We start from the raw sequence: 144,179 nt of genomic DNA on the forward strand, positions 1-144,179 counted from the left end.
ATGAAACATTGTGTCCGAACTTAATCTCTTCTAGATATTTCAGAATTCCGTCTTTTTGTACCTTATATATTTAACAGATGTGAACTTGGTATATAATATATACACCGCATATTTTTCTGAAACTTTCTACCATTGTGAATACATGTGTGTGTGTGTATGTGTTATACGAATTATTTATTATATATATCTACACATGTGCACATATGCGTATATATAATTATATCACACAACAAATTTTTATTTACAATAATGATGTCTTTGACTGTGTAATAATAAAAAGGTTTTACCATTTACAATTTTTTGTAAAATTAAGAAATTAAAAACTAGAGTTCATAATTTAGATATTTAATAACACAATTTGTAATACTTCCGTTCCAATAATTGTCAGTTGTTTAAAAGTTATTTACTTAAAAAAACAAAATTATTCCATAACTTTACAATGATAAAAAAATATGTACATTTAAAATATATACATTTTAATAAATTATTTCTACGAAGAAAATTTTTTATTTTTTCTAGTATTATTAATATTCGATACTTTGATTTAATACTTTATTTTCATGTTTCACTGCTTTTCGACAATTACGAATGTTGTAGTAAAGAAAACATTAATAAAAAAAACTTCTAATAAATTACAAAAAAAAAAACTTAAGACTTAAAATAAAGATATTTACAGCTACGAGACAATTTCTCTCTATTATAGGCTCAAAATACACATAAAAATGATATTTCTAATAACATTTAACATTAAACATACATTAAATAAAATGTGTTAAAAATGAATGTTACAAAGCAATTTCTTAATTGTTTAAACAAAACAGATTTCTGTTCAAATAAATTTGAATGTGTGTGTGTGGGTGTGTATGTATGTGTGTAATAGAAATCAATCTTCTGTTACATGCTTCGCGGATCACAAGTCCGCAGATCGCCATTCGCAATATGTACATATATTTAACGCTAATAAGAAAATTTGATTTATATTCTTTTATACATGTGTGGTGTTCTTCTATGTGTCGTTTTTTTTTTTTTTCAAACGGAGTAAGGCCCAATTTCTTCATACTTCCCGATAGCTATCCTCTGGATAAAGATATACAAAAAGATATACTTTATGTTTTAGATAAAGTTATCGAGAACTTATCAAAGGTGAAGAAATTGGGCATAAGAATATAGAGAGAAGCAGAACTCCTTCTTTTTAAGCAATTAATCTGTGTATTATAAGAGTATGAAAAAAAAAACGCTATTTACAACAAAAAATAATTCCAATTTCTTTGTAAGAGAAAGAAAAATATGTTTTTGCAAAATTCTATTGCTATAGCACTATTTTTCTACTCTACATTAATAAACTTTTGGTTGAAAAACACTTTTTATTAAAATTTTAGAAATAACACATTCTTCTTCCTCTTTCTCTTAATGGGATGCTTTCCAGCTACGTACACGACCTGTGTAACACCGTGTAACATAGTGTTCACTAGTGTGAGCGAGACGGATTAACTTTTAGACCGCCGGCATTTTTCTATTAAAATAGTGTATTTTTTTTTTCTCAAAGAGTGTATATTAATAACATACACGTTATGTGGAATCTCGAAGTTTATATGAAATCCCAAAAGAGAGACTTTTGCGGCGGCCTAAAGGTTAATATAAGGTGCTTTCCAGCTACGTACACAGGCGACACTGTCAGGAAAGCTGACAGGAAAGCACCCAATATTTCGACAACTTATTACAGTAGTAAACATATTTTGTGTAATGTACAAATAACTAAATAATATAGAAATAAATAATATGAATAAAATATGACATAACGTGATATATTAAAAAAATATTCAATTGGATCATTGCGAGCGCGTTTAACAAAGAGTAAGATTTTTTGGCGCTTTCCAGCAACGAAACACAGTTATGAACTGTGTGACACAGTGTTACACACTGTCGACTTGCATCTGGAATGATATTTAACTATTTTATTTCATCGTCAGAGCACAGAACAATCACTTTACAAAAAACTTATCATTAGATTTTTCGATATATATGCATGTGTAGTAAAAATATCAATGATTTACAATAATCTAAAATCGCCAGAAAAATACTTTTACTGTAAAAATTAGTATTTTTTTAACAAAAGTTTCTCTTATGACTTAGCTTATTTCAAATCAGATCGGATATATAAAAAAGATAAAAACCTGATCAAATCATGTAAATTAAATTGTTAAAATTAATAAATTGTTGTGCTGTAAAAGTAATAAAAACAAAATTAAATAAATATATTTCCTATAATATGTTTTTTGAAAATGTGAATTAAGTACAATTTATGTTTACAATTTTACATACATTTTATTAATAAGATTAATAAGTTTTATTAATAATAAAAAATCAAATTATAAAATAATCAAATATAAATAAACAAATAATGTAATATTTATATAATTAAATAAATAGAAAAATTTTGGTATCCTCGTAGTGACACAAAACGGTGACGGTTGAAACACAGCATTTATAATTTTATACAATTGTGTTGACTTGTGTCATAATTGGAAAGCACTAAGTTGTACACTGTGTTACACAGTGTCGCCTGTGTACGTAGTTAGAAAGCACCTTTGTCTGTGCAATATTTTAATTGTGTTCATACATAAGACTATGTTCATATATAAGACTTTATGTTTTAATGTAATTGTTTTTATCATTTTTTCATCTTATTATTTTGTTACAGGAACTATAATGTAATTGAGTCTCATCATTGTAACACACACACAAACACACACACACACGTGCGCGCGCGCACACACACACACAGGATGTCTGAAAACTTTTGACACAGCTGAAGTGTGAAGATAGATTGGGTCAATCTGAACAAAAAATAAATGGAAGGTAAGCAGAACAAGCCAATATATCAGATGTAATTGTGTCATTGCGTTTTGGTAGGAAACGACATTTATAAACTCACTTGCTGTACTGTCGTCGGCAGTCTTGACTTTTGTTCTGTGAAGTGAAGTGTGTTGGAGTCGTAGTGAAGGTTTATCTCAACGGTACGTTTTAAATTTGACAATCTCAACTCCATAACTTTTTTATATGACACAGACGATGACAACGCCGCACTTCACTTGTTGAGACTTGCTGCTTATAAAATTATCATTTGACAATTAACGACATTATAAATTATTATTTGATAATTCTCAGGTAACAGTTATAACTATTTTGTGTCTAACATCTGATAACATTTCGGTAATTTCTTTGTTTTCACATAGTGTATATTTACTGATGAAGATCTCACCCAAAGATCGAAACGTTTGGGTAAAAAAAAATTTTGTAGCATTAAATGAAAAAATACATTTACGAATACACTTACATCTAGTGTATTGGCTCGTTCTGCCTTCCTTCCATTTATTTGAAAACACGAGCATATTCTCTTCTACCGAACAAAAAAGTTATTTGCCATTTTGTAAAATTAACAATAGTTATTGAATAATTAATTAATATATGCAACTAAATCGTGCGTAGGAAGCGATAGTTTGGATTCTGTGGGTGTGTATGATTTGCAGTTGTTGAAAATCAGCTAATTGCAAGCTGTGTCACACGCCACTCGCTTGTTTGCTTCGTTTCGTGCTGTTAAGAAATTGCATAAAGTAAATCCATTTTTTTTACAACTAAAATCATACTAATTGATCAGTAATAACTATTGCAAATTTTACAAAATGGTACAAGACTTCTCTGTTCAGATTGACCCAATTTATCTTTAGACTTTGGCTGTGTCAAAAGTTTTCAGATCTCGGATATGTATACATGTGTATGTGTGTGTGCGCGCCCACGCGTGCATGTGTGTATATTACACATATGTGAATGTAAAAAAAAGTATTATCTGTGTTAAGAAAATATTAACACCTTACTGTTTAGTATTCGGACTAAATCGTGAAAAACTGATGTCTTTCATTAATATTTATTAATAATTATAAGAATCACGCTTTTCGTGATTCTTATCCATATCGTATTTATAATACTAAAAAAAACAAACAATATAATGACCTGCGTTTATTATTAAAAAATCATACGTATAACGTTACATAAAAACAAGATATTTAGATAATACCTTAAATAAGAATTAAAAAAAAAAATAGAAAAAGTTTAAAATTGTAAGTCTGATAAAGTATAATTTGTTACAAACGAAAATAAATAATATAAATGTAACATTGCTGATACATGCTAATATATTATTTTTATATAAAATATATTAGCATATATCAGCAATAATGTGTTAGATGTTTAAGCAAAACACACACACACACACACACAAAATTACGAGATAAGTGTATAAAATACAACGTTTGGCATGGCAAAATCTTGTCATATCAAGTCCTGAAGTGTTAAAATATAGAGAAAAGCGATGTTCAATACAAGTATGTATAACGCAATGTATTTTTTCAGGGAATAGTAATAAAAACTTCTTGATATAAAATGAATAAGTAATGTAACAATAGCGCGGATATCAGGTACTCTTTTTCTGGGAATTCATTATAAGTGTCAAAGCTTTAAAGTTATAAATTGAATATATGAAAGAATGTGATGTATCTACGTTGAGTGTTAATATCATACACACGAAAGTATATTTTAAAGCTTTTCAACGGCGTCTTGTATCAAGTATTCAAATTCTGCGCATCACCAAGATATACCTCAAACAACATTTTTTCTAACGTCTTTGTATTGCTAAAATATTCTGGTAACGTAAAAAGAATTATCTGTGCACAGCGAGCAGTCCTATAGCAATAGTATGTTCACCCATAATCCAAAAGACTGCTCGATATGTCTGCATAATTATATTTAATTTTTTTTACACTGATCTGACTTTATCAGCCCTTCCTCAGGCCATCGAAATAGTAACGTTAATTCCTAGGTTTCCGTTGTCAGCGAATAACTGTGCAATAGAAGTATCAAATACAAGACAGTCAGAATTTAAAATTGCAGAGGACACTCCCTCGTGAATAGAACGCGGCATTGCTTCCCATGTGAGACGTCTTCTATGTCCATTTAGTTCGAGCCTATGTTGAACAAGAATTTTATTAAAATTACTCTAATATAAATAATGAGAAAAAATAACATATGTGCCGTTGAAGCAATTTTTAATTTGTGTGATTATTTCTTGATAAAAAAATATTCATATTATGCGTGCGTGCGTGTGTGTACATACGCACACGCACGCCACATACACACACATAGAGAGAAAGAGAGAGAGAGAAAGAGAGGAAGAGAGAGATTATAAGTTATATCTATAGTTACCTGTAAGCAAAATTTTCAGCTTGTTTCCTCGAACCAATTAGTTGTACAATTGCAAAGAATTGTTGATGTCCATCATACTTTTCTTGCTTTTCAAGCACTAGCATAAAATGATGGCCAAAACAAGATTGCATCATTACCCAATCCACCGCTCCTGGGAGGTTAATATCAGTTGCCAAAAATACAATGTCTTCTCCTAGAAAACAATGTGCTTTGTGTGTGTATAACAAATTATAATAAAAATAAAATTACATTGCAAATAATACCTTGTAAAGTCGTAATGCTTTTGTGACTCATTATAAGATGTGGCATCACTTGTTCCAATTGTCCTTGCCATTTACAAGATGCACCTGGACAAGGGCAACTGTATGGACGGAACTCACATGCATCTTCATGATCTGCTTTCTCGGTGTGTACTAATGAAACTGTACAGCCACTGGTAGAGTACTTACAAGGAAACATTACATTACTTGCTACTTTTTCCATAGCCAAATTACGAATATTACCTGTATTATTAAAAATTGTATTTCAAATATATATATATACATATATATACATATATATATATATACACACACATATATAATCTTAATAATTTTTTTAATAATTGAAATAGAAGAGAAATATTAAATACCCAATGGACCCCTGCATGTGGGACAACAAGAAAGTTTTGGTCGACAATTTGTACAGACAAGATGCCCACTCTGACACTGCAAGATTGGTGGAAGCACATAATCAAAACAAACAGGACACTCAAATAAGCTTGCCAAATCTGTAGAGCCACCTAATGTCGATAATGCTGCTGGTGCTGAAGTACTTGCAGTAACTCCTCTCCCTCGCTTGCTTGTGCTGATATTTAGTTGTGACATTTTTTGTTTATATAAATCTCTAACAAGTTATATCAAAAAATTTGAGTTTTCAAGTTTTCTGTTGTTTTTTGTAGTGTTTCAACAACAGCAATGCATTTCTGTTGCAATTAGATGATTTACTTCTGTAATCATAACAAAAGAAAGGTTATACCTAGTTGTTATAAAGATTTTATATATGTATATTTAAAATTTAGAAAGATTTTATATATGTATATTTAAGATTTATATCATTTTTATATATACATATATATTTAACTCTTTAATACTTAAAATAAGTACTACACAAATATTGTATATTATATAAATAACCTGTCATAAAAAAGTGATTTTAATTTTCTTTGTGAATAAATTCTATGATAAAAGATTTTTATTTAGATTATTCAATTATGTCAAAAGTATATTTTTAAAACTTGTATTGCAACATAAATAATTTGTTATTTTTCATTATTTACTAAATTATTTTAATTGTTTTAATCAATACCATATTTTCTAGGTTTGGCAAAAATTATCTTATTTTTATCCTCAATGAGCATATTATACATGTTATACATATTTTATATATGTATACTCTTGCTAAATTTTAATACAAATAAAAAAATATATAAAAAATAAACATACTAGCTGGTATTTTTTAGGTATTACGTATACATATATCTATATATATATATATATATACACACCTAATATTTGCAATAAAACAATGTATGATTCTAAATATCAAGCAAATGTTGTTACAAATGTCATGCAACATTACAATGCAAAATTGCTCGGTTACAATATTCTTTTATTTATTCAACAAAAAAACTATAAATTGATTATTTCTAAATTTTGAGTAATCAACATTCTCGAATCTTCGTTATTATAATCTGTGAGCATATAAAGAAGACACTGGCTGCGTGATTGTTATTATTATATGGAAATATCTATTATTAGTATTTAATAATATTAATGCTACCTACCACACGGTGTATAGACAGAAGTGGACGAAAACATAGATCTGCAAGAACATCGCGTGATAGCTGAGTAGATGACTGCACAGTCGTCGCCTTCGGCGATATCAGGTCACTCGCGCAGCTGAACGACAGTCAGGAAAGGCACTTCTTGCAACAAATAGTGATAATAACACCAACGCGACGGCGACAGCTGCGACAACGATGATGACGACAACGTTGACAATGACAGTGACAATAATGAGAAACACGTAGTAACGTAGTCGTAAACGATTCGTTGCGACGGTCACACTTTGTGATAGAAAACTCGACGATATTGCAACGTAACAACGCATTGATATAACAAGAAATTTTATAATAAAGAATTAAATAATTGTCTCGAACTCTGGGGTGAGAAACAAACAACCTACATCACTGTTCCTTGCGGTTGTCGTCGAAACAGCAATACTGATTTAGTCATAGTATTATTACACACGCTTCTTTATCTATCTCAATGTTTTTGCTTTTTCTCTCTTTTGTCACTTTCGTCTAATATATATATATATATATATATATATATGTATATGTATATATATATATATATATATATACATATATATCTCGTGTGTCTTATATCCTTAGATTGTATGTAGCCTTGAAATATGCGAAACGAATCGTGAGAAGTTGTTTAACGCGACAAATTGTGGGTATATATACATACGTATGGACACCACCGTGCCATTACCACTCTAGTGCAACTACCGAGATATCCTATCTATCTCTATTTAATTGTCTCTCTTGTATGTACAGAAAGCGGTAGAAGAGCGTCGAGAAACCACGGCAAGGCGCAACGCCATCTGTCGAAAACACGATCGTTCTCTCTTTTGTTATTCCTTTTACCCACATGCACACCCGCTGCCTGAGAGCCATCAAATAAACCAAAAAACACACACAGCTATATGTGTATTAATTATCACAAAGTTTTTAAAATATTTTATTCATATATATAATACGTATGTATATTTTCCTATTTTAAAATATATACTGTGTTATATATAAGTAGAACACGACGCAAATAAGTAATTAAAGAGTAATATAAAATATCTACATCGTGTTTTTTTCTTTTTTTTTTTTTTTTCATTTTCATTTCTTTCTGTTCTCTTTTTTCTTTTCTTTTGTTTTCGATATTTTTCACGTAAGATAAAAATGTACACACACATACGCACGCGCGCACTTTATATGCGCGCATGTACTTATTTGTGTGTAATATGTCCCTCTCAGAACAGATAGCGACGGAAAAGGTACCGATTCTACGTGCAAATTAAGTCGAAAATATAAAATATAAGATTTTTTGTACGATGCTTCATTTTTGCAGAATTATTGAAAACTTAATATATTTTACACACTTTGTTTCATTTAAGTTTAATTTTTAATAATCTCGTGTCATATACAATACGTCATCAAATAGAGAAGAAAGCAATCTACTTAAAAAACTCGATTGACGATCAATTTAAATACATATTAAGAAAACTATTATTAAATGTCTCTCAATAGCAGTTATTAGTATGTAGGTACATAAAATATAATATGTATCCTGTTGATATTCACTATCCAGTGTATATATATATATATATATATGTATATACACACACATATCCAGTAAATATCCGCAGCATATTTAAATATTTAATGAATTGAAGATATCTAACAAATATCTATGAATTTTTTTGCGTGTAGACATATGCAAGTAAAAACGCACTACTCTATTTAATGAAGCAATTTAAAATCACTTTTATATATATATATATATACATATACATATATGTATATATATATATATATAATAAAGTTATACAATATAAAAGTTATAAAAACTTTTTATTACATATACTATATTTTTATATATAGTAATTTTTATTTATGTATATTATATGCAAAATCAGTATCTTTTTGGTCATACTACCAGTTTGAGAACACCGCGAGTGTTGTGCTGTGATATACACAGTATGTATACAAATTTTAGGTCAGTTTATCATCTCCGATTAAATTAATCGGTCGAGTAAATTAATTGTAGGTAAAGAAACTGACCTTTAATGTATCAAAGATATTAGTAGCTTAAAAGTATTTTCAAAAGAAATTAATTTTTGTTTTTATCCACTGTTATAGTTCTCAATAAGCCAAACTGCTGAATGTATACTTGTGTCTGAAATAAAAAAAATTTGTATGTTACACATTTTTTAGCCTTATGTGTACAATATAAATTTCGATGTAAAAGTAGTCCCATTATATCTTATCTACTTTCAGTATATACATGTATGTACACATATGTGTGTATAATACTTAATTTTTTTACTTTTTTTTTTGCATAATTATATATAAAACTGCAAGTTCCATTAATTGTCAAGATTTTCTAGAGCTCTTACTGCATGTGTGCGTATCTGTGTAAATCACATAATCCGTTTCCAGACAAAATCCATAAATTTTAATTTATATATATTTTTTAAATTAAAACATTGATGTAAATCTGCTCAAGAGTCAAAATAATTCTGTTATTTTTAAGTAAAAGTAAAACAAAAACACAGAATAGATGTAAAAGATATCAAACTTGTTTAGATTTTAGTGTTGAAATTTTTTTACTGCAGTAATGTGGAATGAATAAAGTTGAAGATATATTTAAGCAAACATCTACGTTGTGTTAAATTAAAACCACAAAAGTACTATATCACAAAAAAAAACAATAATTGAAAAAAATAAACAAGTTTTAGTACAGTGTATTGTATTTTTTGTCTGTGTATATATAAAATATAATGCATTGTTTTATTTGTAATGAGATTTGGCACCATATGCTATATAGACTTAACATGATTGGAAACGGACTACTCACTTGTTAACAGTCTTTTCAAAAGTGAAGAGCATATAGTTTATCTTTTGAAATTCTGGTTGTTTACTGCTTAAAAAATTTTGATTATTTTGATTATTTAAGAAATTATTCCTTATTTTCGATTTATTATTTTTAGTACGTAAACTAAATTCCATGAAAGAAAATATTTAGCGGAAATGAAAATATGCATACTCTTATAATATATGATAAGATTTTTGAGAATCTAGTTGCATCAAAATAAAAATTTAGATTGATTGATATTTATAAATCAACACTACCATCTACAAACTGATCTAACCACACTACTATTTATCATGAAATATTATTGTTTGTTTATGTGATACTGCTTAATAAGCAATATCAATGGCGAAATTTATGTCTGGCAAACAACAAAAATATTCTCTCATGGAACGAAGTATAATGTTACAGTATATATGTATTTTAATATTTTTTATTAATTCTAACACTTTGACGATTGCATGTTTCCTTGAATATTTGTCAGTTAGGGCCAATATTTTTTGAGTTTATACGAAATAAATATTACTTTAATATTATAAGTATATGTATATCGACAAACTTTTGTTTATTCCAGCTCATAATTTGGCAATGCACACATACATACTCTGCACAGCAGCATTCTATTCTCAAAGTATGAAAAATTATTAAAGATTTTATTATACGAAATATGTATATATAATATGAATATTTATAAGCGTTAAAAATAAAGATTTAAACAAGAAGTTACTTAAAGGTGACGTGAAAAGAGACATCAATCATCAAAGTGTTAATTTATATAAACCATTAGTTTTCTATATTGTATTTTATTATATAACACACACACACACACACAGAAATTTATATATACATATATATATATATATATGTATGTATGTATATATAGATTGGGCACGTATAGCATCACATGTATATACATATACATAATAGAACTGCTTGAAAACAATTTTTTTTTTTTATCTCATCAAAAGACACGGCCGTATCTCGCGACAAGTTCACGCGCAGCACAATTAGAAACAACCAGAGTTGCCAGACTACCTTTAAATACTACTCACAAGTATTTATTATTCCAAAATTTTAAAAACACATTCAATTTAATGTTCAAGTATCGTGATAACTGAAAGGCACATATATAAATCTTTAGAAAAAATAAAACTATTAGAATATATATCATGTTGAACAATTAATCAGAAATTAATTATTAATTAAGTAATAATACTAGAAAGTTTTAAATAGTTTACTAGAAATTACTAATTAATAAATAATTTTTTAAAACTAAGATTTTATTAGTTTTTTTTGTATGCAATGCATATAAATATTTTTGCAAATCTTATCTCGAAATTTAATAAATTTCATGAGTAATATTTAAAAGTTAATAAAGATGGATATTACGTCTGCACTAGTAAATTTGTTCATAAAAAACGATTATTAGATATAATCAATCCAAAGCTCTATAAAAAGTTAAATTGTCAGAAAACTAGAGAAAAGAAATATATATATATATATAAGTAAGTTTATGTGTGAGAATATGTAAGAATATGTTATGCGAACAAATCCACTACTGTAGATGCAACAATATTTTATATTGAATAATTCGCTGAATGTTGATAGAGCATAATGGAAATACACTTCCATTATGTTTAATAGTTATGATACAATGTTTCAAGTGTTGTGTGATAGTCTGGTTAATGGCATAATGTACTGTTTTTTTGTTGTATTTAATTCAGCTATACTGGTTTTTTGTTTGACAGTATTTCGTCGTTTGCATGCACTTTATCTTGTCTTTCCAGGACGTTTATATTTGAAGTACTTATTTTTTTCTTTTTCTTTTTTTTTTTATTTTTTCTCTAAATTTTTTCTAATGTATTTCTGCTCGGTATCACTAACAGAGCATACATGTACGTGTATAATGCACACTTCGAGCACATTTGAATTTGCATTCAAAACGTGAGCTCAACATACAACGTATATGTACAATTTGAGTCTCCTATCTTATTTTCATCGCATCTTATTTTCATACATCATACATAATTGGGCATAAAAGGAAATATAGTATAATTTGATAATTAGTAATATAATTACTTGAAGTGTTATTTAACTGATAATTTTTGCATAACACAGTTTTTTAGCTGTTGGTCCTTTGATATTATAATTTTGTTTCTTCTACTTTTACTTCGCTTTTAATTAAAAACAAGTGAAAAAATTCCAGTTTAACTTTAATAAGCACATGCTTTGAATCTTTACTTTTATACTGATCAAATAATCAAATCATAAGCACGGTATCAGAAATAACATCAAGCACATATATAATGCATAAAGAAAAGATACTTGAATACAGACTAAAACTTAAATTCTAAAGAATATAAGTAACATGAAACTTTGAAATATTGTGTAAAAAGCTTTTTTAAAGCTCCTTTCCGAACTATGATTTGGACATATCATTTACTAGCATATCATTTACTCAGTTTACTAGCAAATTAGATAGCAAATTGTTTCGCAAATTAATATAAAGATCAAATTAGAAATTTGACAGGTTTTTCATGATTTTCTTTTGAAGTTGAAATTTTTCCAGAAACAAAAACTTTACAATTATTTTTATACATATATATAGGTATATGAGAAATCACACACTTTCGATAGCTTTTGAATTGCATCGCACAAGATTTGTCCTATCATATAAGTACAGATAGAACAAAATTTGTAAAATATAGATTTTATAGATTTTGAGAGAAAAAGCAGACTCATTAAATAGGATATACGAATTATCATGTTATTAATTATCATAGTATAATTAATGTCCGCGCAGTTGTCACCGAGAGTTCACACTATGTTTTTTTTCAGTCCGATTCTTTTTAGAACTTGTGCAACGTTATCTTTGTGATCTATCATATTTTTATTGGTACAGATTCTATATCAATGTGATTCCATATTATATAATAAAGATATTACATGACTTGTTCACTCTCTTCGTCATATCTTACGTAGCTCAATGGTCTTAAACTGCGCGAAAAACAAATCAGCCGCTGTTTTTATCGCGGTCTCTGCTAAGTAACAATTGCGCGAACACCACTATATTTCATGCTCTGATTTTCTTTGGAGAAAAATACATGTGCCTGTTCGTTTTTATCTCTCGAAAATATATTCTGTGGTAATATGGTATGGAAGAAACCTATCTTATACTAAAAACAAAGTGCAAGATTTTTATAGAGAAATATATAATTACGAATATAAATTTTTGTTAGTAGTCAGCTCTTCGCAGCCATATTGACTTTTGTAAAGCAAGAAATTATACAGTACTTACGATTTTATGCAACGTATAAATTTATATATTTTTATTTTTCTATGAAAAGGTTATATTATTGAAATTTCTCAAATGTAAGCTATGCAGTAGTTTAACTTTAGTTATAATGAAAACTTTAGTTATAATGAAAAACAAGAAATTAAATGTGATAGCTTATCTGTTTCCTAACTGTTAGTACACCAGCTGAAATACAGTTCCACCTGATTGCTAATATACCAACTGAGATGTTATTTTGGAAACTTTTTTACATTTCTTTACATGAAATTTGGAATAACTGTCAGTTTCAGTGTTTGTTGAGAGAAAACAATATATGTTGCAAGAATCACATATTGTCATTTCTCACTTTTGACATAATAAAAGCAAATATGACTATGACGAGCCTTGTACACTTTTCTTATTTTTCATAAATTGAACTCGAGACTTAGTTGACAAACTTGATTTTAGTTTTCGCTTTTTTTAGTACTTATAATTACTTATTATTTCGAATTTCAATATCGGTATGTCCCTTCAAAATGATAATTGTTAAATTTCACAAATATTGTTTTTGTGAAAACTCGACAAGAAAAACGAAATGTTTTTAATATCAGCATTTCTTGTTATGTTGCCAAACAGCCAAAATAATTTATAACTCGTGTTGAGAAAACAGTTCATTTACTGCATCTAATGCTCAATTTAACATTCATACTGCTTCGATTTTAAAAGTGGAAAGAGTGATATAACAACTTGCCAGATGTTACAACATATTTTTACCTACAATGTTATACCATTTTTTTTTTTTTTTTTTGCATTTTTCCTTCATATAATCATGGTGACAAAGATGAATATAATTAATATGGCTGATGTCTCTGAAACTGACGTGGTCCTGGACCATTTCCTCTTGGTTTTGGTCCATATCCCATATTTTCATAACCATCATAACCAGCATAATCATAGTTCGCATACATGTCATCATAGCCACCATGATAACCATTATAATCCGGAATATAGCCGTAACCTCCGCCATAACCATATCCATAACCAGGTGCCCAGAAACCTTGATTCCTTGGATCTGGATTGACTTTCACCTTCTTCACATCCACTTCCTTACCATTTATCGTCTGCTTAGGTGTCTTCAATAATTTATATACTACTTCTTTTGAATCAAAGGTGATAAAGCAAAACCCTTTGCGTTGATTTTTGACTTTGTCAAATGGTGCTTGCAGTTCGACTATGGTACCGTATTGTCCAAAATACGTTTTGATATCTTCGTCAGTAATTTCTGGTGTAAGACCACCTACGAAGATTTTCCCATGCTGTGGTTTTTTGCTAACTCGCTTTGGGTCTACCTATATAATAAATCAAAAGTATATAAGTATGTTGTCATAGTCAAGGAAGTACAAGACTATCTTCTTATTATATTGCAAATATTTAGGAAATATATTTTTTGCATAAACAATCATATTCACGTGTACAAGAGAAAGATAGAATGTGTGTGTGTGTGTGTGCATACACGCACGCATATATACATGTATATATATACATATATGTATATATATATATATGTGTATATGTATATTTATTTATTTATTTATCTGGTTATATATACACAAATATACATATTCAAGATATAATTTTATAAAATATAAAATATATTGAAAATTTATATTTCTTACACATACATAGTATATTTCATATACATGCATAGCACATACACACATATATAATAAATATATATATATATATATGTATAAAAAATAAATATATAAATATATATGTATATATATATATATGCATATGAATATATATATGTATATGAAACATCCTAAGTTCTGTAATAAAATAGTGATTGTAAAATCATTTTGTAATCTGATTAATTGATATTCGCTAGTTTGAAAAATTATTTAAAATTACAAGATATTAAAAAAGTTTGTCTTATGACTTATCTTAAGGAAAGAAACTTAACCTCTTTATCAAATTAAATAAATATTGAAATCTTGTAAGAAAATAATATTTTGTAATTTTTACTTTTGACATAATATGCTTTTGTGTGATTCTTATTAATATAAATAAATTTGATAGTATATAAGACTATGTAAAATCTATACTTGATAACACAAAAGCTTAAAACTGTAGAAGACAAAATATATGATTGTACAAATAGAATATTTAAATTTAAATAATGTTGACAAATTTAGTAATGTTGATTTTTTTTTTATAACAATGACTTTTTAAGTGTAAAACTTTATTATAAGTTTTCTATACCTTCCGCTTGTTGATATAATGTTCACCGGATGCAAGTAACTTGTCAATAGTCTTCGGATTGGTGAAAACCATGAAAGCAAAACCACGTGAAATACCAGTGTGGGGATCAACTTTCACAGAAATACTCTCAATTTCGCCAAATTTTCCGAAATGATCACGCAGCTCTTTGTCGGTAGTGTTACGAGACAAACCGCCTATAAACAGCTTTCGTTCGTCATCCTTACCAGGAATCCCAGCAGTCGGTTGCGATGGCTGTTGCGATGATTTTTGATTTGAGATAGTTGTATTAGCCTGCTGAGTATCATTTTGTTGCATACTCTTTTCACTTTGATCGGTCCCGTTTTCAGATTTTTCCGTCTCTGTCTGGTAATCTGTGACTGCCGCCATCGTGAGAATTTACCGCGTTGTCTCACCACGCTATGTCGGCACAAGGTACGCCCGATTCAAAGATGCTTGTGCCCTTGAGTTTGTTGTCTCTGATTTTTGCTCCAAAAATCAGGCACAAAAAACGTTCGTTTGCTCTAATCACTATATACGAAGGTTTTGTATTGGTTTGTATGCTTCACAACTATTTCTCAGTGCTACTTGCCTTGTTAGCTGATCACCTTCCTTGATGCTTCTGAACTCTCAGTTCTCCGGTTTCCCCTGAGATATAACCAGCATCAGTTGTGTTCTCATATACCGGCTTTGTGACGCGGAAGGAATTGCCAATAATTTTCGTGCAATGCTATATGATGTATCTAATTCTGTGCTCGTGATTTGCTGATACCTAGTTAAACATGTTAGCCAACCAAAGCAAGATATACTCGGATGTTTAAAGGTTGGTTTATAATTGTTCTAACCGCTAACTCGGACTTACTTACTGTCAAAGTTGGAAGATAGAAAATACGTACCTACCGTTTGAAATTGAATTGTCAATCAGTTGGAAGATAAAAAATACGCGTACTTGTGTTCGCAATTCAATGATAAAAACGGTGGTACGGTATTTCTTAGGGCCATTCTACAATGAGTTGAAAACGTCCCGTCGCCAGTTGCAACTACTAGGGAAAAAAGTTTTTACGCGCTGCGGTTGCCAGTTGCTGTTGACAAATGTCAAAAGTTGACCAACTCTCTTTTGGCAACCGCAACGACAAAGCGCAACCAGAAATAATCATTTTCTTTTCGTAATTGCTAATTTTCGCAACTGACAACGGAACATTTTCAACTCATTAGTAGAATGACCCTTAGAGCGGCGTCCCGTTGAACGGAAATCCAATAGCGGAACGGAATGCAAGGAATCGGCGCGACCAATCATAGCCATTTTCCGTTTTCTTTCTATCGCTTTTTCCGTGGCTGTGATTGGTCGCGCTGATTCCGCGCGTTTTGTTTCGTTATAGATTTCCGCTGAATGGAACGCCCCCCTTAAAGGCCGTCGCACATGAATCTCCGTAACCACAAGCTCGAAAACCAATCAAGAAGTAGCTTTAGGTCAGAATACTGCGGTAACTGTAGAAATAGTTATATAAACTTAAACGTAAGATAAATTTCAGCCGGTTGAAATTTTGTCGTGCGGAAAAATCTGCGCATATACGAGTAGTTGCTACGAAAAGTTGTGACATCTCAATTCTACTTGATTCTATGGTCAGTGCAAAATTAATATAATAATTTATACATATCTCATTACAATTTCCATACAATAACTAGTCCACGTCATTGCGTGATTGAACATAGAAAAGTATTATTTTTCCAAATATTGCTTATTTTCATAAATAATATTTATTTGTTTAATGATTTTATTCTAAGTATAGGTTAGTTGATTTTTTCTTTATTGTTTATATTATTATATTATTATTTCTATATAACTTTTCTTTTTAGTTAGTGATTTTTTCTTTATTGTTTATATTATTACATTATTATTTCTATATAACTTTTCTTACATAAGTTTTACATATTATAAAATGTTTTTATAACAATTTCTTATATTTAAAGTAAACCAAAAATTAAATAAAATTATCTTGACTAACCTGAAATTTCTCTCTTTCTATTTTCTTCTAAAAATCTGTTTTGATTGGCCAAATTATATCTTATGTTTATTGTTAAGTACAGAGGTTATTCAATGATTGGTTGAATTATTCTATACGCTCATTCATTGGCTAATTCTTACGTCGTATGATTTACTGTTACGAAGATTCATGTGCGACGGCCTTAAGTAATTTTATGTGTAACGGCCTTAAGCCTGAAGTCGCGTAAGAAATTGACCAATCACAATCGATTATTCTTCTGTGATTTGTCTGTGATTGGTCAATTTCTTACGACTTACTGTATTGTAGAACAGACCTACATTAAGCGCACGATGCGAACGCAAGTTGCAAGTCGGGTGAAATTGACCAATCACATCGATCAAATCAGGTAATCGGCCAACGTGATTGGTCAATTCCGCGAGATCCCGCGACGTGCGTTTGCGTCTTGCGTCCGATGTAGAATAGACTTTATATCACGCTAGAACTTCAGTGTCTGCACACCTGTCACCAAAAAGCTAGGTTAGGACTAAAGATACGATAAAATAACATGATAGAATAGCATATGGGAGGATTATTAGAATCCAATAGCCGCTTAAAAAGTCAAATCGATAAAATTATATCACAAGTTCTCTTCCTCTCATCACCTTCTTCTTGAAAATCAAATTTAAGTGACGTGTAACATCAGTGTAGCGGATTAAAAAAAAAAAAAAATGGATAGATCTCACGCATCACAATTTGTGATGCTTGCGATAACGGTGATCCTTATCTTAGCCACGTACGCATCCAGCCAGGCTCTCGACTCCGGTGTGTTACAAATTCGCGGCATACCTGTGATGAAAAATCCATTATACAGACCGGATCGCGATTTCGAGTGTTTGGACGGTAGCCGGATTATACCGTTCACATGGATAAACGATGATTATTGCGACTGCGGAGACGGGAGCGACGAACCCGGAACGTCAGCGTGTGTCAACGGTGTGTTTTATTGCGAAAATATTAATCACAAACCGGCGTACATACCGTCATCGTGGGTAAACGATGGCGTGTGCGACTGTTGTGACACGAGTGACGAATATGAATCCGGAAAAAATTGCGTTAACAATTGCAACGAGCTGGGCACAGAGGCCCGGCTGGAACAGAAGAAGGCGGAACAGTTGGCGCGCGAAGGGAACAAACTGCGTCTAGAGCTGGTCACAAAAGGTAAAATTGTCAAAGCGGAGTACGCATCTCGTTTGGCAAAATTGAGAACGGATTACGAAGAGGCGCAATTGACAAAGAAAGAAAAAGAGATAGTGAAGATACAAGCGGAGGAACGAGAAAGTGTTGCTTTGGAAAAGTACAAACCCTCCGAGTTGGAGGAACCAGCTACGGAGGATACGGCTGATGGCGAGGAAGATTTGACAGAGGCCGAGAATTACTTTAAGATGTTAGATTCGAATTCCGACGGTAAGGTAACAATAGAGGAGTTGCAAACCAGGAGTACATTTGATAAAAACAAAGATAGCGCTGTGTCAGAAGAAGAAGCGTTGTATTTTCTCAGTGAGAAAAAGGAAGTTGACTTGCAAGAGTTTATGGATTTAGCATGGATGAATATAAAACCATTTTTAATGCTAGACAAAGGTAAAAAGTTGCAATTTTCTTGTTTTTTGAAATTCTAACAACTATGTACAATTCTTGTATAATTTGTGTAATTGTTTTTAGGTATGTTCAAACCAACTATAAGTGACAAAGTTGAAGAGCAATTATCTTTGGACGATGCAAATCACGAGAAAGAAGATGAAAGAGAAATGATTGAAGAGAATGGTGTTCCTGAAGAAGAACACGAAGAGAAATATGAAGAAGAACACGAGGAAGAATATGAAGAAGATCATAAGAAGGAACACGAGAAGGAGGCGGAAGTTTCATACGATGAAGAAACGTTAGCGCTTATTGACGAAGCTAATATCGCTCGCGAGCGTTTTCAGGAGGCGGAAAAAGCCGTTAATGATTTGCAGTCAGAAATCAAACAACTGGAAGACAAGTTGCAACGCGATTACGGACAGAATGAGGAGTTTGCGCCACTTGATGGCGAATGTTTCGAATACACTGATTTAGAATACGTTTACAATTTATGTTTATACAACAAGGCAACTCAGAAATCTAGATCTGGTGGTAGCGACGTCCATCTAGGTCACTGGAACACTTGGGTGGGACCACCTGGTGCCAAATATACCAAAATGAAGTACGATCGTGGTGTCACATGTTGGAATGGTCCTGCGCGTTCAACAATAGTTACTCTAACGTGCGGAATCGAAAACAAGCTTATGTCGGTAACGGAACCTAGTCGTTGCGAATACGCTATGGAGTTATCTACGCCCGCAATCTGTAACTTCAATCAAACAGAAACTGATATACACGACGAACTATAAGAAAAAAAAAAAAAAAAAAAAAAAAAGAAAAAAATATTTCATTGTTTTTTTTAGTGAAATAAAATCGCGCGCGCGCCTAATCAGTCGCACGTAATAANATCGAAAACAAGCTTATGTCGGTAACGGAACCTAGTCGTTGCGAATACGCTATGGAGTTATCTACGCCCGCAATCTGTAACTTCAATCAAACAGAGAGAGAGAGAGAGAGAGAGAGAGAAGAAAAAAAAAAAAAAAAAAAAAAAAAAAAAGAAAAAAATATTTCATTGTTTTTTTTAGTGAAATAAAATCGCGCGCGCGCCTAATCAGTCGCACGTAATAAATGTAAATATCAAGGTTCTTTTGTTAACTACAAGATAAGAATCAAGCTGCAAGGATCGACAACATCGGATCTATTGTTTAGAAATAGTTACAACGACATGGATAATAACATGCGTACGTAACTAGAGAAAGGAATTTTTTTTTATTTTTTATTTTAATGTATGTCGTTATCGAAAACGTATTGTAAATATTACGTGATGAAATATCAGAGTTTTACTATTATCTTATAGCTTTTCTTCGTCATATCAATACTTTATATCTCAAAAATAAAATAAGAATATTACTTAGATAGATATATTCTCGGTCTAGTTACGTATTTGATTGATTGAAAATTTAAAAATGTTTTCATTAATTTGAATCTTTAACAAGAGTTGATTACCACAACTGAATAGACCTAGTTACACGAGATCTAATTTATTTTTTACATTTCGCCGTACTGTATACTGCATACGATTTGATATGTTTAAAAACACACTTAGAAAAAGTTTTTTAATCACTCTGTAATAATATTGGACTGTTTGAACGGTGACATCTAAATAATTTTTTTAAAAAATGTCACTGTTTAAACAAACCGCTGTGCAAACATGCACATTAACCGCAATAGTTACGATCTTGATTGTTCGATCCTTGCTCGGCATTTAAAGACTTCTTTGATTTAGTATTGAAATAGCTCGTAATAATAACTGAAGAATACTTTTTCAATGCTTGTCTTCTTGTTCCATAAAATTGGCAGATAAGAAATTTATTACATTGCAATGTAATATCGTCAATCATTGCTAACACGTTAAAAAAAAAAAAAAAATGCGTTGTTACATTCCTCTTTTTGTACACAAAGAAGCGTTTCTACAATGTTACAAGTGCGTTCGTTTTAGGCGTTTATGCGCTGTAAGCGTCGGTCTTTGTGTTCTGGTACGTAGTACGTCAAACTCTCTCTTGACTTTAGACTAGCGCAGTGCGCTAGATTTGACATAGTTACATAAATGTGAGAACACTCACACGCGCGCACATATGTTTTGCTTTAAATATTTTTTCTTATCTTAAGTTTTCAAATAGCGCGAGCTCTGATGAGAAGTTTTGACGTTCGTCGAGTAATGGACGATAATCTATACGCGATTGTTACAAGAAATATTTACTCTTTTCTCATTTCTCAAGTATCTAATCGATCTACACTCTTCACGCAAACTTTCATATTTTTTTTATTACTATCAGTAATTTTTACAAAATCTGTCTGTTAATTCTTTACGAATTTCGCGGAAGAAGACCCGAAAAATGCTATTCTTCATAAGACACCGTGTAAAATTGCACAAAATATTTTTGTTATCATCAACTGAGGTATTCAAAGGATTCAAAAGTTTGCGAGGTATATTCTTATACATATATTAGCCTGTATTAAGTTTTTTTTTTTTTTCATTTATCCATCTGTTAATTATTAACCGAATGAACAGTAAAGACAGACCGATGATTAAAGCGCATAAGCGTCTAAAGCAAACGCACACTCTTCTATATTTAATAATATAAACTTCAGATGTAATATATTACTACTAATATCAAGTTTGATGAAACATATACTTCATATCTCAGTTTAATGTATCTTGAAAGTAAAGTAAAAGTAATAAGTTAGATCGTGTTGTGTCGGAATTTTTGAATTTATACATACGTAGCTATTTCTTAAGGCTCTCATCTTTCCTTGTCGCTGTTCTCGTTTAATAATGTCAGAAGAAAATTTCATTCAAATTTAATTTTTCATTTTTAGATTTTTCTTCAACATTATATTTTTGTAATTATTAAACTTGTAAAATATACAAAAAAAAACATTTTCATACTATATTATGGGAGCTTTTCAGCTGCGTACACACAGGCGACACTAGTGTCCACTAGTGTGAGCGAGACACACTGATAATTGTGTGTTACACAGTGTCGCCTGTGTGCACGTCTTACATTCTTACGTGATTTTATATGTGATGGCCTTTATTTATCATTAGAGATTAGAAAATAGCTGAGCTCTTACGTTTAATTTTTCGATTTCTAAACTGTATTTTCGCTATAACTGAATTTTCCGCATATTTTGCATTTTTCGAAGGATATAAAATAATTATTAACTTTTTATGAAAATATTAAAAATTTATATAAGTTGCAACAAAAATTTTCTAACATATTACTCATCTCTCTAACTGTCATTAAGGACAGCGGCGAGAAGAGAGCCGAATCTTAATTGTTCTGCACTATACATTTTAAGCCTAATGTTTTACAATTTTTTAAGAGTATGTACGTCAGTAATTGGCGTGATATTGTGCATGAACATAAGAATAAAGAGAGAAGAATCTGTTGTAATTTGAAACGGCAGTTTTATTTATCAGTAAAAAAGAACTTTGTCCTCTTTCTGTAAATATATTATGTATGTTTTTATGTGTGACCGTATGTAAATAATTTGGATAAATATTCGCAAAGTCAACTTTTTTAAAAAAAGTCAAACCTGTTTTGTACCACCATTTTGTATTTCCAAATTTTTGTAAAAACTCAATCAATCGAAATAAAAAACGCTTCTCCAGAAAAAAAGAGAACATAGTAAAGAATTGGGGATGAAGCATGAGAATTCAAGAAAAACGAAAAAAATTTTTATAGACTGTTATTACATAGACTACATTTTTGCTTTATGCGCAAAAAATTGGCGTATAAATCCAAACAAAAATATCTTTATCCGAAACTAGAAACAGGCAAATATTTTGAGTGCTTGAAAAAGGATTTTGAAACCTTTGTGAGAAGAGAAAACTTGGAACTAAGTAAGATTAGTACAATTTTAAAGAAGCGCCGGAGAGACGCATATGTCTATCCTTGTTTTTGTTTGACTCGGTCCCGAGAAATAGAGGCCAGCTACCCGACAGCGTAGCTAAGTGGCATTTGTGACGGACTTTCTTTGTCGTTCACTGTCCTCTTAAGTAACTGCCACTAATACGACCTAATAACTGTTAGTACCATTAACTGTGGCTTAATTATAGCCGGTCTTTTTTTCTGTTTAGTTCTTTCCGAACTAAACAAAAACGAATTATCACTTATTTTATTCGTCACTTATTTTTTTCCAAATTTTTAGAGTACTGTTTTTTTTTTGGAAGTAAATATATATACGGTAAGATCAGTGACATTTGAAAGAGATTGGATCTTATGTGAATATTTACCAAAATTTCTTTTATTATTTGTATCATATAATATTACAGTAAAATGATACTTAAATTCAGTTTTGTATTTTTATTCTAAGAGACAATCTTTGCAATCTTTTGAAATCTCCGAACGTATATTTTTGTCATTTATATAGAAAAAAAAGGAGACATTGAATTTAACGTTTTTTTTTGTTTACCACACAGTCAATATACTTGGATTTAGTTTCTCAATTGGTTCAGTAAGGCACTTGAAAGGCTACACAACTCTTTCTTCCTATGTGAAATGTAACAATGTGTTCTACACTCTATGTTTTCTGTTTTTTTTTTTTTTTTACTTTATCAAGAAAAAACATCTGATTGATAATAATTACATGTTGTATGTAAAGCTCAAGAATTTCACAATTTTCTCTATATATAAATTTTATCTTCTTTCAACAATCTTTTATAAATATTTTTAAGTAAAAAATAAGACCAAATTATACTAATATCACTTATCGTTAAGTTTTTTGTCGTTGAAATATTATAGGTCTATTAGCACATCTGAATAACACATTTCACACATAATTGTGCCATTTTTCTTAAAGGAATAAATATACAGTTTTAGAATAAACAAATTTTTTTCGAACATTAAAACCATAATCACTTGCGTAACATTTCTTAGAAAGAGACTATTATAGCTTATATTTATGTCTATTCTATTGTACATATGTATACGATGTTCGAAAAGTGTGGCGCCGGCGACCTCCGGTCACACTGATACAATCAGTAAATAGGTCTTTTCAAAACCCTACAACTTTTATTTTGAAATACTTTTTCGTAAAATGTTTAATTTTTGAAATTTTTCGCGGTACTTTTATACACCCTGTATATGTACATACATATATATATATATAGATATAGATATAGATATATATATACATGTGTGTGTGTGTAATATACATATATAAAAATAAAGTGATAACATACAGATATTCTTTTTCTATTTACACAATATGAAGAACATAATTATAAATGTATCGCATCACGAGGATCACATTTCCGCTAAATTATTATACAAGTAGTTTGTATTATTATACAAGTATAGTAGTGCCTCGCTAACTTTCCGGTCCTCGGTTCCGCTAGCGGAAAAAAAGAGGGAGGTATTGTTCCGAGAATATCCGGCTGTGTTATCTCTGATTGGCTCGACCGCCGCAAAGTCATTGTTCACCCACCTATTGGTTCACTCGCCAATTCGCGCAAAGCCTCGCGTGAAGCACTATATAAGAATTGATGAGAATAAATTTCCGCGGCACAATACCGAGGAAAAAATTCGGCACATTAGTAAAGGCACTGCTATATTCTGCGAGTAAATATTAAAAACTTCTCTAAGAAAGTGTGTGTATGATGCATTATATATACTATTTTTTTTAAAGGAAAAATAGAAAGCTTGTCTTTGAGAGACATCGCAGTGTACCGCGCATTTGCGTCTATCGTGATTCGCATCACGCGCAATCAGACATAATCTCAACAAAGTGTGATTTATTACTCGTGTAGAAAAATTATACGAGAACGTGAAAGTTGAAAAATATCATATGTAATTACTTTTATTTTTCTGGCAACATTTGAAGGCCTTATTTTTCTAACAAATTGCATTGAAGCAGAAACAGGATACATCATAAACTAAACGTTATTTTTGATTAAACTTAAAGAAAAAAAGATGACATTATATATTTCCTACTAACAAAATCTGTCAAAAGCAAATAATTGCCGTCAAAAAAGACAACAATGTGTTGCCGATATGTTTGCTGATTACATTGATTAACATATTTGCATGCTTATTCAAAAATAATCTAAAAATATACCAAGCGTATAAAATATATATACTATATATTGGTACAATTTAGTTTTTTTTTTAATTTTTTTAAATAACAGTTTATATTATTAGTTATCATAATTTTTAAATCGTTTTGCATTTTTTTATAATAAGATTTTCCATGATTTTCAATTTAATCTTTGATTTTTCTTTTGGTTTTTACACTATTCGTAATCAAAGCAACTTCGAAAATATTAAGATGTGTACTCTATCTAACAGCAAGTATATTTATCAAGCACTAAACGAGATCGTTAATTTTTTCTTCTTACTTTTCCTGTCTTCTTTTATTCTGCGACCACTGATTCAAAGCATTTTATTAATTGAAGGAATTATGGAGACAATTTCACAACATTGTTTTAATGTCGCGTTTTATTTACCAAGTTTTTCAAACATGATTAGCTTCTCCTTAAAGCTTTTGGTATCAGTAGACACCTCTGATATGTTTCCGTTCAGCATGTTCTGCAGGTCCTCATCGTTCCTGCTGCTAACAAGCAAATTGTCAAACAACATCTTTGTATCCTCTTGCTTAGTTACCGGTGACGTTGGCTGCGACGTGCTTTGTTGTTTCTTCTTTGGATAAATGACGGTACTGCGTTGATTGTTATCGTTGTCAGTTATCCTCGTGGTCATTATCGTGATGGCCAACAACTGTTGAATACCCAAATTTTCTTTAGACACCGGTTCGGAAGATTGTCGCCAATAGTACTTGTTGTCGGCGGGAATAAACGACTTCTCGGTATCATCTCTCATTGACGCTTCGGAATCGGTAACTGCTATGTTTCTACTAGACCAAAAATCCTGAAAAAATTACAAATTTTTTTTTCTATCTCTTTTTTGACAATCAATTGTTAAGAAGATGATTAGAAGAAGCTAGAGAAGTCGTTTAAAAATATTTTAATAAAATATATAGTGATTTAGAACGTGTATAAAAAAAAAAAACTGATAATTGAGACAAGGCAAATGATTTTCTGAGCAAAAAAATATATTGATCCGTTTGATTGTGAGGCGCCACCGAACAGGTTGCAAGATTAATAAAAAATGTTAGGCTCGTAAGTTTCAAACTAACAACGCGATGATGACGACCACTCATGACCGTTTAAATTTCGCTTTGTTAGATTGCAGGATGTTTTGCAGCAAAGTTATGGTTGTGTTTGAAAGTCATATTAAAAATCCTAATGAAGAAGACTTGGAAATAAAGTTCAAAACGTTTGGGAATTAGTTATTTTATTCATTAACCCGCTGCAAAATATCTTGCAACCTGTTCGGTATTGCCCCACGGATCAAGATTTTTCAAAACCGAACCGAAGCTTTTCCTCGAATTACATTATCAATATAAAAACAACATAATACAAAGATCTTATATTCTCACAATATTTTTACGTAGTGACGGAAGTTTTAAAACCATGTGGCGAGTAAGAATATTTTTACTCCATAGTAAAAAATTACTCGTTATGAATTATCTATATATTTTATTTTTTGTACCTTAATATGCTTTACATTCTTCTCGTGCTTGTCTAAAACGCTGTCCGTAACTTCGCTGTCCTTTCTGTCCTGCTCCAGATCTTTCTCCAAACTGTCGAGCGTCTCGGTGCTCTCCGACGACTTGTTTCTCCGCTCCGAATCTAACGTGTCCGTGCTACCTAATTCCGAACTCTCGGAAGATTTCTGCAGTCTTGGCGGTTTTTTGGTAAGTGTTGGTCGTTTCTCTCCCTCGTCTCCGGAAACAATCGCATCCGCTACGTGAGCACTTGGTATTCTTTTCGGTATTCTTCTAATTCTTCTATTTTCAATTCTGTTTTCTACGTCTTGATTATCCGAACTTTCGGAAGATATCCTCTTCATTGACTGCTTATCGTCTTTTGAAACATCATAATCTATCACTTCTATTTCGACGTCATCTTTTGCCTCGCACATATCAATTTTGTCGAAGTTATCGAAAGACTTGGAAATGTTTTTCGACAGTTTTCTATCGCGTGCTAGATTAATGTCGGACACGCTGCTTCTTTTTTGCAACTCTTGACTTATCTCCTCGTCAATGCAATCTCTCTGTTTAAACACGTCAAAACTTTCCGATGACTTGGACATGGGCCTCGAGCGTTTGCACGTTCGAAAATCAAAACCGCTTTGCCGTCGCTCGATCGAGTCGTCACTAACTAGAGGTTCGATCGTTTCTATACTATCCGACGATTTGAACACGCGATCACTGGATTTGGAGATTTGATTCAAGAACGGTGGTTGTCTGACAGAACTAATCGGTTTTGTGATTTCCTCATACTCCACTAGCTTGTCAAAGTCCTCTTCTGTAGATTTAGAGTACCAACAGTTGGGCGATAAATCCAGACTGTCCGGTGATTTGGAAAGGCGATTTGACGATGATCTTCTGCGCGGCAACTTTGCTTCCAGCTCTTCAAACACATCTGAACTCTTGGATATCTGAGTCGATGGTCTTCTAGTGATCGATACCCATCTTACTTCGGATTGCTGATGTTCTTCCGCGGCGGTTGCCGTCATTTCCGTGCTACTCCGTGACGTCGTTGTGACATCTAGACTATCCGGCGACAGCGAAGTCGCGCTTGACTTTCTCGGCAATCTCGTCTCTAACTCTTCAAAGATGTCGGAGTTGCGCGACAATCGGCTCGATAATTTTCTTGTAACTCCAATAGTTCTGAGCGCTTCCGTCGATGACGCGTTACTTGTAGATTGTTGTTGCGACAATACTTTTTGCTCCAAATTATCCAACGTGTTTTCCGCAACAGTCAGTGGAATTGATGATGAGCTAGGTACGGTGACGTTGGATATCGTCGATGTCACGCGACGTGGTGGACGCCGGTTCTTCGGTCGCACAGAGATCCGGTGATGCGCCGCCGTGTGACTCAGACTCGCGCTTTCTAACTGCGCTGTTAATTAGAAGGGAAATTACGTTACAAAGCTGTAGTACCGTATTGCACGCGATATAAAGATAATAAATGCGGTCAAATATTTTGAAAAGTTGTACAAAACTTACAAAAGAAAAAAAAAACATACTCTGTATTTTATTTGCGTTTTCTCTTTTTTTTATACAATGTTTTACTTATTTTAACGTGTTTTCTGTAACTATTATTTGTTTATAAGCTTAAATTAAATAGATAGAGATAATTATTAAAAAAAAAAATGTAAAATACGATTAGTGGTAATAATCTGTAGGACTTACGTAAATCTTTGGCCACCGGATTGGTCCGATCATTCACATCTTTCGTTGATCGTACAATCTGTATTAGAAATCATACAAATTATAGTTATCCAATCAATTTGTAATTATTTTTATATGTATCATGCAATGCCAACAAATTTTGCGATTTAATTTCTAATTTTTTTTTTTTGGAACCTTGTTTATCCGAACCTCTTTTATCTGAAATAACTTGAGGCCCAACCTTTATTGTACGAACCGATAGTTCGTACTATAGGAACCAATAGTCCGTATAACAAAGGTTGAGCCTCGGTTATCCTACCTGTCTTGTCGATCTCCCGATCGGAGATAAACGAGGTTTCAGTCTATACATATATATACATATATATATATACATATATGTACATATCTACTTTATATATACAAACACACGCAACATATATATATAAAACTTGATACTGATTTAAAATAATTAATATTGTTTTCGCGTTTCTAATTATATATTTACTAAAATAATTGATATTATTTCAAAAAGAAAAAATTTAACACATTAAGTAAAATAATTGTTTATGACACATAAACAATTCAAAGAGATTCTGAGAAGCTATCCACCTTTTTTGACACAATCGCGTTATGCACGGCCAGACATTTGCGGCGCATGCAAACGCAGATTGACTTTTGCCAGCGAAGTAACGTAATTCTCGACGCCGTTACCAGAGAGACAGCGTTATATTCTTTGTCGCATCAACATGAGCATGTCGTCTGATCAGTCTCTAACGGTATAAACTATTGCGCGGCCACTTAACCGCGATCGGTTTTGTAAACCGGTTGCAGATGCGTCGCTTGCTCGCTTCGAGATGCCAAGACTTATTTCGCAAGAAACTTATTAGGGAAAAAAAATTTTATTAGAAGAAAAACAATTAAGATATCGAGAAAAAAAAGAAAACGGAAAGATAGATAAAAGCTTGCGTTATTCACGCGCGTGCGTTTTCTTCGCGGATTATTTATCGCGCGTTTCGATTGTCACGCAAACGCGGCACGTAATGAGAGACACGAGTATAAATAATATCAATATATAGCTAGATACCAAACTTTTGATCTGTTAAAATCATCTTTATGCAGATAAATAAAAAAATGAAGTTTCAAATATTATTATTTAAAAAATAAAAATTATGTGCGATGTAAAAAAATTTCTATAACAGGAAGCAACCAAAAAATTACGTGCAATAATAAAATAATAATCAGAATAAAAAAGCCTAAATTTTATATTTACAAATCTAAATATATTTAATATATTTATTATATTGAATCAGAGTTTTGGTTTTGTAATATGGTTGCTTTCTCCAGCAAAGAGATAGAAATATTAGACACGTTATCCAATATAGGAGAGCTGTGTGAAACTGCTTTTTGGAGAACCTCTCATTTCATTTAATTCTTAGGCTTAGGTATTTATATAATCGGATCTTATAATTAAAATAATTCGTCTCTGAAATGATCCATATAAAGTTACAAGACAATTCAGTCAACGTCATGTCGGACACAGATAAGCTGAAATCTTATTTCCACATTTTTGGAATTGTATAAAACGACATAATCATTGTTGTTTGTTTGTGAGTGTGTGGCGGGAAGACCGCTACATGTACGACAAGTGTAAAGTTTGCGGCTAAGTCTATCAGTTGTCGCGGGCGGAGTGATGATGTCTGCGTAATCTTTGACATCGAATTTAGCTAATTTTGCGAACAGCCATGCACAGCTGATTTGAATGAGTTTTTCCTTTACTTTTACTTTAATCAAGGTATAATTGTAATTGCAAAATTTTGACGGAGATCCTAACGGTCATATCCGGGGCTGCTTTATACCAAAGCAGCCCTCGATTTTATAACAAAGGTCTGATCGATACTGTTTAAGCATCTGCGACCGTGTTTTTTTGCAAAATTGTAGACAGATTGATTATATAAATTATCGGTTATTAAAACAAGTATAACATATGGCTTCGATAAGTATAAACTTAAATCAAGAAATAGGACTTTATAGTCATACGCTGGACATATGTGCAAAATTATATATTTTTAACATGTAAATTAATACACATAAAAAATTCATTATTGAACAAAATTCTAAATAAATTCTAGCAATTATAAAATTCATACAGGATGCTACTTTGCATCACGTATACATAAATTATTAATCATGTTATTTTAGTCTCATTTATACTCTTTATATCACATTAAAAATGCATGCTTATCGCTCGCGGCAGAGATTTTGCTACTTATATCGAGTCGATCGATTACCTCGATCGTGCTATAGTCGCATATTCGAGTGATGTGCTCTCTCTCGATCATCTTCTGACCTTTAGGAAGAATCTTCGTCGATAATGACATCGTTGTTGATGTCGCCGTCATCGTTGATCTTATTCGGCCGCTCTTATCCTTATTAAAGAATCCAATCGACACTATTGGACACTAAATTGCAATTAATAAATTTACAATTTGTGATAAATTACAATTATCTCTGAGCAAACAAAACTAAGGACCCCGCAGAATTCTTGTGAGTATAATGGCTTTCGGCTAAATTTTCTAAAACTTTTTGGTACATGATAGTTTTCAGCCCGTAGAGCAAAAGTGTCAATGGGCACAAAAGTCCGGTGAACAATAGTTTTTGAGATATAGAACCTTAAAGGTAGGACTTCTACACCTTATGCAGCATACAGGTGCATAGTGATACTAATGTACGATGTTTACACTTGAGATGAGATAAGATATGCAGTGTGTGCATGTTCATGTGTGTGTGTGTAAGACAACGTAATGCCGTTCCTCAGGATCAATGACAGGGACGTGGCGAGTACATGATCCCATGTGTGCGTATGTGTGATTAAGAGTGTGATCTCACAGTTTATTTGAAAAATATAGATCAGTTTTTAAGAAAACATACTTGCGAGCTAATGTCCCGTAATTTTTTATATGGGTACTTATGTGGGTACAGTGTTGTACTATCATAATCGCTTATTCCTGAGATTTTTTTCATTTTCTTTATCGCATTTTTGAACTTGGTTTATTTGCGTAACATGCACGCGCGCGTACACACTCACACACGAACGAAATCATATGCTCGCCACGTTTCCTTGTCGTTAATTCTCGTTTAACGCCAAGAACGAGGAACGACACTACATTGTCTTGTACCCACATACGCGGACACGCGTATGTAAATGCGCGCGTGCCATACGCACACACATATACATGCACACACTGATGTAAAAGAATGTCGTAGCTTATTTCACAAGTAGCATCGCAAGTCGATAATACCGCATCTGAAGCGTACTGTATACAGTACGAAAATCCCAACTTTGAAGTTCCATATATCTCTGAAAGCTATTATTCATCGAACTTCGTGCCTGTTGACACATTTGTTTACGTGAGAACTGTCACGTAGCAAAGTTTCAGAAAAATTCGCCGCACAAAAACCATTTTCCACGATGATTCTGCGGTCCTTTGCTACAATGTCCTTTACTATAAGAGACGCGGTCTCTATCGCGACTTGTTATCGATTTACCTTGCTTGCATATTCCGTTTGTGTTTCTTTCTTCGTTTGTACGAAAGACGCCTCTTTCTTTATCTGATCCGTGCGAATCGCTTCTTTTTTCGGTAGAAAAGTCACTTTTTTATTTTCCGTAGAAAATTTCCGACGCGCTTCCGTCTCTGGTCGCGCGCGCTCAATCTTGCGCATTGTAGACTTACAAATCGGTTTCGATATTTCGAACTCGCCGTTCCGCTCCTTGCAACCGTAAATGCCTATACTGATTTTCGTCTGCGAATCCATTATACCGTCTGGAAAACTCTTGCATCGCGCGTTATCCTTTCTGTTCTTCTTGTCAATTAATTGTCGCCTCTTAACCGGACTCAAATTCAGCTGCTCGATTATTGCTCGTATGTTCGTCGATATGCTAGGCTCGCGATGTGACACCACCATGATGACAGAAGTAGCAAAACAAAGCGTCCTAATCAAATCACGATGTTTTTCACGCAGTTGCATGTAGATTGTTTTTTTTTTTTTTGCAAGTTTTTACAAAATTTCCAGCTGGAAATATAGATATACTCGGATCCGTCATTAAAATATACAACAGGTCACAAAGTTATTCCAATTCCCAAATCCACAAATTTTGCAATTTTTCTTAATCCAAATATATTGTTCAAATATATCGATTGATTAATTTTCTAACAGAGCAGTGCTCGAATTTTTTGCAGACTCAAAGGAAATGTCAAAAACTAGTTTTTGAAACCAGTCTATAAATTATGTGACGAACTTTTTATTTTATTAAAGTATAAAACCTTATACTCTAATAAAAATAAAACCTGGTTTTATCTATTAATAAGCATCAATAAGACGCTTCAACATAATATTTTCTCACGGATTTATAATAAATACACTTTTTTAAAATACACTTTGTTCCTCGCGTTTCCCGTTTTGATCAAGACTTCTGTTTCCATATCGATTTCTCTGAGCAATTGCAGATTGCAAGCACCGCTTTCGTAGCATTTTGTCCGCTCTTGATAAAAAATACGAGTTGTGTCTCAAACAAAATGTAATATTAACCGTTCTGCAAAAATGTAGCATTTGCAGAACATTTGCGCGGTAATATTAAATGTCCGGAAAGATATTATTAGATATTTTCTCGCCGTGTCTGTCAGGCACATTATTAGAATTAATTGCAAAGATATTACAATCGCATGATTGCGATTGTCACGATCTTAAGTTTTTTTAACAAGAAATCTGTGCGAGAAAGTCTTGTGCAAACGATAAAAATTATTCAGATATTAATTTATTTGAAACTAAAGAGCGGTACAACATTGAGGGAAAACCAGGACGTTGCAACCAATTGCAAGTTTTTATTATTTATGTTCAAACTTCTCTGTGCAAAATAGTCGGTGTAAAGCACCGACTGTTAAATAAATCGTAATTTATTTCGTACGAAGATAAATCGGGTGATTTCTTCGGCGTGAGATTATTTTTTTATTTTGTTGATGTTTGACTCTTTACAATAGCGCGCGGTGGTTCTAAAGTAACGCATTTATCAAACTGTGTGCGCACACAATTTTGAGTCACACAAAGAAGAGGATGTTAGAAAACTGGCACGTTACGCGCGAAAGTACCGTGTTCGCGTTTCCGCGGTATTGTAAAAGCTGATACGAAATCAGGGTGGGAGAAGAGAGGAATAGTAAAATAGAAGCGAGAATGCAGCTGTGCGGATCAGTTGTTTCAAAAGGTTGTAAAACGAACGCTGTTAGATTAAGATAGAATTCTAGATTTTTTTAATACAAATGCTGAGAGAATCTAAATATGTGATAATTTTTTGCAGTTTATTATTATTTGAGAAGATTGCTAAGATTTTTTTTTTGCGCGGATCAATTGTTGACACAGGTCCCGTTTGTGTGGATCTCGTTTGCACAGAAACCTTATTGCACAGATCTCGTAGAAGGCATATAACATAGAACATTAGTGCTCGTGAAAAGTTGTAAATTCAGAAGAGATCTTGCTACAACGACGGCTAAAACTGAGACAAAATCCACATAAGTTTGTAAATTTCCACGCAAAGCGAGATCCGGAGGAGAGGGACAGCCCTCCTCTGCCTACGCGCTTACCACACAAACAAAAAAAAAACATTAAAAAAGTAGTCTTGTTTTAATACTTTTGGGGAGAGATCTCCTCTTTCGCCCACACGTATGTTTGTATCGCAATAATGTGTGATACAAACAAAAAAGAGTGACTCTTTTGTTTGTATATATTCTAATTCTATTAATAACATTTATATATGTATATATTTTATATATATACATATTAATATCATATTAATTATATTACTTAGGCCGGAAATTCATTACGCGTGTCGGACGGTTCATTCAGATTCAAAAATTTAAGATTCGTCATATCTCACTTGCTGATCAAACGACTTCCGTTTAGTCAGTCAATTTCACAAAAAGTTACAAATTTTGTGTTCTCTCTTTTTCTCGATCTCTCTCTCTCTCACTTTCTTTCTCTCACTTACTCTCTTTCTTACATACACTATATTACTTTTTTCCTCTTCTTTTTTCCAATGCGTATATATATATCGCCATCTGATATCACAACCATAAAATTGCACACATTTTCCAACAAAAAAACTTCCAACGTAAATTTCCACACTTTTTAGACTTTATCTTCAAATATCTTCGAACAGAAGGCACAAAAAACACAAACTCTCTTTTTTCTATTTCTTCAAGTCAAATTGATTGAGACTAAAAAGTCGATCGATACAGTCATTACTGAAATACGAATATTTTATCTTTCAAATATCAGTTTTTATCAGTTTTGTATAAGAGGCGCGAAGTGTGTTTCTTAATACACACACACACACACACACACGCACTCTCTCTTTCTTGCAAGTTTTAGATTTGATGTAAAACACTCATAGTTATATAAGAATTAAGTTTCTTGTAAATCGGAGAATGAACAACATTATAAGCAAGTATAATATTATAGATAATCTCGACTTTAAAGAACCGTTTAACATATAATTGGCTAACAGTGGTTGCAATTCACACGCGGTACAATCGATTTGTTGCTATGCCTTTCTGGCGCACGAGCAATGAACCATTTCACGCGAAACGTATCCGAAGGAAGAAAGTGACTGACTAGAACGCGCGGTCGTAATAACAATGTAAAAAACACTGCGGAATTGATTGATTTTTTTTCACTTCTCGAAAATCTTCCTGTTTCTTTTTGCTACGAATTTGTTTGCCGCTTAACATAGAATCAAAATAATGGCAACAAAAAGAAAAGAAAAGATTAATCGTTTGTTTCTCGACGATAATTATTATTGTGGTAAAAAAAAAAACGTGAAAAGTAAGTGTGATTCAGCTTTCCAATACTTTTTCATTATTGGCTACGAACTACGTTCGTAAGAAAAGATCAAAAGAATACAAAATCAAGTGGAAGCACGCAACAGTAACGTGAGAAAGTTAATCAAGATATTGTATTACGCTTGTGAAAAAACATACATTTTTTTCTATGTTCTTTCTCATCAGCAATAAAACGAAATGAATCTTTGTTCCATCGCAACATCCTGTACGCGACGTTGTTAGATGATTTTATATCTGTTTTACTCTAATCAGAAAAGAATTTTATACAAAAAACATAATTCTTTAATAATATCAAAAAATAAGAAATATAAATTAAAATAGAGCTCTTATATATTTGCATCTACATTCTGTTCTTGAAGCACGTATGCGTATGTACACATAACTGTGATATAATATTATTAAAGAGCAATTTATACACATAATATTGTAAGTTTTTTATTATACTTTGTAATTATTGCTATAATTTTGTATAACACTAAGCCGTTAAATTTGAGAAAAAATAGTAAGAATTGAAACAATATTTATAACAATTGCCATTGTTAGCACGTGTGTTAATGTATGATGTGTGATATTACCGAACCATGAAGTTTTTTGTGATACAGCAGACACAGCTCGAATCAAATGCGTCGATCGACTTTCAGCTATTGGCTATAGGTAAATACAGATTTAATCACCCGTGAAAAAGTCATGCGATATTATTCCAGATTTGCTTTTGAGTATGCCCGACTGATTGCTCAAACAGCAGAACACAGGAAGCACTGCTACGATGGGAAATATCAATCTTGTTGCAGTATGCAAGACGTCGTTTGCGCAAAAAAAAAAAAAAGGCGTGAGTCTGTTCAAATGAGTATGATTGCTTTAAAAAGAGGAAGTTAATACAAAAATATGGAGCAATTCATCTTAATTTAGATCGTTAATTTTGCTCATAACGACAACGAAAGACCATTCTTGTCGAACTTCGATAATTATCATCAGAGAATTTTATTTTTTGTCGATATGATCTCGCAAAGATTCTCGATTCGCTGATCTGTGTGAAGATTAAAGACAAAATTGTAAAACAAAACACACATATAAAGTAAAATTATGTATTGCGAATTTATATGGAAAATACCAAAAAGAAATCAGAGTCTAATAAGAATTCTTTTCGACGACTTTTCTTCTTTACTTTATCAACAATTGAACAAAAACGCGTGTGTCAGTAACATTTCTTTTTCTTTCTCCCTCTGTCTCGCTCTCTCTCTCTCTCTCTCTTTCTTTTTCTCTTAAGAGAAAAACACTAAGTAATTAAAGTGATTGATACATTTAGATTTTAATTAACTAATTAAACTCGGTACACTCAAAGAACACCATTTCCGAAGTTTGTTGATTTTAACTGAATGATTGTCACCGACTTATAGTCAGTGACACAATTAATTAGTCCAGAATTATTTATACAATAGAAAGGTTTATGTATCTCTTCCTCTTTCTCTCGTTCGACTATGAAAAAAAAAACGTGATTTTTTTTTAAATATTTGCGCGGCTTGTATCACGTGTACGAAAAACGCGTCGCGGCACACGATACTGATACTGACTGAGTCGTATCGAGTCTGCGAATACTGGCTTTTCGTTCCGCTAGACTTGAACGGCAGTAGAAGTGGCAAGTGCCAGTCGGACCAAGTGGTGGAAACCTCAGGATCGTACACAAAAACATTTATACGTGACTAGTACTGTTTTTTCATTCATGTTAAAGTACTATTCATATTTTCACTTTGTAGCATTTCTTTTCAAATCTTAATTCAAACGTATCTATTGATATCTACGAAACATTGACTTGATAAACTTTAATAAAAATTTTCAAATTGTAACTCTACCATTGATATCTTTTGAATTTTTAATAACAAAAATCTTTAGCTCAAATATGAAATCACATTTTTCAAGAAACAATCTTTTGTTAAAGATCAATAATTATTTTACATCTTTTATTCAAACACATTTTTGTTCTCAATAAATATATATTAAAGAAGTTAATCATTAATAAATGTGTGCATACACACACACATAAAAAAAATTAGGAACACAATTTATATTCCGACATTATTTCTCCGGCACAGATGTCATTTCCCGTACGTTTCTGAATTCACTTAATGGTCTCTGGACAAGAAATCAAGAAAGGTGAAGTATGATCTACGAAGACTGATCTATGAAGAATCAGAGAAGAGCCATGCACTAACGGTATTATTACCTATCTCTTGCTTGCCAGCTGTTTGCTCGAGCAAGGAATATGGAAAGCTTTCTATTTGAGCTCTCCTCTTTCATTCATCATCTTTCACCCAAGACCATTTAAGATCATACAATGAAAAAAAAGAAAATATAAAACTAATATGTGCTACAAATCATCCAAAATTACTTTATCTCCAAGATTTAATTGAACAACACGAATAATTGTAATATATACAGTAACTTTACAAGATGAATTTAAGACACAAATTTCTATCTGTCAGTTAATTACAAATGTGGAAGCTTCTTAGGTATTTGCGACATGTTCACATTTTCTTAATAAATGAAAACCAATCGAGTATTTTATATCGCGCGTATTAAAAAAAAAAAAAACGATGTCGCCATTTCACGATTAAGAGAAATGTAAAGTCCTCTCGCGTAGCTAATGTTAGAAGCCGATACGGGGCACCGATTATTTTACACTACGTATGATTCCTGTTACAATTAATGTTGCAAGTCAATATCCATTCCAAGAAACAGTTTATTTTCTCCCCGTCATCGTCCATTCACCTCCATAACCATTCTTGCTCCTTTCTCGAGACATTAACGAGAGCCTTTCATAGCAATTGTCGCAACGCAACGATTCGCAATCGCGAGAACATCAGTATCGAATCGGATCATCGAGCAAAAGTAAAGCTAATATTTTCTTTTGTGTTGCGAAATAGTTATGATTGAAAGAGTTAAGACTAAAAAATTTTTTTTTCGCAAATCGCTTTCAACATATAAACTAAACTACTTTTTAGCAAAGATTGAAAGTAGATAAACAGACTTTACATCGAGACAAGACTTTCGAAATAATAATAAATTCTTTAAGACATGATAGTATATGTATCCAAATATATGCAGAAAGTTGTCTTGATACACAAAACTAGAAATATTCCAAATTTTCTCTGTTCCTGCATATAAACTTTAAAATATTAAATATACAATATAGAAAAGAATAAAAAATATAAATTGATAAAAAGTCTACATTATTTTACTTTGTTATCGTTATCTAATCATTGTTCTTTTCTACTCCTCCTTAATGTTTCAATAATAAATCGCTATAATATTTAATTTTTTATAAACGTAGAATTTACTTTTTCAGCAAAATATTTAAAAACGTTTGATTATTTTTATTTGATTTTCATTTGACAATAGCAAAAATTGTCTGATTCGTGGCTCGCAATGAGAACTCGTAAGCATTCTACCTTGCTAGTATGCATGTGTAAGCGTACTACTATTGTGTATAAGTGTATACTATTACACAAAGAATTACATGTTGCAATAAATGTCAAGCAAATATCAAACTGACTTAGAACGACGTTCAGTGGTTCGCATAGCAAATGTCAAACCGTGCGCCGCGATTAGAGGTCACGTGCTCTCTATAAATCGCGCGTTATCCGAACGTAGTTATCCAAAATTATTTCTCATTTGTATGAATGAAGCGACAGTTTATAAAAATTAAACAAATATGTGTATATGGCGCAAATATGTGTGATGTTTTCACAGAATAAGATTAACGATACATTGTCATTAAATCTTGCCGACTGAAATAATTCATTATATTCGATTAACAGCAACCAATTTTTTTAAAAGAAAACCCAATTTTTAAAAAAGAAAACCCAATTTTTTTAAAAAAGAAAACCAAAACTTAGATATACATTTTTTCTTTCATGAGATACCAGACTAATAATAAAACGTTTTAAAAAAGCTAATTGATAATATTTTGTATCGTGAATTTGTGGCGCGCATAATATACATGGAATATATACTTATAGAAATAACGACTCTTCTTCAATTTTTGACAAATATTATTTACAAAATTTTATTTTGACAAAACTGTTGCGTTGTGGCAAATCAATCTTAGTGCAATTATTGCAAAATCGTCGTCATTCACGATGCCATTTTTGTGCAATATTTTCGCAATTTGCCTATTGAAGTTCAGATTCATTATATCTCAGCAATTGCTGAATCGGTTTTCTTTTAGTCTCAATCGGTTTCACACAAAGTTATAAATTTTGTTCTCTCTCTCTCTCTCTTTCTTTCTCTCTCATATACATTTACTGCTTTTCTCTTTCTCTTCTTTCTTCCAACTCGCTCGTATTAACAGCATAACTTTCTTAGGGTTACATGTATATTGCGCACAAATATTTGTTCTCGAGAATTTACTGCAAAAGTAGAAATTAAGTTTATCTTCTAAATTTTACGGTTTATAAAATTAGTAAAAGTGAAAGGCAAATAAAACTATAATGATTAATATAAAAACACATTTATCATTATAAGAACACAAGTGAATCATTTTATTATGATTTTTTCCGTATCGTTAATTTCTTATTATGGATTAAAAGTTTAAAATTATGAATAAAGTTTTCTCTCGTGCTAAATTCCACCATATGATTGCGGAATGAAAATCTCTTGATATATTTCAATGCATTGTTGCCAAAGAAATAAACAGAAGGCAGAAAGAGAAAGTGACATTACGAAGAGAACCTCGGAGAGAACGTTTAAAAATAGAGAGATTCGACTGTACAAATAAATTTCCAAATTTCCATCTGTTTTTATAAACAAGGAAATTTTTTTAAAAGCCACGTAATTTTTTTTTTCATTTATAAACGCATGTGTGTGTACACACAAAATAATTATTTTCTTAAACAAATTTCTCGCAAATACACACATCGAGAACAATCGAAAGAGAACCACCATGTATCTCTTGCTCAAAAAATTGGCAAGTGCAGATTATTATATGTGTATTTTTCATCTGGCAAATTAATTTGCTAGCTGAACTTACGTGCGCTATACTAGACGTATCCGGCGAAGTCGTCAAGGCTAGTTGGTTTCGATTCTCTATAACCAGTTTTATTTGCTCGAGTACCTACAAACAAAATCACTAGTAGCGGTCAATAATTACGCTGCACGCGATTGTGTTGCATTCTTTTACAGACACTTTATTTTTGTTACAAAAATGTATCTTGTGTGTGAAAGAAAAGGAGGTTACTTATTTTCAGTTTTTTACTCTAATAGTTCTATTTATATACAAACTCTTCAAATGCAAATTGTTTTTAATGTGTTCTTGTCATATAAAACGTCATATGGAACGTGTTATATATTGCATTGCTGTCAGAAATATATGTTTTCAATAGAAAGACTACAATAAAGATACTTAAGCCTTGTGTAAAAAATATTCATCTACAAAAAAGCATCGATTTAGAAAAATGTACTTGAGTATACGTATGGTGTATAATAAGTTTTCGCCAATTACCCGTAGGGATATCCGATGCCTTTGTGCATTGTGTTGATGATTGTACTCTTTGTGCTCGGTAATCTCGTTACTTTTCCTGATCTGTCTTCGCTGAAAAAGACGAAGAAAACACGCATTGACAAAATGAAGACGATCTCTTTCGATCTGCTCGTGCAATCAGAATTTTCGCACGATCAGTTTTCACGAACATGAAAACTACTTCACGACTTTCCTCAAGTATTAGGACGGAACGTACTTTTTTTTCTCTCGAAAATAGAAAGGATGGAAAGGATTGTCCTACATTTTTGTGACGTTTTTTCTGATATAAATTATTTGATAATTATCGATGGCAATAATAGTAGCTGTTGAGTTGCAATCAAATTATACTATAGTTATTATACTCTTAATTGAAATATAGTTTTCTAACATGTAAATTTCAAATTAAGAAATAATCATATTATAACCTATCATATTTTGTTGAATCAATTTATAACATTTGTTATATATTACAAATTATACTACAGAAAACGTATAATATTATCAAGTCAATCTATTAAATTAATTTGTCAAAATGTAATTTCAAATAATTTTATCTTGTAAAATAATCATTACAACACAAAAAAATTGAAGATAAGATAAGAAAAATTAATTCTATTAAAAAAACAACACAGAGATAAGAGATATCTCTATTAATATTTCTATATTATTTCAGATATGCATAAACATCATATTAAATATTTTTACTTTTAATTAGTAGTAGCTTTATTGCAAAGCACCTTAGAGACGCATGAAAATAAAGAACAATGATCACGAAAGATAACAATCTACTCTTATGTGAAAAGAAGACGAACGAAAAAGTAACGACGTGCAATAGAAAAAAGAAAAAGTAAGTCGCGTTTCCTCAAGAAAATGCAAATCCACATTAACAGCCAGTTTAATCAGCTTGTTTGTCGATTACGTTTACGTCAACGCATTAATTTACGCAATTTGATTGGTTTACCTACTCGAATATTACACGTGCGATTCTTCGTCTTGATGTGAACATTAAAAGACGAGTCACGAGTCTATTACGAACATGTAATCGCGTAACTTGATTACACATTGCGCATGTTTAGAATGCATCGTGCGAGATGAGAGACGTAAAGCGCCGGTTTTGCAACCGTTCACACAATAACAAATACGCTTCGAGATTCTGCGCATTGTGTATGCGTATAATTCGTGAGTATATAAATAATATAAGAAACACGTATCTGCATCACAATTATGTTCTTAAAAATAATTCTAATTTTTCTTTGGAGTTTTATCGTTCAATAGAAAACAATTTTATCAGTTTTTTTTCTCTTGTCTTTCACGTATATATATAAGTACATCAATGTAACATTAATCTCTCGAAAACATACAAGAGAAATAATAATCAGTGTTAAAATGTGAATAACTTCAATCTAACGCTATTGAAACAATTAACTTTAATATTTTGTGTAACATATTTTATCTAAAACCATTAAGTTATTAAATAGATATGTTAAAGAAAAAAAATAAAAATTGTTTAAGTAAGAAATCTTATTTCCAAAATATATTTTTGAAACATTCTTGTATTAAAAGTTGTCACCTTAAGAGGAAGCGACGGCTGAAGTCCGATTCAGCCGCTGCTCAGCCGCTACGCTGTCCAATAAGTAGCGTCCTCTAGTCATACCGAAACAAAAATAGATAACATAATAGAGACAAAGATAGACGTATGTGTCTCTCCGGCAGTTCTGCTAAAACTGCACTAAATCTCATTGTCACATTTTTCTCTTCTTCAAAGCTTCAAAATTTTTTTTCTAAAACACAGAGGATTTCAGCATTTTCTTAAATAACTCACGAATAATAACTTTTTATAACTTCCCATGAATCTATAAAAAAATAGCTTAAAATATTTGTCAAAAATTTACTTGTGACATTATTATTTAATGTAAAGAATAAGCGTACCTCAAGCGTTGCCAGACTCGCCAATGAAGAGAGAGGACGAGTATGAGGAACTTCTCCCGGGAAAACGCTGTCGTGCGATACTGACAATTTGCCGGCACCTCCTCGTAACTTCACAAAGTTATCTTCTACTTCGTCTCTTCGAAGTAATATGCTACAAAGATAAAAATGACTCCTCAATTAAAACATAAAGGACAATTTATTTAAAAAAAAAACTCGTAGGTTACGCACTTTGTTTAATTACATTTTCTAAACTAAACGGTCAACAAGTTTGAAACTTTTATAATATTTGTATATTTCTGTTCTATATCATACTCGTTTTTTTTACAACAACTTTAAGAATTGAGAGACACAGTAAACCTGCGTCTTTTCGATGATGGTTAGTTCACTGAAAATTGTAAACATAATAATGTAACATAATAATGTTGTAACATAATAATGTAACATAATAATGTTGTAACATAATAATGTTGTAACATAATAATGTAACATAATAATGTTGTAANAATGTAACATAATAATGTTGTAACATAATAATGTTGTAACATAATAATGTAACATAATAATGTTGTAACATAATAATGTTGTAACATAATAATGTTGTAACAATTATGTCTATACATGTCTATATATGCGTGCATTGTGCGACAAAAGAAGTTTAATAAAAGAAAATGCGATTTTCCAAGATTTTGATCATGTATCAGCATATAAAAAGATATTTCTTACCTTTCCCGTGTGCAGGAGTCGGTGAGGAGTTCGCTTGCGCTTCTGCTGCGGACTTCCTCTGGACGTCCTGCAGGATGCCTTACTGTTATTTCCTCCGGCGGAATGCGCGTCAAGTCATTGTCTTGATCGCCCGAGTTGAAGACAAGACGCATATCAGCTGCGCCGCGACTTTTTCGCCGAAAAATTTTTCGAAGACCGCGCAGAGGATGAAAACGACGCTTCTTTGATTCTACAAATAGAAAGCGGAAAACAGTTCAACTAGAGACAACTGCGATACTCAGAAACTACATAAATACATTACTTAAGATATATATATATTATATATATGTATTACTTAATATATACATAAAAATTATTAATTATTCATATATTATATATATAATGTGTTACATAATTTATGTATGTGTTGTTATTAACACTCGATAACGGATATTTAGAATCATTTTTGGCGAAAACCAGAAAATTGTACAAAAAGCATATAAGTAAACAAAAATTTACAAATTTAATGCAATGATCATTGTGAGTTTGTATTAACTTGAATGGAAGAATGTTTAGGTTTTCTGTGTGTGTCTTCTCCTATTTAATTTAATTTAAATCTCCATGTGCATCTTCATGTTAATTTACATGTTTCAAAAAATATATTTGCATGTACATACGTTTAGCATACATTGGATAAACAAAGTTTTAAAGTAATCATATTAGTACAAAATATCAGTTTTTATATGTTTGAATCAAATTATAGATCAAAAGTGTTTTTCATCAGTTTGCTATCGAGAAAATTTACGATTGCTTTTAATAAGCAATTGTATTATTTTATACTCAAGAAATATAAATAGCGATCAAAGAGATGCATACCGAAGAAATTTACAAGTAACTAGCGAAAAGATAATTTTTCTTGACACTAAAACAAAGATTTTGCATTTTTCTTTTACATTGCACACACTTGACGATTCGAGGACAAATAAGGTATGACATACACAGAAATGGTCGTACACATGATAAGATTAGAGACTCAGTTCTCGATAACTCTATCGGCTAACATATCACGAGTTGCGAAACCTTATAAAGTACAAGCCCAGTATTCGATTTCTCTTTCTAGCCTTGCTCTTCTTGCTACGGTGACTCTTTATCTTTCTCTCTCATAAATTACCGACTTTATTACTTGATGTAACGTATCTGTCAATATTCCATAAAACCATGTAACACACTTTTGATATTTAGTGTTATTAGTATTGTTCTTATTATTATTTTGTGTTTTTAAATTTTGTATTGTACATTAATTTTGATCATAGCCATCTTGCAACTTTTTTTACTTATAATTGCTAATTACGATATTATATAAATTTATATATACAACGCATTATAAAACAGAGTTTTGTAATATCAGATGTTTCTTTATTAATAAAGCGATTCAATCTCACAGATTAGCTATGAAACACGAAATATATTACAAGACTTATTTTGCAGAGATAAAACATATATAACTGTTAATTTAACTTTGATATAACACAAAAAATGTTTATATATTTCTGTTTAAACTGATGTTTAAACAGCTACAATGTTACAGCTATAATTTTTATGAAAAAGATAGAAAACTAGTTTTATGAAAAAGATAGAAAACTAATATCTAATCTGGCATTTCTTTTTCCGTTTTATTCTATACTCATATATATAATTGTACGTAAAATTAGTTGTATGCGTTATATTTAACTTTATTTGCACGCGAATCGGTCTCTATCAATTGTTGTTATAAAATAAAATTACTTATGCTTTATACAAAAAGGTTTTTATCATACGCCTTGTTACTTTACTCGCTATTGCTTGACATAATATATGCTTCAAGAAATGAGAAATAAGTTTCACATTATACACGAGATAAGTAAAAAAGAATTAAAAGAAGGAAATTTAGAAAAAAATTATAACTAACACATTTTCATACACGCGCGCACACAACTGAAAATATAGTGTTGCGAGATGCAATATGTGTCGTCACTTGATATATTGAAGAGGCACAGTTCGTTGTTCAATCGATCGATGGAGGAGCATTTATTCAGGAGAAGATCGGGTAGCAACAGGTTGTTGACGCCGATGTTCAAGCAGCAGATTTGAACGAGGATCGGGGCGTTTTGCGGTAGATTTGCGGAGCGGCTCAGGATTTTTTCGTGTTTTTCTGTTCTATGTATTTGGTTTGCAAATAATGTGTGTTATACTTTCTTCCTTAGGTTATCATTACACCGAGGAGCGCGAAATCGCTGCAGAAACGCGACAATATGTTCAAATACTACTAACAAGTAAGATATATTTAAATACCTTTTGGCAACTCAGTACTGTGCGCTGAAAATTCGCCGAAGTTAAAAGCGCGATTCTGCTGTTGATGATTTTGAGGAGGCGGTGATGCTTCTCTCATACATCCCATTAGGCTGAGAGCTCCACCGACTCCGCCGGAGGCGGTATTTGTCGACATCGTACTGCTCCTCTGAAACATCCCAAAAAATTAGATTGTAACATAAGATTCTATCACAAGTTAATATCAAACCGACAGAAAAAAAATTATCCGATTTTTTCCAACCAACTCTTCTAGCCATATTTTTTTCTCTAAAAATTTGTTCCATTTCTTAATGAAATTCTTAATGCGTCAAAAACAATGTTCAGCCTCTTATACAACAATTAGACTTGTAAATCGAAATCTGTGAACAGTTAATAAAAAGTCTTAGGCTCTGAAGTTTCAAAACGTGAAATGTATAAACGATAATCAGCCCTACGCTGGATGTTTGTTGCGGAAATATATACATAACTGCAAAAGTTTTGGATAGGCGAAGTTTTTGCTTCTAATATTGAATTGTTAGATCAAATAAAAGTGATTACAGTTTACCTTATAAAACCAGCATGAACATGTCAAGTGTCATTCGAATACGCACAGCAAATATCTGAAACAAGAAAACTTGTTAAAATTGTATAGGTATAATAAGAAGTAAGAAAGATAACTACGTAAGTACGACGCGCGAATGTTAGGTCAGAGTAAGTCGCGTCTTAACAATTTAAAAACTTCAGAGGCACAAATAAAATAGTTACAGATATTGAACAAATATTCAAAAACGACAAAAATAACACGAACTCTTTTACATAGTCATCTGATCGCTTTAAACAATAAAACTATTTGTCTGAACTTGTCGAAAACCATTTAGAATTTAAAAAAAAAAAATTCATCTTCAAGACTTGGAAAATTTTTATAACAGCTTTAAATCGAGTTTTATCTTGCAAACGCTGACTTGCTTTGACCCGTAAAACTTTTCATTCAAACTTTTTCAAAAAATGCTGAACCTATTTTATCGACATTGCGTAATTCCAATTTTTTGTTAGAAACTATTAATTGGAATGAAAAACGCTTTTTCAGAATGAAAGAAAATATATTTTAAAAAGTGCATAAAACATAGAACTATAAGAAAAACGAAAAAAAGTTTATAAACTGTTTTTAAAAATTTTATAGACTGTTATTACATAGACTACATTTTTGCTTCATATACAAAATTGGTCTTATGCAAAAATATTTTCAGCAACAACTAGAAACATAGATGAATATTTCGAGTGCTTCAGAAAAGATTTTGAAGCTTTGTGAAAAAAGAAATCTAGGAACTAAGATTAGTACAATTTTAGCAGAGCGCCGAAGAAACACATACGTCTATCATTGTCTCTTTAAGAACTACTCTTTAAGAACTCTACACAAAACTATAAAACCAAAACTACAAAAAAAAAAAAAAAACAGTCGCTTTTAGAACTAAAATTATGGCCGGCATCTAAAGAGTGATCTCAAAAATCACCTGTTTTGCAGCTCTCGAATTTGGAACCAAATAGTATGCTAAATGATAGCTAATGATGAGATATTTAATATTTTGTGTTGTTCACAATATCAGTCACTTTTTACATATTTTTTATTTCTCTAGAGTTTTACACTTTCATTAACATACTATTCTCATAATAGCCTATAAATATACATGAATTTGAGAGCTTCATATTTTAATACATTCTCGACAAATTCAAGTTTTTAAAAGTCAGATTTTGTGCAAAATTCTTTCGATAATTGTATTATTTAATCCAAATTATGCTTGAAAGACGCGTGTGTGACCGCTACATCTAATTATTTTTGTCTAAGTATAAATTTTTGAGCTAAAGTCAACGTTTAAGTCACGTTTAACAGATATCCAAACAAACTCCAAAAATATATTCTATTGAGTTTTTTATAGTTTTTTTACATAGATTAATTGTAGAAAAACACTTGAAACAAGCAAATATATGTCCTGCCAAAGAACATGTGGGATGATAACGTCGGTAAACATTGCACCGTACAGAGAAAGGAAGGTGAAAAGATTTGCTTCTCAGGCTTGTCGGAATGTGGGCGTGCAACGCTGCGCTTGTTGTGATGTCCGGGAAGCGAGTTAGTCAGATATGTACGTTCAAAATCTCTTGTGCTGCTTTCGCTTCTTTTTCCTAGTTATCTTGTTTCCTTTCGAAGTGATAACTCGTTCAACTCTCATGTACGCAGTATCAAATATCAAAAAAAATTTTATTTGAGAATTTATTTTGCTTATATATTATATACGTACACATATATAATATGTATGTATACTACATATATATATATATATATATATATATATATATATATATATGTATACACATACAGTGGATCCATAAAGTATTGCCACACCCATATTTTTGTAATATCGTTATGTAGTGAAGTGATATATTAATACCAAATATGTCCATTGATGTCTTATAATATACGGAAACAGTGTATTTGTCAAAAACTGTTAGTATGCAATTGAAGCAAGTTAAAAAAAAACAAAAATTTTATAATAAAAAAAGTATTAGCACACTTGCGTTTTATATAGGAAATACACAATTCTATTAAAGTTTTTATTACGAAATAGGCTTTTAATCTTGCACTCTGTAGTAAATTATCTTGCGACACATCGTGTATGCATCATTTCCTCGATAAATGCTAAATTTCCAACTCCATTACAAGACATACAACCCTAAACCATTATGTGCGTTATTATTAAATGTGAATGTGTGCCATGCTTTTTGGAGCCACTGTATATAAATCGTATTCAAAAAAAATAAATATATCCCTACAAATTAAATAAGACTCACTATAAACAATTTCCACATCGCAAAGTAAACTTGAAGGATAAAAGTTTATGTCAAATTTTAATTTTTTTATTTTTATTCTTGAATATTTCTGCAGTTATACTATATAAATTGTAACAAAAATTCTCTCATACAATTTATTGTTTCTGCCATAATTCTATAATAAAATAACTGCAGAAATATTCGGGAATTTAAAATGTGTATTCCAAAAGATATTCTGCACATTTGTTGTTTATGTGAATATCAATTTTTCAAGTGTTATTTGTATACATTGCGTAATATAAAATATTCATAATATAAAATAAAACTTTTATTTATTTTGCCGGCTACCTATGTGTAATTATATTTATCGAGCATTTTGTGCAACTATTTTTTGATAAATTTTGTCGAACCCTCAAACGCGAGAGACTCGGTCTAAAATCTCGGGCAAAACACACTCTGGAAAAGAAGAGATTCTCCAAAGGATCGTAACGATTAGGTTTGTCAAATCAGTTCTCTTGCATAATACGGCCCTGAGCCATAGTCTTACAACGGTAATGGAAGCCTGAACGTCAGACTTCCTCCTACGATCTGACAAAACCCGTTTCTTCGTATAGTTTAACGATCGCGGACGAACACAGAATTCATATGGTTTCGTGTAGCGGAATGAAACGACGAGAAAAACAAAAAAAAAAGATTGCCGTATCAAAAGTCGGTTGACTAATTAAAAAAGGGAGAGAGAGAGAGAGAGTAACATTTCACATTAAAATAGGGAAAAATATTTTCACGCGTGTCAGATAATGCTGTTTATAGAATAGTTAATACATTTTGTCAAATCAAAATATAATAAGCTTCTTGTTTATTAATAACATTGTTTTGTTAAACTGCAATATATACTATAAAATATACATGTACATAAATAATCAGAAATACCGCATAATTTTATCTTGGTGACACACTGAGTATTGCAAAGAATTAACAAAAATAATCGTTTACAGACACCTGGGCAAGCAAAATACAGAATGAAAAGGCGAGAGAAAGATTGAAAGAGAAGAGATGAATCATAATGAGTTGCGTTTGTGGAGGCAAACAGAGCATGGCCGAGCGGGCCAGTGCACATCGCATTCGCGTTCGCGATCTCGCCGCGATTCTTTCTTTTTGTGTATATGTGTTGTGATCTCTATGCTTTGCGCAGCTGCGAAACAAAATGCGGTCGCGATCACGATCGCAAAACCTATGGCCGGTACACGGACAGACAGATTTGCGATTTCAAATAATCGTTGTTTCGGGACGCGCGATAGGCGATTAGGTAGAGAGATCATCGTCAGATATAGTCTCTGACCTCAATACCGATTTGGCTACGTTTTATTTATGTGTATTATTATTGTACATTAGTTAGATGATCATTATTTGCAGGAAATTATGATGTTATTTTATATAGAGCACACTGATGTTACAAAGAACTACGTTTTGCAAATATCGAAATGATCGTTTTCTAAATGTCGGCATGATCGTTGATTTTTACATCATGTAGGAACTGTAAAAAGAGCAGATTTTGCGCATATGATTTTTCAATCAAAAGTCTTTCTTTCTTTTTTTTTCTTCACCATTTTTTTCCTCTTACATTACAATAATTAGATAAGAAACACGTAAACCAAAGAGCCATAGGTCCAAGGTAACAGTGGAAATAAATTGCAACAACAGTAGTCTGTGTAGATTAAATGGACGTTTCGATCCTTTTATTGTGGATCCTATTTATACAGTGTTGAGAATGATCCACAATAAAGGGATCTAAACGTCCATTCAATCTACACAAACTACTGTTGCAATTTATTTCCACTGTCACCTTGGACCCATGGCTCTTTGGTTTACGTGTTTTTTATAGTTTGTCTCCGCTGAGCCTTTATTATTGATTAATAATTAGATATTTTTCTGCAGTAATGACAAAAACTACTTAATTGTTGTAATGTAAGAGGAAGGAAAAGATGTATGATGATGAGAGAGAGAGAGAATTTTGATTGGAGAAATGTACACATAAAATCGGCCTTTTTTTAGAGTCCCTACATGATGTACAAATCCGACAGAGCAATTTTGGCTCCAACAAAGTAAGACTAAAGTTTTTTTTTCATGGCCTTTAGAGAGATGTCGCGCTAAACTAACACCTAGTAGAGACATTGGTTTAAAACTTTTTGAATGGACTTCGGAGACCTATATCTGGCATTGAAGTGTTAATTACATTGAAAAATAAGTTGTTTAAACTGTTTTTGCCGTCAGTTTGATACTTATCCTTCGATACTTTTTATCAAATGTGTACGAATTTTTCTTTACACCGTTAATTTTATACTACAAAATATATATTCGTTCCGAAGGTTTTAATAAACATATAACACACTCTCTTGAAAAATCATATTGAATTGAAAACACATTGTAAGACACGTCTCAAATGATGATAAACATTTTTATCTAGGACACTCTTATAAGTTTGTATACGCCGAAATCATGTCGGACAATCAGTTCGTGGCGTCGTACTTGCGTTGTAAATACACACGTTAGAGAAACGGTACATCGTATGAAGTTGTTCAATTATAGTTTTATAGAAAATAAATAATATCGCAAAACAAGTAAGTAATAACAATAGATAAACAACAAACTAGCGCGCGAAATTCAACTCTGAGCGCTTTGACGCCACGAAATGATTGTCCGATATAAGTTTTGGCATGTACAGATTTATAAGTGTCCTAGATAAAAATTTTTATCATTTGTACGTCTTACAATGTATTCAAACCGAAAACAAACACAAATCGTCATGTGATTATTTACCTGTAAAACTTAAGGTGTTTCCAAACTTATGGAGGATATATACATACATATATATATATGTCCAACAATTACTTTAACATCTCTCTTAGGCAGGTAGAAGTGTAAACTTGAGTCGAAAAGTCCTAACACCATTTTGCGAGATTCGCAATAGTTGCCGAGATCTCAATTAACAAAGATCCGTGAATAAGTAAGCATCGGGCTGTGTCTTACGCGCTTAGGACAAGCCCGGCGCGCTTCGCGCGCTCACGATGTTACCCGTAGCAATGTATGGAAAGAGCTAACATATAACAGCATACCTATAAGTACTCTATGACATATACATAATAAAAGATAACCGCGCAAAGCGCGTCAGGTCTGTCGCGCTTAAGACACAGCCCGATGTGCATACTTATTTGCGGATAACTTTGTTAATTAAGATCTCGATAACTATTGCGAATCTCGCAAAATGGTATTCGAAAAATGTAATAGGACTTTTCGCGACTCAGGTTTATTCCTTCTACTTGCCTACAAGAGATGTTAAAGTAATTGTCGGACACCTTGTATATATATACAAGGAAAATTATCCATAATACTTCGGGAAGTGATCAGGGAAGTTGGTCTAAAAAGAAAGATAAAAGTGACTGTAACTCGAAAAACAATTTATAGTCACTTTTGTGTCCGCTTTGGCATTCCTTTTTTTTATTTTTCAATTCTTATTTTTTTATTTCTTAACTTTTTTCAATTTTGCGATACTCGTAAATACGATTACATTATCTTTAAAATCAAAGATAAACAAACGTTTAAATCGAATTAAATGTGATGTTCAAAACGACCACCTTCAGCACGAATGTAGGTCCTTTATTTTTCTATCAAAATCAAGTCCGGCATGAAGTTATTTATGTTAAAACACAATAAAATAAATTATGATTATTATGATTGTAATTATGAAGACCAAGTTACGATTTTTAAACATAAAAGTGGCTGCATCTCTTTTCTACGGAAACGATTTATTTCCGGACCTATGTGTTCGTATAGCTTTTTTTTTTTTTTTTTTTGGATTCCCAATCACTTCTCGAAGTACAGGGGACGATCTTCCGGACACCCTATATATATCTATATATATGTAACCAGATATGTATAATATATACATATGCATATGTCAAGTCAAAAATATTGTCTACATTTACATATGTAAATATAGAATATGTAAATGCAGAATATCGTAAATGCGCTTAAGCACATGATATTAAATAATGCTTTTTATTGTTTTTTAAGATATTGTTATAGTGCAGCTTCATGTTTAGACATTTACGGTACAGACTGTATGTATGTACATTTAGATATAGAAAGAATGCGCATAATAGAACATAGTTTATTCCGAACTTCGACTTGTATCGAGAATTGATGCAACTTTAGAAAATATATTAATGAATCAACTGTGTATGTGTACAACATACAGCCTGACCGTGAAGTTACTTTCAATTCGTCGCACTAGTTTTTGAATCAGAATCTAAAGTTGTACTCTAAATGTTTTACTTAGATAAATTGTATTTGAAATGAAATAAATCAGATCATGTGTGTCGTGCAATTTTCGAATCATCTCTCATCTATCACAAGTTGTTGCACTTTTCCACGACCAACAGGTGGTAGTAACTGCATTCCAGCAAAGAGACGTGGCCAAAAGTTCAAAAGTAAAACATGTATGCGGGCACGCATATACGCACGCACGCGCGCGCACTCATACACATATATACACACCGTACACACACGCACACACACACACACACGTATGTATCGCATACATATACCTCAAAGATTTAAAAAACTCTCAGCTCTTTAACACCGTGAGTTTCCTTCTCTTTTGCGTGCGTTGGTTGTTTACTTTAAAAAGAATTCTCTTCAACTATATAACTCAGCGCGTTAAAAAAACGGTTTACACGATACAATATGAACCACTAAAAAAATACGAAACACGAATGTCTCTGTCGCGTCGCGCGAGATTATTGCCCGATATTTTGTACATATACGGAGATCAGACGAACGTGTACGACGCGTTTCGCGACGGCGCAATACAGAGAAAACTGAACGGAACGCGATGCGAGAAAACTAGACAAGAGTAAAGCAAAGACAATAAACATACACGACGCACGCTCGGCAGACACTGAGAAAATTGACTATCGAACAAAGCCGACCATGGCCGAACGACCCTACCACATGTTCGGTCAATAAAAAGAACTTTCTAACCGCGTTACTTTTATATAAATGAGTTATCAACAATTGATAAACAATGTTTCCTGTAGAAAATTTAATCTTATGGCAGTTTTTTTCTCAATTATCTAAATTTTGATAAAAAAATTACATCAGAGAAGAGACTGAGATTGGCCACGGCAGCATTTCAGCTGTGTTCCGCTTGTGTTCGCTAGCGCCATGTCAATGATGGTGCACATCAACAACTACGTAGCCATATCCGCGAGCGGTTTGTCAGTCCGTACGCTATGCCCGCACGTCTGGTTCTTTTCCGTGCTATGTCCACAGCTTTGACTATAAGGGTGCTTTCCAGTACACAGGCGACATCTTTGATTATTTCCGCAGGAGTAGGGAAGCTACAGTGAAAATGGCGTCAATCAAAGATTAGAAGAATATTTTTATCATATTTATATAAGAGATATAAAGATTCTAAAAATACTTAACATGTTTATTAAATAATTTTTTCCAACAATGCACAAATATGTCATTGACTTATTGAACTAGACGAAGAATCTGACAATGTGTTATTTGAAGTGTTTATAGAATTCAGACTTTCTTGTTTTATAGTAATATTGTTAAAATTCACATTAATTACAGGTGTCGACATGGGATTTTGCATGTCCAATTGACTCTGTGCGATATCCTGCAGAGCAGCTTGAATCCGTTGAAGCAACACTTCTCCTTGTCTCACCACTTCCTCCAGTTGCTCGCCGGCCTGTTGATTTTCTTGCTCAAGTCGACTTAGACTGGCTACCTGAAGCTCTTGAGAAGATTCCTCACTTGGCAAACTCTCTATTAACGTGTCTATATCTTTTGCGCATCTCGCAATAAGATTGGCAAATAGAGCAGCGTAATCTAAAAAAATCAAAATCTAAGATTTTTGTCTGCGGATTTAAAGAGAATAGAACTTTGTATTTTTTTACCTTCTTGAGACTGATGTGGCTGTGGAGTTCCGATACGATCGAAACCAGGAAATTTGCTGGGTGTTGAATATTGTTGTAAAATACCAACACTGTTGCAAAAGTGTTCCGCTTGCTGAAAGTATTAAATGTATTTATAGACACACACTGTGTGTGTATGTGTATATGTGCGTACGCACACCAGACACAAATTTTGTATTACTTGATTTATAGTATCTTGTAACTGCGTTAACCGATCTGCCATGATGCTGTATTTTGATTCACATCTATTTTCTGAATAACAATTATATATTATTGAAACTCGATAGAGAGACTTTGTGTAAAACAAAATGTGAAAAATAGAAAGCGACGCGCTGCTTTGTGAGTTACATTAAGTTTTTTTTTTTTCTGATTATAATCCCACTGTGATCGATGATCCGGTTAGTTGATACCAAAGTTCTCGAACAGTGAAAATGATGAGTCTTGAGGTTAGAAAATATGTTATCGACAGAAGCATATTATGTATTACTTCCATGTGGCTGGTTGAGCAAGTTTCCCAATCGCAATCGATTATTCTTCTGTGATCAGTCTGTGATTGGTCAATTTCTCACGACTGTATTGTAGAACAGGCCTGAACGTGCTGTATCTATGTTTATACGGGTACTGAATAACGTCGGGGCGATATATCCCCACCTCGACCGCTTTTCCTATGAGCGTCCTATTCTCTCATTGAGTATAGGATTTACTTGCCACAAGGCGATCGTGGTCACGTCAACTTAAACACAAGCCCGACACAGATGAGTACGCTTCCTGGTTTGTCGGTTTGGTGCAAAAATGACTTGCAATCAGAGAGCGGCAGCCATGTTGTTTTTTACGACGGTTTCCAGCCGCTGCTTGCAGCGCCGGGTTCCATTTTGCGTGAAACTCGCGAACTACGAAACGAGTTTTACTTTCAGGCGCGTACGATAAAAATGTATCTCGGTTAGAGTCCGTGCTAAATTCACTTTCATTCGGTTTGAATCCGTGCTACATCCACTTTACTGTCGATAAGTAAAGATACATTTGTATCGTATGCGCCTGCGGAAAGTGGAACTAGTTTCGTAGTTCGCGAATTCCACGCAAAGTGGAACCCGGCGCTGAAAGCAGCGGCTGGAAACAGTCGTAAAAAACAACAATGGCACGGCCGCTCTCGGTCTTCTCTCTTCTGGTAAAGAGACAGACTGGCGTATGGACTGGCTCTTACGAGCCAAGAAGCCATAAATGCCATCAAATCAACCACCAAATCAGCAAAAATTCCGATCTTTTATAGGTCTTTTGTTGTTTTTGTGGTGTAGTTTTTTGTATTAATCGAACAATTTCCGATTGTTGTATCTTACTTCTACTACCGATATAAAAAATGCCAGAAAATGTATAAAATATTTTAAGTTTTGTTAAATTTTTATTTTTTTATTGCTACACAAACTTTGATTTTTGTTTACGTTGCATTACGATAAGGTTATGTTCAGCGTGTATATAGCGTGAAGAATATTGAACAAATTATTATTGAAAAAAAATTACATATATAATAGCACACACACACACATGCACACAATTATATCTAAGTTCCACTTTATATGTATTTTATCTTGATATAGAATTATTAAATCATAAAAATATTTTTTTATATATTGTTATTATCCATACATATTGTAAACGTTTAAGTGTATATTTAAAAACAATTTAGTTTTTACTTTTATATGTTTGATAGAACAAAAGCTTTTATAATCAAAACACAAATTAGTTTAGAACGCTTTAAAAAAGTTTGTTTTCTTTTTTAAGCTAAGCGGTGACATTAATGTGAAAAATACAAACTATGTATCCCAGACTAATGAGGAAGAAAGTTCTGAAAATGATGCAAATTTTAAACCTGTAATATCATTACCTGTAATAAAAGTTTCCAATAATGAAGAAGATGAAGCTGAGATGGTAAAATTGTAAGTTAACTTTAAGTAATATGAATTTTATAATAAATATATACATACTTATGCTATATTATATGATTATTAGGCGAGCAAAATTATATCGTTATGATACATCAAGTAATCCAGCAGAATGGAAAGAACGCGGAACAGGAGAGATTAAGTTATTAAGACATAAAACAAAACATACGGTTAGAGTGGTCATGCGTAGGGATAAAACTCTCAAAATTTGTGCTAATCATTTTGTAACTCCGTGGATGGAATTGAAACCAAATTGTGGTAGCGATAGAGCATGGGTTTGGAGTGTTCTCGCTGATTATGCCGATGAACAACTTAAACCTGAATTACTTGCAATACGCTTTGCAAATGTTGAAAGTAAGTTATGAAAATATACATATCACTAAACTATATAAAAAATTTAAAAAATTATATATGGATACACACACGCATTATGTATATATAATATGTGTACGTAATATGTATACGTGCGTGTATAACACGAAAATATTTAAAATAACATTTTTTGGTTTTTCTTATTCGCTTTAGATGCGACTATATGGAAAGAAGCTTTCGAAAAAGCTAAGAAGATTGTAGTATCTCAATGTGAATTGTACGCTGGCAAAACTAATTTGCAACAGAAATGTATTGAAAGTAACAATGAGGTAAATTTCGACAGTGATGTGAGTAATAGCGGAAGCACTAGTAATGAAAACCAAACCAAATTGTCTAAGCAAACTGAAGAAGATGAAAAAGAAATCCAGAAAGATGCAATAAAGAACAACGAAGAGAATGAGTCGGTGGAAGAGATAACAAATGATATCACAAAATTAAAAGTTAAGAATGAAGATAAGAAAAAAAATGAAAAGTAGCGAAACATCATGTCGATAATATCATAAAATTGAAAGTTAAGGATAAAAATGAAAAAAAAAAAAAATGAAAAGTTACGAAATATATCAATAGTTATATATGAACAATATCGAAGTTTTTATTCAAATAGGCAATTATATTTCAATAGACTGGAGATGCTCATTTTATATAATCGTTATCTTTTGAGCACACAGATAAATACTTTAGTAATCATTGACGAAAAAAGATATATTTATCTTCTTATTAAATCTAAATTTGACACGAATAACATCGTATGGTATAACAAAATTTATATAAATATATTAAACTTTTGACAATAGAGTAACACAAAATGGCAGTACTGGAATGAATGCGAGAACTTGTGTAAACAATAAGGAAAACTCAGTATGTACGTTATTTTATATAAAATAAAAGTTCCTTCATACTCATTTAATAAATGACTTGTATATTTTTTATAATTATTGATTGCATGTTCTGTTTGTAAAGCAAAACAGCTATATACATATAAGCGTATAAATTATATTTTGTGATAGAAAACACACACAATAAAACACTTCACTATGAGAGAATGTTGCGAAAACAGCCACGGCGCTCAACGAGTCGGACCGATCACTTCAATTACAAGAATTCTGAATGATATATATTACTTTTTGGCTGCATTTGCGGAGCCCGCTATTTGCTTTATGTCTTTGTTTTTCATCTAATGAGCGACAAAGATAGAATGATGCAGATAGTGTGTTCCCCGAACGCAGCCTTTATCTAATGTTTTACTTTCTATAAAATTTAATTTAAAATAACGTAGGTATAAGCATATATGAATAACAAAAAGAGTATATATATTCGATGAAAAACTATGAAGATATTAATAGATTTTCTTAAGTGAGCGTCATTACTCCGTTCTCTCTTATCAAAAGACCAAGTAATGTAATATTATTATACTATTTTAAATATCAGCACACATTATTTCTTGTTACTTGTGCACATAATATCTTACACTCCCTACGTGTAATTATATAAGTGTCACATATACGGAATTTTCTCAGTTTATTGCATAGTGACACTTTTAGAAAATCATGTTCTTTATATGGTCACCAAATATTAAAAAAAAAAATATTCATAAGTACGGTAAAAATTTGAAACCGAAAGATCCTTTAACTAGGGAAACATGAAGCTTTAAACTTTTAAACTGCTTTCCTCTAAAACTTGCGTTTTGGAGTTACGGGATTATACGTAAGGAGTGACGATAGTGATGACTTGCTTCGAGTATATAAAAACCAATTGTAAATTAATATAAATACTGCGTGGACTAAAAAATTTCAATTATAAATAATTATTAGTTATCTCAACAAATCTACAGCTCGTCTCTTATTGAAAAAGACTGTAGAATGTTTCGTCTTTCTTCTATTGCACGTTTGTTTTGATCAGATAGTTTTCCTCTGTAAAGAAGACCCTGTATTCGTGTCTCTTCTGTTTGTACAAATACATTTCCTCGCTCTAAAATCTTTTCCATGGTTTTTATGTAAATTTTTGCAGCTTCTTGTTGTTGTTCCGGTAAAGTTTCTTCAAAGATTCTTGCTTTCTTTAATATTTTCTTCAAATAAAATTACATATTTTTGTAGTTTAGTTTTACACAACACACATGCACACACACACATACACACACACACAAATTTTGTTAGTTTTATTACCTGTCTTTCCTGTTCTTCTGCAACTTTAAATTCTTCTGCTAACTTATCCAGCTTTTCTACACATCCTGGCAAACCCAAATATACATTGGTGTTAGATCTGATAAATCGTTTCAAGTTTTCACCAGTAAAATCAGAATCTTTCTCAGTAATGAATCTAACGGGCTCAGATTTGCCTTGGACAAATAGCAAAACTACTGGAAAGTCTTCCTTTTTGATATTGTATCGTTGTGCAAGATCAGAATTCTCTTTATTGCCAAAATCTTTTACACCTACTATAGCTATTAACAGGTCCTGCGAATCTTTGGTATCAGCTGCCAAAGTCCCATATTGTTCATGTTTGCCACCATATGGAAATGCAACATCAAATTTAACGAGTACTGCTTTAAACTTTGAGATCATCTATATAAATATATATATATATGTTATACAGTAATTTCTAAGATTTCAGTTTGCATTTATTCAACACTGAAAATTATTAACTCACATTTTCATACCTTGTCGAATGAATAAGAATCTAAGGAAATGCATCCTTTACAGTCTTCGCTGACAGAAACATGAATTAAACCAGCGAAGATAAATACGACGATCAGTCTCATTATACTCTATATGAGTTACACTAATTGTGTGCACGCAAAACTTGAAAAATTAGAATTAATTAAAAAAATAATAAATTTAAATAATTTCTTTTTCTATGTGATTCAAATTGTTTTACTCCAATAGGCCGGTGTCCAGTTAAGAGAGGTTAGTTTAATGTAAAGTCCTTTAAATGGCCGCGGTCCGTTTTATGCTTAATCGCGCATTTATCTATAATATATGTCACGTATACTATAGATAAATGTTCGCTTAAGCATGAAAAGTCTGACGTGCTATGTTTCGTCTCTTTCCCACCAAACCGGCCACAAGGCGAGAAACGTTACTGACGTTGCGCGCTGTTCTTGCGTAACAAAACTAAGTTTCGAAAAAGTGTTTGGAGATACTCCCGGCTCGATCTTGCAACTCTGCACTCTCTCTGCAGCCGTCTAATGTGTATTGTTTGGTAGTTCTGAGAATATGTAAAAAAATTTAGACACACTAGCGTATGAACTAGCTTTTGCGGGCCATAAATGTATCAAAACCCAAATCTTTTTGCATTCTTGTTTCTATACAAATAATGTGTTCTCGCATAGTTTCTTAAATTTGTGAGTAATTCGAAGAATGTTGACATGCAATCTGGAAATCTTCAATTAACTCTGGCAATACTCAAACCGCATATCCTCAAATGTCCCTTTGCTCTTCAGGTACAACCTTCATCTTTCACAAAAAAGCTACAGATATTCACTGCCAGTATTAAAAATTTATAATTTACGTACTCATGTACTACAGATTTCTAATACTAGCTATGCGTATCAGAATACAGCCTAAATAACATGGGTTTATTTCTGAGAAATAATGAACAAATCAGTTTGGTTTGTTGTCAAAGAAACCAACTGAGATCATGACTGAAATTTCTTTCTGATTTTTTAGAAAATTCGTGATATCATATTAGACAATAATTTCAAGGTTGTCAGGTCGCGCAGGACACTAATAACTCGTGAAGAGGCTGAGTTATTTTACAAGGAACACAGAAACAAGTTTTTTTACAATCGACTCTTGACTTTCATGTGCAGCGAACCATCTGACATCCACATTCTGACAGCACATGATGCTATTCTCAAGTGGAGACAGTTGATGGGCCCAACTAAGGTTTATCAAGCACAATACGATGCACCAAATACTATTAGAGGAATGTTTGGACTTTCTGATACAAAAAATGCTGCACATGGATCTGGTAACAAAAGCCATAATAACAAACAATTTGTTAAATGACTGAACAACTCGATATTTATATACATATATATGTATCTAAAAAAGATAATATGTTATACTTCAGATTCCATACAATCTGCAGAAAAAGAGATAACAATATTTTTTAAAGAATTTAATATGAAGAGCTGGTATGAAAATGAAGAGATATTTTTTAAGTTAGGAAAATTGCATTTTGATCCAATATCCTTTATGCACACTGTTGACAAAAGTTACAAAGAATGAACAAAATAAAATGGATTGCAGAAATAAAGTACATTTTTAGCATTGTTAAACTAAATAAATAAAATATTTTATTTATTATATATTATTATGTAGCAATATGAGAGATATGCTTTTGTATCTACAGTTATCGTGAAAATCTATAATAGTGCTGTTTTGTACGGAAACACAGTATAAATGCGTGTTTATAATATGTTTTTCATAGTTTCTTCAAAAAGTTTACTTGACACAAATCAAATCAAACTAGTCAATTTCATTAAAAAGTATGTATACAATTATTTTCTCTCGCTATAATTTATGACAAAACATTTATATTACATTAGAAACAATACACATGTTGAACATGCACGATCAGTATATTCAAACATAAGAGCTGTGTATATCTTTAAAAACACAATCTATACATTTATCTTCACATACACCTTTGGACGCGAAAATATCTTAATCCCTTCTTCGAGTTTATTCAATTGTTTTTCTATCTCAACCTTGCGTCTCTGTGCTCTGAGAGTATCTGTTTTTATGGGCATCATATTTAATTCGTTAACATATTCTTGATAATCTGCGTCAAAGACATTTTGATTAAATATGCAAGCTTTACGAACAAAATAATATTAACTGCGAATTTGACTTGTATTTGCAGAATTCATACTTTTTTTTAACAATCGCAATGTTTCTTTGCGTTCGTGATCAGGTAAGGACACATGACCCTCCGGACAGTCAGGATGAAGTGCTTCTGTTTTTGCCTTTTGCTCCTTTTCATGCGCTTCTTTTCTATCTCGAAGATACCTAGTTATGACAATTATAAATAGCTACGTATTTTTTGTGATCAAAAAATACGTGATATTTACATATTTCAACGTTATATCTTTGTTTATCTGTAGTTATATGTAAAAAAATTCGAAACATTGCCATTTTGTAAGTTTAGCTAGATATATATTGTAGGAAGAGAAAGATATATATAGGAATTATATATAAGTATAAAAATTATTATAGTTATAAAACCGAATGGAAAGGAAATGGAAAATAGGGAGAAGAAAGAAAAGGGGAAAGAGGGAAGAGGAAAGGGGAGAAAAAAGGGGAAGAGCGAGAAAAAGAGAGAGAGAGAGAGAAGTAAAATTTAATTTAGTCAGAAAAAACAAAACAAAATTACTAATGATCGTACTTAGGAACAACGCCTTTGCGATAATTTGTAGGTGGTATACCGTTGTTAAGCTGCGTTGCTAACTTATTAGCAACAGAAGTGCGCTCTTTATTTAATTTAATAAAGTCAGTTTCTTCTTTTGGAGCCGGTGATACAGTATCACATAGATCCACTTTTTTCTCTTCGTTATTATGCACATCATCTCTTTCTGTAAGAGAACTAGATTGTTTTTTCGAGTATTTTTTCTCTTCCTGATTTATAACATCATTGTGTTTTGTACTTTTCTTTGAAGGATATCTATTGCCAAAAATCAAATCAATTAATCATCTAACATGTATCTGAGAGAGGTCTCATATGTATAAATAAAGTATTATCTTACACATATAAATAAAGTATATCTCATATATACATATATATAAAGAATTAAAACTTTTAAGTTTTTTTTTTCTAATTTTACTCTTATCAAAAAGTTTAGTTTTACACATTATTAATATTTTATTATTACACATTACTACACTATTTTAAAATGAAATATATATGTGATATCCTTTAGAACATACACTTACCGAATAGTACCTTCAGAATATATAGTTTTTAGTTGATCTGTATCTAAAGTCTGAATTCCTTGGTTTCTATATGTTATGGTACTTTGTGCATCTGCATCTTTTGCAACATTGTTAGATTTGCACAAGACATTTGATTCAGATAAAATCTTTGGTTTCTGCCGATTATTGTGTTTAGTAGTTTTTTTTTGGTTACCTACTATAGTATTATTGTTCCCCGATCTAATAATTTCCTTAGTAAAAACATGCTTTTTGTCTGTATTAGATGTATTAACTCTATTCTTTTGAATTTCTTTTGCATTTTCTATGTTATCGGATGATATTGGATCAACATTGTTCTTTGACACTGACTCAATACTATTACTCTTGTGGTTCTTTTTCTCACAGGAACTAGTGACAACTTTAGCTGATATATTTTGATATTTGTCTACAGGTCTGTGATTCTTATGCAACTGCAATTGTTGTAGCTCATCTACCTGTTTAGTTGCTTGAAAACATTTTTCTATTCGCCGAAGATTTCTCACATTTTCCTGAATAAAGTTCTTTCTTCTGACTGGTTCTATTAACAGTGTAACATTATAAACACTTACAATCTTATAAACATTTAACTATATATAATTCTTGCAACATTAATACTTACTAGGATCTGGAAAAATGCCCTTTAACGTGGTCAGTTTCATCTTTCTCTGATAAGAAAGATACTTCTCTTTATTGCTATTTTTGTGTTATATCAATAATTTACTTTTCAAAAAAAGTGTTATATTTATTTTAATTAATGTTGAGACTCTACTACATAATTTTCATTTCGCACCCGTCTCATTCTTACTGTTACCACATAAACAATTTTGTTTATAAGCCGGAATATAGTTGCCTAACTTAAACTAACCTAACCTAATCTGTCACAAATTCCAGTTTTACCAACATTTAAAGGCTCATTGTAGAAGGCTCTTTAATGTCCACTAAATAATCACTAGATGTCTACAGGCTATTTACTTTTTCTATTATAGCACAACACAGGCGCGCGCTACGCGCACGCTATTGTGTTATTTTTATTTAACGTGTTGTCAGTGAACACAACCTGTCACCGCGATGACAGATAGTATATACGTCTTATAAACCATATAATACACATATGAGAAATGTCAGAAATAACGCATGAAAATCAAACTCAAAAAATGAGAAATAGAATGTATATATATATATATATACCGTAATCACGTGAACGAAGTCAGTAACCCGCCGCGGTCACGCGACCGCGGTCAGTGACCCTCTCCCCACCAAGGCCGCGCGCTCGCGGTCAGTGACCCCGCCCCCACCAAGGCCGCGCGGCCGAGGTCAGTGCCCCGCCAAGGCCGCGCGGCCGAGGTCAGTGACCCCGTCAAGGCCGCGCGGCCGAGGTCAGTGACATTACTCTGTAGTATGTATATAATACATATAATACAATATAAAGTATAATATTATAAATATATAATAAATTATATGTATAATATGTATTATTTAATGTTATATATAATATAAATTACACACAGTCACGTTATTTTCGAAATGAGAACTGCCCGACTGGAAGAATATTTTCTACTGAATTTCACATTTTGTCATCGACGTATTACTCCAGTGTGACGTAAATTAAGCACTTCGTTCCTTCGCATTACTTTGATTACTTTTGCTTTTCTTTGATTTGTCGAGCGACAGTTTTTTTTATACGCTTTGTCTGTAGCTTCTGGAAACGCAATACGGCGTTTTGACGAAAAAAATAACATCAACGAGTGTAAAACTTCTGGAGAAATGGAATTGTAAAAAATAAAATACGTAGCTTTATGAGAGTCATAGATTTTGTCTCGTGTTGTCTTTATTTTTCACATACCTCGTGGATTAATTTCACGCTGTTTTTATTATATCTGTGAAATTTTGTAAAGAAAAACAAGAACTTTCTTTTTGTCACAAACGCAAATCGATTTCTATAAAAAAGTGGTGTTTCTTTTTGTTATTATACCTTTATATTTATTACAAACGTTGCGAATCTCATATAATAATATGTAGTAGTATAATACTATGTAGTTGTTTTAACTCTTCACAGACAGACTTCAAAAATGACCTACGTATTGGACAGACTGGGTCTGTGAGACCCACGTGACTTTAAGAGTGAATATCTCTTCTGAAAAATCAATATTTTTTCAAATTTGTTTTTTGAATTAAAAGTTTGAACAATTTTATGTTGATAAAAAAAGTATTTAGTAATTTTGAAGATACAAACATTTAAAGAAAAACCTGACAATTTTCTTTCGAAAAGAAGCTTTTTGTTTAAAAACTTATCATTTGTTTTGTAATGAAAAGTTTTACAAAATTCCAACGCAGTTTTGCAAGGAATCTCTTATTTTCAGGAAAAAAATTGTTTTTCAAAAATTTTAAAAGTAAAAAACATTTTTACAGTAGGTCTTTTAGAAGTTTTTCAAAGAATGCGTTTTTCTAGCGCCCAATTTCGACATGCAATATTTTAATAGTAAATCAATATTTCGACATATATATATATTGTAATAATACGTACGTTAAATTATATCCATAAATTTTTAGTTTTTATTCGCACAATGTTCAAGAATAAATTTAATCAATTTCTTCCCAGTTAATTATAATGTTTGTTATTTAAAAGAACGTGAGAGAAAGAAGGATCAATCTAGCGTTCAATCGACATCTTCAAAAAATCTCCGACGCAACCGCGAGCTTCTCCGCGTCTGACTCTATGTAGACCCTTATCACTTTTGGCCGAGAAACCAACTTTCTTCTTTGCTGGTGGCTCACTTTCGCGTAATCAACCAATCGGCGCGTTTCTTTAGCGCATCGCGCTGACCAGATCCGCAGCGTGGCGCGGTGTTACCCTCGATGCAGCACATGCGCGCGCCCGATCATTGTATATCTGTGAGGGTAGCTACCCCTGTCGAGTCAGTTCTCGCCCGTCCGGGGAATTGGGTTGTTCTTTGTGAAGTTTATGTTCACTCGCTTTTGGTTTGTATGGTCTTTATGATTAACTCGAACACGCGTTTCGCCGATAGAAATACGTCACTTCACGATGTCTACCGCATAGAAAGTTAATAGTGACTTTACAAAAAATACGTGTGTCCGAAACGCGATACAGTGTTTTATGCCATTCGGAGATTGTGTACCGATCTTGCTGTGTTTTACTGATGGGTAAAAGTATATCTTCGCCAAGGAAGGAGTGACGATATATAGTAAGGATCTTATGATTATTCCGAATTTTTTCTTGCTCACGTGAAAAGCCTCTTCTTAAGATAGAGGTAGATGATTTGTGACGAAAAAGAAATGTTGAATATGCACCCCGTGTAAAATTACATATGTTTGACCGAAGGACAGAAGTTGATCAATGCAGTCGGTAAAATGTGTGTCAGTACAATTATTTTGCATCAGTCGGTGATGCTGATCAACTTACACAACGGTAGAATATCGCTTGACAAAGTTGATTTTTTGATTGAACTCGCGCGAAAATTCTATATGTCGCCATGTTTTCGATGATACAAAACGGTATTTTGCAGAGACATGTAGAGTCGGTTATCAATACAATCGTTTACCAGTCAAGTAATCGTATACACGGCTCGGCAATATATATGCTTGGCAAATAAACACTTGCCAAAATATCAATGAATTACGCTGATGAAGTGAGTTAACACACGCAAAAAAAATGCAACAAATAGCAATGTAATTAATACATATCTACCAATATGTTAGCTTTATCATAATTTTCTATGGCAACTTATCGATTCATTTGTCAGCAATATAGAGCAATGTAGAAAAAAAAAAATCGAAAGATCGAGAGTTTGGCGACCAAAAGAGATTAATCGAGTGTAGTGTGTTCTACTTCAATTGTTCTTTATAGCCGGTTACATTTGTTTTACGACCAAAATCCTACAACAACAATTAGATTTTCAACAATACAAATAAGTACAATATACGAAGATAAAATTAAACAACTTGTTTTATCAAAACAAGAATATCATGCGTATCAGATGAAGATAACAGTTAATCACATGTCACAATAACCCTGATAGGAAACCATTTACAAAATTATGTGACGAAATCTTGCACTAAAATTGTAATTTGCAACTATACAGATATATTTTAGGAAGTAGATGTGTAAAAACATTGATCTTTTATAAAATATTTGTAGTTGTTTGAAAAATTAGTTTCCAAACACTATTTCGGCAAAAGAATAACGATATGGCAAATCATCTTAGTGCAATCATTGCAAAATCATTGTTATTCATGATGCCATTTTTTTGTGCAAAATTTGTCTATTAGATCGTTGCAAACTTTAGTTTTTTTGACAACATGAAGATGCAAATAAAACATCTACTTTAACAGAATATATTTTGTAACTTACTGTCTAAATGAAATACTTGCGTTCTGTTTCTTATTTCTGTTTGTAATTATTGTTAATGTGTTCCAACTGCATTTTATTACGAATTATTTTTGTAAGTTACAATATTGATTATAATTAGTGCTCGATTTTTTTTTAAATACGTAACATAATTGTGAAAGAGACAATAATCAATTCTGATTAACTGTACAATTGATATTTATGTAAATGATATTATTGCAACAATCAAAACAAATAAATTCTCACGAGAAACTGAAGTAAAACGGTTGTATTAGCTTCAAAGTATATTAATAAGATTTTTATCGCGCTATCATGAATAGAATATAATATTATAATTAAAGCTTTGTTAGCGTTGAAAGTGCAATTTTTTTACAACGCATGACATGAATGAAATAATAGTTGTATCGGTGAATATAACAAATATTTGTAGATTTTAAGAGTAAAATTATAAGTATACTCTATTTGAATTACGTTAATTATTTCATAATTCTATCTGTTCATACTTTTATCATTAATTCAAACATATCATAAATATCTACTATAAGTAAGATTCAGTTTGACTAACAATACGTGAATCTTGTTTTAACAAAATTTAATTATCTCTCCGAGCGCGATATATATATAATAATAATAATCACAATAAAACTTTTAGAGATGCGAGTTTGATAAGTTTGACGTTTAATAAAAAAGAATAACTCTCTTTTATGTGATTTGTCTTTGAATCAATAAAGCTCTGCAATTAGACGGAAGAGTCGGACGTGCTTCAAGTATGATTATATATGATTGTTCTTTGATCTTCATAGTCGCTATTATCTCAGCATAAATGCCGGCAAATACCGATATTAGAATGATGAGAGAAATACACATCTCAATTAGGTACTATATTGTATAATTAATACAATAGAGATTTTGAATTGTGCAATAAAGAGAGAGAGAGAGAGAGAGAGATTAATATTTATGTTTGAGTACTCAACTGTGCGGTTTGTGTAATGATATTCTTCGTTGCCTTATATCTACGCAATAATTTTTTTTTTTTTTATCATCGATGATTTAACATTTGTTCGAACACTTTATCTTGATTCTCAAATTGCAACATATATGCGTTGTGTAAAACACACGTTTTTCAAGTTTCTGGAACTTTATCCAAAATACGCTTCGCGACTTTTTTTTATTTAAAATACATATGTTTGCAAATTTATTAATAACAGGTGACCGAGCTCGATTAACACGTTTTCCACATTATAGTTGCGGAAGATTTCTGTAATTTCGCCAGAATGGGGGATTCCTTCAGCGAAGGAATTCTCTTCAAGTATAATCAAGTATGGTGCATCTCTGTCTCCGGAACGGTCTCCGGAGAGAGATTATAAATTAGCGAGTATATGTTTGCCAAGACAATCTCGGACTCGTAGCACTAGTGATCCTGTACGCGTCTCGGAATCTAGTTCATCATGTTTAGTTAACATCAAATGAGTTATTCTGCGCGAGAGCGCAAAACGAATTCGCTGCTTACTGCGCAGTATTATACTACTCGCCGTGAGTTTACACATAAATTCGTTATATCTTACATTAACTTGTTGTCGGGTCTCATATGTGTTAGTCCTCCTTTTGTGTAGCTATCAAATTAGCTAAATTTGATAGAAAAGTCGATCTTCTTATTTTGGTCAATATTTTGAAAAGGAAATAGAAGGTCAAATAGAACCTTCACGTGGAAAGTGTGTTACGGAGAGGTAAGCCCTCTCTTTCGATGAGTGACTTATCATTTTACCATTATTTGCAATCTACTTCTTTATAAAATTTATATAATTTTTGGAAAATGTGACAACAAATTTTTCAACAAATATTATTGCCAGTCGCAAATATTACTGGACAGTCTAAATATTGTATCTTATATTACGTATTATAATTATATTTTTTATATAAACATATGCAAGAGACTATATCAAAATCTTCGTAAACGTAAAAAGACTCATAATTCCAGATGTTTCCAGACATTTTAATCACTTGATTTTTAGTCCAATTCTGTCACACATCATCATGAATTCTGGGAATTTCCGTATTCATACGGAAAAAAAAAATTGATTAATATTGAACATGATGATAAATAATCGACGCTTTAATGGAAAAAAAAGATAATAAAGAAGATGGCCTGATGGTTTCTCGCGGCTCGTCATTGCGATTTGATCGAAAGAGTATTTCTTCTCTTCATACACGAGAAAACTCCTCTTTCTGAGTAAGATAAACCGTTTTCTTTCGATCTCTTTTTTCTGTTCTCGAGGCGCGCCCGAGCAAAAGTTTTCCTAGATTCACAAAAGATGATTTTTTTCTCGCTCGTCACTTTGCGTAATCTGAGCAAAACCGACGAAAGAGAAAGAAAAAGAGAGGAGAAGAGGGAGAGAAATAAGAAGATTGATCTAAAATTATTAGATAATTATTAGATAATTACTGATACTTATTAGATAATTACTGTTTTACGGCGAGAATAATTTCAGAATTGATTATTATTAATTAATACCGAAGGCCAAAAAAGAGAACATATATACTTTCAAATTATTCGTTGAAATTGAATGTTCCAAGTTTTTTCATATTAAATTATTCATATATTTTCACGCTTTAGTACGCAGTACAAACTCACTGAAAAAACGGTCAAATTAGGTCTTTTTCAGCTTTATCAAGCTGTATAAATTAGATATAATAACTGTCGAGATAAAAATATTAACATCGACATTGCAAATGATGTGCTGCAACATAAAAATAATTTTCTTTTTTACGTATGAAGTATTGTATAAAAATAATTATAATATATTATCTAAAAATATAAAGATATTATATTATAATTTTAATGTTATATTATAATTTATTATATAAAAATAATTATAAAAATAATTTTCTTTTTACATATATGAAGTATTATATGTAAAAAACTAGATTCTTGGTAGGTGAGGCTTTCTTCCTTCGTACGCGAGAAAACAAATGAGCAAGATTACACAATATATCTCACGCATTTAAAATATCAAAGCTGTAAATAAAATATACATATCGCGAAAGTCACAAATTGGAATAAATTTTGCAGAAAATCAAGAACGCAATCGTTACGGACAAGAAGGATCGTGTACATGGAACAAGATCTTACAACCCCCCGCCGATTCTTAATGTCTTCATCGTGAGTCTTCAGTAATCATCTCACGCGCAAAGACGCGCGCGGTTCTGCTAGTCTCAAGATCGACGTAGTGAAACCAAGGATAGAATAAGAAGGATAAGAAAAATGGGGTTGCCAGACGTGGAACAAGCCAAAAGGCGACTTCAGGACATACTAAAACGAGCTCAGAAGTTAGAGATACCGACGCAAGACGTAATCTCGACGAGAACAGCGAGAAAACTGCTCGCCAGGTCGCGCAACGCTCTGGCGTGGACTATTTGGATCGGCGTGTTCATAATCCTGCTAAGCGGTGTCGTTTACGCACACTGGCCCACACAACAGGACGTGGAGACCGTGAGGACTGTACTTAGGCGAACGGTCAGTATTAATTTATTAATATCTTTATTTATCGATTCTTCGAATAGGAATGTTCCGCTGTGCGATGAACAATTTTTCAGCTTCAATCTTTATGAAACAAAAAAAATCATAAATATATAAATATTAGGTCTACCGGAAAGTTCTGTCCGTTTTTGGAATAAAACAAAATACAAATTTTTCTTACCGTCAATAAACTTTATTAAATAATATAATTGCCATTATTATTAATGATTTCTTGCCAGCGTGAGGGCAATTTGTATATCCCATTTTTGAAAAATTAAGAAAAATGTGTATTTTGTTTTATTCCAAAAACGGACAGAACTTTCCGGTAGACCTAATATATAAATTACTTTAGACAGAAAATTTGAAACGTTTCTAAAAACATATAACACAAAAAAAAACCAATATTTCCGTAGTCTTTTGAATTTGCAAACGTTAGGTTGTTTACCCTTATTTTTCTTATTTTTTATGACTTTTCCATCGTCTCCCGGATAAATAGTTATGCACTTCAGATTCTTTAAGACCTGTGGAAACATGACCCGCAAGAAACTTTCGTTGCCAGCAAGGTCCAAATATGGCCAATTTCTATCATTGTCTTTTATTACTTTATTACATGCGCTTTATTTAAAAACTCGTCTCTCGATCATACTAGCTGATAACATCGAAGACATACTTTAGTAAAATAGTAAAATACAATTCTCTCTACTAGTTTAGATGGTATTAGCGACGGTTACCACTGGTGCAATTACGATAGAAAATGTTTCTGTAAATTGAAGCGCACGAACAATTATCGAATACACTTTAACTAATGAATGACCTGTCCATCGACTATAGGTTCTATCGATTTGCAACTCTCCTTCGAGTTATCGTTTCGATGTAACAAATTATCATTCAAATTCTTCTATTAAGAAGATTGGTTTACATATAACTGAGAAGTGATACGTATAAATACAAACAATTAATTTTTTTCATCGAAAAGAAATATTCACATATTTCTTTCTTCTTCAAAATAATTCGCTACGTGTAAAGCAAATCTTTCCATAAAACGAGAAGAAAAAGATATAGGTGGTTCAGATATAGTTGCAAAAAAAAAAAAATGTTTATTTTGTATAATCTCTTTTGCAGATCGCAAAATTATATTTTTAGCAGGTACGTTCGTTTTGCAACAATTGCAATTATTTACGCTGACGTGTATGACGATAGTTCGCTCTGCGCGACATGCACAATTATTTACGTCGCGTGACATATCACGCGATTGCAGTCCGTACTGCATTTGTAGCCAGCGTCGCCTGTGTAGTTTTATGTATCTGTGAGCCGAAAATTATTTTTTTTCAGCCACACTTTTATATATACATATATAACATTAACTAACCACAAATATATTTAACAAACCACAGATAATACCACAAACGTAAAAGTTTTGTTTCTGAACGAGTACAAAACTAATAAATATTTATTATAATGTTTATTATTTTTAGTAATATATTTATACAGATTGGGGTTTCATAAACTTTTTGTCTATAAATTATTTAGTTTTTATAGTAATCCTTTCATTGCAGACATTTGTTTCTGCTATATGTATATTTCTCTTTTGTAATTATTTTCTAAATAATTAATACTACATGTTAACAAATCTAGTTATTTCAAATATTTGAGTATAAAATTGTTAGAATTTAAAAGAGCGCTAGATCTCTTTCTTCGTAATAGAAGATGTCACTGTTCGTGCATGGCGCACAATGTGCACAATGCACTTAACGCCGAGCGTTATTATCGCTCGGCAGTTTATAGCGAACTGTGTATTCACTAACGTCTGGCCACACACAGATCGCATTGCCATTGCTCAGTTAAAGCTGCATTTACCAAGAATTGAAACCCGAACAATTTCTGCGGATTTAATCTTTGATGCCGCGAATATAACGAGGATGATATCCTAATCTATTTACTCTAAAAAAAGTGATAAATAATATAGTAACTTATTAAATATTATTCTTATTTTTGCGACAGATATACACTTTGTGTACAGATGGGCAAATCCACCGTAGTTTTAACTTTTATGAAAAATTTATTTATTTTTTATTTTTTTCAAATGTGCGACATATACATCTTATATTGATTAATATATGTCTGGAATAGGAATAGGTTCAAAAACACCAATCTAGAGACGTTAATAGTTTTAAGTAAACGGCGCAAAGTTTACCTGAATGAAGTCTCGACTTATATTTCTTTCCCCAGTTTTACATTGCAATCATGTTTAAATTACGCACTCTTAACGAAAATTGAAAATTGTGGTCACACGGATTCCGTGTGGTAAGTTATGGTATAAGAAAGAGTTTGCAGTTAATATGGACTGGAAAAATTTTTCTCGGAATATGTACCAAAGTGATTTGTGGATTTTTCGATAAATTTACGCTTTTAAAAGACAATCTTTGATAATCTGACGTGTGTTTCATTTGTGAAGCACAATTTTCAACAACGTCTTAAATTTTTTGTTGTTAGGTTCGCTACAACTTCTCGGTATCTCAGTTAGTCAATTAACTTAACGGCGCGTATGTAATGTTGTTAACTTTACGAAAATTAATATTTTTTGCAAAAATGGAGGAACAAGTTTTTCAGCGGTCACACCATTTTGTACGTTTGTTAAATGGCACGTGATTTGACCGCCAGAGAAAAAATATATGAATGCGAGAACTAACTTTTTCATTTATTACGAAAGCGTTATATAACACAGCGCGGGTACGAAGTTATTGAGAGTGAAACACAAATTCGAGAGGGACAGAATAAATTGTATGATTTTTTATATTTTTACCGACTTACTGTACTTTTAAACGACAGCAATAACACGAACAGCCAAATTAGAAGATAGCATTGAGTCAATCTGTGAATTGAAGTTATTTATCATTTTACAAAATTCGCAATATTTATTGATTTAGTAATTAATAAATGTGAGCCAATGAGCGCGTGGAAAGCAATAGTCCGGATTCTATAAGCAAGTATGATTTTTAGTTGTAAAACAAAAATGACTTACTTCATGTGATGTCTCAGAAACGAGAGGTAAAACAAACGCGAGCGTTATAACAACTTCTTGCAATCAGCTGATTTTCACGGCAATACAACTAAAAATCGTACACGTCTACAAGAGACTATTGCTTCTCACTATTGAGCTCATTGGCTCACATTCATTAATTACTAATTCAATAAATATACTAATTTTGCAAGATAATAAATGACTGTTTTGTTAAGATTAATCCAATCTATCACACTTTGACTTTGTCAAACTTTTTCAGATACCCTATATATTCGTGGCTTTTTATCGGATCGATGCAGTAAAATGTTCTGTGGCCAAGCAACAAGTGAGAGATGCTGACAAAAATAAGGCAATATCGTCAGAATGAATAACGTGGTTCTATTGAAAATCGCGACGGTCGTATATACTTTGCGACAAATTACAAACGTAAATAGCGCGGGGGTGACATAAATATCGTGATGTCCACGAGGAAGGCAACTACAATATATTTTGGATTTTCGAACAAATCTATACTCGATTCTTTAACAATATCCATTCTGATGGATGATCTTTTTTATCATTTTGTAATTAATTCTTAGAATTTCTGCAATTTCCGATTAAAAATCACTCAAGTGATTTTCGCACTCTTACGGTAAACGCAAATTAATAGCATTTAAAAAAATTTCGTAAAGAATCGAAACAAATCGAAAAGTGCTATGTCTATATAATGGATGCGTTCGAATTTTTCAGCCAAGTTCTGTTAATTATAATCTGTTTTGTCGAGTTGCAAAATGTGTGTGTAATTATCGTAATAAAGTAAATTTTTCTGGATTAATTCGTGCAAAACTCTCTCATCGAGTTTCTTTTTCATTCAATTTCCGTAAATGGTTTATCACTGTTAAATTAGAAATGTCGAGTTTGTATCTGCCAAAAAAAAAAATGTCTGTCTTCTTCAATTTTTTGGATAATACAATCTGTGTTAAATTCAGTCAAAGCAAGCAAGAGCGCAAAGCATCTTGTATATCAAAATTTCTACTCCAAAAGCAACGAAACCAACACTTGACAGTAGACATCGATAGAACATCTTGGCCATACATACCAACACAAATTTTTTCACAAGCTTGCGTAGCTTTTGTTTTAGGTAAAAAAGTAAAATAATCATATATTGCAAATATTTGTTATTCTCGTTTAAGTGTTTATATAAACACTTAAAAAATAAATAACTTCAAACCTTTTTAAACCAATTTCTTTGATATTAGACAACAGAAAACAATAATATAAAATGTAAGCTTTAAAGTGACATCAAACACACTTATATAATAGATTATGAAGAAAGAAATGTCTTGAAGTATACTTTTTTATTAAAAAAAAAAAATGATGCGTGGTTCTTTAACAGACGAGCTGAATAGCAGCTCGCGCTCTACAGATTTTTATCAAAGACTACACATAAAATCGAAGGAAATGCAAATTAGCAAAACAATAAAAAAAAAAAAAAAAAAAACAGATTTCAAATAAAAATGCACTGAGATTACTATAAACCAGTTTAGTCTATTCTTATGCTTCTCCGTGTCTTTACTTGTAAAAATATATTTTTTATGAGACCGTTTATTTTTCAGATTTTGCCATTTGTACTTTTATTATTTTGTATATGTTTAAAAAAATTTGTTTGCGGCTTTTCATACGCCTCGCTTATATGTGAGCCAGCTTTGCAACGCGTCTGTGTTTATTTGCTTCGCTCTAGAGATATAGTGACACATGAAAAATGAAGTGAACACTATTTACGTGTGTCGCGCGATTTATGGTCGGTGCGTACATGTACTAGCGCGCGCTTTTGCACGGTCATTTTTCTGTCACAGAAGATGCAAGAGGTTCTCGCGTTCTCGCTATAAAGGAGCTTCAATAGAACAAATAGGTAACGGAGTCTTATATTTGGAGCAATTTGTGTGTGTGTGTGTGTGTGTGTGAGCAGAGGAAAAGATCTTTGTATCTAAAAAATCTTTGACTTTAATTTACATCAAAGTATATAAGGCCGATACAAGCCGTTCGCAGGATGTTGAGCGGAAACTTGTACGTGTATACATATATATGTCTCCCTTATATACTTAGTTGAATTTTCACGAGCCTTAAAATATTATTTTAATTTACATTTTGCATACGGCACGAATGCGGCATACGTTAGGATTTAGTAAGATACCTGCAAGACTCGTAGAGTGTATTTTTTGTGTTTGATATTAAACGCAGCGATTTTTCTGTTGTTCTTTTCCGATACGATAATCGTTCATACTTTTTTAAGATTATTAGTTCAGATTACCAGTAATTACCACGACGCGTTTTATTCTTGACAAAATAAACAAAATTTGATTTTTTTTGGACTATCAAGTGGGTTTTATCTTAATATTAAAACAAATGACCGGCGCACGCACGTGTTCCCGGCAACTCCATACCGAAACCGTCAATCCTCAATAGTGATGGTCGAGCAAATCTTGTTGCGGAAGAAAAATCTATATTTTATATATATAATATCGTACATACTCTCGCAAAGAGCGCGAAAGTGGTTTCATACACACTGGCTTTATGATGGCGTAAGAATGGCACAGATCTTACAATTTCAAATTCTCTTTCGCGCGTTTCCGTATTCTCGCATAGCGAGAGATATATATTTCTTCGTGGACGGTCGAAGGATACCGGACAGAAAAGCGCATGATAAACGAGAAGTTAGTCTTTTATGAGTGTGGAACGATTTATGACATTGTCCAAAGACTAGAATACGTTCGTTCTCGCATAACACGCAGTTGTAACATTATTTTCCTTAGACTAGAGCGTTTTTCACGGATAAATGCGGATTTCACTCGATTGAAATTTCACAAGGTAAGTTCCTAAACACTGCTCGTTTCAGTTGTTTAATTGCAATGATATAACGTATTATAGAATTATAGAATTATATAACGAGCAACGTAAATTATGCGCGATTACGTCAGCGCATTTAACATATGTTAGGATAATATAGGTAACTTTGAGATTTAGGCAGTACCTACACCGAAAAAATTATATTCTAGTAAGTAGAAGATTTTAATACTTAAAAAATCTTCTTAAAGATTTTAGACGATATTCTTCTGAAATTAAGAATATATTCTTTATTTAAGAAATGAAGAATATATTCTTTATTTAAGAATATATTCTTAATTTAAGAATATAGTCTTTTTGGATAGTGAGATATATATGTTTTTCTATAGAGGCTTTTTATATTCTAATCAGTANATATTCTTATCAATATTACTATTTAGAAGATTTTCTTCTTAAAATAAGAAACTCTTCTTGGCTCCTATTTTAGTATAAAATATACTTAAAGTAAGTGGGATATCCTCGAAACAAGAATACAATTTTTTCGGTGTACGAGTACGAGTTTTATGTCGTATAGATTAGAAAAAATGTGGTTGAAAAATAATTGAAAAAAAAAAGAAGTGAAGATAATTTGCGCGCAATCACTTTATTACGTGACTTTTGTTACATTATGTTGTTATTTCAGCTTTTTATTGTTACTATTAACGAAACTCATCGTCATTTTAATCGATTTATCAGCGTGATAAATAATACAGTCATACTTTACGAATAAAATGATTGCTACAAGGTTTGGAAAAAGTTCAACGATTATTTTGCGATAGGATGAAGAAAGGATGGAATATAGCAAATACAAACTCAGAGCTCTTATACGTTTCGTGCTCGTGTCTTATATTTCAACAAGAAGGAATGGAGAAGGCAATAACGAGCTGTACACCTGGTGTTCGAATAAAATTCTTCTTTATTCAGAGATTTGACAAAAACCTTTCGACTCACTATGGGATCTTCTTCGATGCATATGCACAGAGAGAGAGAAGTCTGTCGGTTGTTTTCTGAGCATGAAGATGTTTCGCGTCTTCATGTGTGCGGCTGACAGTTACTCTGAGTGCCTTCTTGCTCTTTCTTTTCTCAAACTGGTATATGCATAGACACTGAAGAAGATCCCATAGTGGATCGAAAACGTTTTGTCAAATCTCTGAATAACGAAAAGTTTTACCCGAACATCAGGTGCACAGCTCGTTTATTGCTTTCTTTCTTTCGTCCTTCTCAGACCATTGCATGATCGTGGCTACTTAAAGTCCGACTCTTTAGTGCGCTCTCTCATTAGAACGTACCGTTAGTTGTGTATTACCATGAAAATCGCGCGCGATTTGAGATTGCGATTGACTTTTTCGCAGCCGACAGGTTGGCGTTTTGTAAAAAGAAGTGTTTTATAAATATTTTCTCGCTTATTTTTTTTTTTTTTTTAAATGACTTAATTTCTTTCTCACTTTTCACTAACGTGATTCTCTTATTTTAAACTCGAGAAGTTTAGATAGCAGCGCGCACACACACATTCGGCCGATATAGTATACTCAAAGTTTTATTTTTTGTCATTACGTCGACTTTACAAATGTCTCTCTTCTCTCAGCGCTCAGATCGTCTCTCGATTTGACAAATTCATATTGCGTTTAAAAAATTCCTTTTTCATGATTCCACGAGACGATTTTTCTTTTTTTTTTCCGTCACAATACGTAAGTTCGACAGAGAAAAAAGCAAAATTGAAATCGACAACGCGATTTGTATATCGCGTGATACGAGTGCGCATGTAAATATTGAAACGGGACGGACGAGTGACGTGACGGATTTTTCTGTAGAAAAGCAATTATCTAAAAAACAGACATTGCAGCGATTTTTTTCACATATACTCGCTGCAGTAAAAAGTTTTATCCATAAATATCGCGTATTGTATTGCGCGTACGTCGGTTGCATGTGGTATTTCGTTTGGCGGTAGAAAGATAGAAAAGAAAAAAAGAAAGGAAAAAGTTAGATTTTCTCGTCTATTCAAATCAAATCGTATCAAATGTCGCAACTTGAGGCTAAGCTTGTTTTTTTTTTTTTCAAAAATCCTGATACAGTGAATGTGTTACGTAAGCGTACATTAATTTGAATATTACTCATTTACAATAAAAAACCATGATCAATGGAACGAGAATGTTACGAAACTGTTAATAATTTTCCTTAAAATTCAGAACACGATGATATTTTAATTGAAATCGTTTGTTTCGAATTGAACTCGATACGTATGTACATATCAACTTTGATAATGAGACAAAAAATAGAATTAGCTTTGTCAAATTCGAAAGATCAATAAAAAATGTTAAATTTTGAAACGTACTGTTATGTCTTTTTGAAGACAAAAAGTAGTAGTTTTGAATTTTCTCGCGATATGTCAAAAAGCTACATATACACATTAAATGACATTTTTCTTCTGACTGTAAATGTAGACACATGTTAATAATAAAAACAAAAAACATTTTGGGAAAACAACTGCAGAAGAGAAAATATCTTTTTGGGAATTAAGATATAATCAAATATTTTATATCTGACAAGAATAATGTTGTTCTAATTTTTTAAATGCCGATTTCGCTCGCGGAAACTAAGTATATATATACTTAAGTTGCATTATTTTTTTCTCAACATCGGATCGTATCTGATATAGAAATTTTTTTGTTTAATTGAAATCAAATCGACGATATGTCCAATCACTTGTTCGTTTGCACACTGCTGAAACTCTCTCTTTTCCTCCCTCCCTCTCTCTTTTTCTCTTTCTATTTATTTGTTGTAGTATGCGAAGTACATAAATATATTGCGATATTGATATGTGCAATCAATAACTTTATATGCTTTGTGCATGTAAATAATAACAATGAAATCAATATAGCAGGTGTATGAATTTTTGAACATTCTGTTTATATAAAACAAGGTTTACTTGTTGTTATTACATACTTTTTTATTTTCTTTATTGTGTTGGAAACATAAAGAATTCAAAATTTCCCTTTCCAAATTTCAAAATATTTTAACTTTAAATATAAAAAAAAAAAAAGATAGTATAAATAGATAGTACTCATTTAAATAGCAAAACCTTGCGATCTTCTGATAATGTCTTACTTAAAAATCGCGAGTTGTGAATGTGTTAATAAAAATTACGAGTGTGTGAGAAAATAATGATTAAATAAATAAGTGAGTGAAAGAGAGAGAGAGAGAAAGACAGAAGCAGAATAGCATTAGAGTTCATGTGTAGCGATCATCTGATCGTAGCAGGCATCCCACATAAACGCTCGCGTTTGACGGTAAGTTGGGCCTACTTCCTGTATCTAATTTTCTATCTTTGAGAAATTAAATAAAAAAGCTAAATATTGTTTCAGTTGTCAACACTCAACAAATTCGATTGGACGCACTAGTGCGCACTAAATGCATCCCCTTCTTTCAATGTGTAGTAGAACGCGCTTCGGTGTTAGTATTTTACTACACACTGAAAGAAGACTCACTTAGTGCGCACTAGTGCATCCAATCGAATTGGTCGACTGTGTCGCAAAGTATGCGACTGTGTTCTGAAGTACGTTCTGTTGCTTGGAAAGATCATCTATAATATAATAATGTAATAGTTGTTTTGTATAAAAATTACATCTTTGAAATGCATTTATAAGCGTTCATATGTTTGGTTTTAAATAAAAATCGAGAGATATTTGCTTCTTTGAAAAATTTGCTTGTTTCTTTTCGCTTAATTGTTAAAAGTGTTGCCTCGAATGTAAACGTGCATGTCTTTGTTTCCGGATGATGGATGCATTACATTGTGTTGACACAGTGTATGCATGCACATTTATATGTATGTACATACATAGAAGCAGCGTGTCCTGACAAAAGCAGAACGTAAACATCGGCGAGCGAAAGTTAGATGGGATTGAGTTTGTGAAACTACGATGACGGACAATAATAGCAGCTTTTACAACTTGTAATTAAATTACGTCGCACGCGCAATCGCGTGTAAGTATGTATGCCGATCGGCACGGCAGGTTTTCTTATTCGACGGGAAGCGGTTTTTTTTTTTTTTTGATTTGAAAAAGCCTGCAAAAGTTTTCAAGAGACGTACAGAAAACTCTAATATTCGGGATGCACCTCAAAAAATTTGAATTATTTGTAGAACGTAAGTAGAAAAAACACTTGCAATATATCACATATATAGTTTATTCTATATATATCCTGTGCGATAGTCACTCTCGTCCGCATAAATTAAAAAAAAATATTAAAATATTGTTTTTTATATAATTATGTACAAACATTTAAAATCTTTAATCTACAGTCAAATGTAACTCTACATCTGTTAGACAACAATAAATATTTGGTAATTACATATACATGATCTTTTTTATATCTTATTTTTTGTACAACGAAAAAATTATATTCTTGTAAGTAGAAGATTTTATACTTAAAAAATCTTCTTAAAGATTTTAGATAATATTCTTCTGAAATTAAAAAAATATTTTTCTTTATTTAAGAATATATTCTTTATTTAAGAATATAGTCTTTTTCGATAGTGAGATATATATGTTTTTCTATAGAGGCTTTTTATATTCTAATCAGTATATATTCTTATCAATATTACTATTTAGAGGATTTTCCTCTTAAAATAAGAAACTCTTCTTGGCGCCTATTTTAGTCTAAAATATACTTAAAGTAACTGAGATATCTCTCCTCAAAACAAGAATACAATTTTTTCGGTGTATACAATTCTTATGAGAATATTTGAAAATAAGATACATCTGCACACACACACACACACACACACAGCTCAAAGTAAAATAACTTTATTGAAGACCGAGAAGAGAGAAAAAACGGGATTTAAGTGAAGTAGCGATAATATTCATAAAAGTTGTACGCGCGTTCAAGACATGACGCGAAACAAAAAGAAGCGTGGAAGAGAAACCTAAAAAGAAGAAGAGAAAAACTATTAAAAAAACAAGGACATATCAGGGGTCTAGATGTATCAGGTCAGAACGCATTTTCCTATTCTGAGACAAAGTATTACAAAGTTGCAAACTCGAGAACTTCGCGAAAGCCAACGGCTTCCCTATTTCCGCGCGTCGTGAATCTGATATACTTTTGGATCAATTCTTGGGATTCGAGGACTTTGTGATTGCATTGCCACCTACACATCTTACAAAATATATGCATATTTTTTATGTAAAATAACAGATCCATGCTTTATTTTGCAAATGGCTGAGATAATCTTAATAAAATTACGAAAACGAAATTATCAAAACTGCGCGTGTGTTTTTTGTGTGTATAAACAAAACTGATTTTTTTCAAAAATAATGTTTTCATCTTTTGTTTTTTAATTATTTAACTATTTGATTGATTACAGTTTACTCATGTATGTTTCTAACTGTACATACAATGTTTGCAACAATAACTTTAAAACGAATAAAAAAAATTGTTAATTTGCAATCGATCTTTTATCACGCTGCAAGAAAATAACGTAATTCAACCTGTAAGCTAGTTTTTTTTTTTTAAGTAAACAGAGTCGTTGCGATATTGTAACGTTGTGTAAATTTACTAATGGCGCCGATAGTTCACATCACCTGAATTAAACTTTCACAAGCGGTGGTTCGCTGACTTCCACATACTCATTCGCGGGTTTACACGATCGTTACATGAGTGTCATGCATAATGTATGTACTTTCGTGCACTTTAATCGGCAGTTTACCGTTAATCGACCGCCATTGTTTCCACAGAGAAACATAGCTTTGCTCGTCGCTACTATTGTTCGATAATTTCATCTCCTCTCAAAATGCTCTCTTGGAAGTAACATGCACACTCGAATGTATCGTATTGTCTTTGACGATTATTGATTTTATCGAGGTATATCGAAGTAGAAGCAATAATTTTATAGTGTGTGTAAGCTCGTTCATATACTTGTCACCATTGTTCTTCGTTCTTATGAATTCTTCCGTTATTTTTTGTTAATTTTATCTAACTTTTTTGACGATTTAATAGAACAGTTTTGCGCTGAGTGTCTTAGAAATCTCGTAAGAAAAAACATTTCTGACTCCAAAAATTTCATTACAGATATTTAATTATATGTAATATAAAAAACTTTACTTTTTTTAACATTCGTAGATGTTTTTCGGATTTGAAGTCTAAAATATACAAATTTGAAAACTATTATTGCATTTATTTTACTTACACATATTTGTGACATAATATTGTAATATAATATTTAGTTTTTTTTGCTTGATACAATAATCACTTTGTTTTGCAAAAAAAAATTTATGTCCAAAAATGTTTCCGCCCGGGATCGAACCGGGGACCTTTCGCGTGTTAGGCGGATGTGATAACCACTACACCACGGAAACTTGTTGAGAGAACAAGTTCTCGTTTTACTGATCGAGCTCTAAATATTATTTTTTTTTTTAATTGTACGAGTGATTTATTACATTTTCCTTCTCTCTTATATATATAATGCGCAAGCACTTGTATATGTTTATTGCTCAATGAAAACTCTTTTAATCTAAACGTCATTAAAATCGGGTATGTTTTTCCTCATTTACGCCGCGAATTCTCGTAGTTTCGAAAGCAATGTAGAATGGTTGGCTGTTTTTTCAGTCAAACTTTTGCCGCTTCTTCATAAAGAGCTTCTTTATTCGATATCGTTTACCAACGACGGACTGTTCTCTCGTTTTTCTGCATCTTTTCGCCGTTTCTTTCTTTTTCTCTACTGTGTTTTCTCTTCCCCGTCTCTCGCCTTCAATTAACTTGTATATACAGAAACCCTATAAATTCTCACAAACAGCGAGAGATTTCTCGATCAAACAATTTTCGTTTTATTCACAAGTAAACCATAGTGTGAACCGCTCTTTTCCTTTCGAACTGCGCTTATGTCGACAATTAATTAAATAACGATGACGAAACTTTTATAATCAAGCAATTTCAAAAGTTACAAGTGCTAGTATTCTCGACGCGAATCTCGATTTAATTTTAGTCATCTCGCGTCTACATCAACGTTAATAATATATTTATCATACGATAAATGATATATGTATTGGATAATAAAAATTTTTAAGAAAATTTCGAGAATAATCATTGACCGATGATTCGCTTCATATGGCTTTATGATTAGCTTATCTGAGCTAATTTTAGCGCTCGGTTCTAATCTCAATCTCGGTATTTCACTCACGTTCTAAATTCTGCTCAATTAATGTCTTCGCTTTTAAAACCACACGGAGATGAATTTTTTAGTCGCTTCTGTGCTCTTAACAATAAATTTAATTAAGTAATTTTTACTTTTTATTTTATCATGAAAATGAAAATTTGACGTTTTGTCGACGCAAGAAATGGTTTATGAACGAATATAGAACGTCGTTTGAAGTGATCGATGCCATCGTGCAAAAAGATATACGAGTGCAAGAAAACAAAAATAGAGAGGCGATGGTGAGTGAGTAAGTGAGAGAGAGAGAGAGAGAGAGAGCTTCCAGTTGCGCTCGGCTGCATACGTCAGATGCACGCATATCGATTGCAGCCAATCGATCCTCTGTGTATGGAGGCGAGAATCTCGTGCGCACCAACGCGATTTCTATGCTGTTGCACATCCTTTAGGAAATGCACCAGCTTGAACTCCAGTCGACCGAGACCAAACCGTATCCGTCGTGACATAACATGACGCGCTTACTGATTCATTGAATTCTGTAATTGCAAATTTTTCTATACAAGCTTTACGATTTCTACAGACTATTAACCTGTTTAAATAGATTATTATGTAATTACGTCTCTTTGATATAATAATCAATACTTAGAAAATCGACAATTCTGATGTAACGATATTGAAGTAACAGCTCAATATACAGAATTGTTTGCAATTCGTTCAATTCAACATTGCTTTTTTTCAAATTCCATTTATTTAGTTTCTTTTCTTAAACTACCTATTTCTTTTTATTTATCTGATCAACATATTGGTTTGATCGAGAGAGAGAGAGAGAGTTCACACGGAATTGCAAATAGTTCGCCATCCACTGAAGGTCTTTCAAAATCGTATTCACGCGCTTTCGGTAAAACGCGCGTGTAAAAGGGAATAGTATCCGCGCGACGTGTATTTGAGTGGATCTTCGATACGGAGCTGATAGCGACATCAGAGCGGACATAGGCAAGAGCTCGAGACGCGAGAGGCTGTGTTTGCACAAACACACTATTTGCTCCGCGATCTCGTTTCCGGCGTTGTTGCGCGTTGTGAAACCGACGTCTACACAGAATGCTTCAAAGGAAGTTACATACATACATCAAGATCTAAGTTCCGTTCTAACGATACCAAAACACTGAGAAATGCTTTAATTGAATATTTCGCGAATTAAAATTATTTTGATTAAGATCGATATTTCTGACGTCTATTATTCGAACGGAGAAAAAGTGTTGAACCGAACGCTAAATCAAGTTGCGCTTCATGTGTGACTAAATTTTGCTTCCGCACTTGATATTGGGAGCACATTGAGTTAACTTCGGAAGCGAGGAGAGTATAGGAATTTATGCTAAAAAGCGCGCATCGAGAAATGTAGATGTGTATGTGTGTGTGTGTCTATAAATCCTTTGGTCGGTGCCTTCCTCTTCGATCAGGAAAAGGAGAAGAGCAAGAAAGAAAAGAGGAGATCGGAGCGGTCCGGTCGAGAGTAATTAAGAAAGTTGCGCGAATCGTCTGTTATTAAAGCCACGGCGTTTCTCGAATCGAAATTTATATCTGGGTCATCGGCGCTCGGACGCATCCGAAAGAAGGCGAATTTATCATCGGAATTACGTGGAAAATTTTAATTAACTCGTCCCGTGCTCCACTTTCTCCGTACTTGTTTCTAAAGAACATAACTTCCGAATTCGACTGGAAATATCTCTTTTAAGATTTGAGGTTTGGTAATATTTTAGAAATAGAGAGAAACACTATGTAGGGCAGTAGGCTTAGTTAGTGCGCCGTTAAGGAAATTTTCTTAGATATCAACTATACGAGATAAAAAGAATGTATTAATGCGCTCTCGGTTAGTGTGTGCCTGTCTCGAATTGTGCGTTCGCAGTTACTGTGTGTCTCTTTTATATATTATGTTTTATGGCACATTTAAAAAAAATCTAAAAAGTCTGCTGGCTGCATTAATGGATGTTTCAGACTTTAGAACCTTCAAGGCTTTGAACATAACTTTCTTGCTGTACATTTTTCTTTTCTTTTTTGAGATGCAGCTTAGTTTTATAGTAACTGTTTAAATAATAATTAATAAATATATTTTAAAAGTACAAGTATTCATTTTTTTTTAAAAAGAACACTTACATTAATTTCTACCCAGTTTGTTTTTTGCGCAAGCTGATGCGAACTCGTGCCACAACGGTCAGAAAAAACGTCTGCTTGAAGGTCTGCACACTAACGCGAACAAGCTTCAAATCGTATTAATAGACACGATTTAAAAAATTAATAAGAACGCTTTTAAAGTACTTCTTTTTGTTTTTCTATGAAGTTAAACTTTTCTCACATAAAAAACTTACAATTTGGTTAACGAGAATCGTGTAAATAATTAATTTACTATTTTTAATAAAAGCATTCCTTTTACTACTTTTGATAAGACGATTGATAAAATTCGTCACTATTCTTACATACGCTTTTATAAAAATATTTTTAGTTATTTAACTTTACTAATAATACATTTTCTTTCTAAACGTAATCTTTATTAACTTACTTTTGTTGAAAAAAATACTTGAGACGTTTATTTTTAATATTTACTTAGTAATTATTATTTAAATGCAAACAAACACTAATTGGGTCAAGCACAGTAATTGGGCTCACTACCCTGTACATATTATATTATATTTTGCATAATTTCTTATTTACAACAAATGTACTTTTTTATTTTTATATTTTTATATGATTGACATTTACATTTCAAAGCAAGATATTACTCTCTTTCTCTCTATGTGTATGTGTGTGTAAAAGTTTTAGATTTTGCTTTGAAAGTAAATGTCAATATAAAAATATATAAATAAAAAATTACATTTGTCGTAAATGAGAGATTATGCGACTGTGAAAAATCGTTTAAAGAATTTTATATTTGATCTTGTAGATGCAAAATTTACGCAGACGCTCTTGCTTGTTCTTCAATTTATTTTATGACCAGAAAAGAAATACAAAAAAATGTAAACGTGGTTTTTTTAATATCCTGAGTGTTTTGCGTGATTCTAATCTAATTTTGAGTTTCTAGATATGTGTAAAAATAACTACTACTTATCTGTTTAAACACGTGAAGTTTTACGATAAATTTCTAAGTGTAGGGTTTGTCAATATAAATTGAGTTTATTTCTTAAGATACCCGCAGTGCTGTGCACTCAAGGTACAAAGTGTATATATGGTTACAAATAGGGATCGTCAGGAAACCTGAGGCACGCGAATCGCCGGAGATATTCGGAACGGACTCAACGCAACTGCACTTAATCACGGTTAAGACAAAACTCTGCGATGACTCGGTTTCAGCGGATCAATTTCGAGGAGGCACGCTTTGGCCGAGAGTCAAATGACAAAAACACGTGGCTCAGATAACGACGCTTGGGACTGTTGAGACAAACGCGCATTGTTAAATCGAACCCGCCTAAACATTATGATAAATGGAAACATAAACACTCTAAACATAAACCATCAACCTGTCGTCTACATAAACTTTTGAAAATCCTGGACGAGACTTTCGCAAACTAAGTAAGTTATTAGTTTTCGCTAACTAAACTAAGAATGTCTTCTAAAAGTTATGCAGCAGTAATCGCGCTAACAAATCCTGGCAATAACTCGTTATCAAAGGATTCACAGAACGGATATTGCTCGACGAGATTTGAAACCCATTGAAGGTAGCGTTTTTTCGATATACTTTCTTCTTCTTCTTCTTCTTCTTCTTTTTCTTCGTCTTCTTCGTCTTCTTCTTCTTCTTCGTCTTCTTCTTCGTCTTCTTCTTCTTCTTCTTCTTCTTCTTTTTCTTTTTCTCTCTTTCTCTCTTTTTTTGCCGCTCTGCTTCACCCAGATGTTATTTCAAGATTAAAGCCACTGTTCTCTCGTCTGAACATCAACGCTGCAAGAAACTACCTTGCAGTTTGCATTTACGGTAATTCTGCCGTTATCCATTCGCGAATATTGCATGCAAAACATCAAAATTGTTATAGTTAGAGAGACAGGTGAAAAAACTCAAGTTTTATGTCGTATTATGTTGTTTTTGAAAAAACTTTTTCAAACTGAGGTGTTGAAAATATATATATATAAATAAATATAATGACTTTTTTTACTATGTTTAAAAAATATTTATTGCATGTTTGAAAACGCGTAAATAATATATTTTAATGTAGTTTTATTTTCTTTTACAACAGAAAATCACGAAGTTTAAATTTTCTTCTTTGTCTGCAAAAGAGAGCGAGAAAGAGAGGTATTTAAATATTTGATTTATTTTGATGTTTTGTTCTCTATTTTTTTATATAAATATTGTAAATTGTTTGATACATAACAATATTTATTATTTGTTATTTCCAACAATTATATATATAGTTGATATGTTTTTTATTGAATTATCTTCGACATTACTGTACACCAGAAAATGTAAAATGCGTTTATGTACGCGCGTTATGTTTGATATTCTTTTGGCAGCTTTTTCTGACATTTAACGACATGATACAAAATTAATCCTTTGTAGACAGACTGGGTCTCCCAGACCCATTTAGGGCTGTTGCGCCACCGATGATGATGAAATATTTAATAAGATTTTCTCATTTTCAAGAATCACTCGGACATTAATGTCCGGGGGTTTACAAGATTAGGGTTAAAATTTTAGTGCTTATTGATTACAATACATCTCATGAATAATGAAGCGAATGATAGTATAACGTAATGATAATATAAATGATGATAAATATCGCCGGATTTACGAACGTGTGTGCATTATTGTCGTATTTTTTGTGATTAGCATTCAAAGCGCTTATGCGTGTATGTTATGTTTCGAAACAAGCGCTATTTGCAACACAAAATGTTTTATTTTAGTTTTATATATCCACTATTTTTTTTTTTTTTTTTCAAATTCCCACGTAGCCCGTCTATATGAATGATGCCAGACGCAGATCCGCCGGCATAATTCCCGACACGCGCCGAGCATTCGTTGTCATTTATCTCTGACATCATGCACAATACGTATAATCCTCTTTACGCTTCTACCCTATTCCCTTTAATGCCGTGGCTATTTGACATAAGCTGATATATCTCTTCTTACAAGTCCCCGAAGAAATATTATTTATACAACGCGGCCTGGTGTGTCGCTGTAATAAAAACATATTTCTCAAAACACAGAGGATACTGTAACATTGTCTCTTTCTCTGAGAGAGTTACAACTTTTATTTGAAACATTTTTTTGTTACATAGATATTTATCAAAATAATGTTTAAAAAAGTGATAATTTTTTAGGTGTTTTGAAGTTTGACTTAAAAAATGTCAAACTATCGATTTGTATGGTGTATCGGGGGGGGGGGTGGCAATTGGTATAATCGGCAAGTGCAAAAACACATCTAATCAAACGACAAGAAGTTTGATAGTTTGTGTGTATTTTCATTCACAACGATGCACTTTCTCACTTAATACTTCTCGATCGTTATTTCATAGCAAAATGGTCAGTACTTTTCTACTGTGAGATCCAACTCATCACCGGAAATGCGTGAGAGTTAGCGAGCTTACACAGCGGCAGTTACACAAGTGCAAAGTTTGTTATTGACACGGTAAAAGCGGACGATGCCGGGCATTATGCAGATCAGGAAATTCGTATTCCTCTACGCGCAGAGATGAGACGTAGGCAAAGAGAAAGGTGTGTAAAGGAGGGTTGGTTGTTGCGGCGAGAGCAACCCTTGCTCAGTGGCTGCAGTGAGCACGTTTACCCACGAAACTATGTGTGCGCGTGTACAAAGTGATCTACTCAACCAGATCTTTTATAACCACTCGTGTGTAAGAGAATAAAGAAGTTAGAAGAACGATATTCTAATATCGAACGCGTTTATAACTTTACAAAGAGCGATAGAAACATCTGTTACTAGCTTCAGCCAATGTAGCCATCCTTGATTAATTTTGTTGCACGAATTTGTTGCACGAAGAAATAAAAATATGAGTTCAATATAATAGAAACGTGTGTGTGTGTGTGTTGAAAGTAGACTTATTCTACACAAAATTAGCACTTACATTAAGTGCGTAAGTAATACCGTACAAAAGTATGATTTTTTCTTGAAATGTGGTTGATGATGCGTACATGTATTCATATAAGAATAAGAATGTTGCAATCTCACATTCGCTATAAAGCAAAAAAACCTAAAACAAACAAAACTTTTGTAGTAAAAATGCAAGTTTTTCAGAAAAGATATTTTAACTGTCTAACATTTGTATAACAGTTTACAATCTTGTGCACACTGTGTGCAAGCAAGTTCATGTAGTTCTCACACGAGAAGTTGTTCTGTCTCTTTCACACATATAAAATAAGTCTTCTTTTCATATATAACAGAATATTTTTTTGATAAAATAATTTTTCTTTTTATCTATATAAAGATTAATTTACATAAAGATACAGAAATGACTTTGTAAAGTAGATAATTAATATGTTAAAAGTTGATAAGGTATAGTTAAAGGTAAAGTATAGTTTTCAATACTATAAGTAGAAAACAATTACGCTTTGTAAAAAACAAGGCTACGCCTTCTCCCGCAAGATCGCCGCAACTGCGCTCGTACGCATATGCGGCAACACGGGTAATTGACAATGCGACTATTGTATCTTGTCCTACGTATGTGCGTAGTATAAACCAGGTTGTCGCGAGTGCAACGATGCAGCGCGCACGAACTCCGTGATGCCGTTATTTCCTCGTTACGCATAACACCGCTCGCGCAATTCTTGTTTTTCCAACCAGTAGCGCGCCCTAAATTCCGAACATTCAGCTCGACAAACATTTTCGGAAGAATTTTGGAAGTTCGCAGAATGAAACATAAATGTTCTTTTTCGCATTTGAACTACTTCAGAAATTCTATATAATACGGCGTTCCAAAGTGATTTTCTTCAAAAACAAAGAAATATTCTCTTTAAAGTTTTAGTTATTTTTCTAGAAAAAGCGGAAGAGAAAGAATGACAGAGATATATTAACTTCTGTTTTTGACATTGTCAATATATTGATGGTTTCTTTAAATAATTAAGAGTTCGAAACAGATAAATTTACTCTTTTAATATTTGAAATATTTGAAATAATTTCTGCAATAGTTTATACAAGTTTTCTCTCGTTCTTCAATAATAAATTCGATTAAATTAATTTATTCTACATTTATGAAAAGAAGCAGAGAAGAGATTTTTATATAATAAAATATCTCAAAATAAAAATAGACATTATTTTCGAAGATGTTTTTCGGGTTTAAACCGCGTTAGTGTCACTCACATTTCTCAGACGTTCTATGAAATTAAAAATTTATTAACATGACTATTTTCACAGATTTTTCTTTTATCTCGAAAAACATTTCAACGCGCATAAGCTGATACAGTAATATCTTGTTTGACTAGAAACCTCCCTTGCAGTTCTGCCGATGGGGAGGAAGTCAGGTGTTGTAGCTGCTCGAACGCCGCCTTCATAATCGAGACGAGCCGCGCCATTGGCCTTAATTGACGACCTGACGGGGAATTGAAGGGAAGGCGGGAAAACTAATTACTATCCGATTTCTCTTAGAATCTCGTTTGCAATAAAGAGGCTGTAGATACCACGATGTCATCAACGCAGTGCTTCGCCGAAGTTGTCACCTTCAAAAACGGTTGTTAATTAAACGGTTGTTTGATAAAATTTTATCAATAAAAACCACGAATTACCAAAGTTTTTTGATACATTTCTTGCGAAGACATTATATCGGCATCATCAATTATCAGGAAGCATGATCTTGAGTAAGAAAAACTAGATGTACTCTTTCGACAAAATATATGTGTTTCTTTTGTCGAGAAAAAGAAATATCTAACTCAAACAAAACAATTTTTAATTCAGTTGAAGAATTAAAACAAAATATCTAATTTTTAATACCTAAAATGTCTTTAGCATTTTTATTTTAACAATTTATATAAAATAAAATAAAATTTTGAGAAAATTGCATACAAATGAAAACTTCTTGCGCGTATTTTAATAAATTTTTATAAAGTTTTGTTAATTCAAGTATAAAACTAGTAAGAAAAAAATTTGACGATGTTATTCAAAGCTAGAACCGGCGAGAGATAAAAAATTATGAGAAAATTTAGATTTTTTTAATGCTTATTGTCAACAATTTGCGGTTGTGTCATTTTGGCATCGTTATTTAAAAGAAAAGTCAGCCTTGGTATTTTTATAAAATCGATTATACAATAATACTATATTTTGCAATATTCAATAATTACTAAAGTAAATACATCAATAATAAACCATTGATCGATAATAAACCATCGGGTATTTTAAAGAAGAGAAAATTGTGTCGTACTATATATTTTTACTCACAAAAGATTGCAAAAGATTGCTAACATTATTATGTCATTTTGAATATATATCAATTTTTATTTAAGTGTGATCACACACAAATTTTAACTTAATTAAACATGACTTGCATTAATTACTTTATAACATTTAATCTCGATATTTATCCGATATTTTTGATATCTTCGTGAAATATGTCCAGTCAGGCAGGCAACCACAAAATTTGATAGCATTACAAAGCACTTATCGCTTTCTGAAGCTTATCGGATCGCTTCGAGAGTGCGCGGCAAAATGGTCACTATCATTTTCGTTGTCATTATACGACAGGGGATATTGTTGGTCGCTGGAGAACCACATATTTTATCTAGTTATAAAGCACTCAAACCTTTGGAAAAGCCTTTACTCTTGAATTAACGCGGTCTCGGGAGACGTCCGCAATTTTGTGCGACAAAGTAACGAAATGATTCACAAATTATCACGTCGCACGTACATTCGAACACACACACATTTATGTTACTATAATATTTACATTTCATTACTTTTTTTTTTTTTTTACTTACGATGTCATTTTATGATGTATCTATTTTTCGTAATTATTCCAGTTATCAACGGATATAAAATGAAATCATTTCCCGCGTAACGAATTTGGAAAATAAATAACAACGATCAAAAGCAATTTTCCAAAATCGCCGCGACACACAGAGAAATACAAAGTGAATAGATCGAAATTAGGAAAAAGATGAAAATATTTGCGGAAAAAACAACTTAAATTACCAATTAACTACGGCAGACACTGTTTTATTATTCCAAAATGTGATTATTTCTTCGTGTTTTTTTTTTTATAGTAAACTTGAGCTTATAAGAATTAATTTTACAGATAGTAATATACATTTTTTTCTTTGAACATTCTCACTTTGCAAAACGTCGCGCATTGACGCAACAAGATTCCGATCTTCATTGACCGATGACTCAATCTCCGTTAAATTAAATCTAAAATAATTGCCGAGCTTCTTAATTACTTACGACAAAACACTAAAATGCAATTAAAATGCAAGTTAGTATTAGTTATAACAATCAAATGCAACATAGTTTCATTTAATCTTTAGGTATTAATGAAACTTTTGACATAAGTGTAAGTAGTTTCGTTTACAAGATCAGAGATCCTACCAGAAAGAGCGTATGCAAATAATCAGAATCGATTCTATCAATCTTGATTGTTGCCTCTTTTCCGCGACGTTGATTGGACGTCTCGGTGACGTTTCTCGGATAATGTGTTTCTCGATTTATGTCATACTGTCGCGTGCTAGCTGTCATAATATATTATAATATATAATAATAATAATAATAATAATAATAATAATAATATAATAAATAATATATATTATACATATAATTTATTATATATTTATAATGTTATACTTTATATTATATATTATATTGTATATATTATATACATACTACCGTAAGGTTACTGATCTCGGTCGCGCGGCCTTGGTGGGGGGGCGGTCACTGACCGCGGGCACGCGACCGCGGCGGGGTCAATGACCTCGGTCGCGCGACTGCGGTAGAGTCACTGACCTCGGCCGCGCGACCGCGGCGGTGTTACTGACTTCGGTCACGTGATTACGGTATATATATATGCGTATGTGTGTGTATTATATATAGATATAGAATATTACATATAATATATATAATATTCTCTTTTTTACCCTTTTCCCTGTTACGTGACTTTATTCTTTTTTATTCGATGTCTACTTGAAACATAAAGATCAAAGAGAAATAGGCATTGCAAAAATCTTGAAAAAGACGATAAAAAGAGGGAAATTGATGCTGGTTACGAGTGGCGGTGGCTTGTATTTTTGAGACGAACGGTGCGAAAATACCGAGTATAAAAATAGATAGGTTATATATGTGACCAAGAGAGACGGTGGTCGTGTATTTTTGCGGTGGAGTTTGTGCCTCTAGCACCTCGCGTTTCACCTCAAATATTTATTTTACAGTAGCGCGACTCTTTAGCCTTGCTCTGCCGACGCACCACCGAAAATTTCACTCAAGGTTGAAAAATTTTATTTTTTTTTTGTATGTATTCAGTTAAATATCTAATAATAAGCGTGTGCTTGCTAATGTAATGCGCTTTAATATAATCCTCTAAATATAAATTTGCATATTAAGAACGACCTTACCGATTTTAATAATCTTGACGTATATTGTCAAAGTGACCGTCCTGAGTAACAATCGAAAGATTTTAGCTGTCGCTCGCGCTTTCTTCGTTAAGACAATACTTACGCGACAGTCCCATCCAAAAGTTTGAGTCTTTTTATTGAAAAGAAAGTTACAATATATATATTTTTTAATATATTACAAACAAACTTGAAAGTTTACTATAGTAACATCTTATTAATAAAATATTATCAACTCAATGTTTGATAATAATTCAAAAGTAAATAATCAATTATGTATGTTGGCTTACTGGAACATATGTTAAGGTGATATATATTTTTCATTGAAATCGGTGAAATTGCTCTTAATATGCAAATTTGCCAATTTTACTAATAATCTGTCAAAACTGAAAGAGCTTTTTGACAAAGAAAAAAATGTTTGGTCACAACTGCAATTTTTAGGCAATAAATGTAGAATAAAAGCACCTGCAGTATACATAAAAAAAAAGCAATATCGATGTATGATATTCCTATTGTAAGCTTTAACCGTTCGAAAACGTTTTCTAGATAGAACAATTCGGCCGCTTCAGAGTTCGCTTATTGCGCATGCAATTTCCGATATCGAAACTGTTTCATCATCGTTTCTAGAGGTGGACTGTAAGCGTTAAGATTATTGCACTTTTGTGATTATCAATCAGGGACTATAGAAATCGATGCTTTCCTAGTTTAAAAAAAATTGCGTATAAAACTTCAAAATACTCAATAGTTCTACGTATATAATTAAACTTTCTTTCAACTACACCATTGATACACCATTGTTCTAACTATTATTTCTAATTGTTATTTCTAACTATTATTTCTATCTCTCGTTCCCTTTGTTTGTAAAATAATAATTTGTTTATAGTGTATTTTAAAAAAAAGCATAACAATTAATACATGGTAATTAAAAGTTTCCTTGATTTGTCGATTCTTAACATTTATTATTTAATATTTTTTATTATTTCGATTATAAATATTACTTAAGTTTCCGAAAGTGTTACCAAAAATTAATTTTTTTTGTCGCTTTTCTTAACCAACACGTTCGAGTAACAAGTCTGTCAAAAACAAAGTGTTACGGCATTCAGCGTGTGAACATTTTTTGTATACATGAACATATGTATAATTACGATAAAGATCGACACGAAGAACACTTTTTAATTAACCGTAATTGACTCCTATGTCCGCATAACAAAGTTAAAATCAATAACTCCGGAACGGAGTTGCCGACGTTTGACTCATCAAATCGGAGAAATCTGCTGCGCGAGGTGCATACAAATGGCCACGTTTCGTACGGATAGAGCAAATTCACAAACTGAATCTGCCTGACAATGAGACTCCTTCGGGCAACAAGCCGACATAACATAGACACACACATAGATATACACGCGCGTGTGCACACACACACACACACACAAACCACATCTACGTGTATTTCGCATGAAAGTTTCCTTTCTCGCGAAATACACGTGAAATCGGAGCAAAAGCTGCGAGACAAAGACAACATACCTGCATAACAGCTGTCGTGCTTAGAACTCGGCACGGTATGCATATCTCATTTATTCTCACATTGCGTCACCAGACGAAGCAGCATTATTAATCGGTTTTCATAATAACATCTTATGCTAATGCAACTTATAATTTCAACTCTAATTTTTAATTAAATAGGCCTTTTTTTGTTGACAGGGCACTGATTGCCAAGAGATCCTTCCGCTTTTTTTAAAGCTTAAGCGCGCGCGCGTGTGTGTATGTCTCATCAATTCCGTATTTCATGATAACCGAATCACTACGTTGCAAAAAATAAAAACTATGTAATAGTATCTTGAAAAAAGTAGATAGAGAGAGAGAGAGAGAGAATTATTCAATATATCTATTTATAAATAAGCATTTTTAACACAATATAAAAAAAAGCGCTGGAGCCGTGTGTAATTAAAACTCTTTCAATCTAACATATTCATATTTCACATACCTATTAATGGAAATCATGACAAAAAATTTACGAAGTTATTTTTTGAATAAATAAAGTTAAAACGCGCTGATATTTTGAACAGTTTGATTATTCTGTATATCAAGATAAAAATTTGAGCTCTAGAAAATTAAGTTACCTGAAATTAGATAATCTAATCTTAGAGTAATGGGATTTTCAAACCGTCTGTTCAAAATAAAATTACTAGTATTAATTCGAATGCTTATTTCTGATCATTTCAAATATAACTACAATTTTCACGTCATTACTGCGACTCTTTATATTATTTGTTCTTAATAAATTACAATTTTGGCAATATTAATAAACATTTTAGCAGTGTGTTTTTTTTTCAAGTTTCATCTAAACACAAACATAAACTCAGGGTTTTTAGAAGTTTCGAGAAAAAATTTTTTTCCGCATATCTACAACAAAGTATTTTTATTTGTTACGCAAAATTGTGCGTAAGTAACCCTAAACGCATAAAAAAACTGCGAATAATAGCAAAGTCAAAGATCTCGGAAAAAATATACTAGTAAATACTAAATATGCTAGTAATCGCAGGCGAGAGAGCTGCAAAAAGCAGCAAAATAAATCGGCTCTTAAGTTTTTCTTTTTCTTAAGTACCTCACGACGTTTAATTCCGGTAGATTTAGCAGAATCTAGCCTATATCTTCACGCGAAAAGACGTATATTTTCCAACGCGAGTCCATGGCAATTCTCTCCCTTTCACAGATTCCCATTCAAAGAGCCATGGTAAAGATTCTCTGTCCCGAAAATAAATGCGTGATTTCACCATCTACCCGGCCCACTCCCTACTTTTCTCGTTCTTCTTCCTTTTCCCGGGATGGAAGACACCCGGGCTCGTATATCTGCTGACTATTCGCTTGTCTGCCTCAGATACGGGGTTGACGCTCGTAAGAGAGAAAGAAGGAGAGAACCGCCGCCAGAATATCTGTTTAAACTTTGAGATTCCATTAAATCGTGGGTTCTGTCGTCGACAGTATGCATGTACTTAGGGATTTATGAAATCAATTAGCGACGTGGAGCAACTCGTGCGCTGTTCTCTCTAGTCTCTAGCTTAAAAAAAAATTAACGTTTATTCTTCTTTGCAGATCGAGAGTACAGTACTTAAAGATAATAAGAAGAACAGGAATAAACACATATATAGGTATAACGCAAACAGTTTTTTTTTTCAATTCGCTATATTGATGAAATCTGAATATCGTAAATATATAGATAAGGGGAGCAGCTTCTGGTGATCTTGATTTTTACATTATGTTCTCAAAAACACAGCCCTGAGCGATCTTCAAAAAGTCTTAAGTAATATGCTCACTGTTTGTTAAGAATTTATTTTTTTATTATGTCCTCGTTGCAACGTTGCAATCTGTATCGTATTGTAAATATATTTCTGTAGAACACATATATATTCTTGAACATATGCATCATATATTTACTTCTTGAACACGTATCGAAAAACGATGCCGTATTGGTGAAACTTTTTTTGTTAACAACTTCTTAATAACCAGTGAAGCTTTATTTGAAACTTTTTGAAATTCACTATGACCTTGAGAACATATAAAAATCAACGTCGTCAGAAGATACTTCCGTTTTCGATATAAATGAGCAAAAATTCTGAGCTCCGATTATCAAACAATTATTATAAATTATTATAAACGCACACATTATTATAAACGTTTTGAGACGTTAACATCGAAATATCGATGCTTCGTTCCAGTGAAAATCTTGCCGAAATATACATATACCGAGTAGACAAATGCATTTCAACAATATTCGGCTTACTCTCTCTCTCTCTCTCTCTCTCTTGAATTATTATTACTTCGCAATGCTATGCGGGAGTGTCTGATTACTGGATGCTTGCTCGATTACGCGAAATCTGCTACAGAACACAACTTTGATATTGTCCGCTCAAAGGATGCGCGCGAGAGAGGGAGAGAAATAGAGAAAGGATAGAGAATATGTAGAGAAAGATAGGATCCGCGTCTCTCTAGAAACTAGGTACTAGGTTCCATTAAACTCGCGCCGGTAGAATGGACACTAATGCACCATGAATTAGCGCATCGACGACATCATAAGTCCAACGTCCACATCCGGTGCGATTTGGTCTGATTAAGATTTAATTATAAATTATCGATGTGCTCTATCGCTCGTTATGGCTCATTATAGCTCTCTTATGCGTGATTTAGTTTTTGCGTACAATTAAGAGAGAGAGAGAAAGCTATTAACTTGCATTTTAATTTGTTGTTTAAATATTATCTCTCTTTTAATTTTCTAGCGCGTATATTTTGAAATTGTGAGGCTTTATATGTGTAACATATCTTGTTTAACGTGTGTGAATAAACTACGATGCAATTGCAAAATCGACATACCATATATGGTAACGCACATTTGTGTGAAAACTTAATAAGAAAATAAGTAAAATTCAAACACAAAGTATTTCCATTAATAATAATATAAAAAGATTTATAAAAAAGTAATTATAAAAATCTATTATTATATAGTTATTTTTTTAAATAATAGAATTTATCTTGTGCTTTTTTATTTGTGCTTATTTTTTATATCATTTAAGCAGTTTTGTCGAAATGTTAAAGGACAGACTACGGTGGTTTTTAAGCGTAAATTAACAAACGCCGAGTGCGATTGACATTAATGTTTCTCACGCGCGGAATTCCACTCTTGCGTCATAAAAGTTTATTACACCCTTTCCGAGAATTTTTATATACATATATATATCTCTCGATTTCTGGACCACGTCGGTCTTTTCTTTGAGAACTTCTTCCGTGCATAGCAATTCTTTTTTCTCTTTCTGTAATATAAACGTGACCGTGAGAGATCGTAATACACAGTTCTGGGGCGTCTGAATATTCAGCGGAGTCTCCCAAAAATTTAGATCCCGCACACAACCGCGGGAACAAAGCATCAGGGAGAATCCGCCGCTCATTTTAAGACGTATACATAACTGCGTCAAGAAGATTGCCAATTTGAGATAGTTAACTTCAAATATTAAGCTCTCGTTATATCGCGCTCCTTGACGTAATTTTACGCTTAACGCCAGCACATAATATGACCTTATCTCACGATAATATTTGCTCACTCACGGCAACTGCGACGATTGGTAGAAAATAGGGTTAAAAGCACCCCGGTACATTAGGATATCGCACGGTGAGGGCCTCTCACTCAGTGGAGGACCGGCGAAAGGATAGTACCCGAAACTCTAATGGAGGCGGTTGGCGGGATTTAGACCATCTATAGACCCTTTCCTTCTCTAAGGAAACCGCCCTGAAATCCTTCCACCCGACTGCTCGCGTTCTATCTCCTCCCGCATTGTTAATACCTTCTGCTCCTTTATGTTCGCTTCTTTGTCTAACGTAATTTCTCTTTCTCTCCCTTTCTCTATCCGCGCGCGCTCTCGTGTGTCGCGCTATATTAATTCACCAGCACCAGCGAAAATGGAATGGCCGATGTCCTTTTGTTTGCAGAATACAAAGAGGAACAAAGGAGTTCATCTTCTTATTTATTCATTAACTGCTTAATAATTTTGTTTCGTATTAAAACCAGACTCGCGCTAATTTTTGTCTTAATTATCAAAAAACCTAACTTAAACATTTGAGAAATTCTCTAATGGAAGTTTCTTTTAATGGAAGTTCCATAACTTTTTCGACCCCTTGCAGTTTTTGTCTGAAAAAAAATCTAAATACACAGTTACAATTTTTGAGTGTAATCATAAAATTTTCGTAAATTTGGTTTAATTAACTTTGATGCGCGCAAGATTTTTCAAAGCAATCGAGATAGTTGAAATAGCGTTTCGAGTTGCTATCAAAGTTTTGATACGAAGTGACAACGCAAAAGAGACATTAAGAATGCGGAGTATAGCTGTTTTGTTTCCCGATTTAAAAAAAATCAATCATCTATCTGTGCTAAAAAGAATCTCTCTCTCACTCTCTCTCTTTTTTTCTTTCTTTCCTTCTCTCTCTTTACTTCTCTGAATCTTGCATCTGATTGTGAGTGAGAATCACTGCGAACCTGACGGTTCTTGAATCTTCTGCGGTTTTCTTGTCTCACGACTGACGGTCTGATCTTCTCGGCTACGTGTCTGAGACTAAAAGCCTTTTCCACTTGTGCAAAGTACAGTGCTATTTGCCGCATAAGAAGGTAAGGTACACGAAACCTCGCGAGAGCAATACCTAAAAGGAACAATACCAAAAAGATCCAAAAAAACCTTTTTGGAAGCTTTAATAATTAAATTTCATGTCTGGCGAAAAATTATGATTCTTAATATACTACTGCGATAAAAAGCGAAGTGACACAGAGCAATAAAAAGCAACATAAAATTGTAACAATAAGATAAAATATATTTTTCTTTGTATTAAGCATGAATAAATGATAAATGACAAGTGTATGTGGTAACTATATGTGTTTTGAGATTTTTAAATAGTATAATAAGTGTTATTATGAAATTAAACAAACGCACTCCTAATACGTTTTTGAGAAAACACAATCGCGTATTTTTGTATACACAAAAATTAATTAACTAAAATTCTTCTTATGAAAATAACTATTTTCGGTAATTATTTACATAAGGAGGATCTTCACCAATTTTGATGTCCTTGAAATATGTACCAACACACACAGAGAGACACACACAAAAAGAGATGTCAAATTCGACTTGTCAACTTCCGCGAGGTACATCTTGGCTAATGCTGCTATACTGTAACTTTTAAGTTCTATAACTCAGAGAATTCTTATGGAAAAAGGTTTGTGTTTCGGAAACGTTTCAACGTCGGTTACAAATATATGCTATGAAAAATAAGACATTCTATTTAAAAAATTAAAGGTGATCTTGATCTGACCTTGACAAGGTCACCATTCGAGGTCATAATAACTTTACTGTGTAATGCATCGCTAAAAACCTTATACTTAACTTTTGTATGAAACATGGTTTTTTCAAAAAGGTTTCCATACTTTTGGAACACCTTGTACATATGAAATGATAATGCCAACTAAAAAGCGTTTTTATTATCACATTTCTAAAAACGTTTTCACGAATCAAATCTAGAATCCAAAAGTTAAAACACACACCGAGTGCGTAATGAGCGATTTGCAATTCCCTCTGCTTTGCAATCGCATCCGGCAAATCCAAGAGAAATCCATACTGATCTTTTCAGTATAGGGAAACGGTATACACTATCCATCTTCGTCTCTCTCATTTCTCATTGCTCTCTTTCCCTCTGTAAATCTATCTCTTTGTCACGCTTGAAGAGAAGCACTTTATAGCGGCCCTTCGAAAAGCAAATTTTGTGGACGTACGTTTTCTAGGCACTTCCAACTTCTCCGCATATACGTGTATATGCATATATACATATATACGTTCGTATGTATATATATATATATATATATATATACACATAGAAGCAATACTATCCGTAAATTTCTCAAGCAGTACCGGCTTGGCGCGCACAGAAACGTCGTCTTTAACTTCGAGTTTTAAGAGGGTTACATTGCGTTGCGTTATATTTCTTACACAGTCCGGTGATAGATTTATACGTCGAGAATGAGAGATTGGAGTAAAGTCATAGTAAATTGGATTAGGGAAGTTCTTGGATAAAAAAAACTGAGTTTTATCAAAGACAAATTGACAAAGACAGAAAAATAATTTCTTATTTTTTGTAAAACACAAGTGCATTCTATTATTTAATTTACCTATATGAATACATATAAATTGTCACAAAATTATTTCTATTTGTTGTTACTCTGTGTGTGATTTACGCTAAATCCAAATAGCATTCTTCATTTTCAAATTGTTAGATCTTCTCTTAGATTACATTTAGATCGCACACATTTTTGGAACATGAATAAAGAAAGTGTTTTCTAATGAATGTTTGGTCGCTAAAAACACAAATCCGGCGGCAAAATTGGCTTATCACGTCAGGTGTCCAAGAACATTGATCAAATGTGCTAAAATTGGCGTTTTCGACTATATATTTACGGTAGATATTTACAAAAGATCAAGCCCAAAAGATCAGTTGTTGGAGTAAAAATTTACTCTTTCTTTGGAGTAAATTAAGATCTTTCGCGCGCACAGTACGCGCATACAGTATTCCGTGATAATAATAATACAGATTTAGAATACGGTTTTACATAGTGCCGTTGGGAAGGGGTGAAGTTACCTGCATAATTGCACTCTATATTCAGTCGGCTTTAAACCGCGGAAGCTTATGCGAATATGCGATTCTGTGATGCGCGCGCGCATTCTCTCGACGATATCGTCAATTTCAAGCAAGTTGATGTGAATTAAGTTTCTATATCTCTGAGTAGATTTGTTCGTGAAAAAAAATTAAATGACAGCTTCACAAGACATACTTATTTAATTAAAAAATTTAATTCCGGATTCAGATTTGATAATAAAAATCTGATATTGATGATATCAGCGGTTGTCAAATGTCGCGTGTAATATCTTGCAAACACGGTTTGACCAATTTTTTTTAAGATAATTTTCTATTGTAATATCACATCTTTGTTATCAAATCTCATTAAGTTTCTATTGGTTCCCAGATCTTGAATACATGTTTTTTCATAATTGTGTAAAGTACCAACAACAATAATCCAAATGTATTTTATTTTCCGAACGATGGACAAAAAAATCGGTATTTTTTACCGATTCTTCTTTCTTATCTGCTTCTGAAAATGGTAAATGTTTTCAAAATTAGAAAACCATCGAAGAGAAGAAATCGAAAAAAGAAAGTAAGAAGTAAAAAAAAACAAGGAATAAAATATCTCTTTGACGTTCAGCTGGTCAAACCACAAAACGATGCGGTCGACCGACGATAAAACATTTTATTGCCGAATTCCCTTCGATTCTTCCTCAACTCTTCGCGCCATCTCCGCAACTGAAAGCATCTCTCTTGCGTAATCTTTCGAAGTTCTCTCTTTTTTCTCTTTTCTTTCTTCGGATTTTTTGACTTTTGGAAAGAAAGAAAGAAAAAGAAAGAAAAAAAAGAAAAAGATAGATAGATAGATAGATAGAAAGAGAGAGAGAGAGAGAGAGAGAGAGAGAGAGAGAGCACGGTAAAGCGATGAGAGACTGAATATGCATTGTGTTGTAAGTTGGCGATTCTAGCGATTCACAAAAATAGTCAGTTGAAAGCAAAAGCGTCGCATTGTCCCGTGTGATAAGACGTACGGAGGAGGTAAAGAGCAGAGAATCTCGATAAAGGATAACATGTCGCAAGGATCAGACATTCTGGATGCGTATCTTTGAACTCCTTGATTCTGCGTTTCTCTGTACAAACATTTGTAGTATCGAATGTGCTAAGAAAAATGCAAATAAAAATTTTTTTCGGATCTATTCAAAGAGAATTTAACATATGACACGTGTTCTCAACACTTCCCACTCTAGTAAAGAAGTTCAAACAAAGTTTACAGAATGTTATAAAAGTTTTATAAAAATTTAAAATAAAACACTATTGAGTAACAATCACCAAATTTGTCGCGCATAATAAGAATTTATATATATATATATATATATATATATATATATATATATATATATAAGTTCAATATTTAATTAATAACTCAAACTATCAGAAAGTAAGATACAGAAAACTGCAAAGTAGATACTTCGGCGTTTGACGCAGTTGTTGAGATTTTTAAGATTAATTTTCATTTTACAGAATTTCGACGCGCGAGGTTCTTTACATGTAACGCAATTTTAATTTGCACGAACTGCGAAGCCACGAATTTACGAGAGGACGATGCAAACGAACAAGCAATGTATTGTCTGAACTTTTTTATTAAATAACTTCGAGGTCCAAATAACATCGGCTGGATCAAACTCCGATCATGGATGTGTTCAGCGTTGAAATCGTGTTGGAAACTCGCTGATGTAATTTTTATGAAACTTCCCAAACACACACACACACATACACACACACGCACACACATGTTTGAGACTATCTTTTATTAAATTGATGAACACAACGTGTCCAAAAAAAAAAAAGCAAACAAGAAAAATGTAAAAGAAAAATATAATTTAAAAACAAAAAAAAATGAATTATAATTAATGCATACAAACAACCATGTTTAAACATGTACTCGTATGTTGCAAGATTAATATCTCTTAATTATATGTGATAATATATATTTTTAATAATAATTCTCTATTTACATTCTCATTAGTACGAACAACATATTATTAGGTATATCAATTTCAGTTTAATTGTAATTAGATTACTAATATTTGTGTTTGAATATATAATTGTTAGATTATTTGTATTTGTTTGCAAAATGATTTTTATTCTAGAATTTTTCAAGAATATAATTTTATACAATTTACAAATATTTTACAATTTACAAATATTTTACAATTTACAAATATTTTACAATTTATAAATATTTCACAATTTACAAATATTTTATATATTTTATACAATGTTATTTATATACATATATATCTATCTTTATTATTAAATAATATATACTATATTATATAATTTATATATATTTATATAAAACTATTCTTTTTCTATTAAAATATAGTATAAAATTATTCCAAGTGCAGCAGACATATACACAATGTCGTTATAAATTTGTTTTTTTTTTTTGGTTTTGATACTTTCTCATTATGACGATATTAAAAGCAGACTATGTTTTCTAATTGCTCGGTTGCTATGTGTTAATACATTGTTTTATATTGTTTTATCCCCAACTCTATTTTGTATGCATCTCACTTCGTCCGAGGAATTTAAATGCATCGAAGATCAACGAAGGAATATCGATTGCCACAAAGGCAAGCGAGGATAGATGTGGCCGCTAAGGAACGCGATCGGAATTCTTGAGGCGACGAAGTTCGCCACTCTTGTCTCTTTTTTTCTTTTCAATCGTTCATCAACTCTTTAGTTACGTATGCTATACGCATACCTCGAGCGATGGAGGCCAAATTATAACCTCTGGGATTATGTTATCTATCTCTTCACGATATCAAGAACTTAGCTCACTCTTCAATTCGCACTTTTTTATTTGATCGAGAAATTTATTATCAACCTCTATCCTTTTTTAGTAGCAAAAAAAAAAAAAGAACTACAAGCAAGATCTAAAAGAAAAAAAAGTTTCTTTGTCTCGGAAGATCCTCAAAGTTCCTCGGATGTTCCTTTAGATTAATTTTTTCAGATATTTAATTTGAGATACTGCCGAGATAAGAGAAACTACTTCGGAACGATGTTCTTCGTTAAAAAACTTGATAGAAGGAAGAAGCTAATCTCTTCATTTCTCTACATATAACTTTCGATCCGCATAGTGCGATTTTTTTCTCAACTTAAATTACCACCATTTAATATATGAACAATCATCTGGAGTGTTTTTCTACACTCCAGCAAGTTTTAATAGCTTAAAACTACTAGTGTGTGAAACATAGACACTTTCTATTGCGCGGATTAAATCTCAAAAGATTTGATTGAAAAATAAAAATATGGATTCCAGGTCAACAAGAAAAACTGCCGTGACGTGAGCTTCATTTTTCCGACTCTGGGATGTAAAAAAACATCCCAGGTGATTGTTCTCGGATTAAATAAGAGAATAATATTGCATATACAGTGCTTATACTTATACCGGACACAGAAGTCATATTCTACGCATAAAATAAAAAATATTTATTGCAATATTTTTACAGAAATATTGTATATTGGCGTTCTATGTGATATATCATCAGGCAATTAATTAATAACAGCAGAATATATATAGGAACTCGTACTGACGTCTATTGTAGGACTTTTTGATATGGTCGATTGGACGACAGTCTCGTCAATCAAGCGAAGGGGAGCACGTAAATTATAATCGACAATGACTTCAAATTGACTCGCGTAATTATGGATGCGAAATCAGGCATAGCATAGCGTCGCGGCGATGCATATCTGCATCTAACGGCCGAACGTCATTCCGATCGAGCGGTCTTGACAAATCGCAGCTTCCGTTTACGAATGCTCAAACGGCATCAATTTACATCGATCGATTTGTTCGCAATGTGAGCGCTGAGTGACGGTGAAATCGTCCACATCAAAGGCCGTGTTTTTTTCTTTTCTCAACGACATAAAACACACAAATCTCAAGAAAGTCGTTATTAATATTTTAACAAGAAAAGATTTTTTTTTATCGTAGTTGACATTAAAACTTCTATGAATCTGATGAAATATTTGTTTTATAATAAACAGGTTTTGCGGTTTAAAAATTATCACAGGTGACGACAGGATACGATTTGAATTTGTTCAGATCGACTGTTGCACAGATCTTGTTATTTCTAGATCTCGTTTGTACAGAAAATTTTCGCGCAGATCCTGTTGATTGTTCATAGTAATTGCATTTCAAAAACAGAGATCTCGTATTTGACTACACGTTGCACAGAACAGTATTTCATATAAACCATGTTACACAGACGACTTTATTGCACAGAAGCATCATTGTACATATTAAGTTAAGTATAAAAATGTTACTATTCTTAGTAAATATAATAATAGTAAATATAATATATTTTTTATTAGATTATATATTTTACTGGACTAATGCATATATTTGTCACGACACATTAGTAAAAGCATAATAAGTTTGGAAAGTACATGTTTCGGAGAGCGAGGTCAAAGAGACAGGCAGAGCTCGTTATGTATGAGAACTGCGTTCCCACGCAAACAAAAATAATAAACTTGAGAGTATGGAAAGTATCAAGGCCGAAAGCTACTGCGTGGAAGTACTCCAATGGATTTTGTTTGTGCTTTATAGATTACGTGGTGTGCAAATGTACGCAAATAATTTATGTGCAATGATGCTTTTGTGCAAAAATATCATCTGTGTAACATATGGTATACGTGCAATAATGTTCTGCGCAATGTGTAGTTAAATGCGAGATTTGTGTAATATCGCAATGTGTAGTTAAATGCGAGATTTGTGTGATATAATTATTATGGACAATCATCGAGAATCAATCGAGACAAAACGAGATCTGGGCAAAAACAGGATCTACGCAACAGTCAGTCTGGACAAATAATAATAACATTTTTGCAAACGAAATTCTCCCGTATGTGACATTTTAATTATAAAAGTGTTGATATATTTTTATAAAAATGTGTTTTTGCTCTATCTTTGCATATTCAATTAATAATTCAATTAATATTTTTCGCTCAATCAAATTAATCTTATTTCACATTGACTCATCTTTCTTGAAGTGCACGTAGGTATTTAGTTTTTTTTTTTTATCACAAAGCACTTACAAGTGTCTGTAGTAATCTGTATTTTTTTCAAAGAAATAACAGGAAATCGGAATTATAGAAATCGTCGTTTTCAATATTAACGACGTTTTTTTTACTTATTATTTCCCGTGAAAAGCGAAACATTCATCGCTACACCGAAAAAATTGTATTCTTGTTTTGAGGATATCCCACTTGCTTTAAGTATATTTTAGACTAAAATAGGCGCCAAGAAGAGTTTTTTATTTTAAGAAGAAAATCCTCTAAATAGTAATATTGATAAGAATATATACTGATTAGAATATAAAAAGCCTCTATAGAAAAACATATATATCTCACTATCAAAAAAGACTATATTCTTAAATTAAGAATATATTCTTAAATAAAGAAGAATATTTTTTTAATTTCAGAAGAATATCATCTAAAATCTTTAAGAAGATTTTTTAAGTATAAAATTTTCTACTTACAAGAATATAATTTTTTCGGTATATGAAATAATGTATGAGAGAAAGAATCGCGCTGACATTGTCAGCCATATCGATCGCTTTGGTTAAAAGTTACAGCAGATGCTGGACGGTGATGAATAATTTTCAGGATCTGTCCGGTCCCCGGCGGCTTCGTTCTTTCTTTTGGTCTCGTCGAACGAACCTTCTTCGCCTTTGTTTTATCGCGCGCTCTCATTATATAGCCGCGAGCGCAATTCTTTCCCTCTCTGCTTTCCTTCACTCGCTTTACTCTCGTCCGTCCTATCTTCGTCGATATTTCTTCTTATTTTTCTGTCTTTTGCTCTTAATCAGTCACTCTCGTCTCTCTTTGCACGGTGAGAGCGATCACCGCCAATATTCATTTTAAAATTCGACGTTTATTTTTTGCATAAAATACGATAATCAGCAGATTATAAAACTTCTCACTTCTAGCGATTGTCTTCCATGTCTTACACAATTTAATACGAATGATAGTGCGCGTTAGCTTATTCTTTTAAAAGATATAAAAGTTCTTTGTTACTTTTTTCTAAATATTTTATATATTAGGTTTATTTATATATTAAGTCTTATATAAAGGAGTAAAACATCTCAAAAAAACTTACTTTTTCAAAAAAAATAAAAAAAAGATAAAAAAAGAGCCAAGTACGCGCACAAATATTGTGTTCCGCTTTTATTTTATTATACTTTTTTCTTAGTTTACTCAAAATTTCAACATAAACAAAAAAAGTATTCTTGCGTATCTTGTAATACCATTACAGGGAAATTATAACAATATTTCTACAAACTTGTTTTCTACAAAATCTGTTCTACAAAAGAAGCGATATATATTAAAACAATGCGTATTAATAAATTAAATGAATAGAGCAATGAATGACATGTCGAACTCAGATTCGATTTAAAGTTAATGCAGATGCTATAGTAAATTAATAACTGGGATGTATATTCGCTGATAAGCCGCTTGCGGCAGAATATATTAGATGAATGGAAGTAAAACGCAGCGAAAGAAGACAATTCTTTCAATGCTAAAGCAAATGCGCATTCGCTCGATCTTTGATGCATTTCTCTTTGAGTCTTTTGCAAACTGCCGATTCTCGATCGGCATTTCTGAATCTTGGCTATTCTTATGGCTAACAGCAATCAGAAAACAGTCGAACTTCTTTTATCGTCGGCCATACATAATTCAGCAGGACTGTTCGCAGTCGCAAGGGAAGAAGAGAAGGCAAGTCAAAGATAAGCGATACAAGAAGCAGAGGGAGAAGAAGAAAAAAGAGTTAAAAGATATCTTGTGTTTTCTTGTAAAGTAGAAGCAACAGTCAAAATACCAAATGGAATACCACTCGTTGCAAGAGAAAAATAGAAAAAAAAAAGAAAGAAAATAGGGACGGAAACAAATATTGATTTTGAAAGTTTCCGCACCGTAAATAGGAAAAAACCGATATTTTGAGTTTTCTAGAATTTCACCGACGTACTGATAGAGATTCGTTGTTGCGCTAACTTTTTAAGATTTTTTCAAGTTATTGTTCAAAGCCTATGTGTGTTCCAACAGAGTATTAGGGCAGAGTCGAACTTTCAAAGAAATTAGTATATATTCTAATTTCTTTGAAAGTCTAAAAAGAGAAGATAAAAACATTTTTATCTTTATCAAACTTTATTTTTCACACAAATGATTGTTTATTAACACAAATAAGCATAATATACAGTCTTACTTCTTGTTATTATATTGTATGTTTGCTTTATATTTTTTTATAGAATTCTGACAATATTTTTATAAGAGTTTTCTCTATTTTTAGAACTGTTATTTTTTCTTTTTTATTTGTTCTCACAGATCGCAACGCGCGCGCGTTTCTTCTAGTTTTTCCTAGGTTGTTTTTATTTGTTTTTTTTTAAATTAATGTTTTAGATCTTGATATTCGAACGCTATACGTTCGCCGACATGTTCGCTTACGTTCATTTTGCCAAATCGAGAGAGAAACTCAATTCAAGGATAAGACGGCTCCCAAGTCAGAAACCAACGGAAAAGTCTCATTTATCGCCGTGAGTCCGTGAGTCTCGTACCCGGTTTGTCTCAGTATTTCTTCGGAGGTAGTTTGAAGGCGGAGGCTATAACGGACCTACGAAATCGCACCGATGGCGTAGACGCTATCGGAAATTTGAAGGGATGAGTATAGTATAGAAGCAATTCACTCTACCGCGGCAGAAAATATATTGGTTATATATATTACAAATATCTCATCTTGTTTTTCCTATCTATTTTTTTTTTCTAGCTTCCTTCGAACGTTGTTGAATTTTCAACAAAAAAAAAGTACTTCGAAAAACAACGGAGCTATTTCATTCTTATGATACCTTAAGATCCCATCCGTCAAGTTTCTCGTTGCTTTTGAAATTTTGTATCGGATAACATGTGGAAAAAAAAATATCGATATAAAAATCAAATTCGTATAAATTTTATTTGTAGTTTAGTAAAAGACCATTTGTGTGTCTATCTCTTTCTCTCTTCTTTTATTTTCTCTCCTTTTTTTCTCGGAAAAAAAAGTCTTATCGCGACGCACTCGACTTTCATGAAAATTTGTGTGTAGATAGAGTACTGCATATGATTGAAGGATGCAAACTCTGAGAAAAGTAAACCTTGCAACCCTTCATCATATGCAAAACACTATGCATATATAAATTTGCATGAAAATTGGACACCTCGCGATCATCATAAGCCTTCCTGTATGATATATCTTGTGCGAACGCTATATACCTTGTGAAGTTGTCTCCCGTCTACGCACATAGTAACACATGACAACTTCTAAGTGTATAATATACACTGTATATATATATATACAAGATGATATAAGATAACGTATAAAACTCTGTGCGTATAAAACACCGAAAAAATTGTATTCTTATTTTGAGGATATCCCACTTACTTTAAGTATATTTTATACTAAAATAGGCGCCAAGAAGGGTTTTTTATTTTAAGAGGAAAATCCTCTAAATAGTAATATTGATAAGAATATATACTGATTAGAATATAAAAAGCCTCTATAGAAAAAACATATATATCTCACTATCGAAAAAGACTATATTCTTAAATTAAGAATACATTCTTAAATAAAGAATATATTCTTCATTTCAGAAGAATATTATCTAAAATCTTTAAGAAGATTTTTTAAGTATAAAATCTTCTACTTACAAGAATATAATTTTTTCGGTGAATACAAAAGTAAAATTAACCTATTTAATTAACAGTTATAAACTTGTTGTTTCAAAGTGCGTGAGAATAGCAATCAAAGACTTATTTTTTCTTAAAACACAGAGTTTTTCGTTCGAAATCACGCGGCAATACACAGGTGAGAAATATATTTCGAAAAAATTGATGAGGATCCCATTGCCGTATATAACAAATTTAACTCTGCACTTCTCGGCGTGATGTAAGATTTTGTTTGCGCATTCCGACTGTGGCTTCCCCATCATCCCTTAGGGTCGAGAAATCGAATTCCGGTTGAGTATACGATCTCGAGTGCTCTCTTTCCCCTTGCGTCTTCTTGTCGACGCAATTCCTTTGAAAATCCCATCAATTATATTGCATTTACATATGTTTTTGTAAATTTAACGGAAATGTCAGTTTGTGTGCATATATATTTTACAAGCAAATAAAAAGTTACTCAAAAAAGTTATTCTACATAGCATTTTATTTTGTTTTCATCAAGAAATTAGAGAATGACAAAATATATAAAATACGAAAAATATTTCTTGAATTTTTTCAAATATTTTTACAGTTTTGAGTTAACGATTATAATAGGTGAAATAATCTTTACTGCTACATATTTGAAGGTTTACTTTATAACTGCACACTATATATGTTTCCGTTTCTACCTGAAGAAGAGAATCAGAAAAACGTTATTTGCCAGTCAAAGATTTGTGACATAATGACATTTCCGCGCACAAGAAATTTTCTAAAGTCACATTCTTCGACTTTTGTCAATTTCCACAGATCTCTCACTTTTTCTTCCTTCCAACAAAGATATCCTCCAGATTTCCTCTTGTCTTCCGACTTTTTTCTCTATCTTGGTTTATAAATTATCTATCAAAGATCTATCGAGACTCTGTGTTTGACCTCGGTCAACTTCGGCAAACTCCTCTCCGACCTCTTCTCAGACTACAGTTTAAGTGATAATGTCCGGGGTACACACCGGGGATGTTTAAATTCTACCGCTTCGCGCTTTCCATAAATAATTGCTAGTGGAAATGGAGTGGATTCCCCAGTGAGACTAGAACAAGTTTCATTTCTCGATCATCCGGATCAGAGAGATCTTCCGCGAAGAGTTTTTGTATATTTTCTATGCATGTCTTCTCACGAATAATTGAGTAGCTTTCTTCTCTCTTTCTCTCTCTGCACTCAAAGACGTTCAAAGAAGTTCAAAGAAGTAGCATCTCGAGATGTTTCTTGAGACTAATTAACGATGAATTCATAATTTCTTTCTCGTAGTCGTGGTACCTGTGTGTATCGCGTTTTAATCGAGCTTATTAGCAGAGTTTTTTGGAGATCCGTATGTTGTACAAGCGTTTTTTGATATTATACGGCAAAACATTATCCGCCTTCAATATAAGAAAAAAAATAAAATATCTGTATATAAGTCATTCCTTATTTTTTCATTGCAATAGGATCCAATTAAATGTCGCTTCATATCAAAAGTGTCTACATGGTTTTTTGAAAGGGGGAGCAGGGGGAGAGATGAAGCCACTCCCCTGCTTACGTGTACAACACGAACAAAAAGAACATAAAAATAATAATATTGTTCAAAAACTTTAAATTGATTAAAATTAAATTATATCTCCGAAACCACAAGACCGTCCTTCACGCGAAATTGATTTAGATAATTACTCAGTATGATCTGCTCTCACAACATATCTAAAGCGCGCCGAAATCGGCGAGGTGTGACTTAAAATACATATTTGTCACTTTCGATTTTAATCAATAAATTTGATATCTTGTTTGTTATCTTCGTAATCTCTTAACGGCAAAATACATCTTCAATATTCCAGAACACATCCACGCAAACTTGTTTGTCAGACTTGCTTAGAGAGCCGTCGTATATTATCGTGTTACAAGCACGAGATACGTACGTAACCGATCTTGCTGAGCATGTAAGATATACATACGGTACTGGTAACTGGCGCAACTATTCACGATTTAATTAGTATCAGTTACGCCTTAACCATGTTGCGAATATAGGCAACGTGCGATGTATTTTAGATGGATTCGTTTAGAAGGCTGATGAACTATCTTCGGCTCTCTCTCTTGTGTCTTGCAGTTACGTTATGCACTTTGTAATCCTGAGCATATACACCGAAAGTTTTTTATCAGACACGAAAGGAACGTATTTATCAATGTAAGAGAGAAGATAATCCGAAACTCTATTAAAAACTAACTTTGTTATTATCCGAAGAAATATTACACTGTCAGACAAAATTGATTCGATTTTTTTTTTTGTATTTGACTTGCAGTGTGTCATTTCTTGAAGATTTTTGGTCGCTGAATTTAAATCTGGGTTCGGAAAACTTCTGTCACGTTACATTTTCAAGAAAATTGAAGTAATATGGATTAAAATTGACGATTTTGACAATATTTAAAATGATTTTGCGATTAAGAAAATTTTATTTTTCTAATTTCGTCTACGCTATCTAAAAGTACTATTCTTTATCTTTCAAATAAAAGCTACGGTCCAGACTCTGTAGATATGTATGATTTTTTCAGTTGTGAAAATCAGCTGATGGCGAAAAATTATCATTCGCCACTCGCTTATTTGATCTATCTTTTGCTCTCTTTATCTGTTCAGACCTAATCTATCTTACATTTTGGCTGTGTGAAAATTTTTCAGACACCCTGTAATATGCACATGACCATCTAGACCATAAATTAATTTTTCACATGTGTCTACCTTTCCATTATTTAAATGAGCAATGTATATTTTTATAAGGAAACTTATGTGTGTGCATAACAGTGCGAAACAGTAAAACATTATTTATTTTTTTCTCTATTTATATGGCTGGAAAAAAAAATAAAACAAAATTTACACGGGAGACAACAACATCTAGGTGAAAAACTATACGTAATTTTAAAGTCCGCAACACGATCCTGAAATAAACGCCGTGGCGCGAGGCGCGTAATTGCTGAGAGTATTCCTACGCTGTAAAAATGCGCGGTCGTGTCGCGAGAAACGACCCGTGAACCCGAATAAACGACCGCTGTGTCTCATTTCTCGATCATATAAGTATGACCTCTGCGTTTAAGTTCATTGACGCGAAACTTCCGCCCGATGTGATATTCTTTCACATTGCTCACTCCGGAAGCTGCCGAATCAAAAATACACGATAGCGGTGCAGTTCGCCTATATGTGCGCACCGACTGACTAAACAACTCTTGGGTGTAGATTTATAGACGAGCGACAACCCGTTGGGAAATCAACATCGTCTGCGCTTTCAACGATCTCTCGCGAAAGAGAGAACGGAGAGTTTTTCAAGTTTTCATTGACGACAGCGACGTCGCGCTCAAAAAAAAAAAAAAAAAAGAAACCGAAGAAATGTAGACGTTATTTTTAACTTATCAAATTTTTTATTTTTAATATTAGATCATCGTAAACTTCTTCGATGACTTTTTAAAATTAAAAATTTTTATTAATGAATTTTTGAGAATTATACATATACAGGCGATCATTTGTTTAAATAAACGTCGATTGTTTCTTGAAATGAAAGTTGTAGCTGGCAATGAGATAAATACAATAGTTTTTTTTTTTTTTTTTTTTTCTATCGAGAAGTTTCCTTCCATATATGATATCTCATATCATATATGATATCTCATATCATATATGGAAGAAAAGGATGTAATTAGATTATAAACTTGGAAAGACGTACTGGCTTTTGGAACGCAAATCTAAACTTTCTCTGCGCAATAAAGTGCCGCTCTACAAATCTATTATAACGCCGGTGTGACATACGGTATTCAATTATATAGGGATCGGCTTCGAAATCTAACATAGAAATTCTGGAAAGATTCCAATCAAAAATTCTTCGAATACTATTAAACGCGCCCTGGTTCGTATCTAACGAGATTATACGCGTCGAGAGAGATCTGGGAATAGCAACCGTCAAAGATACAATAAAAAGATGTGTCTAAGTATATACTTAGACTAGACTCCCATTCTAACCAGCTTGCGTTTAAACTTATATATACTTAGACTAGACTCCCATTCTAACCAGCTTGCGTTTAAACTTATCTCAGAAAAAAACAGACAGGCGGAGAGACTAAAAAGATTTAAATCCTTGGATTCTACATACGGATTTAAATAATCATTTCTAAACTATGCTGACAATGTTTCCTTTGAAATATGCCTTTAACAAATACCAATCTTAGGATTGGTATTAACTACTGAATTTTAAAATCTTTAGTTTATTTTAGTTTATTTTAAAATTAGAGTAAGAATTATATACAATTTACTTATTGTTATGACGGATGATAAATTTTTCTAAAAGTTTCTAAAAAAAAAATTATGAAAATATTCAAAATATTAATTAAAATAAATTTTGATGTTTTTTTTCAACGAATCGAATATTTTTGTACTTTCAGTGTTCCAGTACAGCTTCGGGCGATTTTTCGGAACGAATAGCTGCGCTTCTACAATCGTCTTCGACTCAAGATGATTGCTAGTAGTGTATCCTACACTAGATACCCCTTGACAGCCCTTTCTTCCGTGGTCCAGAATGCCGACAAAAGGAAGAAGGAAGAGTGACATCCGAGGGAAAATCGACACGTGCGGCGCGTTTTAAGAAGTTTTTGTCGAGCTAATCTGTAAGCTTTAACGCGTTCTGAGGCAACGTCTCTCTTCTTTAGGCTTAAGACTCGTTCTCTTTTTATCGCGGACAATACTGTGGAATACAACGTATACAAAAAACACATAAACATGAACACATGAAAACAAACAAACTGCAATTTTCGGTAGATTTTTCATGTTGACAAAAAGTACTCCTTTTCTCGAGACTCTTCTCTTTTGAGCGAGAAAATTTTATTTACAATTAAAAAACTTGCACTTATATTTTATATTATATATATTTTTATGTATATTTGTTCACAATCAAAACTCAGGATTAATTTAAGTATATTCAAGTATTTAATTATTAGATAAGAGTTTTAATTCAATATTCTCTCTTGTTTTAATTCTCTTGCATTTCTACATAAAAAAAAAAAACAAAAATAGAAAAAAATTTTCATATTCCCCTACGAGCAAATTTTGGAAATAGACTTGAAATGGAATATAATATTTAACGTAATCCGTAACACGTTGCTACTACACGTAGCAGTGTTGTTACATGTGGTATAACAAAGTTCACGAACAAGAAGAAATGTGAGGATGACGTCCGGTCAGAATTAAGTCAGAATTTTCTGGCTTGATCGGAAAAGCGACAAATGCGTAGATAGCGAACGTACGCGTGAGTGTTGTGTGTGTATGTGTGTGTGTGTGTGTTCTTCACGCGTGTGCGCAGAGAAGTTGAAAAACGTGAAAAATAGTTTCAAACTAGCGGCAATGAGTGGGCGTTGGAATGACGGTGATCTTTTTGGCGAGGGCGCAAGCGTTAAATTTCCAGATAGCCTCGGCAAATAAGTGCCGCGTAGATAAGCATAGAAAAACCGTGCCAACTCATGACCAGAAAAACGTAAGCAGAAAAAGGAACAAGAAGGAAGAAAAAAAAGATACGTACAAATGCTGGAAAAAAGCAAGAAAAGAGAGTCATGCCGTGAAAACGATCGCGATAACGGCGGGGAAAATGGTGCCGGCATACAAACGACAAAAAAAGCGGCATCGAAATTGAGAGTTATCCAATATATATATATATATATATATATATAAAAGAGAGTTTTTTGAAATTAAAATTGTAAGAAATGCAATACGTGATGCTTCACTTCACGGAATTATCTTGAAGAGAATTGATTATATTAAGATTTAAAAATAAATATGATAAAATATACATATATTATACACACACAAGGTGATTTTTTCAAAAAATTTTCACACATTTAATAACACATATCAAATCCCTAAATACACGAACGTACGTTATGTAATGGAAAAATATGGAAGTCTAACAAGTTTTTGATATTTGAAATATCTATAAAAAATATATGTAAAAAAATTTTGGTATTATGAGCTTCAAAAATACCTAAACCTTCTTTCAAATAAGCTTCTGTTCTGTTTGTAAATAAAAGAAACTGATTGTATCGAGAATCTATTTTATTGTATACTCAAAAGGAATGAAATTAGGTTTTTATTTACTTGTGTATGTAAAAGCGTTACATTCCAAATTTTTATCTAAACAAATTCTTATATATGTTCTGACGAAAGCTCTAAAATTGAGATATAAATATTTAGAAAAAAAAAAAAAAAACTAGCAATACATGTATGTAAAATAAATAATTATAAACTTATGTGTTTCCAATTAATGTGATTTCTGATAATCTACACTCGTTTCTTCGACGTAGTTGTCAAATTCCGACATACAAACAAATGTGATATTTGCATTAGAAGAGAAATGCACAGCTATTTTGCACTCAATATACATACACGCATATTAGAAGTCTGGATACCTCGAGTCTGGTCTGACGGTCGAGCCTGAGTGCCTCGGATTATCTTCACCAGGATGATTTCGGCTCGCAGTTGTCCAACGACGACCGGGGAGATGGTGGCAACGGCGAGACCCTTCTCGGCAAGACGTTCACAAAGAATTCGCTAGTAGGAGAAAGCAATCGTCGAAGACGAGGATCGTTTTCCGCCAGGAAAATACGCAGCGGCCGGGTAAAACGCACGGGAGAGAGTTGCAGTAATTTAACTTCTCAAACTTGCTTGCAAGATACTACAATCATAGAGCGAAGACAGACTTCGCCGAAATTCGGCTCCAAAATTGCCATTGAATTAATTCCTTTTTGGAATTTTCTGACTCCGAACAACACACATGATTGTATTTTGCCTTCTCGCGGCGGCTTGTCAAAAGCTTCGGCAAACTGAATTCAGTCGCGCGAGAAAATCGATACCGCGAGCTATCACTCGGATCGCCGTCGTGGCGATATGATTAGATCGTCACATATACATATGTACGTAGTTTTTATTTTGTCATTTTTATAAGTTAAACAAAAACGGTTTAAGCAAATTTTTTTAAATATTTTTTTGTTGAAAAACCAATCTGCGCTAATCGATCCTAAATATGAAGATTAAAAAAATCACTCAACCTGCCATCTTTGTACGCAATTTTTTTTTTCACGCGTGTGTGTGCAAGAGGCATTAGCAGATAACATATATATACATATATATATATGTATATATACGTATGTAAATATATTGAATATATGCTTTGATAAATATTTTGCGAAACAATACGTAAGAGTAAAATCGATCAAGTTTCGATTAAATTCTCGACAATACAACACGGACAGCAGGCGACATCAAGCTGCTGTCTTTCTCTCTGTCTATCGTTTGTCAAAATTTAATCTTCTTGCGTGATAAGTAGAAAGATGTCGTGGCGAGCAACGACAGGCATTTCAATGCAAATATTAAAGAATTCACAAAATCTATTTGCTTATAACGTCTTATACCTTATTAATTTTACCAGGTGTTCTGTGAATATACAGTGGATCCAAAAAGTATTGGCATATCCGCATTTTTTAAAACATCTTTATATAGTGAAGTGATATATTAATATAAAATATGTTCATTAATGTCTTATGATATACGGAAGCAGTGTGTTTTCTAAGAACTCTCGATATTGTAATTGAAGCAAGTTAAAAAAAAAACAAAAATTTTATACTCAAAAAAATATTAGCACACCTGCGTTTTATATAGGAAATACACAATTCTCTTGAAGTTTTTTCATACTTAAACAAGTTTTTAATTTTGCATTCTGTAGGGAATTATTTCGCGACACATCGATATGCATTCGAGCATTCATAATTTCTTTGATAAATGGTAAACTTTCAACTCCATTATGACATACAACCCATTATGTGCATTATTATTAAATGTGTGTGCGCCAATACTTTTTGAAGCCACTGTATCTGTGCAAATTCTAATCAAATTCTACGCGTCACGCGCGCGCGCGCGCGCGTGACTGAAATATTATCCGTCTATTTTCACGAGAGCTAACGTAATTAATCGGTTAAATTTAAGAAGCAAATATATAAATAAAAAAGATATGTGATATTAAATATTGTAAATCTAAAACTATTAAGAAACATTATTTCTTTAATAAGCCAAGTTTTCCAAATATAAAAAAAAGAAGTAAAATCTGTATCAGATTGCTTTCGAAACTCTGATGAAATGAGCTGAAATGTTCACGAAAAACGTCGTCGGTATCAAAATGACACTAACGCGGTTCAAATTTGAAAAACATCTTCGAATGTTAATATAACACACCGCGAAAGCATCAAATATCAAATAAAATCTGCTTTATCACTATTTATCATTATTTATCATATCATTATGACAAAACGAGCATGTTGACGTTATCGTTTCTTTATTTTTTTAAAATTATTAGAGAAATGTTCTCTATAAAATTATTAGAAGAATATTTTACAAACTTAAAAAATATATTAAAAAATATATACATCTCTGAAAATGATAATATTAAATGTAGTGTAACATTAGTGTTGTAGTTTTATTATAGCGTGTTATAGCTATTATTTGGTAACTATATAGCATAGATAAATGTATGTTATTTGTGGTAAAATTTTTCAGACACCCTGTATATGTGTATGTGTATGTATATACATGTTATAAATTATACACAAAACAGATAAATAGATATAATTACACGCGGCTTGTGTTAAATAAAATCTAGTTATCATATCATCAATTTTGTTTCGCTACAAAAAATTCAACAAACTTTACAGGTTTTGCAAATAACATGTTTGCACAAAGATATGGGCACAAGATACGTAATTTTTAATACTTTTAGTTCAATATTAAACTAACATAGCCGCCAAGAAAAATACAAAAATCTTAACGAGCAAAACAATTTTGCTGACGGCATCGTCAGTCACGAGCTCTAACTTTTGTCAGAACGCGCGTTCGTATAAATAATACTGATACGAATGAATGTTTGCAGTGAAAGCATGGAGACGTATCTAAAGCCGGTTCGTTACTTCAGGCGCTCGCTCTGCCGTTTTTCCGCTGACAAAGTAAACTCAGTACGTTTTGATTCACAAAACAACTCGACGGCAAAAGTCCGAATGCTATGGTGGATTGCGCGCAATGGTGTTTCCACCATGCGGCTGAATAGTAACAGTATTTATCCAGTCAGTCGCAGCAATCGATATTATTAATGCCCGCGTATCGACGTGCTGGGCAAATTCAACTCAGCTTATATAAACGCAGTGAGAACATATGCGACATTCATGGAATATACGTTTGAAAAAAAAACTTGTGTTTACTGACATAAAAATACACCGTAATTGCATCCTTTCTCTCCGACACGTACGTATAATCAATTATTAAATTACTGACACATGTACAGAGGCTTATATGTACAGAATGAAGCAGACCTCATTTCGAGCGTTTTGTTTGAAAAGCCAATTTGCGCTCCACGACTATATTATTCAGTAACTAACTGCAATAAATAAAAAATTCCGCAAATATTTTTGGGAATTTCTCCTGGTGTGTAACTTAATGAACATACATCAAGTATATCGCGAGAACGTTCACGCGACACGTGTGACGCGATACATTTTCTCGTTAGCTCTTAGCTTTTTCGCTTTTTCGAGAGAATTCTTTTTTTTTCTTTTCAGTACTTCACATACACTCGTGCACTTTCAAAGCCGAACACAAACGTTGGAATTTCGAAACGACCGCAAATGCGGCGAGGAAACAATTGCACGGAAATTTCGCGCATTGTTGCTCGCACAATGTGATTTGCTTTGTATAAGCAACCGCGAGCGGTAAAAGCGGTTAACTGATCAGCCACAATACTCAATATCATTAGGGCTTTTCATATTTATGGTCTTACGGATTATGACTATCGTTATGAATTTAGAGCGGAACCGAATTACGAGAGCGAGATTATTCATGTCGCCATAATCGTAAACGAGTAAACCATTGTGTATGTCCACAACTTGCGTTTTTTTCTTTCAATAATTTTTATTTCACATATACTCAGAGTTAAAATGTTTTTTAAACATATTTTTTAAAGATAGTTTTGAAGTTATTCTTTTTCCTTAAAGATATTGTTAAAAAGATATTCTTCTGTTCCGAGATTGAAAAGAAACACATTTTATTGCTCGAAAATTCCTATCAAACCAATTTTTCAGATACAAAAACAAATGAAAACCGCACAAAACTATAATAAATGAAAGCAATTTGTGGTCTAACTCATAAATTTTTAAATTAATCAACAAAGAAGAGAGTCTCGAGAGAAGGTTAAAGCTCTTTTTTCTAACAATCAAGAGGCACGGTAGTGCCTCGCGCCAAGTTTCACGCGCAACGAAGTTGCGCTCGAACTGCGCGAGCACACCGTGCCTATTATACGCGAGATTCATGCAAAATAGAAGTGGGAAGATTTTCTNTATACATAAGTTTACTTGGTTTTTGTACGTGCGTGTGAGATAGATGATGCACTATTTTTTCTCTTCAAATTCTTTATCTTTTCCATTGTTTTTTTAGTCTGTGTTTTCTCAAAATAGTAACACATTTATTAATTTTTTCTAAGATAAACATTTGTTATACATACGTATACTTACTCAAGCGCCGTTTTTATTGTTGTTGCTATTATTTTATTATTACTATTATTATTGTTGTTATTATTGCTATTACTACCACTACATTATTATTACTACTACCACAGTGAAATCTCTTTTATCCAAAACAACTTGACGCCCAATCTCTCTCTCTATAGAAATTGGATCTCGGTTATCCAAACTATCTTGTTTCCCGATTGGTTCGGATCAACGAGATTTCACTGTATTACTACTACTACTACTAATACTAATACTACTATTACTACTACTACTACTGCTACTGCTACTGCTACCACTACTACTACTATTATCATTATTATTATTATTCTTATTATTATTATTATTGTTGTTGTTGTTGTTGTTGTTATTGTCATTATATATAGAGGGACCGAGACTTCGCTTCTGGTCTACAAAACAAGACCGTTTAAACTTTATATATATATAGTGTTACCTTATTACACACATTTTTATCACTTTTAAACAATTTGAGATGTAAAATAGCTTTATAAAATTTGTTAACAAATTGTTTTTGTTATTATTGAATTATCAAATGTTAGTTATATAAGATATTTTTTGCCGATATCACACGATCTGATTCTGTAAAATGTGAAGAACACACTTGAGAAGCCTTGTATCGCATCTTAGCACGTGTAAAAGATTGCAGGCTGTAACGTTAGTCGAAAAAAATGAAGACGTCTAATCGAAATATATTATGTAAACTACGCGCTAGCTGCTAAGTTCCACGATCGATAGTTGTAATTTACCGTTAAAAATGGAAGTAATGTAAGATAACTTTATAACTCACGATTAGCGAGTAAGTCTTACTTCGAAAGCCTAGCTGCTCTTGGTAAAATACGCTTCTCCCGTTTCTTTTTCTATCTCTTTCTCTCGCTCTTTTTTTTTTTTACGTTATCGTTTTTCCCCGTAGTCTGCGACAAGCTCGTTGCATCAAGCTGGCCTGTGTGTCTTCGACTCTTTTTTTTCTCTTTTATTCGCGCAGAAGCCAACCGCGTGCAGCTGGGTTAAGGATCAGAAGGATCTGATTAAATTGCTCGCGCGGGATGCGCCCGCAGGTGCAACGTTGACTATGTCGAGAAGAAAATCCATATCGCCGTCGTCTCAAGACTGCTACCGTGTGTCGAAAATTCATCCGGTTCCGAATTGCGAATACGCGACATGCAATTGCAAAAACNNAAAANANAAANAAAAANAAAAAAAAAAAAAAAAAAAAATTATAAACGTAGTGACAATAAAAATGCGACAGGAAGTTGTTCCATCATCAAATGCTTTGAATGTAATATATCTATAACTAATTGGCTTCAGAAATGTAAAATGAATTGTGTATAAGAAATTGCAACTCAGAACACATGCGTAGAAAACTTTGAGACGATCGGATGCAAATATTAGTAGCATTTTCCGGAGCGCGAACACGAACGCGATTTGATCAGAACGCCGATGACATTTCTACGAAACGTTCACGCGGGATATTTTCGGAATTTCATTCTGATAGGATGCGAAACGGGATATTTCTTCCGAAGAGATTGAATGGTGTGTTCCAACACAAGTCGTATCTCGGCATTTCGTGCAAGAGCGAGGAATTTTTTTAAATATTCAAAAAGTTACAAAATATTATTGATTTTTTGAAAAAGATATATTGAAAGTACATATATAATATGAGAAAGATCCTACCAAACCTCAATATACGTACACGTCTCTGTCACATTAAGAATTCTCTAGCAAAATCGTACGAAGAGTTCGGAACTTTCGGCTTAAATTTACCTTAGATAAGTATTAATATCATCGACTTAAATATATGCAAGATGGAATGAGAAGATCTTATTCCAGATACGAGATTGTGCACGCAGCACATATTTATGCAGAGTGTACCAAGTTCGCTAATTTGCTCCTAACAACAGATCAGTGTTGAGATACAGGATGCACGAAAGCAGTGGAGGGAGAACTTCACGAGGTAGAGTAGAAGGGATTGCCTAGCAACGACACGACCACGTGACGACGCGCTGCGCAGCGTGTCGTCACGTGATATAGGTTGCTAAGCAGTCCTATTCTACTTCGTGAAGTTCTTTCTCTTTTAATTGTATGCATCCTGTATTCGAACAACAGATTCTTACGGACAAAATTAGAATTACATATTTATAACTTGAATATTAACGATTCTTTTAAAAAAAGTTTAATATTGTTACATTACTTAAGGTGTACTAAATCTTGAAAAAAATGATGACAACGCTTTTTTGCCGAACTGTTTTTAAGGAAGACACTGAACAACTAATTGTCGTCATCAAATTGTTAAAACGAAGAACTGGTGTGCTTGGAACACTCGGTATATAGAAATATACATATACGTGTAACGTGTGTACATAATATACAAGACAAAAATGAACAAACTTTTTTTTGGCGGAAAAGTGTTATATAAATATAAAAACTATACATACATATATATATATATATATATACTTATTAAATAATCTATAAGTTGTTTGTAACTATTTGTTAGTACATATCGCACATATGACCGGAGAGATGGAGGGAGGAAAAAACCGGGAAAATCACTTTAGAAGTCAACGAAATAAATGCAAAAGGGAAGAATCAAGAAGGATATACTGAAAGAAGGATCGAAGGAAATATATACAATATCGAGGTTACTTCGCAATATTAAAATAGATATGCAAACGTACGCTGTGTGCTACGTCGCGTGTTTTCCTCTCTCGCTAACTTCCGTTACAAATAATTTATATTAACAGAGATACGAACGTTTTATATATTATGCATTTTTCTATATCGCTTTAATCTTAAGATTTATATGTATATAAATCTTAACATAAAGCGACTTTTTATATATTTTTAGAACATTGTAAAGAAAGAATTTGAATTGGTAGTTTCGAAAACAAAACTTCTAATCTTAGGTTAACACATTGACTGCCACCGTGGATTCGATGAATCTGGCCAAATTGTTTGAATCACTTCATTTTACGGATTTTGATCAATATTTATAATAGCTTGATAGTTCTGATAGCTTTCGTTTTTAGATGCCAATATATTATCATACGAATTTATACAGACGCTCAACATGATCCTTCGTATTGCACATATCACAGAAAGATTCGTAGAAGGCGACAAATATGACGAATATTGTTAAATATGAGATAATTTTCTCTCACATAGAATTCCAGAGCCAGACAGTCGACTACGAGTTAACTCGTAGTTGGCATTAGCAGTCAACGTGTTAAAAGACAAAAAGTACTAACACTATTCTATTTACTTTTTTAATTTGTGATTTAAATACGTGAAATGTAAAATATTATTAATATATGTATATTTTATATTATATTTTATTAAGTTTAAGCAAAATACTAAAAACATTTACGTAGTATCTTTAAACCTTCTACTTTACAGATTAATCAAAACGTTTTGGAAAAATTTGTTTAAATACTTTTTTTTAATATAAACGAAGTAACTCGAGTAAAATGTAGCGTTTTGTTTAAAAAATCGTAACTTTGCAAGAAATTGGTCGAATTGAAAAAAAGTGCTTAAATTAAAGATAAAGGTTGCAGCTTTCATAAAAAAATTATGCTATTATATTTTATTAAATTTAAACACTTAATCTTTCAACATAAAAAATGCGTTTTTCACGTTTGTAAATGCTTGCGTTTTTTATGTAAAAACACTAAGTTGTTTTGATTTTTAACATTAGATAATAAAATAGTCAGTCTGTTCTTTCAATCGAAGCACGCGAGTTGGCTCGTCGAAAGAACATTGCTCTATTTTGAAACCATTATTTTAAAACAAGTTTTTAATTAAAAATATCATGACCTGTACTTTGAATTGAGCTAAATTATGTAAAAACAGTTAAAAAACAAAAACAATGTTTATCTATTTGTACGAAAAGTATACGTAGTCTGCAAACCAGGGTCGTTCATGTTTGCTTGAAACTTCGTCTTGTCATTGTGGCTGTCAAAAAGTTGTACTAGAAATCCAAAATTTGGCCATTATATTTCTCTTCTATATAACTTTTTTTAGGACAAGGTCGGATTCCTCTTTCGTCTGTAAGTTATAAACGCAAGTAGATTTTGTGCGGACAAGAATGACCCTTGCAGTTTGCAATTTGAAGAGTAAATTTATTTGTTCAATCCTGTCGCAAATTGAACCGATTGTACAGTTACATAGTGTATCGAAAGCAAAAGTGAAAAATTAAGAAGATTACTTTTGGAACAAAGCTTATAAACGAAAATACACGACGACAACACCATAAAATCTCATGACACAACGAATGTAATAAAAAGTTCTTCGTTTTCTACATATCACATATGTTTATTAATGCATTCTCCTGTCCCAAAACTATTTTATGGAACTTTGAAGATGATACACCTTTCTATACTTATTATATTTTTTATATAAAGTTTTTTATTTTATAAGCAAAAATTTTATATTTTGACTTTTGTAACAGTTCTGGATTTTTAATTAACGAGTTTAAATGTTGATACAGAATAATATATCGATTTATACACAATACAATTTATAAATACAACAAAGTTATATAATGCAGAGCATTTAAATGGAAAATGTATGTAAGTTTCATTTTAACGCAAGTAATGTAAAAAAAATATACAAAGTATTAATTATATAATATTCTATATTGTACTGCACACACACTGTAGAGAATTGCTTTTTAAATATAAACTCTTATTTTAATACTAAAACTAAATATTTCTTTATTTGCCAAAACTTCTCAGATTTATCAATGTTAATTTTTGCTACTCATAATTCTTTCGGAAAATTTTAAATGCGTAGAGTTTTACACGTGTACTTTTATATATGTGTAGAGTAATAAATTTATAAATAGAAAATTAATTTATAGATTCATAGATACATTTCGGACTAACAAATTGATGCAGAAAATATATATTAATATTCAAAAACTTGATTGTAGCAGAAATATATTATATAACAGATGTATTAAATTACACACAACTTTTTGCACTTTATTTACTATTATCAGAAATCAAACTTGAGAAGAACGTTTTCCCACTCTTGCGGAAAACGTTTTTATTCAACTAAAAGAGAGAAGAAAATTTTATTTTAGATTCTGTCAACCTACAAAGTTATAAGCTGTCAACTTACATTTTACCATACATGCATCTACAAGATACATGCTTTCAAAAGATAAGTAAACATAAGCATGTTTTTATACCTGCATAAATGTTATCATATCTGTGCAAATATTGTAGCTAAATATTTATATACATATAATTGTAACACATATACAATATTATTTTTATATAAGTATGTGATTTGAGACTTTTTGTAATTTTTCTCTAATAAAAAAACACCATTTTAGATAAAAAAAGGTTTGGTTCTAAAAAAAGTAATGCAGTAACAATTTTTTGAAATTAAAAAAGAGTTATCTTACATTACTAATAAAAAGAAGAAATTGTATCAGAAATTATATTCTATAAATACAAACAATAATAATAAAATTTCTTGGTACAATATTCTTTTATATGTATAATAAATTTTGTGTGTTTTTTTGCGCAATATATTTATTTTATTTCAAAATTGACCAATTGATTGTACATTTCACGATTCATTGCCTTTGCATAGTCTTTTTATTCTCAAAACCAGATAAAGTCAATTTTTACCAGTATTAAACAAAATAGCACAAATAAAATCAATCAGATGTCGTAACTGTAATATTCAATAGAAAAAAAAGGAAGACATTTCAATTATGTGCGAAATCCATTTGCGAATCGGAGCAGTTTGACTAAATGTCTCGCGTTTTTCGAACATCGATGCTACCCTGGAAAATCCCGCGGGGGATATAGGTTTTCCTCTCTATATACAGATATTTCGTCGAGCAGCGCAAAAATAAAATGGATACGCAGCGGGACGATAAATCGTCACACATAGAACTTTCCTAGCGTTTTGTGCTCGACAACAACCAGGAACAAAAGGGAAGCGTGTCATGTTCGGCTCGGCTCGGTTGAAATTTTACTCACCGACTAAAATTTTCATCGTGAACGCGTAGCTATTTATTTTATTCTCGCTCGCACGAATCGGATCTTGCGTCGCATTCGCGATCTACGTGCGATAAATCATCTCGATCCCGCCGACAAACGCTGCGTGCTGCGTTCGAAAACAAAAAAAGCAAACGCCGGAAATGCAACGGACTTTGAAAAATTCATTTTGCTCGGGAGATGCGATTTTTTTTTTTTTTTTTTTTTTTTTTAAAAAGGGATAAAATTTTTTTGAAAAAAAGGATAAAATTCTGCAATTATAATCAATGATTGTTTATTATTTTTACATTTTATTTTGATTTTGATCACGTAAAGTGATCAATAAATTACTTGGTATCAATAAGTTAAAAGTCGTTAAATAATATATATAAAATAAGTTTTTTTTTTTAGTGGTGCCTTTGCGCGAAGTTTACGCGCAACGTATTATAAAGAAGAAAAATATTTTCCTTATTTAGTTAAGCTAAATATTATAGCTGTGCAACACCTAACTTAGTGTGACAAGTAACTCCTGTCTTCTCTACTTACTGGACGAATTTACGAGTAAGTAGACCTTAAGTAAGTAGATCCTTAGAAAGAAAGATCGGAAGCAAAACATGTGTTCAAGATTTCTCGCAAGAGGTTTTCATTTTTTAAAAGCTTACGTATATTTATTCGATACAGTAAACTTGAACACGTAAGATCAAGAAGAAACTTCGTTCAGACGTGTAGTGGCATTCATTGTGGTTAGCTGCATATGTTCCATTGAATATTTAGTGTGCCGATCAAAGTGGAACAAAAAGAGAAATCTGATTGCGACCGTATGAACGTATTCGAAATTTCTTAAAAGTGTGATCGAAGAATGAAAAGCGATAAAAAAGAAATCTCTGAAAAAAAACGCGTATCACTGATAAAACAAAACGCGTAAGATAATAGAAACTTCTCTTTCTTCTTTCTGTAGTATACAACAAGTTTTTTAAAAGTAACACAAAGTTATTTTTTTTTTAGCATGCTTAAAACCGGTATTCTATGTATTTCTAATAAAAACTTTTATTTAACGTTTTCTTTTTCAGTATCTACAACTTCCGGTACTGTTTCCCAACATTTTTAATATTACACTTTTGAAAATATGAAAATCTAATACAGTTTTATACATAAAAAGACAGAAGGTAAATCAAAAAGTCTTTTTATCAAAAGATGTTCTTTTCGAATTCAACGTAGCATCCTCTTTCTATAGTGCATCCGCACCGTAAGAGCAAACAAAACTAAGCGAGCGCACATGCGTTGCAAGACCGTAAGGAAAATCGTTCCTGAATTCCAGTTAAAACACACGACGGACGAGAAGAAAGATTGAGGCATCTGCCGGCTTGAGAAAAGCGCAGGTGCGCTCGGCAACCGAGTAGCAAGAGCGTTTAAATCCTTGAAAAAAAAAAAGAAAAATAAGAGTTTTGTTGATCCTGTCTACTTGATGCGCCCTTGGCCATCGTTGTCTCACGAGAATCTCCCGTTCTTCGTCTTCTAATCGCGCTGTTCTTTCTGCTGAGTTTAAGATTTTTTTATCCTAGAGGAAAAAAATATTCGCGGCATCCACGGTGTGTTTTCCTCTCTCTTTCTCTTAACGCCGCGCACATTTTTCAATCTGCAATCCGCCAAGGGAGGACTTTCTTCTCTCCATTTGCTCCCGGCAGATAATTAATTTCTGACTCGAAGAACGCGCCGCGTAGCCTATTCATTTACTTCCAACTTTTGCCACGGTGATAGATACTTATTTTATTTACTTTGAGAGATAGCATACTTCAAAGAAATAGCGGTCTAATAGACGTAGTAGGAAACTCTCATTATAATACATATGTATTTTTAATCTTGTTTCAAACAAAAAAAGAATAACGAATAATATATTCTCTCTTTACACACAAAAATATAGTAATCTTGTTTTCACTGCTTTCATTGCTTTTTTCTTTTATTTATCTTCAATATTTGTAACTATTTTTTTCTACTGGAATTAATTATTCCAAACTTAAAGTATGAGGTAACCGAGGCAAAAAAATATCTGTGACAAAATTGTGTCTTTTCTAATAATTCTTTGTTAAGATATTATAATCTGAAGAGATTTTCTTTTATTAGTATTTGTTTAATACTTATTTTTAATTTTCTGTTTTTTTTTTAGACTCTTTTGGTATTCTACGGAAATTTGTTATATTATTATATCAAATATTTCACAAGCTTCTTTTTTAAAACGACAAGTTGTGCTGTCATATACGTATCTCGGAAACCTTTTTTCAAAAAAAGGTAAGAACAGGCACCAAGTACACGTCAAATACACCTCTTCTTACCTTTTTTTGAAAAGATACGTTTTTCAAGATACTTCACATTTTATATTTTGTAGTATTATTAATTTTGTAAAACAAGTCTTATAAAAAAAGAAGTTTTTGTAATATTACATCAATTTGTAATGTATTAATTTTTAATTTTTTACTTTATAAAGTTAAAGTATATAGTTTAAGTTTTAATTTATTAATTTTTAATTTTTTACTTCATATATACTACGGTAAGGTTACTGATCTCGGTCACGCGACCGCGGCGGGGTCGTTGACCTCGGGCACGTAACCGCGACGGGGTCACTGACCTCGGTCACGTGGCTGATTAAAAATCTTTTCTCCATTGAAATGCCCGATTTTCGCGTATAAGAGGCACAGTGTGCTCGCGCAGTTCGAGCGCCATTATGTCGCGCGTGAACTTGGCGCGAAGCACTACCGTGCCTCTTGATATGCAGTGCGGCAGTTCCGGATAAAATTCTTCTCTCAAGACTTTTTCTTGTCCTAGTAAGATCTACGGAGAATTCTGTTAAGGTAATTAGTCTTTAAAGAAGAAAGAAAAGAGAGAGAAAGAGAGAAGAGAGACATCGTGTCAAGCAAAGCTCCCCAAATGGCACCAAGAATTCTTAAAAAGTTCGCATTGAGCTCAATTAAAAGAGCAATGAGTTCCTTTTATTTTTCAGAAATAGTAACCAAACAGTTCATTTTGTGTTCCCAAGGACACCAGGGAATATCAGTAAAAAAGAGTTCATATAAAAATTCACAAAGAAAGGTCAGCAATGTGCTTTTAAGATGTATTCAAAATGAACATATCTTAATTACATTTTAATTCATTTTATGTCCAGAATATATTACGGTGATATATAAAAAAAAAAAAAAACCAATAATGGCACATCGCCTTGTCGGAGGGAAAATAATTCAAGATTTCACTCGTATATTAATCTTTGGAGTACTGATTCAGTTCGCCGATCAACTGATTAACTCGATGAAAGGTACTCGGAAAAGATCCTAAGGTGATAGTGGGATTTTAATTCGAGACCTTCATTATCGCAGCCCCTGCACTCAGTCCACGAGACTAATTGTTCCTTACTAAAATGTAATTATTTTTGTCTACTTATTCTCAAGCATCCCCCACACTTTTTATTTATTATTTAAAAATTATTATTTTATTAAAATTATTGGAGTGCAATGTACCTGCAACAATAAATAAAAATATTTCTTATTATTAACTATAATTTAAAGTACATTTTTACAACGCAAACTTTTTGTTAACATATATTGATTATCATAGTCAATTCTTAATAATATATAACAAGTGATATGTAAAAATGTTTTCAAAAAAATATCCTATATATAAATATATATATAAAATGTTTTCAAAAAAATATCCTAGATATATATAAAATATATATACATAGTGATTATTTTGCTTTTTGTAAGAGCAAAGTGACAAATCGATCTACACCAAACACATATGATAAGGCTATTTCAGTTAGTTCACGGATTTAAAGTTTATATAGATGGAGACGCAGTAGATGGTAATATCGACTCTTTTCTTATACATGCTTCTGCTTCCGCGCGCTAAACTTACTTCACGTTGTGTAATCTTTTTTCGTTCTTTTCAATATATATTGTGTTTCTCAACAATCTGTGGTCGTTTTTTCTACCATAAATTCACTACAATTTTATTTATTTCTTAGATATAATTATAATTATTCGTCTATATATGTATCTTTTGCAATAAAAATTTATAAAACCTTATTTCTCTTTCACACCGCAAATTTATTTAGTCATACGTATGTGTGTGTTGTCTTTCCAAAAAAAACAAAGACAAGTACCAAAAAAAACGCTAAATGCAGCTGTGAGAGAACAAAGGAAAATAATAGTTTCTGCGCAAGCTCCTAAATAAACTTATGGTGCAATATAGTTTACGACAAATGCAAGGTGTGACGAGGAAGTTTCGCGAGTGAGTGAACCGCGCGCTGAAACAAAAAACTTTGAGGAAAGTATTTATCGCTTGTCTTTTTCCTCAACTTCGATATATCTTCCTGCTCGCAAACATGTTTTTCTTTTCGTGTCGCATTTACTTTGTCACAGTTTTCTTATACATCTTCGACAAGACTAAATTGTTTCTGTACAAGTCGGTTTTCGCTTTTGACTTTAAAAATAAAGTAAAATCGGTGAAATTCTCAATTCATGAAAACAAGAAATGATTTAATTAGACATATTCTCATTGATCGCTTTTCCAGGAACGAACAATATTTAAGGTAATGACACGAAAGAAACACGAGAAAATATTATTTAAAAAAAAAACTTGTTATTTTCACATAAATACGCGCGCGTGTGTGTGTGTGTGTGTGGGCGCACGTTACTTTATAATTTTTATCGTAACATTATGATAATTTGATAAGAAGTAAAAAATGTATTTCAAAAAAAGTTCTTTTTTCTTCAACTTTTATTTTAATGTATGCAGCGTGTTTTTTTCAGACCCGTATATTTTATTTAAAAATGAGGGAAGTAGTTATTTTGAAAAATGTTTCAAATAAAAGTTGTTGAAGATTAAGTAATGCATTACATGAACATATGCCATTGACCTTGGGTTAGGCGTCACGAAGCTCATGTCAAGATTGACTTAAATTTTTTTAACGGGAACCCATATGTTTCACTGCATATTCTTGTAGCTGACGTTAAGGTTCTGGAAACATTGGGTTACAAATTCGTTTTAGTTAAGATCTATCTGTGTTATGAAACTTCAAAATTTCAGTCGATGTTAGCATTATCCGAGTTGCATCGCGTAGAGAGGTCGCACAATCGGATTTACATCTCTTCGAGGACTCACATTAATCAAGCACTTTAATATATGTATATACAAAAAGTACAAAATTAAGATAGAATCCGAAGAATTGACTGATATCAATTTTAACATTTGCTAAAATCTGTTGTAATGTTTAATTTGTATAACAAAAGCTTCTTGTTTTGAAGATTTTCGGAACATTAACTTAGGTAGATATATTACTCAAAAAAGTCATTTGAGTTTTACGTTCTTTCTTGTTAGAAAGATGACAGTAGCGCTAAAGAGAGTCTATAATTAAGAATGCAAGACAAAATGCACTTTAAAAGTAGAAGGAAACCGGTGAGATGTATATCTTTTTTTCCTTTCTCTCTCTTGACCTGAAGACAAATGTCAGTGGCTTTAAATCGGGTAAATGTCGTTTTCCTCCTGCGAAATCTTTACTCAAGTTGTAACGATCGTTGTCGTCGTCGAGAGCGAGCAAGCAAAAGAAAGATTTGGCCACGCTCCAGCAGGATAAAATCTCGAAACAAACTTACAGGTGCAAACATCTTAGCCTCGACAGGATTAACCTCTTTCAAGATGCGCAAGAATTCTGAAGCTCTTCTTCATTGTCGCGTCGAGCGCGAAATCTTCTCTGATTTTTCACACTGTTAGAAATCAACCTCGCAACTTTCAAAGCTATACTCTCTTTCTTCCAATTTCCTTATTTTTTTTCTTATATTAAAAACCTTTGAACTTGAATTTCTTTATACTTTTATTCTTTTCCTATTTTCTTTATATATATATATATATATTGTTATATATTAGTTATAGAAAGTTATAATAATAGAAGCTATGTGTGCACGCACACACACACACACACATACACAATTTACTTTTAAAGATGTATTCCTAAAACTATCTTATATTTTGTGTAGTCTTTTAAAAGAATAGCTTCTTCACCATATTAACGACGGCTCTAATTAAGTGCGACTATTTTTGCAGCCATTTTTCTTAAACCGTTCGCTCGTTTTTTTTCGTTCTCGTTTTGCTGGCTTGTTCCCGGAGCTTTTTCAGAATTAATCCCTAGGCACCTACTATCTTCTCCTAATTGCTTTCTGCTGATAATACTTTCATTTCTACGTCTCCGCGCGCCATTGTTACATGTCTCAATTCCTCTGGTTACTTGCTTTCAACTCTTCTTCTACTTGTCTTATATATATATTTTTTTAAAGTAATCAGTAAACGACCAAAATTAATCTTCTTACAATTGTTTATACATATTAGAATAATTAAAACGTCTGAACAAATATACAACATTTGAAGAAATATACATTTTTAATCGCACAACACCGTGCAAACGGTTCACACTGTCCAATCTAAATCATTGTTTGGTAATTCCAATGCGAACCTGAGAACACACATCTATATTATACGATTTGAATAATAAATACAATTTGTTTTCTGTAATAAAATTTAGATATATTTTTCAATTATGATACATTTGCATTTTCCATAAAAAACTTTCATTAAACGTATGTCATGTTAGCAACCATAACATAAAACATGATTCAATATTCAGGTCCAAAAATACAGAAATAAAAATTAATCTTATATTGAAAATATAATATATAATAATACATTCACTTTTTTATATTTTATTTCAAAACAGTGGTAATAAAATATTGTTTTTTTTTTATGAGTAATAAAACCTACATTTTGTGAGCAATTGTGTGCGATGTAATGCAACGATACGAAATATGTTGGTTTTACTATTTTATTTTGCAACATATACATTTAATATTGATCAATTCTTTCTCTCTCTTTCTCTTTTCTTTTTTTTATTCGTTTTTTCTTTTATTAACAATATATTAAGTTTTAGTTTTTATATTATTGTTGGTCTGTATAAGTAGAAGCATCAATAATACAACACATATCACAAATATAATTTTTATATTCTTGTTAGTAAGTTGTTAGTTCTTATTGGTTCTTATTGGAGATATCGATTAAAATATTGTATACGGTGAAATTAATTAACAGAAATAAATATTTCGCAATATAAATTTTAAAATTAGATAAAGAGGATAAAGTGGGTATTTATCATATATGTATGTGATGCAAATCAGCCGTCCTCTATGAATTTACAAATCGAATTTTTAATTCAAACTACGTGTATTAATTTACACTACTAAATATATATGTATATATATATATTCCGCACATTTTTAACGTATCGGCTTTTATTTATTGAGTAAAATTCTTCGCTAATTAATAGTAACTTTTGTTTTTTTGCGTATATTTTGGACAATTTCTAAATATTTTTATGTTTTTCAATAAAGTTTTATTATTTAGAGCCGTGTCAATATGTATGTTAACAATTAAAGTACATCAATATGCACGTTTAATAATCAACATTAAACGTTTTACATCATCTTTGTGTGTCTCGCATTACCACAATCTTATGGGTTATTAATTATTCAAATATGCATATTGCATATACAGGAAAATTATTGTTGCGCAATTACTTCACATAAACGAAATCGATGAGATGTGTCGATAATTATATTTTTTTGCAAAAGTATAATAACGACAAAGTCAGTTATATAGTACCGTATTAAAATATATCTAAATGAAATAACGTGTGACTTGCACCAACTTTGCGCGCGCTTTGATAATAATAGAATGTAATTCTCTTTGTCGTAACATAATTTATCCGAGCGGCATTTTGAGGACGTTCGAACAGTTTTAACTTGTCGGTAGTTTTGGCGCACAAATTTTGCAAATCGAATTTAAATCTGCGAGGTGCAAATATTGACAATAGAAGAATAGACCGAACAGGATGCAAATAAGAAAAACCTGTAAGTGCAGTTAGCGCGATAATTAAACGTTTGGAACTAATTTTACGCGATTGGGGATAAATTAGCGAGATGCCGCCGCTTCTTCGAGCTGACAAGGAACGTTTTATCTAAATTGAATTAAACGGAAGTAGTTTTCTGATTGTTTGACTACCATCTGTGCGGAGAGAATTGAAGCAGTAGCAAGGTAACGCAAAATCTAGGAGTAGATTTAAAAAAAAAGAAACGCGAAACCTCCGGCCTTCTTCATCCGCGGCCGTTTTTTTCAGAATAAAACGCGCAATTTAATTAAAATTAAACTGCATCTCGACAAAAAGTTCCGAGCAAACCTTAAGTGAGGCTTTTTTCATACCGCAAAATGTGTCGTGTCCGGAAATTTTATCTTTTGAACACAACACAAGAACCGACACCATATGAATTTGGACAGAAGATACGACAAAGCGAGCAGAAGAAAGAAAGAGATGCATACGTTTATGCTAACCTTAGCTTTGAATGTTAGTGTTTTTCATTTTTTAGCTTTGTTACGTTCAATAGAGCAATAACATCTTCTTCAATATTTTTGTTCAGTACTTGCAAAATTTTAGCAATTACAATAATGTAACTTTATTGTTTGCTGAAATGTTATAATTTTCTCCATCAAATCTTGAGTCTCAAAAACGGAATTTTGTAACAGAAAATTCGATTATCTCATAATTATGATTTTTTAAATTGCCACCTTTCGGCGAACACAAAAATTTATAAAATATACAAGTCACGTGCCGCTTCTATCCTGTTAATAGAACACTTCTTGATTCTTGATGATGAGCGTTGTTGTTTGACAATTTGGCCCAAAACGAGAGTCTTCGACGAATTTGCTCGGTCGTTGTAGGATACGTGATGGAAATGTTGGACTCCATGAAACGTACACATGTGTTCCAAAGATACACAAAGGCTGACGAAGGAGAAAGCGGAAAGAGAACGAGAGAGAACGGAGGCCAAGTTGCGAGAATGAAGGTGCAGTTAGTTAGCTAGTTAGTATTTACTGTATAACTGCAGATAGAACACATGTCTAACAAAGTGTGCGCCATCTCGGCAATGATGAAGCCGCGAAGTTGTGTGTATGTCTTGTGCTCGACGGTGATGTTCCATCTTCACGTAGTCTGGCGTGTCGTAACAGCTAATCAAATGGGACTGGCATGCATGAATCACGAGGGAAATTGACATGATTTACGTCTTATTACAGCTTTCTATTGAAACGATATTTGATATTCACGCTGTTATCTATTACGGCGTTAATTTTATCGTGAATTTTATTGTCAGTTCGATTTGCACAGACTTTCTTTTTATATAATTATTATTGCCTTATATATGCACACAGTGTTAATTACACAAGATGACATATCTCTAATTGGTGTAAACATTATTGTACATACATACCACCACTGGTATCTTACTCTGTCTGCAATGTAACAAACGGTCCGTGATTATTGCAAATTGACATTGGCAATTAGTTGGATTACGCGTTATTCGCATCTGAATTGAGACGATGTATGCTTGGTATTTGTCGTGGTATTCAGTTCGACATTTGTGTCGGTTTGCGAGCTTCATTTCATTAATATTTTCACTTGTACCGATTTAAACACACAAGAGGAATGAGACAAATACGCGTATTAAATTCGTAATTCTGAAAATTATTGGCATACATAATTAATGCATTAACAATAAAATATTTGATTAATTGTGTGGCAATGTTTGGCATTAAATTACAGCAAACTCATTATACAATAGGCTATATTATGTTATATCATATACATATATAATATAATATAATATAATATAATATAGTCATATATATGATATAATATTTTATATATATGTGTGTGTGTGTGTACATCATACATAGATATTATATATATATATATATGCACAATATAGCCTGAAATAAAATATTCTGGTTTCGATGGTATCCATAAAAAGACAAAGAAAAAAATGGCAAAGAAAGCTTAATATTCTTTCGACAGAAGTGTAATGCATTCAAACTATTGAGCAGATAGTACATCCGTGCTCGCGCATACACACGCCATATATATTCAGGAAGCGTGCTGTGATATTTCGAAAATCGTTTAAAGGGCTACGTGACATACGATGAAATATCGCGACTGGTTATCTCTTTCCTAGATATGAAATGCGTCATATAAGACTTTTTTTATGTTGCGACAATATATGGAAATTATTTTCATTCGGTTTAGTTACTTGACATATCGCGTTTTTATTCAGATTTTATATAAATGAGAAATATACCAGTAATCATAAACAATTTTTCTTTGAAAATTAAGTTTTACATTTTAATAATTTTTTAAATTTTTGTTGAGGTTTTTGTTTTACTTGTCAACAAAATTTGTCATAAAATAAAAAAAATGAATGTTTGTGTGATTGTTTTTCACTGGTCATTTTAGCAGATGTGAATATGTACATGTTATTTTACATAACAAATCAAAACGCGGTAATTTAAAAGTCAATACAAGCGCGCTGAAAACTGAAATTGTATTTTGACGAGCAGAGAAGGTGAATATTTATCCGCATTCACGCCGTTCATATACCTAGTGTCCGCTGAGAACGGTATTATTCCTGAAGGAGTCGTAAGTAACTGATGGCGCTCGCCACGGGCTTGTTCGTGAGTGGACGATAGAAGCTATTAGACACCTAGTTTAGTGGTTACTGGCCCCCGGTTGCGCTTCTACTATCTCGCTCGACCTCGGCCTTACATTCGTCTCTAGTGCCGCTCCGACCAACTCCCATAGGAATTGGAGACGCAGTGAGGCAGTTTGTTCGGAGAAATGGAAGACTCATGGTTACTGGCACGTATTCTTGCTTCTCTCGTTAGCGATGACCAAGCTGATTGCGCCGCCAGATCGTATAATAAATAAAATCTTATCTCTATATCTTCGTTTGACATTATTAAGCATCCTTAAAGTAACTCATTTTTCTTTGGGCATATGATATACAGGGTGTCCCAGAATAGCCGTACAATCTCTCGTAGGCAGATAGAAGGAATAAAACTGAGTCGAAAAGTCTTGAACCATTTTTTTCTATTATTTATAATAAAGGAGTAATTATTGAGTAAAGCGGGCCAATCAGCGCAGNTCAGGACTTTTCGACTCAGTTTTATTCCTTCTATCTGCCTACGAGAGATTGTACGGCTATTCTGGGACACCCTGTATATATATATATATATATATATATGTATATATATATGTATGTATATAAATTTATATATATGTATAATTTTTATAAATATTTACCGTTTTCGATTTTCACATATATAGATACTTTTGAATTTATTTGATTTTTTTAAATGGTGTTTTAAAAATATAAGAAATTATCAAATTTTTTAGTTAGTCAAGGTTTATAGTGTAATAATTTTCTATGTTTTTTTTCCAGATCTATTGTTAAGAGTTTTTTTGTAAATATTTTTATGGTTTTATGCAATAATGATCGTTTATTCACACTCGTCCGGAATGGAGTGAGTGGCGGTAGTTGTGGGACTTTGCAAATCCGATAGGAGTTCTGGCTGCTTGGTCGTTGCTCGTTTGCGGCGACGTCTCGACCGGAAGACAACAGGGACCAGTATAACCTCCCTAAATAAAATCTTAGAATATATAGTGCGGACATCCTCGAGGTATTAACTTACCTAACTTTGCTTACCTATCTCGAATGTAAGATCAAGGATATCGTCACTAAGCATAAATTAATTTATGGCGAAGAAGAACTACTCATTTTGTGATATATTTAGAGAAAATAAAAGAAATCAGTTTTATGTATTAAATGTAGGGCTGTTCTCTTTCAAAAATAATCATAGACGAAACTGAGAATTAATCGACTACATATCGTTAAAACAATAATTAATTCTAAGATTTAATATTAGAAGAAAGAAAGAAGAGAGAGAGAGAGAGAGAGACAGAGACAGAGAGAGAAAAGAGAGAGATAGGAGAGGCTCGGGCGCGAGATGAAAACAAAACGAATCGTCACGGGAGCAATCGTTTTTGACAATTAGTCGACCATGTTCACGCCGATAGCTTCTTGCTCTGAAATTAAACGCTCTCCCCGATCGCTCTTTTGTCTCCATTTTATCTCCAAATTAAATGACCAGATGCTCTATTGAAGTCCACCTCATAATATGAATCTTCCGTTAAGTCTTTTAGATTGTAATGTCTTCCTTGAATTACTTTGACTTTTCGGTTCTATAGAATTAAAAAAAAAAACTGTGATATAATTTTTTAAAAATATATTTACATTCTAAATATATATAGTTCCTAAAATTATCTTATTTCTAAGAAAGAAAATTACGTAATTCTTATTCTATTAACACGTTGAGTGCCATAGTGGTTACCTATAACCTGCGTTACTACATTTTTTAAAAATAATTAAAAGAAAATGAACAACATCGATGAAGAAATTTTTAAAAACATACATACTTAAAGAACATACATACTTAAAAAACATTATAAAATAAAGTGCGCTATTCAACAATAAAAAATTTTTATTAAAACATAATATTTTATAAAAATTAAATTTTGCGATGTATTATTATTTAACTATGTTATTTAATCATATTATGTATTTATGTGTAATATTTAATCATTTTTACTTAGAATTATGAAAATTTTCTATTGTAGTTCCCAGGGCAAGATATGTAAAACTTGCGAGGCGCTCAACGTGTTAAAGTCTATTTTTTATTTTGCTCTCAGAAATGCGACAGCCTAATTGCAGTTATTACTAAATTCCAATGAAATCTCAGGTACAATCGGACGGTACTTTTTTACGCAGAGTCGTTCTTTTACGAGATATCTCACCTGTCGAATTAAACGAACGACTGGCACAGAGTGGCACTTTCAATCGTACAAGCCGTTGCCTTTAACGTTTTCAAGTGCTTCTACTCGTGTGTGCGCTACCACTCTATAAATGAGAACATATGCTTTTCGTTGCAAAACAAAACAACCTGGCACATATTCACGTCGAGACGACAACTTCAATATATGAACTTCTCCAATTTCGTAGCAGTTTATATGTACCTATATATTTATTTATTTCACAATGATTTATTTATTTACAATAGTGCCTCGCTAACGTGTCGAATTTTGATGAAAAACTCAATTATGTCAAAATTGTGATAAAATTCTGCTGTTTATCTTATCTTTCACACTCTAATTATAATATTAGAATTAATCGTGCGAAATTATTATTCTTTATGGTTCTTGTTGAATGCGCAAATGGTAATTACAGGTAGTCGTCAAGACGTATACAGTTTTTTGAGTTAGACACATTTACAGATAAGCAATAATTGGGAGAACTATAACAATGCTTAAATAAACGGCAAAAATAAAGACTTCTTCACTTAAAACTTACTGTCCGAAAATAAAGAAAGAGAGCTTTGTAAAAATTTTGAAATATTTACGTAAATTACAAAATTGCAGTCACATTATTTTCAAGAAAACACAATATCATTTTTTGTTAAAATATATAAAATATTTAAAAGTAGTTTTTGGAAAAAAAACTAAAGATACATTGATGTGAATTCTTTTCTCTAAATCCAGATCATAAAAAACCTTTATTCGCTTTATTTTCTTTATACATTTTTTGCACGTATAAATTAATTAAACACATTTCAAATTTCAAAGTACCACATGTTTCAGTGAATTTAACCGGTTTTTCTTTACCCATAATCTTCGAAATCTATTTTCTAATTTTGAAACTACAAATTCAATCTTCCTTTTACTTGTATTTCGGTCCATTCTATCTTGTTGAAACAAAGAGCTATCTGACAGACTTTACTCATGATTCATAGATACTCGGTACAAGGGTCGAATAGTTTAACGTGCTTCGAGTGGCCGCACATTTAAGCGAAAGAGAGAGAGAGAGAGGCAGGTAAAGTTGCCCGAGCTATTCATCAAGCTTTTTTTTTATCGAGAGGATTCCTCTGTCTTACTAAAAATCAAAATTTAAATAGAAAAACATGAAAGAAAGAAAAACATGACACAGTTAGATCGAATTATAATATATACAGTAATAATATTTAAAGTAATCATAATATATACAGTAATAATATTTATAGTAATCAGAATATGGAACTTCCGTTTCCGGTGTGTCAGTGAATAGGTGTAATGGAAAATGGTAGATGACAGAAAAGCGTGATAAGAGAGAAAGAAAGAAAAATGTGAGAAGAGAGTGTGAGAGTGTGTATAAGAGAGAGAGAGAGAGTAGCAGGGAGTGCGGGAAAGATAAAGAAAAAGTTAGAAATGGCGAAGAGAAATAGATTAGTGGAAAATTAGAAGCAATAAAATGTTAGATATACAAGAGTGATAGACGGAAAAAGCAAAGACAAAAACAGGTAGAGAGCGTGGATGGTGGCAGATAGGGAAAGCTCGGGTGAAGAGGAAATTTTGACAAGAGTTAAAAATGTAGTCGGAGAAAAAAGGTAAGAAAGGAGTAAAAACACGGGCAAAAGGGAAAGATAGAATGGGTAGTACCAGAGAACCGTGTCTGAGAAAAGTTGGAAGAGAAGAAAGGATTGTAATGAAAGAATGGTTAGTTAAAAGAAAGAAGAAAAATGAGGATAATGATTTAAAAAAGATAGGCAAAAAAGAGCGAGAGGATGAATGGACGTTTAAAAAAAGCATTAAAATGAGTAGATCACCGACAAAGAGAGATGATTCAATAGTAACAGAGATAGTGAGATAGAATTTATGAATAGTTGGTTAGAGAAACGCTAAACACAAGTGATGAGAAACAGATCAAGAAGGAGTGATTGGTAGAAGGAAGGAAAGAGAGAGAAAAGAGAGTGTGGATAGAGAGATGAAAGAAAAAAGAAAAACTTGAGAGAAAAGAAAATAATATATAGAGAGGAAGAAAATAGACGGGAGGAACATGAGAGAAAGTAGGAAAGAAAAAAAGGAATAATAAAATTAAGGGAGATGAGAACAGAATGTAAAAGAAGAGTAGAAAGGATGCAAAAAAAAAAATGACAGAGGGAGAAAATAAAAAAGAAATCGGAAAGAACAAAGAAAAAAGATATGGAAGAAGAACAAGATTTTTAGGAACAAGATAGAAGTATTGAGAATTGGAAAAGAGCGAAGGAGATAAGTGAAAGAGTAGAAGAGAAAAAAGAGATAGTTGAAGAAAACAAAAAAGAGATAGTAGGCGGTAGCAGAGACGATGAAATTTTTATAAACATAAAATAATATGAAAAAATATCTAAAGTTTTAATAGCAATCAAAACTTTATTCATCATTTTGCAAACATATTAATTTATATAGATAAAATAATTCGTAACAACTTTAAACTAGAATATTTTTATAAAGTTATACTTTGTACCTGCAAAAAATTTTGGTGCACATGTTACTGTTATTATGTTGCCAATCTTTTTTTTAGATGTTTAATTTAGATGTTTAAAAGGGAACGTAAATTTATAAATAACGGAATATATTTATTAAGAAAAAAAAAAAACGCAAATAAAAAAAAAGAACAACCGACACGCATGGTCGGACGTGTTAAAATTCGCGATATAACATTAGTGTTTTATCATGATACCGCGTTATATGTATAATTAAAACACGCCTCGGAGTTGCGGCCGCATAATTGCAACGTCATAGCGAACGTTGCATTATGACTCACGCAGAGAAAGGGACTAATGCACACGCAGCGAAGCTTTTTCCCTTTCTCTCTTCTCTCTTGTTCGTTAGTTCGCGAAAGAAATTAGTACTTTCTGCGGTGAAACATAATTCTCGCCGTGTGACTCGCCACGCAGCAAAATACACTACTCGAGAGAAGCAAAGTAGAAAGAAGAACGAAAGAGGACGAAGAAGAGTAGGAGAACACTCCAGTCAACCTACTCAGCAGTCCTTCTCATTTTCCAAGAGTCGAAAGAGTAGGCTCTGTAGGATAGAGACGAAAGAGCGGGGGTAGTCAGAGTCAGGCTAGGGTGTTAATTACATCAGTGTGTGCTGGCACGTTGCCCGCCCTCGGCTCTGTTGTCTAAGGATGCAGTTGGAGAACGTATGCGAGAGTGAAAGAGCAAAGGAAAATAAAACTAGAAAGAGATGAGTATATTGAAAATAAAAAAATTGAAGCAATAGTTAGGAATGAAACAAAATACGGTTATAAATAAAAGTGGGGGTCGGCAATTAATAAGCAAACAGTTAGCGCGAAAAAATAGTACGTACTCAAAAGAGAGAAAGGGAAGACTGATGATACTCTGACGAGTAAAAAGTTAGATCACGATCAAGTGTGATTATTTGGTAGAAAAGAAGAAATAAGTGACGAGATGTTTTCTAGGCAAGGATATAAATATGTAATCGATCGATGAAAAGTTGGGCGTTAGATTGGCACACTGCCCGCTTCTCGTCTTCCATCCTTTTTCTCTTTCTGTTTCTCTCTCTTTCTTTGCTTCTTTCATTTTTTTTTTTTTTTTTTTTGACCTGCCTCTTCATTCTCAAATTTCTCCAGCATCTTGTCAAGCAAGAAAGCTCGGAT

At 32.3% G+C, this 144,179-nt stretch overlaps 10 protein-coding genes and 1 non-coding gene across 19 annotated transcripts; 4 read left to right on the forward strand and 7 right to left on the reverse strand.

Annotated features, from left to right (window-relative positions):
- Positions 1 to 4,383: 4,383 nt before the first annotated feature.
- On the reverse strand, positions 4,384 to 7,923 carry LOC109858782 (E3 ubiquitin-protein ligase SIAH1). Of its 3 annotated transcripts, none has more exons than XM_020436375.1 (6): positions 7,776 to 7,923; positions 7,085 to 7,268; positions 5,891 to 6,247; positions 5,523 to 5,762; positions 5,260 to 5,452; positions 4,384 to 5,021 (listed from the first exon to the last, which is right to left on the reverse strand). In XM_020436375.1, the coding sequence occupies exons 3-6, from the start codon at positions 6,123 to 6,125 to the stop codon at positions 4,844 to 4,846; spliced, it is 846 nt and encodes a 281-aa protein (XP_020291964.1). In that variant the 5' UTR covers positions 6,126 to 6,247; positions 7,085 to 7,268; positions 7,776 to 7,923; the 3' UTR covers positions 4,384 to 4,843. The 3 variants fall into 3 exon arrangements, with proteins under 3 accessions (XP_020291964.1, XP_020291965.1, XP_020291963.1); XM_020436376.1 differs by lacking the exon at positions 7,776 to 7,923 and adding an exon at positions 7,486 to 7,603; XM_020436374.1 differs by lacking the exon at positions 7,776 to 7,923 and having other exon boundaries at positions 7,085 to 7,603.
- Positions 7,924 to 14,014: 6,091 nt separating this feature from the next.
- Positions 14,015 to 16,240, reverse strand: LOC109858781 (RNA-binding protein squid-like). The gene is made up of 2 exons (XM_020436373.1): positions 15,493 to 16,240; positions 14,015 to 14,576 (listed from the first exon to the last, which is right to left on the reverse strand). The coding sequence occupies exons 1-2, from the start codon at positions 15,877 to 15,879 to the stop codon at positions 14,079 to 14,081; spliced, it is 885 nt and encodes a 294-aa protein (XP_020291962.1). The 5' UTR covers positions 15,880 to 16,240; the 3' UTR covers positions 14,015 to 14,078.
- Positions 16,241 to 17,976: 1,736 nt separating this feature from the next.
- LOC109858775 (glucosidase 2 subunit beta) lies at positions 17,977 to 19,926 on the forward strand. Its single transcript, XM_020436364.1, has 2 exons — positions 17,977 to 19,112; positions 19,194 to 19,926. Exons 1-2 carry the CDS (start codon positions 18,203 to 18,205, stop codon positions 19,898 to 19,900), a joined length of 1,617 nt encoding a protein of 538 aa, XP_020291953.1. The 5' UTR covers positions 17,977 to 18,202; the 3' UTR covers positions 19,901 to 19,926.
- Positions 19,927 to 25,312: 5,386 nt separating this feature from the next.
- Positions 25,313 to 40,392, reverse strand: LOC109858794. Of its 5 annotated transcripts, none has more exons than XM_020436404.1 (7): positions 35,959 to 36,966; positions 34,448 to 34,592; positions 31,941 to 32,385; positions 30,683 to 30,853; positions 28,416 to 28,473; positions 26,708 to 28,122; positions 25,313 to 26,023 (listed from the first exon to the last, which is right to left on the reverse strand). In XM_020436404.1, exons 3-7 carry the CDS (start codon positions 32,355 to 32,357, stop codon positions 25,595 to 25,597), a joined length of 2,490 nt encoding a protein of 829 aa, XP_020291993.1. In that variant the 5' UTR covers positions 32,358 to 32,385; positions 34,448 to 34,592; positions 35,959 to 36,966; the 3' UTR covers positions 25,313 to 25,594. The 5 variants fall into 5 exon arrangements, with proteins under 5 accessions (XP_020291993.1, XP_020291995.1, XP_020291996.1 ...); XM_020436406.1 differs by lacking the exon at positions 35,959 to 36,966 and adding an exon at positions 35,860 to 35,907 and having other exon boundaries at positions 34,448 to 34,687; XM_020436407.1 differs by lacking the exons at positions 34,448 to 34,592; positions 35,959 to 36,966 and adding an exon at positions 40,311 to 40,392.
- Positions 40,393 to 46,322: 5,930 nt separating this feature from the next.
- On the reverse strand, positions 46,323 to 55,376 carry LOC109858795 (mediator of RNA polymerase II transcription subunit 21). The gene is made up of 6 exons (XM_020436408.1): positions 54,914 to 55,376; positions 54,747 to 54,817; positions 54,548 to 54,659; positions 54,220 to 54,479; positions 53,186 to 53,980; positions 46,323 to 46,378 (listed from the first exon to the last, which is right to left on the reverse strand). Exons 2-5 carry the CDS (start codon positions 54,786 to 54,788, stop codon positions 53,831 to 53,833), a joined length of 564 nt encoding a protein of 187 aa, XP_020291997.1. The 5' UTR covers positions 54,789 to 54,817; positions 54,914 to 55,376; the 3' UTR covers positions 46,323 to 46,378; positions 53,186 to 53,830.
- Positions 55,377 to 55,759: 383 nt separating this feature from the next.
- LOC109858778 (ran-specific GTPase-activating protein-like) lies at positions 55,760 to 57,415 on the forward strand. Its single transcript, XM_020436367.1, has 4 exons — positions 55,760 to 55,931; positions 56,342 to 56,496; positions 56,570 to 56,856; positions 57,028 to 57,415. The coding sequence occupies exons 1-4, from the start codon at positions 55,920 to 55,922 to the stop codon at positions 57,348 to 57,350; spliced, it is 777 nt and encodes a 258-aa protein (XP_020291956.1). The 5' UTR covers positions 55,760 to 55,919; the 3' UTR covers positions 57,351 to 57,415.
- A 114-nt stretch (positions 57,416 to 57,529) lies between these two features.
- On the reverse strand, positions 57,530 to 59,825 carry LOC109858779 (endoplasmic reticulum resident protein 29). Of its 2 annotated transcripts, none has more exons than XM_020436368.1 (3): positions 59,531 to 59,825; positions 59,037 to 59,435; positions 57,530 to 58,939 (listed from the first exon to the last, which is right to left on the reverse strand). In XM_020436368.1, exons 1-3 carry the CDS (start codon positions 59,630 to 59,632, stop codon positions 58,700 to 58,702), a joined length of 741 nt encoding a protein of 246 aa, XP_020291957.1. In that variant the 5' UTR covers positions 59,633 to 59,825; the 3' UTR covers positions 57,530 to 58,699. The 2 variants fall into 2 exon arrangements, with proteins under 2 accessions (XP_020291957.1, XP_020291958.1); XM_020436369.1 differs by having other exon boundaries at positions 59,521 to 59,608.
- Positions 59,826 to 59,911: 86 nt separating this feature from the next.
- On the forward strand, positions 59,912 to 61,305 carry LOC109858780 (nucleoside diphosphate kinase 6-like). 2 transcript variants are annotated; one of them, XM_020436371.1, is made up of 3 exons: positions 59,912 to 60,313; positions 60,576 to 60,843; positions 60,946 to 61,305. In XM_020436371.1, exons 1-3 carry the CDS (start codon positions 60,239 to 60,241, stop codon positions 61,101 to 61,103), a joined length of 501 nt encoding a protein of 166 aa, XP_020291960.1. In that variant the 5' UTR covers positions 59,912 to 60,238; the 3' UTR covers positions 61,104 to 61,305. The 2 variants fall into 2 exon arrangements, with proteins under 2 accessions (XP_020291960.1, XP_020291959.1); XM_020436370.1 differs by having other exon boundaries at positions 59,914 to 60,313; positions 60,540 to 60,843.
- Positions 61,306 to 61,391: 86 nt separating this feature from the next.
- LOC109858777 (uncharacterized protein PF11_0213) lies at positions 61,392 to 63,693 on the reverse strand. Its single transcript, XM_020436366.1, has 5 exons — positions 63,445 to 63,693; positions 62,808 to 63,363; positions 62,263 to 62,538; positions 61,750 to 61,886; positions 61,392 to 61,659 (listed from the first exon to the last, which is right to left on the reverse strand). Exons 1-5 carry the CDS (start codon positions 63,482 to 63,484, stop codon positions 61,499 to 61,501), a joined length of 1,170 nt encoding a protein of 389 aa, XP_020291955.1. The 5' UTR covers positions 63,485 to 63,693; the 3' UTR covers positions 61,392 to 61,498.
- Positions 63,694 to 65,764: 2,071 nt separating this feature from the next.
- LOC109858776 lies at positions 65,765 to 116,025 on the forward strand. Its single transcript, XM_020436365.1, has 3 exons — positions 65,765 to 66,028; positions 70,262 to 70,705; positions 115,577 to 116,025. The coding sequence occupies exons 2-3, from the start codon at positions 70,454 to 70,456 to the stop codon at positions 115,655 to 115,657; spliced, it is 333 nt and encodes a 110-aa protein (XP_020291954.1). The 5' UTR covers positions 65,765 to 66,028; positions 70,262 to 70,453; the 3' UTR covers positions 115,658 to 116,025.
- On the reverse strand, positions 82,870 to 82,942 carry Trnav-aac. The gene has a single exon. It is a non-coding gene; the product is annotated as a tRNA-Val (tRNA).
- Positions 116,026 to 144,179: the final 28,154 nt, after the last annotated feature.

Source organism: Pseudomyrmex gracilis, unplaced genomic scaffold (genome assembly GCF_002006095.1).
Source record: "Pseudomyrmex gracilis isolate BER0280 unplaced genomic scaffold, ASM200609v1 scaffold_224, whole genome shotgun sequence".
In the NCBI taxonomy this organism is placed as follows: Eukaryota; Metazoa; Arthropoda; class Insecta; order Hymenoptera; family Formicidae; genus Pseudomyrmex; species Pseudomyrmex gracilis.

Bases quoted from the DNA above. Each gene is read 5' to 3' on its own strand.
- LOC109858782 (XM_020436375.1), bottom strand. From the start codon at position 6,125: ATGTCACAACTAAATATCAGCACAAGCAAGCGAGGGAGAGGAGTTACT. The intron at 5,763-5,890 runs GTATTTAATATT...TTAATAATACAG, and splicing joins CACATGCAGGGGTCCATTGG to GTAATATTCGTAATTTGGCT. The intron at 5,022-5,259 runs GTAACTATAGAT...TGTTCAACATAG, and splicing joins GCTGAAAATTTTGCTTACAG to GCTCGAACTAAATGGACATA.
- LOC109858781 (XM_020436373.1), bottom strand. From the start codon at position 15,879: ATGGCGGCAGTCACAGATTACCAGACAGAGACGGAAAAATCTGAAAAC. The intron at 14,577-15,492 runs GTATAGAAAACT...TTTATTATATAG, and splicing joins ATTATATCAACAAGCGGAAG to GTAGACCCAAAGCGAGTTAG.
- LOC109858775 (XM_020436364.1), top strand. From the start codon at position 18,203: ATGGATAGATCTCACGCATCACAATTTGTGATGCTTGCGATAACGGTG. The intron at 19,113-19,193 runs GTAAAAAGTTGC...AATTGTTTTTAG, and splicing joins ATTTTTAATGCTAGACAAAG to GTATGTTCAAACCAACTATA.
- LOC109858794 (XM_020436403.1), bottom strand. The intron at 28,474-30,682 runs GTAATCGATCGA...TTTCTAATACAG, and splicing joins GCGACTATAGCACGATCGAG to ATTGTACGATCAACGAAAGA. The intron at 28,123-28,415 runs GTAAGTCCTACA...TCTAATTAACAG, and splicing joins TCCGGTGGCCAAAGATTTAC to CGCAGTTAGAAAGCGCGAGT.
- LOC109858795 (XM_020436408.1), bottom strand. From the start codon at position 54,788: ATGGCAGATCGGTTAACGCAGTTACAAGATACTATAAATCAA. The intron at 54,480-54,547 runs GTAAAAAAATAC...TGATTTTTTTAG, and splicing joins GCCACATCAGTCTCAAGAAG to ATTACGCTGCTCTATTTGCC. The intron at 53,981-54,219 runs GTAATTAATGTG...TTTTCACTGTAG, and splicing joins AAAATCCCATGTCGACACCT to CTTCCCTACTCCTGCGGAAA.
- LOC109858778 (XM_020436367.1), top strand. The intron at 56,497-56,569 runs GTAAGTTAACTT...TATGATTATTAG, and splicing joins GAAGCTGAGATGGTAAAATT to GCGAGCAAAATTATATCGTT. The intron at 56,857-57,027 runs GTAAGTTATGAA...TATTCGCTTTAG, and splicing joins ACGCTTTGCAAATGTTGAAA to ATGCGACTATATGGAAAGAA.
- LOC109858779 (XM_020436368.1), bottom strand. From the start codon at position 59,632: ATGAGACTGATCGTCGTATTTATCTTCGCTGGTTTAATTCATGTTTCT. The intron at 59,436-59,530 runs GTATGAAAATGT...ATATTTATATAG, and splicing joins ATTCTTATTCATTCGACAAG to ATGATCTCAAAGTTTAAAGC. The intron at 58,940-59,036 runs GTAATAAAACTA...TTTTATTTGAAG, and splicing joins CAGAAGAACAGGAAAGACAG to AAAATATTAAAGAAAGCAAG.
- LOC109858780 (XM_020436370.1), top strand. From the start codon at position 60,239: ATGCAATCTGGAAATCTTCAATTAACTCTGGCAATACTCAAACCGCAT. The intron at 60,314-60,539 runs GTACAACCTTCA...CTGATTTTTTAG, and splicing joins AATGTCCCTTTGCTCTTCAG to AAAATTCGTGATATCATATT. The intron at 60,844-60,945 runs GTAACAAAAGCC...GTTATACTTCAG, and splicing joins AAATGCTGCACATGGATCTG to ATTCCATACAATCTGCAGAA.
- LOC109858777 (XM_020436366.1), bottom strand. From the start codon at position 63,484: ATGAAACTGACCACGTTAAAGGGCATTTTTCCAGATCCTA. The intron at 63,364-63,444 runs GTAAGTATTAAT...CACTGTTAATAG, and splicing joins GGGCATTTTTCCAGATCCTA to AACCAGTCAGAAGAAAGAAC. The intron at 62,539-62,807 runs GTAAGTGTATGT...TTTTGGCAATAG, and splicing joins TATTCTGAAGGTACTATTCG to ATATCCTTCAAAGAAAAGTA.
- LOC109858776 (XM_020436365.1), top strand. From the start codon at position 70,454: ATGGGGTTGCCAGACGTGGAACAAGCCAAAAGGCGACTTCAGGACATA. The intron at 70,706-115,576 runs GTCAGTATTAAT...TTGTACTTTCAG, and splicing joins GGACTGTACTTAGGCGAACG to TGTTCCAGTACAGCTTCGGG.